The 121,079-nt window shown below is 39.1% G+C and overlaps 2 protein-coding genes across 5 annotated transcripts; one reads left to right on the top strand and one right to left on the bottom strand.

Annotated features, from left to right (window-relative positions):
* Positions 1-17,718: 17,718 nt before the first annotated feature.
* Positions 17,719-38,272, top strand: NSG1 (neuronal vesicle trafficking associated 1). 2 transcript variants are annotated; one of them, XM_009989596.2, is made up of 4 exons: positions 17,719-17,847; positions 21,350-21,466; positions 33,002-33,112; positions 38,072-38,272. In XM_009989596.2, exons 1-4 carry the CDS (start codon positions 17,719-17,721, stop codon positions 38,270-38,272), a joined length of 558 nt encoding a protein of 185 aa, XP_009987898.1. The 2 variants fall into 2 exon arrangements, with proteins under 2 accessions (XP_009987898.1, XP_086468191.1); XM_086612065.1 differs by lacking the exon at positions 21,350-21,466.
* A 1,333-nt stretch (positions 38,273-39,605) lies between these two features.
* On the bottom strand, positions 39,606-107,046 carry STX18 (syntaxin 18). 3 transcript variants are annotated; one of them, XM_086611651.1, is made up of 11 exons: positions 106,885-107,046; positions 75,689-75,756; positions 63,161-63,276; positions 61,913-61,990; positions 61,743-61,809; positions 57,685-57,800; positions 53,089-53,177; positions 44,485-44,543; positions 43,576-43,645; positions 42,917-42,997; positions 39,606-41,245 (listed from the first exon to the last, which is right to left on the bottom strand). In XM_086611651.1, the coding sequence occupies exons 1-11, from the start codon at positions 107,044-107,046 to the stop codon at positions 41,150-41,152; spliced, it is 1,002 nt and encodes a 333-aa protein (XP_086467777.1). In that variant the 3' UTR covers positions 39,606-41,149. The 3 variants fall into 3 exon arrangements, with proteins under 3 accessions (XP_086467777.1, XP_086467778.1, XP_086467779.1); XM_086611652.1 differs by lacking the exon at positions 106,885-107,046 and adding an exon at positions 73,965-74,035 and having other exon boundaries at positions 75,689-75,712; XM_086611653.1 differs by lacking the exon at positions 106,885-107,046 and adding an exon at positions 73,969-74,035 and having other exon boundaries at positions 75,689-75,712.
* Between the last annotated feature and the right edge of the window lie 14,033 nt (positions 107,047-121,079).

Raw genomic sequence — 121,079 nt, 5'->3', positions numbered from 1 at the left:
AAGAATGGAGAGGATCAAAGGAAGGCCAGCTGGTGCTCGGACATCTTTTCATAACCTTTATTACAATGCTAGAATACACTAACCTCAATGGGAAGTCCATTCAATTTGCGTATTTCAAATAGATAATCTGTATTCTGGTGAAACAATGAAAGCTGAAAAAAGCCCCTTCTAAAAAGGGGGTGGTCGACACAAATTTGCCTATGATTTAATCATATTGGTTTTCTAAAATCAGCTTAGCTTTTTACATGCAAACAGATGAACGTATGACATGCTTATTTTAGAAGTGGCTGAAAATTTGTAAATTTAGGTACAAAGAATCCTAGCTGATTTTACTGTGTTTCACTTCCATATCAGAATAAAGCCCCTCTGCGTTTTCACTCGCCATGCACAAGAAGGCACAGTATTTCAGGGAAAAACTATACGTAACAACCATAAGCATTAAATCATCCAGGAGACATGTATATGTGGAGTCATGGAAAGGCCAAGATTAAGGCTGGCTAGTTTTGACAAACACCGAAATTTAAGCTTGGGCTTTCAGGGAACATCGTACTATCGTAAGTATATATGAAATTAGCAATATCAAAGCAGAGAATCAATGAAGATTACTGCTTAGAGGTCAGCTGTTAGGGTAAAGTTTTGCGTCCACTGGCTGAGGGCTGTGCTACCAGATCCATCCTAAATGGACAGGGAAAAGCGGTGGGACTGCAGGTGTAGACCAGAGATGAGCAATTCTGCATCATATTTTTTAGATGGGGAACACCAGAGATCACTAGAACATCAAAGTTCAAACGTGAGTGTTAAGTGGTTTAGTCATTACTTTCAGATTTGGATTTCAATCAATCACTTTCTGAATTTGTTCCGGGGATACTTGTTGAGCAGGGACTTACTTCCAACCAACTTCATTAAACATTTTATTTTAAGGTTGTCACCTGTGTAAGAACTGCATTATTTATGAAGTTAGACCTTGATAGGAATTTCAGCCTCTTAATATTGCAAAATACCAAATGGACAAAACAATATTGCCTTTTGCTACCCAGAAAGCGATGGCAGACAGTGATCACATCAGCTCTTGAGTAATGACTGCAGCCTGTGAAGCAGGTCTGAGGGACGCTGAAGTTCTGACAGCTTCAGGAGATGCAACAACTTTGTTTCAATTCAGAAGTCATTAAAATAATTCCTAAATTCTAAAGCTCAGAAGAAAAGGTATTTCATTTATTTTTCTCCAAGTAATTTGCATGTCAAATCTCTCTCCCTCTCTCACACGCACTCTCTCCCTCTCTCTCCCGTTGGTGATGTCTCTCTCAGCAGCTGTCTAGTCATGAATCACTCCTGTCATCTGAAGCATATTTTTAACATTTCTGGACGTGCTCTAAAAGCAAATGATTTTCACTGTTCTTCCGTACAATCTCTTCACTTCCCAAAACCTTTCATGATTTTAAAAGCTGGATCACAGGGGAATCGGGTACTGGAAAATACAATCTTTTGTGTTTGCAAAAGCATCGTAATGTTACATCGAGTTCTCAGGTAATGCAGATCTGCTGTCTGACTTGCAGAAGACTTGAAGTTGCCCGAAGCTTGAGAATTTCACTTCATTAAGATTCATATGAATGTTTTCTTTGGTTTCACTCATTGTAGTCTGTACCCTCTCAAGCTTAAATTTCAGTTTGTGTTTAGGAATTGGGCATACAAAAAGGAAATCACTGTCAAAGCTTAGTTCAGCAGCTGTTATGGTCAAGTAGATTAGATTACGGCATGTTTGCTTTAGAGCAGTTATTTTACAGCCTGAAATGGAAAACATAATCATGGAGCCGATAAATTAGTTGTCTTGTAATCATGAGCTTCAGAGCTTCCAGAAAAAGGACATTGACCAAAAAGGTTTTGTTCTTAAAAGCTTTTCTGCTTTTATCATCTCTTCTTTGGCAGAAGGATGCCTGCTGGGGCCTTAGGGACCCAGGGATCTTTGCTAGGTGCCTGGAAGGCCTTTGGAATCATCCAGTAACAAATCAAATAGGAAGAAAAATGTATTTTGTTCTTTTCCTGCTGGCTAGTAAAGTGACTTTGCTGTTATTTGTCAGTATTTGTCAGGAATACAAGTTGTTGAGCTCTGGATCCGAATGATTACATTGCCACATGGGGAAAACAGGAATCTTGATTGTGCCCAGCTGGAAAGAACCTTCTCTCTCCAAATAAAATGTGGCTTTTAAATACCTAGGACCAAGTTAGCTTTGATTTTTCCAAAGCCTGGAAGCGATAGCTCTAAAGGATGTTTTTGACTGAAGTCCTAATGCAAGTGTTATACAAACAGTATTTATGAGCCGTGCACTTCCGCTTCATGTTTGCATCTGGAACTTCTGTTCTTCTTTCTTGTTGCTTTGATGTCACATCACTTTGTACTTTTTAAGTGCTTAGAAGAACCCTAGTGTGACAAAATACTAAATCATAATCAAAGTCTAGGACATGAAATGATACTATGTAATGTATTTCTGATAAGGAGTGCTCTCATTTGTGGACTGCGATATGGATGAGCATCTCAAGCACTCTGACTGTCCTGCATATATCATTTGTCTTTGTTAGTAACCTGGCTGTAGTGGAATCATCAGAGTTATCGCTTCTGAAAGTTGTGTTTTAAACAGGGAAGCTCTATCAATCGCTTTTGTATCACTACTATTCAGCAGCTTAATTATAAGGTTTGTGCTATTTGCTGTTCTCAAAAGTTCTTCCCTCTGAAGGTTTGATTAGGTAAAACCTACCGTTAAAAGAGGTTAGCCCTTGGTATTGCAACAAAAGCCTGACACATTGAAAGTGCCCAGAAATCACAAGACAAAAAGCATTTCAAAGTATTTGCAGCTGTTATTTCTAAGTCACATTCCTGATGCTTTGGATATATCCATGTGATTTTTGAACGTGCAGTTTGCATCAAATAATAGGTTCCTTTATGTCTCGCTTACTGCGCCATTAATTTAGGGTAATCAATTTGTTTTTTTCTATAAATCCACTGGGCCAAACGTCTCTGCTGCAGCACCGCTAGCAGGTCGGATCCAGAGTAACCCCGCGGTGTAAGCCCGTCTGTCCGCCGGGTGGCAGTGGCAGCCCGCGTTACACCGGGGAGAGGCCGGTGGCTGAGCTGCTCCGCGGCGGCCCCGCTGGACTCTGTTATTCAGGCTGGGGCACCTTCTCACGGCGCTTCCTACGAAAGCGGGCTGTGGCTGGACCAGTACCATCAATCTCATTCCTGTATGTTAAGAGGCGATAATGTCTTACCTGGTTTACTATCTATATCTTTAACAAACTGTAAGGAAATAATTTTTTACCCGCAGGCATAGTTTCCGAACAGAGCTGGGGATAGCATTGCCAACAGCAGCCAGAACATGTCTGTGATTCAGTCTTGTGGGTTAATTGCTTCTTTCACTTAACCTGAAAGGATGCTCAGCACACCAAGCAGTTTGAACACTACTCAGTTTTGAACTTACTGGTAACACCTTTTGCCATCCTTCAGTTGTAGGATGCCCACCTGCCAACTCACCCACTAACTTAGGAGGTTATTCCACACTAATTCTCCCTGCAGAACAAAGGTCTTCTACTTCTGGCAAGGACCTGAGAGTATTGCACAGCTGCAGGTATTCAAACTGAGGGAGCAGGGATCAGAGAAGCCAGTCAAAGCGTAAACAGTGAGAAGTTGTCTGTGTTCAGAATAATTAAAGTAATAGTATTTGGAAATTGCAAGATTGAAGTTGCTTAGCTGTACCCGCCTCAAAATTGGACGAAAATAGGTTAAAAATCAAGAAAAAAAAAAACCACCCTGAAAGTGGTTTCTTTAAGAGTAAGCAAGTATTCTCTTTAAAAATGTACAAAACCTAAAAACTAATATTAAAAAGAAAAGTATGGATTTTGGTCTTTATATGTAATTTCCAAGGATGCCTTGATATGGAGTTGCAATATTTGGCTTTGTGATTTTGGCTGTACAGGTTAGTAATAGATGCAGATCAAACACTATCATTGATTTTGAACCTACTTACGGGTTTGGCAGCAATAAAAGTATCTGTAAAGTGTTATGAGTCAAATAGTACGACTTTGTCAGTACTTTAGCTTTACAACCCAACTACATTTCATTGCTTTACCACTTCTGGTAAGGGCTGTTATCACTCTAACTGCTATTGCTGTGTTGTAACTACCTGTGCCAATGCCAGAAACCCAGGAGATTGCCTAAAATGAAACAGGATGTGCACCTCCCTCTCGCTTCAACAGGGTTTTTACTGCTATAGCATTTTCAGCTCTCTTCAGTAGTATTTTTCCAAATGAATCTTAACTAAATGTAAATGTTTTTATTTACATGCTAGTTACTCTTTGAAGGCATATTGCTTTCTGTGTTTCCTGAGTGCACAGCAGCTGATAACCACAAGTACTATGCTTATCATAAGCATTTTAAGTACTCAGCTCTACCAGAACTGTCAATTGCTTTACTAATAGGCAGTTTTGTAACAGAGATCTGTTAAAATACTGTTCCCCAAAAACATTCTAAACCAACTTCAATCAATTATTTTGTAGAAGACAAATACTTTCCAAATATTTCTAATATTTTGGTACTAGTAGTGTCTTGGTAACTGGGTTTTCTTTAGGTAATCTAAAGGAGTTATGTACATTAGACAAATATGTTAAGGGTATTCAGGCTGTTAAATTTGTAAAAGCACTTAGGAGTCTCAAATAGACATCCTCCTGTACCTACCTATACACAGGTACCCATAGATATATGTAAAAATGTCTGTAAAAGTTGGCTTTCAGTTTTCAGCAGAGCTGGACATTGGTGTTCTCCGGAACACAATGTACACAATCTATGTTGGGTTGATTAGACTATTGAAGGAACACATGAACCATATTTGCTATCCATTTGTAATCAATATTATTTATGCTTGAAATAAATGTTATTTTTCCCAAATGAGAGGAAGAGTAGTCTTGATCAGGATGAGTTGTCTTTATACCAATGGAACTGCCATTGAACTATGGTGTTGTGGGCATGATGATACTGTTTTTTAAAAAAATCATGTCCCAAACTGACATAGTTGCAGCCTGAGCAAAAATTGTGTTTTGAACAAGCTTAAACTTTCTCTGAAATTCCATGAGTTAATATGCTGATCTTCTAGAAAAATGTCTTGAATAAGAAAGAAATTAAAAGCCTCTACAAATTAAGATCACAACTTTTCCCAAACGCAAATGTTAGAGATGTAGACTTACTGAAGCTCGGCATGATCTAGTTTGAGAAAAAATGTCTACATGGATGAAAAGTTATATCCCTGCAGTAGGGAGAAGGCAACCAGTCCCTGCTGCTGCTGCTTCTGGAATGTTTTGTAATATCCATAGCTGCTCAGCAGGACTATATTGGCAGAACAGACAGGATAGTTCTTGAATGGCTGATGTCCTCCTTTAGTAGAAGTGATAGATACTTCCTTGTCTTTGCTGAGTGTTTCCTTACGCAGCACTCCTTTTTGACTTTTGAGTAGTTGACATCTATGTACAATAATTGGAGAAAGACGAAAACAAGGACTACTGAGAAATGACAAAAATATCCATCTGCTCCTCTCTGTCTGGTGAGCTGTTGTTTTATGATCTTATGACTATCTACAAATTCTTTTTTGGTTAAGAGCCAGTTGGATCAAGTTCAGCTGAGTAAAATGCAGTTAGGCAGCTGGGAAGGTATTACAATACACCGCTTTGGACTTCTTTGTAGGGATTATAACCTGGAGATTGTCACTGAACTACTACTGTGAATTAGCTTGGCCATCCCAGCACTCTTGAAAAATTGTCCTTTTCTGTCTTTCAAGCCTCAGGCCTGATTTGCTTTTCTTATGGAATTCAGCTTTGTCTATAATGGGAAATGGAGCAGGGAATTGTAAGTTCATCTTCATCCAGTGCTTTGAAGATGTAAAGTATTTTTGGAAGCTACTTGGTACTGTTACGCATCACCTCCTCAGGCAAAGGAATCTTAACATTTGCTCTCCACAGCCTGCCCTGTTCAACTTCAAGGAGCTCTCGCTCCCCTTCTGTTCCCACAAGGCAACTGGATGTCTTTACTGCCAGGTCTGATTGAAGACACTGATTCAAGAACCCGATTTATGGAGAATCCTGAATGTGTTTGGCAGATTTCCTCAGCTGCTGAACTTTAATGCTCAGTGGGGATCTGATCTTTCTGGAATTGTTCCTCGCTTTTCATTTTTATTTTCTATTTTTCGCTGCGATTTCATTTTGACTAATTCTTTTCAAATGTGAACTATGTTTAGAGATTTGATTGATTTAAAATTGTTAAGTATTTGGTTTCAATTTCTTAGCATCCAGGGTACTTAACGCTTTCAGCTGCAGTTTCCTAAAGTAATGTAAAATAAGTAATTCAAATATAGTGGTGACAAGGCTGTGTATCTTAACTGAATACAAGTAAGTTTTTTTTTAAGTTCTTAGATCTCTTGCTGTGAAGTACCAGTAATCCTGCTGTCTGGATGTAGCACGTCTTGGTTTTAATTTTTTCAGCTAGTAGAGCAGGAATTATTGCTGTGGCAACCAGGTCCTGCAGGGTTAATACTGTTTCTTTGAAGTTACTACCGATACTGCTTACTACATCTTTTTGTCATCATTTTTCAAAGTATCTTCTCTTGCGTGGATTGTCAGTTCAAAGCAATGCAAAATAGGTTACCAGGATAGTAAAAACTGCTGTTTTAAGGCCGTGATAAAGCTCTAATCTTACAAATGAGTGTGATATGCAGTACACATAAGCTGTGAATGAAGTTTGGCTTTTACAGTTTTCAATAACAGGCAAGATTTGTGCATGTAAAACTCTTTCCATCCAGGATATAAAACTAATAATATTATATGTTAGTAGCAATACATTTTTAAGTCTTAAGAGTACCCTTCTGATATCAGTTAATTAGTTACACATTTTTACTTCATTCATTGAGTTACTCTATTTCGCACAGAAATGGTCCAAAGCTGCGCCAGCGGAGGATTAGACTGGACATTAGGAAGTATTCCTTTACTGAGAGGATGGTCAAACACTGGCACAGGCTTCCCAGAGAGGTCATCGATGCCCCAAGCCTGTCAGTGTTCAAGAGGCATTTGGACAATGCCCTTAATAACACACTTTACCTTTTGCTCAGCTGTGAAGTGGTCAGGCAGTTGGACTAGATGATCGTTGTACAGCCCTTCCAATATTCTATTCCAGCCTAGTCTAGTCTATTCACTTCATTGCCTTGCTCCACCCACCCTGAAAAATATGAATATAATAGGAAGTACAGCACCTTGCTGTTTAGTAACATCTGTTTGCAGTTCTCTGTTTTTCAGTGTACCCTATTCAAAGCTTTATAACAGAAAAATTACTTGCAGTGGAAAGCTGCTGCAGTCTAGGCACCTAATTCTAATAATTCATTACTCCCTGAAATGAATAATTCATCCTTTCAGTAAAGGTGGCTGCCTCATTCATGACTTGCTTTGCAGGCTCCCTCTTATTTTTCACTTGTTAGTCATCCACTGTGAGCAGATGTTTTGTACATCCCCCTCTCTTTTGTCTTTCGAGCTTTAATAAGGCCAAGTGCAGACTCCTTCACTTGGGGTACAAAAACCCCAAGCATCGCTATAGGCTCGGGGAAGAGTGGCTGGAGAGCTGCCTGGCGGAGAAGGACCTGGGGGTGTTGGTTGACTACCGGCTTGATATGAGCCAGCAGTGTGCCCAGGTGGCCAAAAAGGCCAATGGGATACTGGCGTGTATTAAGAATAGTGTGACCAGCAGGAATAGGGAAGTGATCCTGCCCCTGTACTCGGCACTGGTGAGGCCGCACCTGGAATATTGTGTCCAGTTTTGGGCCCCTCGCTTTAAGAGAGATATTGAGCTCCTGGAGTGGGTCCAGAGAAGGGCGACTAAACTGGTCAAGGGGCTGGAAAATAAAACTTATGGGGAGCGGCTGAGGGAGTTGGGGCTGTTTAGCCTGAAGAAGAGGAGGCTGAGGGGAGACCTGATTACTGCCTACAAATACTTGAGAAGGGATGGTGGGGAGGTAGGGGAAGGGCTCTTTACATTAGTGATGGGTGATAGAACAAGAGGAAATGGGTATAAGCTTAGTCAGGGGAGGTTCAGGTTGGATGTTAGAAAGAATTTCTTCTCTGAAAGGGTTGTCAGCCACTGGAATAGGCTGCCCAGGGAGGTGGTTGAGTCCCCATCCCTGGATGTGTTTAAGAAAAGGGTGGATGAACTGCTTAGGGACATGGTTTAATGGGGGATTAGGGATGGTTGGACTGGATGATCTCTAAGGTCTTTTCCAACCTAGAAATTCTATGATTCTATGATTTAGATATCTTTGTAAATAAGAAGCATATTTAGGAGCCACAAAACAACATGTATGAAAATGGCCATAGTCAATAAATCAAATCTATACAGATTTAGGGTATTCTGTCATTTTGCATTATGCCGCATCCCTTTCCATTCATTTCGGCATTTCTCCTCATCATACATTTAAATATTGAATAACTTTTTAAAGTGCTACATAAATTATCAAAAGTAATAACTAATTTCCCATACCTCAGATTTTAAGTGCTCAAATTAAGAGTGGATCTTGACTAGCTGGCTCCCTTCCCTTTGCTTTCCTGAAGCCTTTCAGTTTCCCTGCTAAAGACTGAGATACCCCAAAATCACTTGCTGCTTTTGGCAAATTCACTCAGTGGATATGGAAGTTAAAGTGAAATCTTCTTAAGAGTTCTGTCACAAATACAAATTGAATGAGAAAGCATAGGCACAAAGATATAGAGCTTTGAATTTACACGTACATTACAAAATGCCTGATTGCTGTTTTTTTGTCCCCCCTCTGGACAAGTTCTATTTGCAAACTGAAATATAGCAAGATCAGTGCCATGTGCAAAAACTTAAATGGCAGCTTTTGAAAAATTGCCCCATTAACCTGATGAGTTTCTAATTACAGTAAGATGTAAAAGCTTTTTTTCCCCGTGCTATGTAGGATTTTGTCCTAACAGTTTTTTTAAAGCTACCCTGCTGTTAAAATAATTTAACTGCAGTGTTTGAGTATAATTTGTCCTATATTTCTTTTGCTTTCTCTGAGGAGTTACATAACTTTTTCGTTTCTAATGAGTTTTCCTAAATATAAATTGTGATGTTATATTATGCACCTCCTTTGGCTCCAAACCAATTAATTTGAAGTGGTTCAAGGCCAAAGAGAAGTCTAGGATCGCATCCTAGCATTCCTGGTGAAAGGTTTGTTTATGCACTTCTTGTTTTAAGTAAGTGGTTCAGTGGTTAAGTCAATCTTCTGTTGAAATTGATCTTATCCTTTAAATTCATGTAATACTCTAAATTAATAGGGGATCGTTTGGGTATCTACATGACCTTGTGTTACGTAGATGCTGTTTAAAATCCATTTGTATAACAGCCAAAACATTACTGTGCTTTCCTAAATCAGATAATTTTAGCCATTTAAATGACTGTTTAAATCATAAGCAGGATTAACCTGGGAAGAGATCAGTAAAAGATCAACCTCACTTTACCCCTAAAGCAGTGCTTCCTTGCCTTTAAGTATATCCCATCACTGCCATCTCCCCAAATCCCTCTGCCAGAGCTCTGCCTCCTCATCGTCAGAACTGTCACCTCTCTGCCTCAGCTGAGCAAAGTGGTGGGGCTGGTAGCTGGGAATAGCAAGAGGCCTGAACACAACTCGTCCGTCAGCACCGCTTCTTCCCTTCTGCCCCAGACCCGGAGCACTCATCTCCTCTGCTGTGTTCTGGCACCTTCTCTTCACCAAGAGATTGAATCCGCAGGTCTGGACGGTGCGAGGAGGTATGGTACATTGTCTGCCTCGCAGCGCAGTTCTTCCCTCCTGCTGCACCTGCCAGCTCAGAGTGCTGACCCCCAGAGCAATCCTCCTGGCTTTTACTGTGCTGCGTTTCACGTGGGTGTATCACGGGTGTTTGCGCTACCGTTTGGGAAATGCTGCTTTTGACAATCCCAGTACTTAGAACTTCCTCTGTCTCAGTGTTATTCCAATGCGTGGACTAACATTAGGAAGCCAGGCTTGAAGAATTATGTGATGTTTTAAAGAATTTTACAGCTTTCCAGTGACCATTTCTCAGTTTTCCCCAGTCAAAGAAGAATTTAGTCTCCTTTCCAGTGATTTTGGAAATAACAGATATGCGTTCTTCCATAATAATACCTTTATTTCCATTCGGCAGTTCTACAAATCTGACAGTAACTGGCAGTCATTGAAAATCACCATTTTTTCATATTGCTGTTTTCTGTCATCTAGGTGTCACTTTTGCTCCTGCACAGGTTCACTATCCATTTATCTGTTATTCATTTAATCATGAATGGAACAATTCTAGAGTTGTTCACACATGGACCTATCACATAGACAAATCAGAGAATAAAATCCTAAAGTGGAAGTTCAGTTTTGGCTTCATTGCTGTCCCAGTGTGGATGTACTGGGCAGAAAGAGGGACTAAACGGGCTGTGTAAACCTTAGCACTACCTGAGAAGCTGAACTCCTGGTTGGATCGTGTGCTAGTAGCCATGCAGCTGGCTCTACCTGCCTGACTTTGCCATGCACTTCTTGCATCTCTTTTGGTACATCACTTCATCCGTGTTTCTCCATTGCTAAGAGTTTAATATAATTTCTGAAGATTATTGGCTTGATAAAATGGCCTAGTAGTTCATAAGCACTTATATGAGAACGCTCTTCTTCCTTTGGTATTTGTAAGTAACCTCAGATACCGAAGGGATGGACCACTTGATGCTTTAGGGTAAATAAACTGCTGGAACACCTGACAAACAACAACAGGCACTGCTTCTTTACTTCAGCAGAGTTTGTCCCTCTTCATGAATGCTTATGTTGCACAAGCAATTGCTGCATTGCACTGCATCAGCACTGTTCCTAATCCTGATTTGGAAACATCAACTGTTAACTTGACAAAGCGTGACACATGGTACGCTGAAGTGTTTTCAGCTGCGCTAACACGACAAATTGTAATAGCTCCAGAAGAGCCATTCCAGTTGATTGTGTCAATAAACTATAACCGATGAAGAAAAAGACATGTGGCCAACCTGAATAAAGGATCATCAAATCACAAATAATAGGTTAATGGTCGAAATTTTTCTCCTCAATTTTACAAAAAGTATTTTGCAGGAAAAAAAACCCTGTAATTTCTAGGGCTTTTGCCTGTGATGAATCAGAAGTCCAGCCCTATGGCACTTAGCAGTTTACAGCATTTCCTTCATTTCCATATGTGGGGAGCGCATGACTTTATTCTTCATACTTCTGCTACAAAATAAGGACTTGGCATGTGTTCTCAGCTTAGGTCTAAACACAGCCTGTCCCATGCAATTGGTCCTTCTCTAGCTTTTGTGAGACATAGGCCTAGAGTTATGTAAGGAAGACTTCTGTATCGTTCCCTGGACCAAGTGCCAGCAGACACAAGCTTGGCATTGCTTCCTATTTTTTTTCTCCATTAGTTAGTTCATTAGGAAGAACTACATCTGCCTGATGGCAGTGCAAATTTTCTGCTTTCATAGTTAAGCTGATGGTACACACAGTGAATTCTAACCTCACTGAGACCATTAAGGTTTCAGAGTAAGTAAATCAAGGTACGATCTGACTTAATGAGACTAGCCGCTAAGTCATCAATTCTGCACGTTGGCCGCTTCTTCTGTTGCCTACGTACCAGTCAAAACCCAGGAGGAGCTATCGTGTTTCCTCAGAGATCACTAACATTAGACAAAGATTGCTGGCCGTGACACTTAAGTGCCTCAGCAAGGATGTGCGTTATTTGTCAAGCACCTGGAACTTGCTGAGTTACTCTGTAGAAGGTACAGAGGAGGACAGTCCTTTCTCAAAATTTACAACCCTTTGAATAACCATAGCAAAATGACCTACAGCAGGACCCCTGCGGGAAAGAGATGTGCTCGTTTTGAAGACGCATTTGTTTTCAAATATTCTTTATGATATATACCTTTTTGCATCCTTTAGGCAGCACCTTTGACTAGGAAGCATGCCAGTTTTCTTAGTAAGTTACTTCATTCTTTCTTCTAAAACCATCAGTAGCAAGCTATAGTTGGTTATTTGATAACAGAAATGAAATCCTCTTAGCTGCTTATTTCACATACCCGGCAAATAAAGACACTTATTAATCAAAGATATTTATGTGTGTATATGCACATGCAGACACAAACACGTCTTTTTTTCTGTTACATCATAGTATATGGGGTGAAATTCACTTAAAATGAAAAACGCTAAGCCAAGTAGTAGTAGTACCGAGTGGCAACAGCGCAGCATCTAGTTGCTTAATAAATGCTGTGTAAGGATTTTTCTGTAAAACTAGAGAACTGGATAAGACTATGCCTAGTTAAAGTTCATAAAAGGTAGATTACCATTAAAGAAATGCACAGTGCCAAAGAGGAGAATAACTTACACCATAGACAGGCTATCCAAAATTCACGTTTTCTCTACAAGGGACACTGAAACAGAGTACCCCATGTATATACTCAAATAACTGAAAAAGTGCCTCAGCAGTCAACTGGGGAATTCATCTTAATCTGATACTGATATTTCCTCAGGCACACCCTTAAAACACAATTGCCCATTGCTTTTGACCATCTTCAGCCAACAGAAGGGCTCAAATATAAAATCACAGAATCTGGAGATGAAAGGACCTAGTCAGTCAATTTCTTAAACCATTTGCCGTGTTGTTGTGGCTCCCTATAGTATACTGTCAAATATACTTCTGATCATCACTTGGACTTTTCATGTCATTTGGATTCTCAATGACTTTGGCTTCACACACAAATGAATGGATTACACTCATCCATCTGTGGGTTATTCATCTGTTCTCTTCAAGAACACTTACTTGTACGACAAGGGTATTGCCAAAATTAAATAATTAAAGAGCTGCTTCTTTTTTGAGAAACCCCTTCATTTCCACTTACAGGTGCAATTTTCTCTATAAAATGAATAACTTTTTTTTTTTCTACTTAACACATCCAAGTATGATTTATGAAATGTTACTCAAGTAAGACAAGCTTATTTTACACTTTATTTACTCAAAACAGAACACTGATAGGAGAAATAAATGAGACAGACAAGATGATCCACAGTCAGAGACATGACTTGCTTTATGCGACAGCCAGGAAGGGAATCTGGGCCTCTTGCATTGCACACCATTGACCTCAGAAACAGAAACATGGAATGCATTTCGAATTGAACAACTGGAACAAACCACATAAAAAATAGGTAGGTATCGAGAGCTAATGACTGAATGCCAAACACAGGGGTCAAGATGCTCTGAACATTTAAGGCTGCAAAAATAAGGCATCGAGAGGTATATAAATGCTGCTGCCCTTATAACGCTCAGAGATAAAGTCAGTATTTCAGAGTCCTCCTCTTCTCTATTTGGTATGATCTTCAACAACAATAAAAAAATCAAAACCGGTTGCTCGGTAATTGAGAGGCACAACAATAAATTTCTACCTTGAAAATGTTTTCCTGGTTTGGGAGTATTCTGTTCTACATTTGAAGTAAGCTATTATGTTGAGAATGTTTTAAAAATAAGTATGTCGTGGTTTTAGGCTGATCCAGCAACTAAAACTCACACAGTCTCTCCTTCTCCAGTAAAGTAGAGAGGAGAGAAAAAAAAACAAAGGGACTGAGGGTTGAGACAAGAACAGAGGGAGCACCCACCAACCATGGTCCTGGGCAAAACAGACAGGGCTTTCTCAAAGCAAAACAGTTTATTAATGATTACTTAGAAGGACAAAGGGAAACAAAAAACCGATTACTTGAGAGGACAGAAAGAAACAAAACCAGATCTTAAAACTGACACCTTCACCCCCCCCTTCCTTTTCCTCCCGGCTCTACCTCCTCCCCCCAGCAGCACAGGGGGCAGGGACTGGGGGAGTGCAGGTCAGTTCATTCCGTGCTGTTACTGCTGCTTCTTTCTTAAAGGAGAAGGAGTCCTTACACCCTTTTCCCCTGCTCCAATGGATCCCCTACCCACGAGGAAAAATCCACAAACTTCTTCAGCGTGAGTCCAGCCCACTGGAAACAATCCTTCCCCACAGATTGCTCCGGTGTGGGCTTTACCACAGTCTCGGGTACTTAGGGAGCTGTAGCCACTCGCTCCGGCGTGGGTCGTCACGCAGACTCCAGATGCCTCTCTGCCTTGTCGTGCACCCCAACACGACCATCCTCAGGCTCAGGCATCTTCTCCCCACGGGCTGCGAGTGGGTCTCTGCTCCACCGAGGCCGTCCTGGTTGCAGGGGGGCCGCCTGCTATCTCACCATCAGCCGCAGGGGAAACTCGGCTCCGGCACACCTCCTCCCGCTCCATCCTCACTGACCTGCTGTCGATGTGGCTGTTTCTCTCAGATCTCAGTCCTCTCGAGGTGAACTCAGCCCAGTGGGCACCCCGGGAGTGGGGTGCCCCCGAGTTCCCCAGCTGGCTCCGCCGCCGCCATTCTCCGTGGGCGGCGCCGGCCCGACGCAGGCAGCTGCCCGGCCGAGAGCCAGGGAGCGGGGGCAGTGCCCTCCTCCCTTCTCTGCTCGATCCTGGGCGAAGCACCTTTTCCGGTCCCTTTGTCCTGACTTAAATAGGGCAATTCGCAGAGGCGCCCTATTGGCTCAATCCCGAGGGGGATGGCAGTCTGATCTGGTGGCCAGAACTAAGCCTAACCCGGTTCCAAAACCGGGGAGGTCGCAGGGAGCAAAACCCCTCTCCTGCCACCAGAACCACCCCCCCCTCCACATCAAACCATGACAAAGTATTAGCCCAGTGATCATTCTCATCTTCCAGTATGTTTATTTGGCTGCTGCACACGTAGTTATCCAGCCAGCAGTTTAACTAATTTAGTCGTACTTCCCAGAACTGTGCTGACAACACTAGCATTATCGATGATCTTTATGACAAAAAAACAAAGCCAATGAAGGGAAATCCACTGTTCTCTGCCCTCAGAGAAAGGACCAAAAAAAAAAAAAAATAATTTGCCAAAGAGAAAAATGGAAAAGAGATGACAGGAACCAGACCACCAACAATAAATAATCATATTATAATTTTAAACGGTGAGATTGAGATTTATTTTTATAGTAATAGGATGTAAAACAGTCTTGAGTGCATTTTTTTCATTAACTGTGCACCAGATTCACTGAGATTCTCCTCTGTGGAGTGAGTGAAATCATGACTCCAGTGAGGTCAACAGGACTTTCTATAGTGATTGTAACTGAACTTGGGTTTCATCTGCACTCTCAACACCCACTGAGGAGCTTGCACAAGAGCCAGAAAAGGATGTAGATGGCTAACGAGATTTTCAGACAAAATAAAATTCTTAGATTAAAATCGATACTAAAAAAAAAAAGGGATTTTTTAAGATTTGGGGGAAAAGAAAAACCAAACCAAACCAAACCAAACCAAGCCCTTAGCTTTGCTATGCTATGCATAGAAAGCCTAAATTCCCAATAAAGTAATGAAATTCTGACTTGCAGGTGAAAGGGCTCACCGCTGAAATATCTCTGGTATTTTCTATCACACACATTACAACCTTGCCCATTTTAGAATTAGCCCAAATTCAGCCACTGACAACCACCGTCTGGTGTTTTTAAAGGCAAAGCAGGAAAGCCACGTCTGTAACGTGTCAGTTCCTTGGGTAACAGAAGCTGTGATCAGCAGGGCTTGACTTTCATCTGCAGTTCACGTTTGCATCACCACCGTTAATTATTTCTGTGCACTGACAGCTGAATCCCAAGCATGGGCAAACCCTTAGTCCCTGCCCCTTGTGGTACCAAGAAAAATCTTGTCCAAATGGCAGAATAAACTAACCCAGTGATGCTCCAAGAGCAAGAAGATTTGAAATAAGAACTGCAGCCACTTCCAAGCTCCTGACTACAGTCTAATTTTTAACACTTTGCAGTCTTTTGCCTATAATTTGCGCTTGCTCAAAGCACAGAAGGGAACAAGAGGGGCTGCTCACACTGCCGTCTGCGAGAAGAGCAGTTGGTTGATCTCGAAGCACAAAACTGGCTCTGGGCTGAGCACCCGTCTCTGCCTTTCCTCTCTCAAGAGCTGCCCATCATCCAGGTCACTTGTTGCATCGCCTACAGTGGTTTGCCCCACACGCTGGAAAGCAATGGGAGACTACAGAGTGAGCGCGCTGGTTGCCTTGGGTTATAGGAAACAGCAGGGCGAACAAGAATCATCTTTTTACTAATTTATTTATTTTTTTTCTCCCCCAAGACAGAGGAGATGGTAAGATGTCCTCTCACTCGGGCCGCAAATCTCTGCAATCCGCATTTACCTTGAAGTGACGCAAGCGCCGGTTCCAACATTGGCGTTTCCCCCCGCTTTACAGAGAGGGAAGTCGGTCTCACCGTCCTGACAAACACGCTCGTTCTTTCCCTGCAGGAACCACTGAGGGGGAAAAAGGAGAGGCGCTAAGGACGAAGCTCCCCGACGGCTGGTAAACCCCCCTGGCCCTCCCGGCCGGCGGGGAAGGTGAGGCCGCGACCCCCGCTCCGCCGCCTTGTTTAGCGCGTTTTCCGCGGCTGCGGAACCGACGCTGACCGCGCTGGGGGTCCCCTGGGGCGGCGGCAGCCCGGCCGTACGTGAGAGACACGGGGCTACCGTGAGGGGTAGGGCGTCGGCCCCCCTCGCCCTTAGCGCAGGGCACGGGCGATCGGCGGCCCCCGCGCCGTAGCTCGGCTCCGCCAGGGGAGGGGCGCGGGGGGCGGCGCGACTCATCCCGTTCCGTCCCCCCGCCGCCGCCGCCTCTTCCTTCTCCGCCTCCTCCTCCTGCACCTGCTGCTGCTGCGCCAGTAGCCGGCTGGGGGGAGCCGCCCGCCTCATCCCCGCGGGGCCCCTTTGTGCTGCCGCTCCAGCGCTGCCCTCAGCCCGCCGGCGGCTGCGTCACGGCCCGGGCGCTGCGGCCGCCCAGAGTCACCCCGCGCACGGAGAGCCGCCGCCTCGCCCCCGCTCCGCCATTGCTGCGCGGGCCGCGGCGGAACGACGCCTCGCCGCCCCCCGAGGAAGGGCCAGGAGCCACGGCGGTGAGTGGCGGGGCCGCCGCCTCGCACCTCGCCGTCCCTGCGGAAGGGCGGAGAGCCGCGGCGGCGCCGCCCGCCAGCCCGCCGGCTGCGGGGGGCCGCTGCCCCTGCCCCTGTGAGGGGAGGCTGGGGAGCGCCATGGTGGGGCGCGGCGCGGCGGGAGAAGGGCGCAGGATGCCCCCCGGGCACGGCACCGCTCCGGCGGGCGGGCAGCAAGGGCGGCCGGGGCTGGGCGGGCGGGGAGATGCGGCGGTGGGGCCGGGCGGGGGCCGGCATCGGAGCCCTCCCGATCCCGCGGGCTGAGGGGCGATGCCGCACTGAGGGATCGATTCCCGTGAGGGAAGTCATCGCTCGTGTCAGGGCTTTTGGGTTGTTTTTTTTTTGTGTTCTGTTTTTTTTTTTTTTTGGTGGATTTGTTTTGTTTTTTTTTTTTTAAAAAAAAAACTTTGACAATAAAAGCACTAGCCATCGTTCTTTCCCAAACGCCAAAACGTAACCGAGTCACAGAGACTTAATGCGTAATGTTTTTTTTGCAATAAGATATTTCGGGTTCCCCGTTTCATTCGGGGGCTGAGGAAAGGTCTGGTGCATCCCGAGTTTCTGACATTTTGCATTTTTGTGTGCGTGCGCCAGCAGAAAATCCTTCTATCCCGGAAGAATGGTGAAACTGGGGAATAATTTCAGCGAGAAGAGCACAAAGCAGCCTCTTTTGGAGGATGGATTTGACACCATCCCCCTGATCACACCCCTGGATGTCAATCAGCTCCAATTCCCACCTCCTGATAAGGTACAGTAGGCTTTAGTTTCCACCCTGGAGAATCACACCCAAATCTCAGGCAAACAACAAAAGAATAGCTTACGTGTAACGAGCATCTTATAAATGTCAAGAAATACACGGTGTTTTAAGGCATGCTAGTTCCCTCTGGGGAAAAAAACTAACAGTTCAGCTAATGAAAATCCGGTAGTAGTGATTTGCATTAAAAAGCAGTGGGAAATGTTAGCAAGAGGCGTATATAGATTTCAGTGCTGTTGTATGAAATATGCGTACAAATGCAAGCTTCTTTATGCCATATTGTCATAGCCGTTCCTATTCTGTGTCTTTGTTGTTTGTATCTGGAAGGTATTGCATATTGTCTGTGAAGACATGAATTTTCTCTGTCCAGAAAAAGCCCCCCTAACAGGGGGATAAAGCACTGCTTTACATCTCTGCAAGATGTACATGGTCAAACTGGCCACAGAGAGAAAGAACTTCAATGTTCCTTCTGTGCCTCAGTAGGAAATTCATGCTACCCCCACAAGCTGAAACAACAAGATGAGAATAGGCCATTGAGTTTTCTCCTTGGCAATTTAATTGGTTCAGAACCCTCCAAGTAGGGTGATTCAGATGCTCCGTAGCTGCAAGGGGACAATCCAGTGTGCTGCTCACAGGTTGGAGGGAAGTGCACATCCTGCATTCCTCATTACATGGCTTGCTTATGAAGGATTTAATCTTAAGGATTTAGGAAGGTAATGTGGTAACCTGTAAATGTGTTTATTCTCCTCACAATAAAAAATCTAGTGTTACTTACAGGTAAGGCATACCGTAGTCGGATTTCAGATACTTCCGTATCCTGTTTTTCAGTATCCTATTTTAGTAGGGTACTTACTTGCATGTTTCTCACATATGCATCTGGCAAAAATGCTCTGTGCTCTTTGAAAAGTAAAAAATTTAACTGGGTAACAGTCAGTAATATCTTCATTCTGATTTTTATTTTTGTCATTATGTTTGCCACAAGCTCAGTTCTGCTTCCAGACAAACTGATATCTGTATGTTCCTCATAGCTCAAAAAAAATCGCATAATCGTATCTTGGGGTAAAGAATTTCAGCTTGTGAGATTTACCTTGGTGGAGTGTTGCTTGTAGGCAATACAAACAAATTTGTGACCTCCATTTTAATTGCTGTCAACATCATTGTGTGTTGTGTGTGGTGACCAGTTGGCAGGCATAAATGCAATAAGCCATAACAGCTGTTAGAGAGCCTGAGAGTCCATTTTCTGCCCTTGGTTACATGGGTGTAAATCTTGTAACTGAGGAGAAAATTGCACCCCAAGGCTTTAAAACAAGTTAGGTCTTACTGTGTCTGATACGCCTGCCAGCTGGTGACTGGATATAACAGATTACCAAGGACCAACGTCCAAAGGAATTTCTTAAGTTACTGCACTGCTAAGCAGAAGTCTGAACTGGGGAGCTGTATGGTAATAGGTTTAACCTGAGCAGAGCCTCTGTAGTGAAGCTAGGAAGTTCTGTGCCAGCCTGACTGCTCCTGCTGGAATGGGGCAGAACTCCTCCTATCTTCACGACGTTTGCCTGGAATGAAAACAAATGGACAGCTAGGCTAGAAGCTTAACTAAAGGAGTATTTGATTGTTCCTTCTATTCTTTCCACTCTCTATTTGTATATTAGCTTTCCTTTCCTTTTGCAGACGTAGAGGGGAAAAAGAAAAACTTGTATTTATTGGGCCTACTGGTTTTCTTCTGTAACTGCCTGGTTAGTCACGTCAGTGTGTCTTTACTGGTTGCTACAGACTCAAAGGCAGTAGTCGAGCAACTGATGTGAAAAAAAGAAACAGTATTAAGTCAAGACTGACACACAGATCAAATTCTGAAGTATGAAGACACTCGTGTATAATGAATAGGAGTACATACTTCATATATCTGTGCTTATTATTCACTTACAAGGCTCCAGTATGGCAGTGAAGCATAACTCCTTGAACAGTAGTGACTACAGCACTAAGAATTTGATGATTTTGACAGCTTCTAAATTAAAGGGATGAAATTCATGTTTAGGTATGTTAAACAAAAGAAGACGTTACATAACCAAGTAGATAGAACTGTAAATTCAGTGTCAGCTGAATGTGATTTGAGTTGCCCGAGATTATGCAACATAAAGGGAGAGGGAGGGAAGTAAAATGTTAAAAACCATTCCAGAAATCTTCAGACGGTTAACTTCCATGATGCTGTTGAGGAATTGTAAAGTTGTATAGTTATAATTGTGATCTTCATTAATTATAGCTGAATTAGGTTTAGAAACTACCTATGCCCTGCACATATGTGTGTAATGCTGTAAAAGCATCTAATAAGATTTGTGGTACTGAGTCCAGGTACAGTTACATATTCTAGATACCATTTCAGGGAAGTGAGGAGAGGGGAACCCAAAGCTTTAGTTTCTGTACCTGGCTACTTGCAAGTGTCACTGCCTTAATTTCAGAATAATGTAGTTGCTTTTGATACCACGGGCTGGTCTAAAGATAGACTCTGGTTCTAAAACTCTAAAAGAGTCTATATATTTATGCTTTGGAACAACAGAGAAAAGTGAGCAAATCTTAATAGCACTGTCAATATGATAGAATGCACCCTGCCTTGAGAGTGATGCTTTGAAAAGGATCCTGGAAAATTGTAGAAGACAAAAATGAGGCAAATAGTTGAGTTTGTGAAAATTTTTTAGAATTAGAATGCCTAGGAGCGCGCTAGAGATACGACTGCTGTAATGAATATTTTAGGAATACAGGTAAGGTGCTAAATTGTGTAGCTTGGGGCAATAGCTCATGGTAAGGAATAAACTGAAGTTAAAGAGCTGTGGGTGTTTTGAGAAATCTCATTAACGAAAGAGTTTGTTTGCATCTTGCTGCTTGCAGCTGATAATTCAAAAGTTAGATGTTAAAAATAAGAGTCTCAAGAGCTATAGTCTAGCACATAGTGAATAGCAACTAGATGGGTCGTTTCATTCCTTTTCAACTCAGAAGTTCTGCCATCAGAGAACATGGCTACTGGCAGCATGATCATCTGCTAGATTTCTATGCACATCCTTCAATAATTATCTCATCCTGTTGGTCTCCATTTTGAAATCCCATTAATGGGATCTCCTGAAGCAAATGGAGGTGGCTATTTTCAAACTATACAAAGTGGGAAGCTTCATGGATTGGGTTTGAACTAAGTAGGTGCTTGCCTAGTATAGCAGCACTGTATCACCATAGCTGAAAAAACTGAACGCTTGTAAAACTGTTGCTAAACAAGTCTTCCTGTAGGTCCATCAGAACTACTTTGAGAGATAATTTTGTTGATGATTGCTATGACAGGAAAAATAACTAACAACTTACAGCTTTCAAAGAAGAATTACACAAAGTGAGGGGGGAAAAAAATACTGTGCTAGATGTGCTTGTAAGCAGGTAAAAGAAGAGTTAATGAATAAATAAGATTCCTATGGCTAGTTTCAGATGACAGCTTTTTGAGTTTTATAATTTCTTTTCAAAGGTTGTGGTCAAAACGAAAACAGAATATGAACCTGACCGCAAGAAGGGAAAATTCCGTACTCCTAAAATAGCTGAATTCACAATCAGCATCACCGAAGGGGTTTCGGAAAGATTTAAGGTAAGCAGTGCTATCTGAAGATGTTAATGACTCAATTGTGCTCACAAAAGTGTTTAAAATCAGTTGCTGATCGTAGTCAAAACTGGCCATAACTAACAGAGTGACTGTTGTGGGTATAGCCAGGCATGAGAAAAATAAATTCAATGTTATAGTAGTTCAGTATTTAGCAATTAGAAGCAAAAGCAAATCTTGCAGCGTTATTGCTTGTAATCTCTCACTGGCAGATGAATTCAGAAGGCACTTCTGTCAGCACGTGGGTTTCAAAACGTGGCTGGCCGAGATCTATGTGGGCTGCACACAGGTAGCGCTCATGGCTTGGATAAAGCTCCTCTTAGTGTTGAAGGACAAGAACCACAAGAATACTTGTTTGCTTTTTGTCTTACTATTTTTCACCGTGGCCAAACCGTTCTCTTAAAAGCACTGTCATAGTCCATTATGCATTCTTTTCTAGTTAAACGTATGACTTGGCAGCTCGGGAATGTATACCAGAGCTCTTTGCTATCAGTTTTCCTGGTCCAGTTGTATTTTACAGCTCGGTGGCGACTGTTACTGGCAGATGGCAGTTCAGCAAGATCTGACTTACATTTACTCTTTAGTGTCCATAGCCCTATTACTCCCTTTAGTGGTCCCAGAGGAAAGCTGAGAGCTTTGCTGGTGCAAGGATTGAACTACCTTTCGCCCTTCTCGCTGGAGGACAAGTTTTCTTGCTCTGTGTAACTAAAGCAAAGCAGGAAAGTTGACACTTAAGCTCGTGCTTTCCTACCTGTTCTCTTAACGGAGGAAGACTACAGCTTTTCAGTGCTGTTAATTTGGCATCTTACCCAAGGATGTCAAAGCATTTTTACACAGTAGGCAACCACACTGTTCAGTGCGTGAGTACAAATACGTTTGGAAAGCCTAAAGTTTAGTATGAGGGAAAATGACAGGGTTTCAGTAGAGATGTGGATTCCCTTTCTATTGCACGCTTCTGATCTCTGTTTGCATGATAGGAGTTTTAGGGCACACCCAGAGATTCTAGTTCTGTAATTCGAAGAATAGAATGCAGGAGCTGTGCCCCACCAGTGGCTCCAAAAGCTGCCCAGGCCCAGACGTACCTTCAGAAGTGTATATACAGCTCTCTGTAGAATCACAGCGGGCTGAACAAACAAAGGTGAAGGCTCAAGGAGGGGTTAGATACTTTAGGCTACATTGGCAAAGGAACTTTGCAGAGCGTTACCAGGACAATGTCTCAAGTGCAGGTCACTTGATGGAGTCTTCCATCTATACAGCCATATAGTGAAGCAGTGTGGGGAACCACCCCAGATAGCTATTAAGAGATGTTACGGGGTGTGGCAGGGATTTACTAAGGAGGTAAGAAACCTAGTTCAGTTTTTCTGTTTCTTGATTTGGAGCAAGGACATCCCATCCCTCAGGGAAAGTGCTACATTCTGACTAATGTTCTCTCTCTCTTCTCCTGGCACCATAGTACCAGTCCTTGAGAGTAATCCCCTTCCTTTCAGGTGACAATCGTTCACGCTATATTGTTGGATAAGATGCAGATGGACAGCTCAGGAGAAAGAGGACTTATGTCTGGCTGTCTTTTGTGCCTGTCCTGGTCACACTAAGGTGATCTGAAAGTGCTTGCTATGTTGTAGAAGGGAAAGGGGAGAAAGCGTTAGTTTGAGTACCCTGCAAGGACTTTGGTTCCAAGAAGCTGAGCAAAACCTCTACCTGAGGAATTCTGCACTTACCCGCGCTAGCTGTGGGGACTAAGGGATTTCATCACTTGAACATTAAATTGTAGATAAGGAAGGGTTTTGAATAGGTTGGTAACATCTAAATATTTTGCACATCTCTTTCTAGGTTTGGGTTCTTTGTTGGGAGACCTGAGCAAATGAGACCTCACTAAACAACAGATAAATAGCTTGTCCTGCTGTTGGGTACTCGTTTCTAATTTGTATAGCTGAACAGTTAGAAGCCTGAGCGTTTTTGTGTAGCGTTTTTATATACCTTTGGATGGCATACTTAAATAAAATGTCTTTTAGATGTTACTTTATGACGATCACTCTGGGATTAATCTCATACTACAGGGTTGCTAGGTTTTGCTGCTAGGTAACTACTGCATCAGAGAGAGGTTTCAGTAAGATTTGGTGTCTCTTGGGAATTGCGGGGTGATTCACACTGTGGCTGTGAGTCTAGGCTTCTGAAGAGCAGTGTGGGGGTTGATCAATTAGGAAAATTGTGGTTCAGTTAATTGAAAACAATAGTTTCATGCAGAACATTCCGGTCCTAAAAATGTCCCTTAATCTCTGTATAACAGTTTTAGAATTGAATTATGCTGCTTGCAACATTTTAAAGAGAACTGACTGGTTCTCCAGCAAGGATGATTGTCATATTCACCACTCCCAGTAGTAAATATTACATGAATAATTGATGAAATTCCATAAATAGGAAGATGAAAAATACCAATTGTGTGAGGTTTTCTCCTGGGTCCTTATTAATTGTGAACCATCATGTTAACTGCTGCTGTTGATTCTGAGAGAGCAAAAGGATATTTGTTTGAAAATTAAATATTTGCTATAATTATGAAATGCATTATTTAACTGGTGGAATATTGAGTTTGGCTTGTGTTCATGAAAAAAACTTCAGATGCTGTTTTAATGACTTCAATATTGCACATCACCGATGCATAAGCTTGCCACAAGACACAGCCCAAATGTGCTAAAAATAAAAAAAAAGTCAGTCATATTTACAAATAATTCACATGTGTATTCTACGATGTACTTCTTAAATAAGAACGAAGCAGATTGCATTTTTGGGATTCAGCAGTGCAGATCATCTAAAGCTGTTCCTCTTGAGAACTCATACTTTATAACAAATGAAGCAACTCCAACATGTGCATATGTCATGTAGATCATTTGGTGTTTTAGCAGTTGGGTGAATAAGAAATTATAAAATGTATTTTCTGCATTCAGTCCCCATTACCACAGTTATTACAATAGAGCTGAGAGTGTTTACAAAGAAAACTGCAAGTATAATTTTCCTGTGTGAAGCCACATTCTGTATTCAAATCAGGATCTGTCAGAAGAATGTGAAGCTTTCCTGATTCTGAGAACCCTGTTATCTTAATTTAGTTTTATGGCACTAACCACACCAAAGATGTGATTTTTTTCACCAAAGATTATTTTTCAATAAGAAATGGAAATCTAACATTTGTTTTTTGAACAATGTAGGCTAATGTGGGAAATTGGTCCTTTACATCTGGAAAGCAACTTTGAACAAGGCAGATTTTTCTCTCCTGTAAATTGTTGAGTGTACAGAATAACACAAGAAGGCTGGAAATGTAATTTCAAAGGAGTCTTACGAATCAGACATAGGAGTAAGCTATTGCAGGAGAAAATGGATGGTATCAGTTACCCAAGGCCAAACCTGTGCCTCCCTCGTTGACAGAGCAGTGTTTTTACAGTCTCCAGTTGGATTTTGTAGTGGCATATCTGTTCTGGCACCCATTGAACTGGGCTACAATTGACAGTTGTGCACAGACACACTAATTTAAAAAAATTTCTATTGTATCAAAGCATGAGATTTCTGTCTTTGGGGAAACTTGAATAAAGAACATTAAGAAGTATTACGAAAGCAAACACTTAACGTTTCCCAATAAACTTCAAGCCCTTAAATAAACCCAGGCTGTGGTGTGCCTTCAACCATTTGGTTCTGTTCAAAGGCAATTCAGTTCTTCAGACTTCATCTTTGACATTTCCACGTACATGTAACTGCAGAGCCAAAGCCTCAAGCTTATTTCTGTGGTGAGACCATATGGTGCAAGCCATGTACTATCAAGCACCAGGCAGTTGTTGAAATGTTTGCATGAGGTTATGGGAGAGGAATCAAGACTTCCTTTCAAAATCAGTTCTTGCAGTTTTACCTGGTCATTTTAAGACTGAAAAAATATATGCAACATGTATTTAAATTGTCCATTTTTGATCTGTCTTAAAGGGGCATCCCTTAAAACGCGTTTCTGCCTCAAGACTTTTTTATCTGTTGTAGTAATAACAATGATGATTATTGCTGCAAAAATAATCAGGGACAAGGAAAATAAACTTCTCTCTTGCTTTCTCTGTGATTACTCTGTGTCTTGAGTAGCTCTTTGCTCCCACTTAAAAAGTCTGTTAGGTGCATGAGATGTCAGCTGATTCCTGAACAGGAAATCGCTTCCTGTGTCTATCACTTAGTGCTGAAAGAGTGACAGGTACTTACTGCCATGAGTAGTTCTGTTTTCTTCAGTAGAACTACTCGCAGGATTAAAGTTGCTCACAAGTATAAGCATTTGGCAGGCTTTGAATTTTTCTTGCTTTGTTACTTCAAGCAAGAAAAATAAAGGAGATTCTTCTTTCAGTGTGACTGCTGTTTTAAAACAATGGATGTAAGTAAAGGCATTGCATGGCAATTGTCATTTTTCCTTTTTTTTTTTTTAATGTTTGATAGTTTCCTGATATGACACTGAAAATCCTTCTGCTAAATTTGTGGCTAAAAGGAATTTTTTTTTACAGTCCCAGCTGGAAGATGAAGTTGACGCCTAGTAACAGCTCCCTGGCTATAAGTCGAGTGTCCTCTGCCATTGTGCCCGTTAGAAATCCTTTTCTTGGAGCAGAACCAGAGACACTGATGACACACAGGATGTTTTGGATCTCTCCAGATGTAACTTATATAGCTTTTCCTCATCTGTAGTAATCTTTTCCAGCCTTTCTCCTGGCCTCAGTAATATCTTCTGGGTTTGTACGGGAACATAACAAGGTTCTCATCTCAGGGCCACAGGGTTTCTTGAACTGCTTCCCCAGATCTCTGTAGTTAAGAAACTAAAACGTGATGCCATGTGATGGAAGATGATGAGAACGCTGTCACGAACAGCTATGTTAACCCACAGAGCTAGACTATCAAGGTCGCTGCCTTGTTAACCTGTTTTTGTCTAACAGTATCTCCCTCAGGTTTCATTAATCGACTCCCTTGCAGGCTGGTTCTGTTGTCTTGCACTGTCGCTGCTAATAAGCGCTGGGTCTGTAGCTTCTTTTCAGTTACTGTCCTTCATGAATTTTATCTACCTTTCTTGCTGCTACTCCCAGTCATCTCCAGGTAAGCATCCAAGCCAGTTCTCTCTTCCTCTTTGCCATCTCTGTTTGAGAAGGACAGTCTTTTGATTTCTTCTGCTTTTTCTCTACAGTCTACCCCAAAACTTATGATCTTCTTTGAGCACAGAGGTTTGATGGGAATGTTCTGGTGAAGAAGTTGAGTTTAACGGTTAGATACCAGCCATATAGCTAAACATGGCATATGGTGTTAGAAATACTCTCCTGAAATGAGGCATCTGCTTGTCTTTCGAGTCAGCAGTCATCTGCTATATGTATATATTTTCATTTAGCAAGTATGGGAAATTGTACCAAGTTGTTCTGTGTAATTTGAATTGCTCTGTACATGAATACAAGTCAAATATTGCATGTATAGATGTGAATCTTCCTTTTTTTCTTTCATGTTGCCATTTACTTCAAATTGAACATTTCTTATTCCTTAAACACGTTGTTTCAGACGCATCTTTCATGTAAACTTTTAGGGATAGGCCCAGGTATTAGCAAACAAGAATATAATTTTTGAAAAGCAGGAATGTTAGCATAAGTGAAGAGTCAATTTCAGTGTTCTCTGTCATGCTGGTAGAGGGCATTGTGCAGCTGGAGATGCAGGATTTTATTAGAGAGAGGTGAAATGGAGGTCATGGCCATTTGCAGGGAAGTAAATGTGATGTTTTACGAATTTTAGTCTGTGGGATGTAGCCAGACGCAATCTATTGTAATTACAGTCTGCCTGCCTAAAACTCTCTGGTAGTTTAAATTGCATAGCAATAATCTTAATTTCCTGTCCTAAATGGTTGTTCAGAGTTGCTGTATTTCATCCCAGAGGGCTTTGCATTTCACTGGTGAGCAAAGCATAAATTGGTTGTAAATCACTTCAGATGAAAGGTGCTGTATGTCTTCACTCTTTTAGTTTGGTGCTAGCACCAAGTCTTTGCCTAGCACTTTACAGACAAATCAGAAATGAAACTGGTGTTCGCAAGAGGCTGGAATTGAAATAGATAATGCATAGATGTAGAGTAGAGATGAGATGTCACCAAGTGCCAGTGATGGAGCAGTAAAAATTACTGCATGTCTTGTTAGTTCCACTTTAGTTCCACTTCTTGTAATAACAGGAGTGCTCCTAGTTGCATTTGTGTGCTGAAAGGTGCATGACGGAAGGAAAAGCACAAAGGAAGGCAGTGCAAACCAGCACAGTAAGAGTGGATTAATGAAAGAATTTCAGGCAGGAGGAGGAGGCATGAAGAAAAAGGTGGAGGTGAGGGCAGAGAAAAGAACAGATGGCACCTAGGCTTTAGCTGGACAGTGAGATATAGGCAAAACGAAAGGAGATAATGCAGAGAGGGGCAAAGGGGCAGACTTGCGCCTGCCTTGAAACGTGGCTTGTAATTTGTTCAGAAAGGGACGGGGGCATGAAGAGAAGCAGGTACAGTTGGTGCAATTGGTGAATTTTGCTTTAATATTCTGGCTTGATTAAAAAGGGAGCACAATAAATGCTAGCAAAGTGAGGAAGGAGACGACTGCAATAGCCAGGCAGAGGAAATACAGCTTGCAGTGTTTTGCAGCTGTGGCAAAGTAGGATGGACTGATTGGGAAGATCAAGATGATCTTGATGGTAGGGCCTTGTCACAAGCTGTTTACATGTTAGCGTAGTTGTCAGATGTGGTGAGTTTCATTTGTTTGGCTAAATGCTTACAGAGTCTGAAGACAGGTGTTTTTGCTGTGGGTACACTTAGTACATTCATTAGTCATCTCTCATTTCGATTACTGTAATGGCTTCTGGCTAGACATTGTCCTTCTTCTGCTCTTCACTTGCAATCTATTCAGAAATCTGCCACATACATAATATCTTGTCATCTTTTCTGTTCACTTAGTTTTGCTGCCAGATTCCCTTAAAACTGACTTTAAAGGATGCTCTCAGGATGAAAACAAAACCACACTTTGAGTTCCTAGTTAAAAGAAATAGTTATTTGTGCTGTCTTGTAGTTATTTCATAAAAAAATTTTTTAAAAGCCCATCACTCCTGTGGTGTGTCAGTCACCTTGGAGTTCTGGAGGATGTACATGGCAGTGAATGATCACAGTAATTCACCAGGCGTCTTCTCCCACTGTGTGGGGTCCTGCACTCAGCCAGCTGGTTACCACAAGAAGAGATTTAAGATTTCCCTGTAGAAGAGAGGGAGTGGTGCTTGTGCGTGCATTGCATCCTCTCCTGCCTTGAAGAGAGGAATAGGGCAAGTTGCTGCTCATGCCCCAGTGGGAAGAAGAGAATAACTACGTTAGTTTATAGTGAGTGTGCAAAGTTGCTGTGGAAGAAAGCAATGAAATGACAGCTTTGGTAGTGCTTGTGATCTAAAGATCAGCTTGTTGCCTTCCCTCTTTCCGTGCTTTTTATTTCTGAAAGGCATCTGGGAGAGAGGGTTCAGAGGGTGAGGCAGGGAGGTAGGGTTGTGCTGTGTTACTGGCAGGAGAGAGAAGCTGGCTGCCTCAGGTTCAGAAGTGAACCTGGAGATCTGACAGTTATGGACCACCGATGGGTTATTATGAGCGTCAAGGGTAATGGCTGTTAGAAGGAAGAGGAGGATTTTCAGTTTAGGGAGAAGTGGATTGGATTACCAGGTGATTTGGCTCATTTTGGAATCCAGTGATGGATTCTCTCTGTGTCGTTCGCATGTGCAATTGTCCTTTACTTAAATAGAAGTTACTTGTATCCTGAAGGATGGTAAGAGAAGGTGCGTCTCTCCTAATAGGAAGGAGACAAGAGCTTACTTGATTTCAAGGATTGCAAATGGAGTGTGATTGCAAATTATTGGAGATAATGAGAGTAAAAAATTTACATGTTAATACCAAAATTAATAACATTAGGAAATACAGTAAGTACCAGAGAAAGACTCCGTGAGAATTATGAACCAGGAGCCCTGAGAGCTCTTCCCAGTGGCTTACTGTGTGGCAATGGAAGAGCCATGCTGGATGTGACTTGTACGAGCAGTGAGATCTCACAGCTCCATGTATGTGACTGAAATGGGTAAATGCTCCGGGTCTCAGGGAATCAGCCCTGAGGCTGTACCTCTGCACTTGCCAGGCTCCAGCAATCTGCGCAACACTGGGCTTTTGACCTGTTTCAAAAAACGTACTTACTTTCCAAAACAGTTTCAGAGCCTTGGAAAGAGTGATCCTGCAGTGATTGTGGAAATACAAATATTTTTCTATTGTCTAATATTTGGTCTCAACTGCAAAATAGCTTGTTAGCTTTACAGTATGTTCCTGAGGCCTCATCTGTATGTCAGAATGGTTATGAATGGGAAATAATGTTATAATTCTACTATTCTCTGTCAGTAGGATGGCCAGTGGATATGGTTAAAATGCTTTGAGATTTGAGAACATTTTTCAAGGCATTTTAAACTGTTTGCTCCTATCTGTGGAGGAGACAAATATGAGCTGGATTGATGTGTACTGTTCCAATTGTTCTGCTTGGTGTCTGTGTCCCATGTCACAGGCCTGTGCTCCTAGAAGGAGCAGCCTTTCTTGAAGGCTGTGTGGAATATATCTGGTAGGGCATGGGGAGCCTCAACAGTAATCCCATCTGGATTTTGTCTTTTCTATCCCCACTCTCTCTTTTCTGTTTCTTCTCTAAGGGAAAGAGCAGTGACTGTCAGAGCAAAAGGAACGATGTAACATACACTTTCAGACAGTGGGAAATGAATGACGCAAACCCTACAACTTGGACTGGGCTATGGCTGCTGGGCTGGGTGAGGAGTGCTCCCTCCTTTCTGGTTCCTCATCTTCCCATGCTGCCCAGCAGCAGCTAGAGCTCCAGGGGAGAAGGCGGCCTTGGGCCCACGGCCCCACAGGCAGACAGGGCTGTGGACCTGCTGTGGGACCCAGGCATAGTTCGGACCCCTTGGCCTGGTGGGGCAGGTGGACCCTGGGCATCCGCATACGGCTGCGGCGTGACACAGGCAGTGTGTGGCACTTGGAGATACCAGTCAGGTGGTAGGGAGGTAGGACAAGGAGCCCCAAGTGGGAACTGCAAACTTAGGAGGAGGAAGGTCAGTTTTTCTAGAGCCTGGAGTGCACGGAGAATTCTTGGGAAGAACAGAGAATAAGTAAGACTCTTTACAGTTGCAGGGAGGGGATAACACTGGAAGATGGGATGGAAGGTCTGGGGCAAACCAGAACGTGAAGGGCCTTCTACACTTCTACGTGTGTGTGGGTGGTATAGCTGAGGAAACACAGGAAGGGGCTCCAAACAACCGTAGAACAAAAAAGGGAGAGGCTTGACTAAAAACATATGAGAAGGGCTGAGTAAGGGCATGGCTTGGCCAGGAACAGGGGAGGTTTAATGGTGTTAGTTACTAAACTGGGTGACAGAGAATGACCAGAAAGGAAAATGTACCTTATCTCTTGAATTCATGCAGGTCATACTGAGACATGGGATATGTGAGCAGAAAATACGAGGTTGGCAAGACAGACTGATCTATCCATGTTAACCTTTGTGTATGCAAACAAGTAGTAAACTTGGGGAAAGACTAATTGGATTTGAAAATTGATGTCAGTGTGAGGTTTTCGGAGGGTGATTAAGAACATGGTATTTTTTTTTTTTTTTTTTTGGTAATCCAGTGACTGTTCTGAGAAACTGAAGATACTGCTATTAACCAGAAAGGTCCTTTGCTCCGTGTCTCATTTCGATGGGCATCGCTACATTAATATCTACATTTCCTCTGCTAAATTACTTTCTGATCTGAAGTTCTCCCTGCCTCTCCTTCGGCCCTCCTTTTTTCAGCTTATTTTCTGTCCTTAAAAAATGGAAAAATCCTTATAAAATCTGTGGCTTCAGCAGCACACGTACCTCCCCAGCCTTCTTTCAGCCAGGGAATTTAGCTCTCGCTGTTGTCTGCCCATGGTGAAGTTCATGTTCCCAGCATGAGAAGTCCCTAAAAGTTCATCTTAGTCCTTCAGTGTCCTAGTCCCACTGCCACATGCAGTTTGCAGTGTTGCAGATCCTGTTAGTTCTGGGGTTTATCATAGAGGGAGTGTGTGGTGGGTTTTTTTACCAAGAGGCAAAGCTACAATTTTTTTTGTTGCTTTCTCAAATACCAGGTTATTCTTGTTTGTATAATTGACCTTGATGTGCCTAAGTTCTCTTTTTAGGAGGTGTATGTAGCTGGCTTACTCGTTTTCCTTTAAAATTTAGATCATATTATGCTTTGTTTTAATTAATTAATCACATAATCTTGTTTGTTTCTGTTTATTAGTGTTTCTTACGCTGTAGCACATGCTGGCTTTTGTCTGACTTGCTGAAAAAACAGCTCAACCACTCTTACTCTGTAATCTCGTTGAGCTACTCGCTTGTCTGTCAGTAGAAGCTTTAGAATAATAAAAACACACATCTGGGACACTCTCCCAGGTAATGAATGCTCTTTGCTCAGCGCACACCTTCCAGAAAAATGAGTCTAAATTACGGAGCTTTGCAGTGTAACTGCTAGGCCAAAATCTTGCGCTTTCTCTTGTCAATGGATGAGATCATTCTAGAGGTAGTTCTGTCTCCCATCTCCCCTTAAAGGCTGCCTGTCTCCAGCTGCTTAGAGTTTATTCCTGGAGAAGGTTAGCTTGATACTGACGCTAATTTCAGATTCACTTTAAGGTGTGTCTTGGTTTTTCCTCCAGCCCAAATCCACGACCAGCGAGGTGCTTAAGGACATTGTGAAAAGTCAGTGCCATGTAATGCAGTCTGTAAAGGCTTCTCTGTGAGCACTGTGGAAAGAGTTGCAACAGAACTTCCTCGAGGCTAGCCCTACGCTGAACACGGTGTATTCCCCTATGGATCTGGCAGTGAGCTACTCCTATACAGTCTCTGTGTGATGAAGTACTGTTTCAACCTATACATTGAGGAGTATTGAGCAACCAAGCATGCAGACTACTGGTGGACCTATCCATGCGTTTGTAGCAGGTGTAACAAGCTCTTGTCCTATCAAGAGAGGGCAGACATTACTTTCTCCTTGCCTTGCTAGAGTCACCTTTGTATGATCTGATGACACCTGTGCTAACTTACTGTCACCTGACTCCGTTCTTGAGCAGGCACAGGGCAAAGAAACATGCTTATCAGCTGACATAAACTAGACTTACATCATCCAACTACTGAAAAAGCAGCAGACCGAAGCCTTTGTGTGCACTGAAAGGAAACGCAAGCAGAAGAGTCTTGCAGTGGCAATGGGCCACTGACCACATCATCCGCTTTCTTCTCTGAGAAGGGGGAGGTACAAGTGCTTAGGTGCTGCTTCCCTGTTCTTCCTCAATAATTAAGAAGCTGGTTTTATCCTTCGCTTGATTTGACTGTAAAGTGCAGTCATAGCTGGCGTCTGCCGCCTGCAGTAACAAACAGCAGTACGATAAGCAGTGCCTTACTAACATAAGCATGTTTTACTTTTTCTTTACAGGTAACTGTGCTGGTCCTTTTTGCCCTTGCATTCCTAACGTGTGTTGTATTTCTGGTAGTCTACAAGGTTTACAAGTATGATCATACCTGTCCGGAAGGATTTGTTTTCAAGGTAAATTGCATACACGTTCTAGAAAAATAGGAGAGTATGTAATATTCTCAGTGTTGTTTTCTGCTTAACCTTGTTAAGACATGCTGTATTGCTTAGAAATTTGTGTTTGTTTTCATCGGTTCGTGTGCTTCCTGCTATGTTTCTTTCTGCTTAATTGAGGTTGTACTATTGCACAATTTTCATAATGTTGTTATTTTGATAATACTTTAAACATTGAAAATATAGCAAAAGTCCCAACACCAGTGTCCTTCAAACCTACTTCATCTGCAATTGTCTGGACAAAGCCCTGATTTATTAGATCATACGGTTTAATGTTGTATATTTCTCCAAATTCTTACGTTTTAGGAAAGAGGAGTGATAAAACCTGGAGGAAAAAAATTACTCTGGAATATGTGTCAAAGAAACAGTAGAGTGATGTTCTCATTAAGAGTAGGAGAGTTACCTTAGGGTTATTTTTGTAGAAAGAACTTGCTGTTCTAGAACAGTGACCTCGGAGCCCTACTGCCACAGGCCAAAAGTGATGCCAAAAAAGGGAAAAAACACTTATTGGAAAAAAAACTGGTGCTAACCGAAAGGGAGGCTGGGACTTACTTCATTTGTGCGAGATGGTAGTGCTGGCTCCTCCTCTGTGACCTGAGCTGAAAGTCTGACAGGTACCATTGATTTCTCATTTGTAAATTTAGCAGTGTTGAACTTGGCCGTAATCAGATAAGAAAAGTAGCAGTGATGATGGCATTCTTCCCTCTGATTTTTTTTTTAGAATATTTAGTCACATAATGAATCAAATGGGCACCTAGTATGATCTTCTAAAGGATTTAAGAAAGAATGGCTGCCTCAGCACTCCTTGACAAATCCTGTTCAGGACTTTTGATTCTGTCACTTCGGGCACATAAATATCCTACAAGAATCTAGTCCAAAGTTACAGTCAGTGATGCCCTGCTGGGTTAACTTGGCTCCAAGCATTCAGTTTTAGGTTACTGCTTTCCCTTGGTTCAAGCAAGGGCAAGAGATACTGTGGTTAGAATATTTGGCTGTAACTCAGGAGACACAGCTTTTGGTTCTGCTGTTGGTTTTTTGTTTTATCTCAGACAAGCGCTGAAACCGCACTGTGCTCATGTCTTATGGGACAATAGCCTTTTCTTTTCTAAGTTTTCTCTTGGTGTTGAGCAATTTGGAATACGGACTGTATGTTCCCACTGAGCCTACCTTGATGTGATGCTGACTTGACAGGAATGGCCAGTTACGTGCTCCAGTCATCAGGTCTAGTAACAGTCTTCTGCTGCTGCTTCCTTTCATACCATGTTGTCCCTTCCTTTGAGTTGCAGTCTTCTGGCTTGTGTTTTCTTCCTAGCATCACAAACATTGAAGGGGAGAACATTACATCTTTGCTGTGTTTCAGTTGCACTGTGAACAGAATCCAGTTGAGTTTCTTTCCTTAAGGCCTTGCTTGTGTTTGAAGCAGAGGTTGGGCAGAACATCCCAGAGCTCATGCTTTGTTGTTACGGTGCTGCATATACACAGGGTTGCGTTACCGTTATTCTCCCAGTGTTGGGTTTTGCGGAGGCTGTTTCCTAACTGCTTCATGGCATAATGCCAGGAGACACAGCATCTTTAGTCATGTAACTCTTTCGAGTTTTACAGGATGAACATATTAGCAAATGCCACAAGGCCTGAAACTAGCAGTGTTGATGTGAATTTGTATTTGTTGCCTTTGCATCTTTTTTTTGGGAGAGTCCGTAATACGTCATGGCGTAGCTGACACAGGTGTCCTAAGATAGATGAAGTGTCTGTGGACTGGCTTCGTGCTTCAGGTGGATTCGACAACGTTCTCTGGCCTTTGGATGCTGATGTGATTTCCTGGTGGAGGGCAAAGGTGTTCCCTGCCTCAGGAAGCCTGGTACCATGGGAATCTCTGCATAAGGGCTGAGCTACTGCAGCTCTGATTCAGACCCACTCTTAGCTCATACATGGAGCATTTCCAAAGGTTTCAGTGTTTTCAGCCTTTCTGCTGTCCTGTGTATCCAGGGCTTGAAGGTGTGCTTAAAAAGGTGCTTATTTTCCTTTGTATAGCAATCTTAAACTGCTCCAGCCTCAATTTAGTGCTTGCTCACTTGTTCTGACACAGCCCTAATGCTGCTGTTGTGTAGATCACTCCTCTGAAGCACTCCTTACTAGCTGCTGGTCAGACTCACTGGAGTTTTTCTCAAAAGACCTGAGTGGACTTACATCCTGGAGAATTTCTCCAGAGGTTCAGTATGCTCCATACTGCATCTGTTAGCCTTTAGCTTTTGTTGCCAAGGCACCTGCATTGTGTCAGACTCATGGCGAGTACAACAACGTAATTTCAGTGCATTAAAGACACCACCATCATCCATTGAGTTTGGAATGTCAGACCTAGTAAAGTAAATGTGACAGGAGATACTATTTACAAGTGAGTACCACTGGGGTCTTTGACCTGTCAAAGGAACAAAAGGAGTCATGTTCAGCCACATACAGACTAGCAACCAGGAGTTTCTCTGGCATCAAAGGCCTCAACCCAGAACTAATTTCTGAAATAGAGGGGTTGTGAAAGAAACAAGAGACTGGCAACTCACTCTGAAGCATCCCAGTTATCATGGCCTTCCTTATTACTTCTCTTACCTGTGAAGCAAGGAAACAAATAAAAAGGATGGAGAGGAATGTTTTGCGTAAGCTGAAGATCTCAGGCAAGCAGCAGGATGAGAATTGGCACCGTTTTCCATTGCTCGGTCGCTGCCGAGTGCTGAAGGGCTCGCCTTGATAAGAAGCTATGGCAAGGGGGCTGTCTGTGGGTGGTACACAGGGAGTAATGAGTAAAAAGGGAGTTTTTTCCTGTCTCTTCTAGAAGCATGAAACCCCGTGAGCAAAAATGCAGTCAAGATGGAAGCTTCTCTGTGTTTCTTCAGGCCCTTCTGTCAGATGTTGCACATGTTTGTGACTACGAAAAATAAGATTACTGAGTCATTTTGGCTGTTACAAAGCAAATTGCTTCTAAAAGCAACAAAAGATTCTGTAGCAGTTTTTTAGACTGGCAGTAATCTTGGCTTGTTTTCAGCACTAGTAATTATATTTGCTTGAGTTTCCTTGGCAGATTTCATTAGATCAATGGATTGTGTTCCTTCCCCCATTTTAAATATTTGGAATTGTGACTACATCCCATGACTGGGTGAAATAATCACTACAAAGATAGTCTACGTACTCCTTAATCATTTTATCACATCAGAAGTAGTGTCACTTATCCCAGATAAAGCATGGATAATACTTCCAGAAGATGCCATGGTTGATGTAGGACAACATGCATATCAAATAGCTCTATTCCAGAGTTGTTCTAGATTATTTTTTTAAATCTAGGTCCCTGCCTTACAGCTGGCATATACGATGATTATGTTTGTGGGGAAACCTCTGTTGACTGACTATTCAGCACTGTTTGTCTGCTTAGCTGGGGTTAAATCCCATCTGCTTTGCCGTGCTACTTCCAACAAAACTGTGAGGGACCATTTGCCCTGGCTGCTAGCTTAACAAAAGACAACAAATAAACTGAGCCCGGCTGGATGTGGTAACTCTGAGCGCTGTTGCAAGCCTGACACGCGTTGAGGCTTCTGTCACATGAGCAGGTCAGAAGAGCCGAGGTGTTAACGCCGTGGGAGGCTGTTGGTCTTGGGACAGCGAGTCTTTCTTCAGCAGTCCAGTCTGCCACGAGATGAGCCCAGAGTAAATGTGGACACATTTGAGGTAGCATCTGGTCCTAAAAACCATGACATTTTTGTCTGTTTGTGCTCAGAAATTTCCAATATGAAGTTTTGTTTGCCAAGTTCTGTGAGAACAGCAGCAGTTCAGAGTTGCTGTGCTGTAGTATTACAGATTTTAGTCATCTGGTGCTGGAAGGCCGAACAGCCTATTTCTTTTCAAAACAGTCAGAGCAGAAATGATTAAACTTACTTTTCCTCAAGCTGCAGCTACTCATAGGTTATATTTTAGAGGGTCACCCTCTGCCCCAACACTCTGCGGTATCAGGTAAGACTGCCTGGACTGGCAGATATGGCAAAGGACCTGTGGGGAGACCTGTGACCTTCTGGAGCAAAACCTGGTGGGTCACAGGATATGTCTAAGTCATTTTTTCCTTCAGTACAACTAGCTGCTTCGTGGGCTTTTACTGCATCATCCCTGGAAGGGTTGCTAGATGTTACCTACTGACTAATGCGCTACCTCCGCAACATTCACTGTGGTTTTTAAGGTGGCAGCGAAGTTTGGATCCTACTTAGTATTTAACTCTCTAAATCAGGTATTTCACTTTCAAAAGCTCTGAGCATCTAGCAGTTTCTAGGTAGTGCTCTTACACTTGTGAGAAATGAAATAATGTTGTCCCACGGTACAGACAGCTTTTCAAAAGCCTGCTGTTGGCTCTCTCTTTCTGACAATCAAGTGAAGTATTTTGTATGTGTGCGCACACTTGCACATAAGCTTGGCCACCCACAGTGTTTTCTCTGTACGTCCTACTGGGCTGCAAAACTGTTTGTACCTTGGCACCAACATATCTGTGTTGACTTCTGTCCCTCAGACTGCAGGCACTGTATTAGCAAGTGCCTGAAGCTCATCTGAGGATGGAATGGAGGCATCAGTAACTGTAGACCAAACAGGTGGAATTAGGTGGGGAGGAAAAAGCAGCAGAATAATTTCAGGCAAGAGTGTTTCTTTTATGTTAATTGTTCTGGCATATAAACCCAGATTGGTTTTACTGGCAAATACATGAGTAGTTCAAGGATTGCAGGGAAGAGCGTTTAGAACACAGTAGGACAACACTGTAGTTAATTGCTGTATGTTGCATCTTGACTCACAGAAAGTGAACGTTGGCTTAGACTAAAATTTTCAAAAAAACCCCTAACCTATTTTTGGTGTGTATGGGACCGTATCTGTAATCTAAGTGATGGCTTTTCTTTCCAGAATAATCAATGCATTCCAGCTGGGTTGGAAAACTACTACTCTGAACAAGACTCCAGTGCTCGAGGGAAGTTTTACACAGTCATAAACCACTACAATCTGGCCAAACAAACCATCACGCGCTCAGTGTCCCCGTGGATGACAGTACTGTCAGAAGAGAAACTCTCTGAACAGGAGACTGAAGCTGCTGAGAAATCAGCTTAGTATGATAAGCTAATTATTAACACTATGTCATTTGAAGGTAACTAAGGGACTTTAAGGAACTTTTCATTAATATAATAATGGATAATTTAGAGGTTACTCATGTTTATGGTGCAATTGCTTCTGTTTGCTGATACTGCTTTGCAAAAAAAAAAACTAACAAAAAACAAAAACTTGCTGCAGAACATTCATGAGCATAAAATAAGGTGCATATCAGCATTGCTTTGGGAGCTTTGACACCATTTTCAATGTTAAAAAAAAATCCAATGTTAGGTATGTTTTTGCAGTTTATTGAATACTGACAGATTTCTTGGCCGGATTTTCAGGGCTTGGACCTTAGATAAATCATCTGTTCTGTTGTCTGAACTGATTCTTTATTTATTTTTTGTATTCTATGTCATTTTGCAAACTGAAACACCTCAGCCATAACTAGAGTGATCTCTTGTTTAGCTGAAAGCTGTATTTAATTTTGAGTTTTGGCTCAAACAAGAATGATAGTCAGCACTGATGTCAAGGGCGTGATGTAATGACTTGTGTGGAGAAAGAAACTGTCAGGTAGTGTTTTTCTTACACTTTCTTTACTGTTGTTTATTTGTAAGTGATAATGAAGTTCTCTGCAACAAGGCATGCTCAATGTTTTATTATTGCTGTCAACAGGATTTAACTGCATTTCCACCATGGCTTTAGCATCTTGGTAAAGATGTGCACTGAAACACAAACTAGATAGACATTGTGGAAAAACACAGACAGTTTTAGTGATGGATGTTGAGGATAGTGTAAAAAATACACAGTTCGGGATGTCCTAATGAGAAACGACATCTTTTGATCATACTTCAGAGGCAGAAAGCCTGTTCACAGTAGATGTAGTCCACTATGTCATTTGTTGGATACGACAGAGGGAGTAATACGTCTAAATTTTCCTCTTCTATTACCCTAACATTTTCTCTTTTTATTAATGAGAAAGAGCTTTCAGTTTATGTATGGTTTGAAGTTTAATACTTTTTGAAACAGAGCGCATCACAAGTGAATCAGTAGCGCGTTAGATAACACAACTGGCTGTTTTAAAGCTACACGTGAAACCGACTGAAGAGTAGAACTGTTGATGTATGGCATGGGAGGGCAAAAGATGTAGAAGAACATAGTATTGTGGATGCACGTTAAAGTTCCATTGTAATTACAAACATCTGTTCTTTGTGTGAAACTGTTTTCATTTTTATTATAAATCTTAAATATATATTACAAAAAAGACATCTTGTTAATTTACAGTTAGACAAAATAAGCGTGTGAAGCATCTAGGCAAGCAAGTCACCTTTTTTGTTTGTGTAACCTGAATGGGACAAGTTGCAGTGGACATGTCAAAAGTTCCTTTTTTTATTTTTTGGTAGAGACTTACACAAAAATGAAGGGAAAACATCTGTATAGGCTGTTTCTCAAGATCTGTAGTAGAACAAACATGGTCAGCTCTACTTTTATTTTTTTCTCCAGTAGAACTGCTTTATCAACAAAACAGTAAAAATAACCATTATTTTTAACTTAAGTCTCTAGGTTTGATACAGAGTGTGTATTACACAGTAATATCTGTAAAAGGCTTAAGTCATAGTATGTGGAATGCATAAAAAGCAATAAATTATGTGCCAAATTTTTTATTTGCATTTAAAAATTTCAAGCTTATGTTAAGATACTCAAAACATGCCATAGTTGCATTTTTTAATAGGCATATGCTTTATTGGATGTAATTAATTCACATGTAACTTTTGACATTTTCACTCTGTGCAGAGTAAAGAATAAGGATGCTGCTGCTTGTTGCTTATAATGTATAGAAATATACATTCCAGAAGAGAGACAGCAAACCACACATTTCATATTAACATATTTACAGAGGCCAGTCAGATTTTACAAGATGAAAAGATCCATTCCCCAAGACTGTCCTGCATAGAAATGATTCATGATATATCTCCTCCCCTTAAATTTAGGACAATAAAAACTTACATGCACAAGTAAATACTGATGAGAAACAACTTCTTTCCTTCTCTCATAACAAAAAACATTAAAAGAAACCCTAAGCTTTACGATCTAGGAGAAACAGATCACTTATGCTTCTTGAAGTCAAACCCATTTTTTCCTCTATTTAACAGGAGGGAGTTTATTGATTCTTATTTACAGTTAGTTTTGAGACTTTTTTTTTAGTTTAATTGCTCCTACTTTTAGTATTTTGAAGAGTTTGGCTTTAATATTGTCTATCCTTTGGCTTTGTTCTGACATCCCAGAACGTCTGTTTCACTGCGCAATCTGTTTGTGTTGTATTCCCTCTTTTCACCCAGGAGTAAAGCTCTTTAGTTGACTTTATCGTTATTATGGCTGTTAAATCAACCTGATCTCTGGGTGGAGTGCTTCCGAAGGATTAGGAGTAGAGGTCATACATGTGCAAAGTGTCACTGTGTACTGAAGTGGTATGATTAAATAAAGCCTGAGACAGTGTAGATGCTGCTTTTGCACAGTAACAGTTTTCTCTTGATCTGGTGCGCACTGGGAGCGGGATCTCAGACGTCACAGATGTGTGGGTGACTGATAAAACCATTACTGATGTTTCTCTCCTGTTAGCTTTGCTCCAGCTCGTAGCTTTCCTACCAGCTCTTTCAACAGTTTCTATGTTCTCGGCAGGATTAAGCGTGGGTTTATGTTCAGTAAAGGGATTTTAAATGAATGCTGTCAGCTCCCTTGGCACTAATGGATATATACATGTGCTTATTTATTAGAAAATATTTCCATCGTAGTATGAAAAAATGAACAAAATACACAGATATGCCATATACCCCACTCCATTGGAAAAAAAGTCAAAGGTTTTACAAAGAAAGCATGTAGACAGTATTATATTTTTAATTAATTATCATACCAGTCCAGGAAAAGCAAGGAAAATGAACACATCACAAGGAAGAACAGGATCCATACTCTAAATCCAGCATTGTTTTTGATGGCCTGTAAGGAAAAGGTTATCTCCATTACCATCACCAGTAAATGCGCAGTAGAATTCCAACAACGGCAACCCACGGTGACTGTTAGTAGCTTCGCTCTTCCCTCACGCACGAGAAAGAACAAAACTTGCCATTAATTTCAGGTGAATAACAGTCAGGTTGGATGTACCTCTTCAGATTTATCACACTGAAGTTTCTCTCAAAATCTTAAAGTTGGTCATTTAAAAAAAAAAAATAATCCCAAGACCCCACACAGTGGAAATATACCAAAAACATTAAGAACTACATCAAGAAGTACATGCTTAAAGGTTAGTTTTAGGTTCCAAAAGTGAATTTCTGTGATCAGAAATAATCAGGCCTTCATCATTCTAATAAAATCTGACTAAAAAAAACAAACCACAAAAAAGCCAAAACCTGAAAACTATTTCTGGATGTTGATGTCAATCATGTATTTCAGTCTCAGAACAAGTAGAGCAAGGAGCAAGTAGAGCAAGAATTCTTCTTGGGGTCTCCTTCCCAAAACTGAGACTGGCATATAGCAGGGGACCTGTTTTTCTCTCTCATTTTTCAGATTGACACACAGAATAGATTTTTTCATGTAATAGAAACATGAATGCGAGTGAGTGACAAACTTTTGTATTTATTACTTTTTTCTACTGTTTCTCAGTGTGGTTTAGGAAACTTAGTTCTACCTACAAACGTGAAAAATGAAGCAAAAATAACTTCATTTCATGCCATGTTGCTGAATACTGATCTCTCACCGCGAGCACTGGGACAATCGGCTGACATCTCCATACTCTCCTGGTGTCCTGTCTGAAGTGCCTAAGAATCATGATTTAAAGGCACAGTAACTGTATGCTAAATATTAGTAAATCCATTGATTTAAGTCTTTAAAAAACCCAAACATCTTCCCACCATGTGCCATACCACCAGCTACTGAAGAGAAAACTCCAGATATTCCAACTCTACTTGAAGAGATGTGGAAGTAAGTTCCAAATCAGTCTAAGTCCCTGAGTTACACTTGCTGATGTACGTTTGATGCACGTTTCAGGAGAGCCAAGCAGTAGGTAACTCATCCTTGAGTTACATATTCTGTGTGCTTTCAGGAGGGCGGAAAAAACCCTGAGCTATTTACTGAGTAGCCTAATTTAGGAACTCTGTTTTTATTGACATCTCAGTTCCTGAGAGAAAACATCATTTCATTCTAACCAGTAAGACAATGGGATAGATTTGTTTACTAGGAGCATGTGAGACGCATTCAGCATGGTTAAGAGGCTCTTCTGCCAACACTCAGCTCTCAACTCGATTTTGAACAATTTCAGCAGTCTTTTATTCTTAGTCTGCAATTTCTTCCCCCCCTCCATGTTTGTTTTTTTCAAAACAAACCGCACAGGTTCTTAAATGCATCCCAGGTGACCTTCACATTTAAGAAACAGGTGAGGCCAAGTCGATTTTTGCAGACCTGTCCAGCTATTCACATCTCAGTTAGCGAGACAAGCAACACTTGTACAGCTCAGCTAACTTGTACAGTTTTTCCAAAACCATGTCCTGACACCCCAGCACACGTGGCACCTGTACCATGAGGGAGCCTGCACGTGCTCCTTAGAGCAACACTTGGGCAAAACTGAAAGTTAAGAGAAACGAGTGAGTTTAAAACACAGCTTCGAGACATTACCTCTCTTATGTCTTCGTTGCCTTCTTTGATATTCTCTGTTGCACCCACAACTAACTGATGGATATTGTCAATATCAGTTTCCTGTTAAAAACATAAAATTGAGAAACAATGATGAATTTTAGGAAAAACAAACACTTCTAAGGATTTGGGGAACAAGCAGAACTCAATAATACCAGATTTGATTTTACAGTTAACATCTTTGTTTCAGTGATGCAAAGGTTGAGAGGCTAATAAATAATTAAGTTGTAATTTCTTTACCTGTGATTTTCTGAGCCTGAACGGAAAGACCACTGAGATCAACAGGAAGTCTCCCATTTATCTAGAATCAAATCCAACCTGTCTAATTTTTGCTGGCTCTTTTGGAAGAGGTGCCACCAGTTACAGAAAAGATGCAATTAAATAACACATTTAACAGGATGCTAATTCAGAGGCAGAGGGATCATTCTAACCTCTGTTGTATTTTCCAGTCCTAGTACATACTAGTAAGTAACAACAGTAAATATTTTGGTTTTGCATTTGAAAAACAAAAACCTTTTCCTTCACATTTGCACCAAAGATTCATGAATCTTACGTTTACATCTTGCATGCAACAGAGGCCAAAATACCCCCAGGAAAGTCTTCAAGCTGTACTTGCTGCTGTAGCACTAAATTATACTAACCTGTTGCAAGACTTTTTCAGTGAATATCTCTTGTAATCTGGAGATTTCCACGACTTTTCCTTCAATTTGTCTTGGCAAAGAACAGAAATACTCTGTTAGAAACAAGCGCAAACATTTCTTGCTCCTGCAGGTTCAGATGCTCCCACCCGGTAGGCGGGCTGTTCAGAAGGGACAACTACTCCGTAGCCGTCTCTTAGGCAGCAGTAGGCTGCCATCAGTGCTCTGACAACTCATGGCTGGAAGATGACCAGCCGCAGTGATGCTCTGGGAAAGGCACCACCTGGAAGTTGGCAGATCGCAGCCTTCACTGCCAGAGCTCCACATATCTTCCTTCTTTCCTCTGATACAATAAAATTCATGGTGGGCCCTAAGTAGTTAATTTTGACATATCCTTCTGATATGCTACTACAAAGTGTGGAATTCGTCTTGCCTAGCACTAATGATCCAAGAGTAAAGTTCTAGCTTGAGTTTGCCACTCGGGTTTTCTGCACAGCAAGCGGAGGGTAAACGGCACGGCCGCGCTGCCGTAAAGACAGGTCTCCGCAGAGGGTCAAGGACTGCACCTTCCCAGCTGCTCTCTGCAGCAGACAACGTGGTATGAATGGAAAACAATCTTTTAAAACTTAAGCTTTAAAACTTAATTATTATCTCTCTCATCTAAGTGAGATGGTTTTGGTTATATTTGGAGGGTTCACGTTCATGTTTTGGATAGTTCGTGTGTCACTCGGAACCATTCTTTACACAACAGTACAATGTGTAAACTCATGCAGTTTGGTTCCCGGGTGCTCCTGTTTTGTCCCTCCTTCTACCACACCACTAAATTCCTGCAGCACGTTCACCGTGTGGGCGTGTTGTCTGGGTTGTGGGCCTGGCGTGCACAGCAGTCTGTCGAGTAACAGAAGATTGTACCTGACTTCATCAAAGAGATTATTCATTTCACCAACAAGTCTCTGGTTCTCCTGTTCAAACTGGAAGAAGGGAAGAAGGAAATCACACACGAGTTCAGATGCTTGGACTCAGGGAACTTGCTTTGGCCCCCACCCCGATCAACCAACTTCCACCCTTCCTTACAATCTGTTTACAGTATGTCTCAACTAAAAAGATACTCTATCTTATATTAATTACTATTAATTACTATTATATTAAATACTCTATCTTATATTAATTACTAAGACTGGCCTAAACGAACAATATGAATCTGCTTTTTTGTGGCCAGTCACTTTAACACTTGTCATTCTCCTCCCATCGCAGAAACAAACCCCCAGATAACTTGGAGATTTCGCTCAAGTTACTTTGCAGTAAGGAAAAAATACAGTGGATGAAATAATAAATTATTCTAGAAATTTGAGTGGGGAAAGCTTTCTTGCTTGTGAAAGCATACGATTCTCTTCATGACATCTTTGCCCTGTTACTCATATGACTCATGTACTGCCCATGGCATGAAGTTAAGAGCTTTTAGATTTTGCTACAGGATGGAATATTTTGACATTGAGTATGTCGTACTTTACAAATGCATTGGCTTTAGTTATTCCAGCAGACCTCTTCCATTTAAAACTCAGGAGTAATCAGGACACATTTAAATACACTTCCAGCACTACATTTTTCAAATACAAGCATAAATAGAAGACTTTGTACAGGAAAATAAGCTTTGACTTTTCAGATGTACTTGACTGCCAGATGATTTGGGATTCATTACAGAACAAGCAATCATGCCGTGAGTACGATGACACAATTTGCTGAAATAAAATCTGCACAGCCAAACCACAGCCGAGACAGGTACCCCATGCTGTAGTGGAGCTTGGTGGAAACTGCATCATAAGGAGGGAGATCAACAGAACCCACTAGGGCAGACCGAGCAGGGATTCTCTGGGTGCCCGCATGAGTTCGATCTGGCAGCCCAGCAGCCCACTAGGGCTGGTTAAAAGCCGGAGGGGGCCCGCAGCGCGCCACTCCCCACCCCACAGGCACCCGGACCTGGGCAAAGGCTCTCGGGGAGCGCTGTGGCCTGCCCCAGCCGAAAGGCTCCTGCCGTCGGGGACAGCAGAGCACCTCCTGTTGGAAGGGTCACGGGTCCCATTTTGGCGGAGGGAGGGGAAGCTCATTCCGAGTATTGTGCCAGTTCATCCTACATGGCCAAAGCCTCAATAACAGCTGGAGCTTTGTGGCACGGACACAAGAGACTAGATCTCTGCACTTTCCTCACAAAGCTGGGAAAGACCTGGTCTATAAAGAAACAGCACACGAGATACAAATTTCTACTCCAAACATTGCCTGCTACACGCTGCTGACAAACCCGAGTGATACACGCAGCAGTGCAAATGCCAGAAAACAGGATTCAGAATGCAAAAAATTCTACATTGGAGCTGTGCAAGAGAGCAAGCCCTGTTCTAGTCCAGTTAATCCCCTTATTTTGAACAAGCCTACGTAACACACTGGGATTCTGGCATAATTCAATCACGTTACGATTTCATTAGCAGCAAAAGCACAGCTGATAGGGGGATAGGTATAGGAGTAGGCATAGGACCATATAAAACTATATTAGCTATTATTTCTATGGATAGGTATAAGAATAGGCATAAGACTACATAAGACTGTATTAGCTCTGTGGAATGTTCAAAGTTATCAAATACTGTTCCCTGCTTTGAAATACTAACTACCCAAAAAGAAGGCTGATAAGAGAGACAAAATAAATGCTAGCAAGGTTGTAACTTGTGACCCATAGGGAGAAAGAAAAGACAAAGAGGAGAGATAAGGACTAACAAGAACTAACATTTGTCTTCAAACAATATCAAGTAGGAGACAACCAGGTGTCCACTCAAGGACAGGCCAGGCTGGGAACAGGGTTGGCTGTGCAAGCTCAGCCAAAACAGGAATTTTAGGGACGAAGTGAAAATACACAGCAAGGAAGACCTACGGCCTTCGTCCTGAAGACCCCTACCCATGACCACCAGGAGGCGTGTCGAGGAGGAGCCTGAAGCAGGGACTATGGAAGTGATCTCCTGGAAGAGACTGCCCTTTTGGGGAGGGGGTTATGAGCATGTCTGTATAAATACAAGAAAACTGCTACAGCGGGTGTGCACGTTTGTGGTGGAGCGATCCCCGTGCACCCAGTGCTGCAATAAACATACCTACTGTACAGCCTTCCGAGTTGTGGAGTCTATATCCGCACGTCACAGCGTTCCTCTCAGCCACCTTGCCAGCTCTTGTTATCCTTTTTAAGACAGAGCAGCGTGTTGTCAAAAATGAGAATGCCAACAGAGCAGCTCTGCTTACAGGTCAGACTTGATTTTCAGTTGGTGCAACAGGACTTGCTTACTATCTGAGCAAATGTCCAATGTTTAAGCTTGCAAGAAGAAGAGGTGTCGCCCAGAGAAGGCAGTAAGTATTTGAAAACAACCATCATCTTGTGCAAAAAGCAAAAGGAAAGAAGGAGGGAGAAAAGGTCGGAACCACCAGAGAATTATGGTAACGTGAGGGTCATGTTACATCAGTGAAAGGCAAACGGGTGTTTTGCTTTTAAAGCAGCGCTGCTGAAACAGCTGGAAATGACGCTCAGTATTTCAGTAGTCTTGAACGATGACACAGTTCGTCGTTAAGATGCAACATGAAAATCAGAGGCAGTAACAGGACACACCGTTCATCTGACCCCAGCGTCTTTCACAGAGCCGACTGTCCATAGGAGTACGGACATGTAACATTATCATACTGCTACATTCCACGATGATCTGGGCCTCACCGCTGTGGCCCCCACCCTGCCCCAATCATGCCACCAGTGTCTCTCTCCCAGGTCTTTTAAGATCTTCCTTACAGAGCTTGTGCAGTTCCTTGTACATGTTCCTTCAGATGCTGATGTGTGCATCCCTCAAAATGATCCAGAATGCTCCAGCTGAAACTTCTGCCATACCAAGCACTTTCATAATACTAACACAGAGAAGAAATAAAGCGTGCACACTGCTTAGGGTGCAGTGAAAGAGATCTCGTGCAGCCACTGAGGAATTTGTTGTGCTCCTCTCTCTCCCTGCATAGACAGTCCTAATCAAGTGCTGCTGCTCGTCCCATTTCACACTATGACACTTCAGCTCACGAACCACTTTTTCCTCCTGAATTTTCTGGCAGATTAGTAAACTGAATCCCACCACAGGCCCAGGTGATAGGGCTGCTTTAAGGGAGAGTGGATAGCAGGGGCTGCGCAAGACTTCTGCACAGCCACAGACCAACACAGGAGAGCAAGGAAGCAAGAAAAGGCAAGCCACCTGTCATACCCTTCACTTTCGCTCCGTCCTCACACTCCACACCATCACCATTGTCCCCTACACTTTGTGTAATGTTTTTCATCTTGCTTCAGGCCCATCATGACGCCAGAGAAACAACAGAAACATGACTGCCAACAGCAAATTAACCATCAACCTGCATGACTTAGGGAGAAATGGTTACTGTGTTACAAATCAGAAATTTGTAGGTTTCATTTGGCAGAAGCAAGTTACAGGTAGGTTTAAAGAAGGGTAATAGTGAATCTCACAGAAAAATAGTCCAGGCTTCAGACTTAGGCAGTTTATGTCATGAAGAATAAGGAAACATTTCTTTTAAAACACAGATTTCTTTTTGTACTAGAGGTTCCCAGTCTACCTGATTGGCGAGAACAGCTTTCTCTCCTTGGTTAAAGGACTCCGGAGTCCAAGATCACATATGGGGAGGAGGGCTGTCAGGCACTGTCACCTTCACTGTGGGGCAGAGGCCTCGGGGAAGAAGCCCAGCTCCATGGGTCAAGGCAGAACAAAGAGGAACATACTGCACGACTCCCTGAAGTCCCACTGATTTCCACCCTGAAGATCCAGTGGTTTCCTAAATAAAGTATCAGTGCTGCAATACATTCCAAGGTCATTGTCACTGCTGTCTGTAGTGTCTCCTCCTACAGAGCAGAGCATTTGTTAAAATATAATTGACTAATACAGTGATATTTACTTCACAGCAGCAGATGGTTGAAGGTGTTTCCTCACTGCGCTCCTTTATGTTCACACCACTGTATGTCTCTAGTTCTAGTGGAGTCACCTCAGAACAAAGCCAAGGAACAGAGCAATGAAATAGAGCCACGAAGTTTAGCACCAAAGTCGACTGGATAGTCCTGAAGTGACTAAACAGGGCCACCAAGCTGTAATTGTTTTTCTGACTTCTGTAAGGATAAGTACTTCTGCAGAAATATTCAACATCAAAAATTCCCTATTTTGCTGCCTTAGTAGAACTGAGACGATAACTAATTTAGAAGGCAATTTTTCAATAAAGAAACAGTGAATGATTTTAATCCCTTACAAATAGCACAAATCCACTTGAGAATGTATTCTTTAAAAAGCTCCTTTGATATTTAAAACCCTCCACTGGCATGGATCGCCTTTTAAAGTGCTAAATTATCTTTGCAGTTTGCAATCCTGGCTGACGGACCGCTTGGCCCAGAGAGCAGTACGAGACGCTGAAATAGACAATCAAACAAAAGGGTGGAGTGCAGAACACATCCTATACCAGTATGTCACAAAGGGATTTACATGATGGGAACATAAACCAAACTCCAGCCATCAGTATGGCTCAAAGAGTTATGGCTTATTAAAGTAGCCTCTTTAAGTGATACGTTCTGTGACCAAAGTATGGCACAAAGTGACAAACTGCTTTAAGATACGTCTAAAAATCTAAGGTGTAGAAGAAATAATGGCAGTTCTTTTATGTTATCCCATGAGATAAGTCATTATATGTGCTGTACCTGAATTTAAGACAAAAATAAACAACAACAAAAAAAGAGATAGCATCAGGGAAAGTTAGATATTTTCACAAGTCCAACAGTGGAGTCAGATTTTTTCCCACTCAATGCAACTACAAGACATCTGCGCACAATAACTATAAAATCATTAATATACCTGTACTCAGGGTGATAAACTGAAATTTATTGTGCAACTCATACAGTAGCCTGCAACCATTCTGAACAATGTAAAGCTCTCTCCTGTGGGTAAAATGATAGAAATTGCTGCTGTAGCAATATGATGGGGCTTTAATTCATTATTTTACCCACAGGAAGGATCATGGAGCCACAACTGAGAATTGTCAAGTAAGATTTGACACAACATGTTCCAACTTAAAACCAACACAGCAGTTTCTACACTGTAACCTACCCTCTTCTGAGAACTGCTGGATTTTCTGAGTGACTTAAATGCAGTTGGTCCACGTTTCACAAGTCAAATGTTCAAAAAGTAGAAATTAACTTCTCTGTAATAGCAAGCATAACTCAGAGGAGAAATAATTAATTGTCCTTTGAGTGAATAAGTTAACTGAAGCTGTGAGGGTCTGTTACGTGTTTATAAAGACCTTTTGATTCTTAAAAGCACAATGAAGTCATTAAATATTGCCAAGTTAGTATGAAGGACTTATGTGAGCAATGAAAAAAAGCTATACACATTCAAATACTCAAATTATCTCCTAGTTACACCTAGATTTACACCTTGGACCCAAATTTACCTGAAAATTAGAATACTGGATCCAGTGACTTTAAAGGCTGTTAGGAGTGAAATTACAGTGTCCAACTTTTACTAATAAAGGCCAACTCTTAGCTATAAATTTCCTCAAAAATGCACTGAAAGAGCAGTTTTGCTGTGGAACAGTCACCACATACGTCCTTAGCCTTTGTAAATTATCTAATTATAGTGTTCATAAAATGAAAAAACCCCAAACCCTAATTAAAAAAAAAAAAAAGAAATTGCATTAGTTCCACAGAACAGAGCAATGGCTTGGAAACGTGCCGTGCACACACACCTACTGCACAAACATTCAACTCTCTGGTTACAGTTTGACAACTCCAATAATACGCAATCCAATCTAACGACAAAAAAATTACCTTACAAGAAGCCAACCTCATCAGGGGGCATTAACTATAACTAGAAACAATCAGCTTGCTTTCTACTTTACGAGAAAGAAAAAAAATGTGTATTAACACTGCCACGAATGCTGACATGCTTTTCTTTTAAATCATAATAAATGTAGACTCCTTCCAAGACATAACATGGAAGTAACTGATGCTCGTTAATTTTTAGGAGAGGTAGAAAGCAAGCCCATATTTCTTCACAACAGTGCCAGAAGCAGAGACTCCAAGTCAGTGTGAGAAGAAGTGGAGATACAGACAGCCCTGACCACCAGTGGTCATATTGTCAGCCCACAGCAAGGTACAACAGGAGAGAAGAGCTCTGGGTGAGATCAGACCACAGCAAGATTCAGACATCCAGCTCAGACCCAGCTTTCTGCAAAACCTGAAATAAATTCTAAGCAGAGAGGGGGCTGTTCTACGCGTAACTTCCCTTCATAAGCTTTTTCCAATTCTTGTTTTCAAGAATCAGTACTACAACACAAGTACAGAGAGTACATAACAAAAATAAATTGTAAATGTAAATTCACACATGGAAATTTAAGAACAAACTATGGCACAAGAGCAGTAATAATATTTCAGTGTACCAATATATATAGGACTTCAAAGTATGTTATTTTTAGTTTGGTAGCATTTTGATCTTCTGCTTCTCTGAACAGACTAGTAAATCTGTCTCCCTTTTCCCACTGAGCGGACTGATAAAGCTGAAATCTAAAGTTTCCAGCACAAGTAATTTTTCTAGGTTTACTCATGGCACTGACATCAAGGCACTGTTATATACTATAAATTTTCTTGCAAACTAGAGGCAGAACTGTGTAAGCTAATAAGGACATACTATAGTCTGTCTGAGCTAAAAGTTTATTTAATTTGGAGCATCAGTGTTATTTTTATACCCCTTTTCACAGAAAGTGCAACTCCTGAAAGCACAACAGAAGTAAATCAGTGTAAAATAACCAGTAAGAGTTTAAATAATATATTATAATAAAAAAAAAGCATAGCACAGGAGAGCTCTGAATGGGTAAAGAATAATAACAGACTTTTAAAAAATGTCCGTTGGTTCTCCCCTAGGAAAAGCTGTCCGAACGCCTAATAAGAAGCAGGTAAGGATTGGAGATTTAGGAGTCTAGAAATCTTTCAAAAGCACTAAACAATGAATATAGATTTTTCCTCTTACTTAGGCCTGGAATTACTCTCCCTCACAAGTCAATAAAGAGAACTTATTCCAGGGAAAAATTCAAATCCTCAGTGGGCAAAAGTCATCATTTTACAATATTTATCCTTCTTCACTCTTTATAACAGAAACAGAACAAAACTCACAGGCTTCAGCAGCTCATCTAAGTCATGAGGTATCTGGGGCCTTACTCTAAAAAGTATGAAAGGATTTCATTTATTCCCAAAGTACCATGGCAAGAGATGTAAACCTGTTTAAAACATAATTACAGTGCAAGGCCCACAAAAAGCAATCCAACATTTAATAGTCAGAGCCATCACCTCTGATGCTCGATTCCTCCTGATCCTCTGGAAGCTTATAGCAAGGGGGCTAACAATATTGTGCCTAAACACAGGCGAAGGACAATATGTAAAGAATTCTCTTGAAAAAGAAAACAGACAGCAGGAGTAAACCTTTAGATTTCAGAGTGGCACTCAAGAACAATATGAGAGCATCAAGAGCAGGCTCTGAAGAATCTTTTCTCTCTGACAAACCATACCATAATTACGTGCAACTTACTCGCCTCTGACGGGGAGGGTGATGCATATTGTGTTTGGTAACATCTCTAATCACTGCCAAGGAAGCTTCACATATTTGTACTGCAGCAGCCCGTTGTGCCAGTAAAGCTCACCGTTTTGAAAACTGCACATCTACTGGCTAGTTGTAAATCAGTTTTCCTTTCTTTATATAAAACAAGGCAGTGCGTGCTGATGCAGAGAGGTTCTCTAAGAATTTTGAGCCATGTTCAAAATGATAAATTTTAGGAATATCAAAAAGTCTAACAGATAGGTTGTCAGCAACCATGCCTATGCCAGAAATTTTGTAGTATATGAGTTCAAGCAGAATTGGGCCAAACGATACATAAATGTGCTGATAATGGAGAAATGCAGAAAAGGTAAAATTCACGAGATTCTTTTGTGACAGAAAGCTTGTAGTTATTCCTTCTAGTAGACCAATATGATTTTGATAAACAAAAAAAAAAAAAAGGAATAAAATGAAGTATAACTTCATTTAAAGTGTGCTGTAGAAATAGTCCAAGTAAAAAAATGGCCAACACCTTATTCCTTCAGGAGTTTCATAAGGCTTTTTCTGATGTTGCCTTGACTTCTATTGCTTCCTGACTAAAAAAAAGCAATTCATAATTGTAATTTTAAAAACAAATTTCAATTGTTGAAAAACAGTTGTTACTAATTTCATGACTGCATGTAAGTATTTTGTAGCAGTTTTAGCAATTAGCTGCTACCAGAAGAACCAGGAAGCCATGTGCAAAAAGGTACATCTTGTTATGGCATTCTTCTGCATAAAATGAAAGTTGAAAATCAATTTGGGTGAATCTGTACTTTAACACATATGAATACAGCAGAAAATATAATAAAATGAACAATAAAACACAAGATATACCTACCATTTGTATTTCTTCAGGTGACAGCTCATCTTCACCTTTGCTGTCCCCCCATAATCCAAGGTTACTTTGGGCATCAGGCAGATCCTTGTCTGTAAAAGAACCACCAAATACTCGAGACAATGCAAGACACTCAGTAGTAAAGTGAAAATCACTTTTTGTCCATTTCAGAACCCTGATGAAATTGTTGTATCTCATTTGTCATTACCTGAGATTCACCCTGTATTTACAGCACAAAATTACACCAATAACATTTACCTTCTGAACTAGGACAAAAGTCTACTCACATGTTTAATTTTTGTGAGCTACGAGGAGTTGCACGAATATACTGACAGTGAAGGGTGTAAAACTACTCACAACGCATTAAGACTTGTTAGGGCACAAAATACTGTAGCATGTGTCTTTTAACAGCAGAAAACCACACGTTTTCCAGAATGACAGTCTATATGCAAAGCTATTCTCTTCCAATGGGACTTGACAGAACTACCAGCTCCTCATTCCAAACAGTAAAAACAGAATCTCAAAGACATTTTGAGTAAAGTTCACAGGATAAACTCAATTTCCTCATGCTGTTCAAATGCACATTACAGTGCAAGTCCTACAGCACACTGTGCGAGGGGTCTTCCTGCATGTAACAGGAATCAGATCCCATGGGACAAACTAACTTACACATCATACCTGCTTCATTGATTTCAATAGTATTTTCCCCTTTTGATTAAAGCTAATCACTTGCATAACTCTTAGCAGGAGTTGAGCATAAAAGATCTTGAACAGCTATTTCTGGAATATTCCCTTCTGGAAGATTTATTTTTAGGCTTAATTATATACTTCTGATTATAGACAAAGAAGTTAGAACGGGAGAGAAAAGAAACTAAGCTACAGGAACCTGCTGTTTCTGAAACTGTTCTAGCATCAGCATTTACAGTCCTAACAATAAGGCAGCACTCCTGAGAAGGCCTCTCTTTTCCCCACTGGCTTTGGCATTTTTACAAAACCCAAGAGATTTGCATCACCCCACAACGGATCAAAACTGAACCTGCTTTGACTTATCAGATGCAGGTTACAAATTAAAATAGAGAAAGATTTAGTTTTCACTTTTTCATAGATTTCAGACTTCCTATTTATCTAAGTCAATTTTTTCAGGCATTTATAAGTATTTTAATTTGTTTTGTTATGACCTTCTAAACCTGATTTTTTTCAATTGCACAAGCAGCACCGATGCATCATCATTCAGATACTGACTTGTCTTGGGAAGACTCCTATTTATAAACAAATACATGAAAAGGATTATAAGGAAAAATTTTCCCTTCATCCTTCACTATATCTGGGAAAACTCTTGAAAAATAAGTATTATAAAAAGAGTTTTGTTGTATATGTCTCCCTTGTAAATGTATATTTTGCTTCCCAACAACCAAACCAAGATGTATAAACAAAGTCAATGTTACAAATGAGGGATGTGGATAAGCAATAGAGTAAATTAAAAAAAAAAAAAACACAACAACAACAAAAACGAAACACAAACCCAAAACCAGATCTGTTCTTTCTTACAAGTAATAAAAAATAAAGACATGAATATCATTAGAGATTGTTTAGAAAGGATTCAACTCTCTTTTCCATGGGGTATCATCTGTATTTCAAGTCTGTTTCACAGAAAGACAAAACTTACTTGTTTAGGTAACCAATGTATTTACATTATATCAAAGTAATAATTAATTATTTATCGGATTCAAAGAAAAGAAGATAATTAGTTTATGGAGCCAAGAAAAAAAAGATATATTCCTATTTTATCCCAGAGGAACCAATTACTTTCAGGCACTGTCAGCACTGTTAAAAAAACAGCACCTGTAAGCAACATGATTGCTAATAAGCAAATATACTTATGGTAAGAGGTAAGCAAGAAACATGTATCTCCCCAGGGTTCCTCCTGCCACTGCAGTACCTTTCTGACTACTGGGAAAGTTGTTCTGCAGCTTTCATGGAGCTGACATGAATGCTTTGCTACAATCCATCCAGCAAAAGCCAAACTACATTACTTTTGCAGAAAGAGAAGTAGTTAACACATGATGGAGATACAAAGTAATAATCAAATCCTCTGAATCCTTTTCCATGCTGAAAGGAGACAGCTGCTAAGCTTGTGGATCAGTTGAAAAGCTACTCATTATTTACATTTATTTCCATAAACCAAATGTCAAATTTGTAATATGCAAATAAATAATGTCAGCGTATAAAAGCAATCTCCAGAGATACTATTGTCCTACCATGAGGCATGTTCAGTATAATTCTAATGTAAACAGGTGTTTTGCCTCAAAACAAAAGTAATCACATTTTGCTTTGGTTTCTGCCAAAAAAAATAGACAAAACCCAAGTTTTGCTTCAGCAGACCAAGCAGGATATTCAGCTGTTCATCATAACATTCAAATTAAGGACAGGACCACAAGCTGCTCTCAGAAGAACTATCTTCACAGCTGAGATACTTAACACAAGGGACCCAGGCACACTGATGATGGCTAATACATAAATACAAATGATCACCAGTCTCTAACCCACCAGCATCCTGAGGATGAAACAGTTTATTTCTAAACATAATAATTTCTCCAGTTTCTTGAAAATTTGCAAAGTTACTTGGGGGGAAAAAAAAAAAAAAATCAAAGGCCACAATATTTAAACTGAGCTCCTTGTTTCCTAGTCATGTCGTTCACGCTATTTCCATGCTCCAACAACCACCTACGAGCGAAGTCACACGGCTGATTTCTATAAGCAGCACCAACCAACACTTACCCTTCTGCGAGGAATCACACACTATGTGCATTTACAAACTGTTTCAGACAGATTTATTTTGATACACAAGTTTCATAGTTTTCTCAAAGACTAGTCAGCAGTAAGTACTGCATCAGCACCACTTGTGTGACAGGACCCCTACTCTTTAACAAAAAATTAAAACTAATAAAAGTAAAAACTGGAGTAATCAGAATTAACGTGCAATAAACAAAGCTTCAATTCTGTTTATTGCGGTGGTTTGCTGTGTCCAAGGCAACCAAAGAACAGATTTTTTGAGCTAAAAATTGCGATGTGACACTACGTGGTGGGAGCGCACGCTTTCAGAGATTGTGGAGACACTCGGTAACAAGGAAAGCGCACAGGGCAATGAAGATGCTACTGCACTGCTGCTTCTCTGCCCGCACTAGCTCACAGCTGCAAAACACTGATAACGTGCAGAGGTGAAACTCATCTATGTGCCTGTGCGCTGCATCACTTCAGACATACTACAAAAATGCAGTAGCACTAGAAATGACACATAATCAAAACCTTCACTTCTTACAATAAATTCAGTGTGAAGGAGCGGGGGAAGCGTACTGAGAGGGCTGCTTAAGTACAAACTGTTTAGGAAGATAAGCAGTGCCATATCAGAAAATGAAACTGCTTGCACACTGTGAGGTAATTCAGGATTAGAGTCTTCACACAGAAATGGAGTACCCACTTCACAGGAACCCACCCTTTGTACAGCCCTAAAAACTCCAACCAGAGGAACTTTACTCTTTTAATAAAAAATCAATAAAGAAACAATAACTGATTATGAGAATAATATTGGCCATCTAGTGCATTTCTTCTGTCTTGATAAATTATTATCCCAATGTAATGTCACATTTCATACAGTGTCAGTTTCTCTCTCAAAAAAAAATTCATGCTGTAAATCACAGGGTACTTTGGACTCCTCTAGACAGCACAAGCAGGAGAACTCAAGCCAGGGAAAGCAACTCCAGAGTCACTGAAACAAGATGATTTCCCTTCAGTTATGAAACCTGAAGTTATCCGCATAGTGGTGGTACTCCAAAAGGCACTCTGCAACAAAGTTCTGCCAACGCACACATCCCAGCACAGACCAAAAGAGCTAAGAGAAGGGACTTGCATCTCCCCAGCCTCAGAAGCAGGTCACCAAGGCTATGGTAGCAACATTCACAAGTCCAGTCAAGAACAGCACCAGCTGAAATGACTCTGGAGTCAGCCAGAAGTCCAAAGCAGTCTCTCTATCTCCTGCCCACTGAGAGATGAGATGCAATCCTTCCAGAAACTCGATGCTGTGGATAACATCATCCTCAAAACTACTGGATCTGACCAGCCAGTGACCTCCTCTCTATGAGCATATTCTACCTTTGACTTCCTAATGTAGAAGTGTCCAAATCGCGATCTCTGTGCTTAAAAACAAACAAACAAAATATTCCCAGAAAGTCATTGAGCTACTGTCCAATTCCTTGCCATCAGTGAATGTGGAAAAATCAGATGGATCTCAGAAAATATGTAAGTAGATCGGTATTGATAAAAAAAAAATAAAAAGGAGAGTTCACACACAGTTTATTAAAAGGATGAAGAATCCAACAAGGCATAAGACTTTTTTAGCTGGTTGGAAAAAGCACATCAAAAAGTTCAAGATTTTGCTTCCTCAGTCTCACAATGTGCTTCACAAAAGCCTAATCAAGTCAGGGAAGATCAAAATAGAAAAGGTGCAAGTCACAGGAACAAGCCCTTGTAACGTGAAGAAAGTACTATTGAACAGACAGGCCTTGCTACAAAAAGTGAAATATAACCAGGTTTTATTCTTACCTTCGCTTTCCTCAGCAGAAAGTTTTTCTTCAGAATCATCTGAAGCATTCTGTGAAGATTTTTCAGGGGGAAGAGGTGATTTGGATACATTGTTCTGCTCAGGTTCAAGTTTGGACCTAGAAACACAAGAGTCTGTAATTTAACTGATATTACACACCTGAATTTCTCTAAAATGAGAACAATCACAGATTATTAAATTCAACACTAACTCCTGCAAACTTCACATTAAAGATTTCCCAGTCAAGATGCAAAACATCATTAGCAACTTTCCCTGAAATATTATAACAAAAGCAAAGAAAGCATGGACAGTATTCCTGAAAAATGTTCAGAGTCAAGGAGAATTTTGAAGAACATAGCATAAAATCACAGACATTTTATTAAATTTCCTTTCAAAAATCCAGTGTATTAGAATATATATATTTAAACAAACCAACCAAACAACATTTTGGTCATATTGAAAATTCTTTTTAGTAACAATAGCCAACACCACTACTTCATTTATTATTTTTTTTTCAAGTAATAATTACAATTTTACTTTATATTGTCAATTATTATGAAGGAAAAGTAAGAAAATGCAACAGAATTAGCTTTTTCCTGAAACAAGCTTTAAAGAATAGTTTAACCAGGATGAAAGCAATCCTTACCTTGTTTGCCAAAAGACACAATAGACCATTTAGAAGCAAGGAAAAGAAAAATCATATGTAGTGGACAGATATATAGTACATCTAAGTCCCTGCTATGTAATTTCAACACAAAGGCAATGAAAAAAAAAAGAGAGAAGCGTATTCAGTGATGATACATTACGTACTTGTCAAATACGTTTCACTGTGGCACCAAAAAAGCGTAAAATTAGTGACAGTATATTTTCTCCAGTAAACCTCTGTGATTTATTGTTGTCTACAATGAATTCTGTAACTGCTCTGTAGTAGACAGTTAAATGCTTAGCAATTATGCTGTTAGAGAAGCTAAAGAACAAAAAAACAAAAAGCAATGGGCTGAATCATCTGCTGTGCCACCTTTATCACTTCCTCTCCTCTCAAATATAATCAACAGTTAATTTCATTATGATCTGCAGTCTTCCCTTGCTGCTTAACAGAAGGTGCTGGATTTTATGTTCCTTTCCTTCTTTGTATTGTGTCTGAATTCTAACCCATAATTAGAAAATTCTGAGAAAAACAGAATATAATACATTAGTCATCACTGAGTGACTACGTTATTTAAACAAGAAAACCCAGTAATGGGGAACTTCTCTTAGTTCTAAAAACTCTGCAAGTACTGGGCTTTTGGTACTTTTACAAAACCTCTTCTTCTCTCATCTCCTCTCTCTCAAGTTCCAAATTTGCCTTACAATGAGGAAAAAAGACCTATCTGGATGTCCATGCAGTTCAAGTAATACTTCTGATATTAATAAAATACCAGTTTCTCAGATAATAAAAATATCAGCTTGATTTGAGTAACTGCACACATAATTCACAAGATCTTCTAATGGAAAAAGAAGTAAACAATTGAAATTGAATACAATTTTGAATACCAATAAATATAAACACTGAAAATCACAACCAAGTACCTTTACAGAAAAAGCTGCTTCTCTTTCTCAGCTTTTCATTTTGGGGAACTAGTCCTATGTAATTGGCAGAACTTTTTAATCAAAAAATACGAGTTAATCCATAAAGGCAGCTTATGTAGGAAAATTGTAACATTAAGGCAATTTCTTGAAGAGCTCAGGGTGTTTATCAACATAAAAGGAAAAATGAAGAAGTCCATTTCTACTGCAAGTCTTTCAGTATTGTCTGATACATACATATTTTAAGTTACTAAATTGCAGGAAATAAGATCTGCTCTAGGATTAATTTAAATAAATGTATTCCTTTATTGCTTGTTGTCCTCACTTTTCACTGTATGCTAATGTACGAAGTTTTCAATTAAAAACGAACAAAATGCCTGGGATATACTATTTAAAGAACGCCTCGTTCTTTTAAGTGATGGAACATGTTCTTATTATCACACAAAGCGTCTGCAGAAATCCTTGGGGAAATTATGAATCAACTAGTTGAAGGCATATGAAAAAGACAATTTTTCTTCAAGTCATCATAAAGATTGGTTTATGATTTATTTAATTTGAATTTTAATTTAAGTGACAGTTTAGCCATTACATCACATCTGCAATGCATACAGACTCCACTTGATCAACATCTGTTTCCTAGTTCTTACGTCTATAAAAAAAGTAAAGAGGTGTCCTCCAATACTACACAAAAGGACTACATAGAATGGTTTGGGTTGGAAGGGACCTCAAAGATCATCTAGTTCCAACCCCCCTGCCACGGGCAAGGACACCCTCCACTACACCAGGTTGCCCAAAGCCTCATCCAACCTGGCCTTGAATGCTTCCAGGGATGGGGCATCTACAACTTCTCTGGGCAACCTGTTCCAATGCCTCACCACCCTTTGAGTGAAAAATTTCTTCCTTATTTCTAATCTAAATCTGCCCTCTTTCAGTTTAAAGCCATTTCCCCTTGTCCTATCACTACATGCACTTGTAAAAAAGCATTTTTTGGATTATTTTTTAATGTTTTTTAAACATCTTCTGGGTTATTTTTTAATGCCTTATTGTGGTATTCTAACTTCTGAAATAAGTTTCATTGCTCCATGCTTGGCAAACATCAAATCAAGTTGTTTCCTCTGTTTAGTCATCTGAGAAATCTTGAACCTGGGATTTCACATGGTAAAAAATAATATAGGAGAGAAGAGATGGTACGTGCTAGCCAATTCTATCACTGCAGGAACAATGCTATCTTTCTCTGAAGTTCTTTAGTGTGAAGAATACTGATATGGTTATGTATTTTTACATGAAAAACATCAGAGTTTGTTTCTGTATGTTTTTTCTGAAAAGTTATGGGAGTTATAAAAATACCAGTGCCTTCCTTTTCTCTCATTACTTCTTACCAAATTTCCAAACTGGTTTGGGGTATTCTTTTACTTGGTTTTGGCTTGTACTACTATTCGGGTCTCAGGAGGGTATATTTGAGTGAATCTAATTGTGCTCAATCATGCTGCATCACTATAAGTAAAACGTACTTACGGACTTTGGAAAACATCTCTCTAATGTCAATGTAAATAGCTGATCGAGCCAAATACTAAACACGAGCAGCATCAAGCCTGGGAAAAAACACTCTAGAATTTATTTATTATTCTGTATGTTCTAGAATTTGTTATTTTTAAATTAAAATGTATATAATGGAACTTCAGGTTAGAATTCAAATAACGCAGATTGAGAAGACATGGAAAAGCCTTTCAGGTGTTAAAAAAATTGCAAATCTGTTCCTTCTCCTTGTCATTCTTACACTTGGGAGCGTGCAGAAAAAGAAACTGAGAAAGTATGTTTTTTGACACTTGACCAAAAAAAACCAAACCAAAACAGAACACAAAGCCAGCAAGCACATCTTTAACTTCTAGACATTTTCACCTCTATGTTAGCAGCCTGAATGTATGACACAACAGGGAGCAGAAACTCTTTTATTTCAATCATGTTTCTACTTTCCATGAAGACCTGACATGTCAAGTAGCATTTATTCACAATATAATCACAAAAAAAAAAGATGGAAAACAAAGACAGAGAGAATGAGAGAGAGAAGTAAACACCTCTTGTACTTAAATAGACAGCATCCTAAATAGGATCTTTGAGACACATTACTGATGTGCATGATTTCTTTCTAAATTATTTTATGCAGAATATTACTTAATGGGGGACACAAAAATATTTTGTTGCATTTGTAGAAGTCCAATAGGTTTGTTAACCCACGTTTTACTGATTTGGTGCTTTAATCATTTACACAAATGAAGAGTACAACACTTGTTGGCACTCTACCACTTAGAGACTTAAACTCACGTGTCAGAAGTGTAAGAGAGCCCTGGAATGCACCTGCTGACAGCAGAAGTTGCTCATCCAACTACAGATTTCCATTAAAACAATCTCCTTAGAATCTGAACATGAATAATGGTTTTGTTGAATGTCCTAAAAATGAAAGGCACAGCTAAAGTATTCTTTTGACACTACTCACAGTCTCTTCTTATCTATCACTCGCTTAACTCGGATGGCTCTTTGTTCAGAATACAGCTTACACACTCCTGTTCAAGACAGCAGAAAACAAAATTTCAGGTTAGAAAAGCATGATTTCTTTCTTGGAAAATACAATCAGTCATTTTTAACCATTCAATAAATACTAAGTACTTTTTAAATAATCTTCAATGAAGTCCAAGACAGCTGTTCTGTGCTCCTTTACCTGAGCAGACTGGATACCCTTGTGTGCTGAAATACAAAAGAAAGATATAAACACAACCTTTTAACTTTTTACTGAATTACACAGAAGTTTGCATTTTTAGTTGATAACACAAGTTATATCCAAGAGTCTATTAACATTTTATACATATTACGTATTAGTATTTATTTGCAACATAGCCATATTTAAATATAGGTTCTGTAAAACAGCAAATTATTACAATAAAGCAAAAGCTGAAAACAACAACCATATTTACGTTATTGACTCGTTACATATGCCACTGAGTCATATTAAGTCAATTACATTTCTAAACAAGAATAGATGTCACCAAGCTACAAATATCAAAACAGATCTAGAGACTGAACTTGCTTAAGATATTGAACATCTAACATTTAAAATTCTCCAGTGTATAGACTACGTGGAAATCTTTGGGATTTATTGTGACAAGCATCCTTTTAATTCACATATATTAATATTTCTTATTTTAATACTATGAAGTTCCCAGGCATGACTGACTTTGAATGACTGTGAATAACATAGCTACAACTATGTTTAAAAGGCATTTCAAAGCTGATGAAAATATTTGGTATATTGATAAAACACACACATACAGCAAGTCAACTTGAAAATGGCAAAACAGAAGTTCTCTCTACAACTTCCATACGATAGTATTGTAAAGGCATGATCCCATACTCGAGTTGTCAAAACCAGTTACTTTACCAGGACTCTGTCAAAGCTATTTATTTAATTATCTCAAACTTGGAAAGATTACACTTGTAATACCTTATAGGTGCACAAGCTAGAACGACACAACCATTGAATTTAGTGAGCTTTGTTTCAGGCCTCTGTGCCACAGTGCTAAATTACTACTCAGGTAGTAAACAGACTTAAATAGACTTTTTTAAAATAGATTTTTTTAAATGGACTTTTTAAAAATAGATCTTTTTTACACTTGCTAATTAAGAGTATTTGAACAAATAAACAAAATTCTACGCTCTGGCATCTCCTTCCACTGACTTTAAAGTAGATTACGTACAGTACTAATCAGTCAATGGGATTACACAGATGCAAACAAAAAGACAATCAGACTTCATGAATCTTTCCAAAAGCATTTCAGATTCACCATCCAATATTCAGCATTGTATTAGCTTTTATCAATAACTAAGGAAAAAACCACATTTAAGAGTTGCTCAGTTTACCTTCTGCTCTCAGCTGATGAATAGCATCGGCACACGTCCTCATAAATATCTGAGCATCTTGATCAATCTGATCCCGCTCTGTATCTGTCATCCTCACATACTCAGACATAATATGGCTGCGAAAGACAACAAATTCACTTAGGAGATCCCAAACATAAAACCTACAAGTACACATCTTAGACCCTCTTCCCACTCACCATCTTCACAGAAGCTTTTCTGCAATACTGATTTTCACAGAAAAAGAAGTAAAAAGTACAATAATCATCACTGAAAAAAAACAGCACTCCTGTAAAGCTAGGAGTTTTTTTTTAAACATTTTTGACTCATAAAAGATGTAGAAAAAACAATGTATCTTATCATCTTGTATATAATCAAACACTGAGCAGATCAGAAAAAAATACAGCTGGAAAAATGTATCATTACCCTCAGCACTTATTCCAACAAAGCATATTTCAATTCTAAAAACACGGGAACAAGTAGGATAAAGGAATAGCTCAAATGTTAAAATAAGTACAAAAAATTGCAACTTATTTTACTTCAATGTATGTTTTCATTATCCTAAATACTGAGCTTCATTTTTAAAGTAGCTGTACTATGAAATCTATGAATTCAAACCAGAGTGAAGAAGAATACTGGAAAACAATGCACATTTTTAATAACAGGTTGATTATAAGATTTATTAAAACCTGTCCCATTTGTTTGTTTTTATTTTAGATTATACATTATGTATTTAGTATTTTCTAACTGGATTAATATATTTTTTGTTACTAAATTAATAAAAATGGAGACCTGTCAGTAAAATATTAACACACTGTAAATAATCACCAGAAAAGCATACTGTATAAATGTATTTAACAGTGTTTCCACACCCATAGATTGCAGGGTGCTTATCCTACGTTCATCTTGAGTTTCCTGATGATACTTTCATCACAGCCTATTGTATTTGCTTTTTAAAAGAGAACAGAAAAGCTTAATTCATGTTATCATTTTAATTCAGATTTTTATTTATATGTGAAATTTTCCCATCTTCATAAAATCATAGAATGGTTAGGGTTGGAAGGGACCTTAAAGATCATCTAGTTCCAACCACCCTGCCATAAGCAGGGACACCCTCCACTATACTAGGTTGCCCAAAGCCTCATCCAACCTGGCCTTGAACACTTCCAGGGATGGGGCATCCACAACTTCTCTGGGCAACCTGTTCCAGTGCCTCACCACCCTCATAGTAAAGAATTTCATCCTTAGATGCAACCTAAATCTACCTGTGTTCAGCTTAAAGCCAAGCCCTTGCAAAAAGTCCCTCTCCAGCTTTCTTGTAATAATGCCAAATCTCGCCCGTGTCTGCTGCGATCCCTGCCACAGGGATGCCCACAACCAATTCACATCACCCCATCTCATCACATACAAAACCACCAGTTCCTTCCTGCATCTTCAATGCACTGTCAGCATGGGTCTCCCAGATCTCCTCCACAAAGCTTTATGCGTACTCTAATATCCCTGAATATTATATTAAAATCTTTTCATTCTCATCCCATGTGACTGGTTGCACATGGAAAAAGCAGCACATGGTTCATTTGGCTTGAAAAGTAGTTTCTGCTTACTGGCCAGCTAGTACACAAGCACAGATTAGCCAGCAAACAGTAAGGCAAACTAATTAGAAGTAATATTCTGTATTTTACTTGTTTGTTTACAACACTGCCAAGTATTTGACATCTAAATACCAGAGCTTTTTCCTCCCCCTCTGGTTAAAACTATTCTAAATGTCTATAAAAAATAAATTATTTTTTATAACTTACAGAGATCTTACAGAAAAGCAGCCACATACAGTCTTCCCATTTATATTTTACTAGCTGAATTGCTCTCCTTTGGTCAGGACAGACGGGTTTCATAAATTTGTGGCAAAAACCCTATTGTAATCAGTGGTCTTCTATGCTCTAACTCTAATATGCACTCTCTGAGAAAGCAGCTTCTGGATGCTCAAAGATTTGAAATTGTCTGATTTTAGAGACATCTGATGGAGAGGCTTTCCACAGCCTGTTTAAGATGACATATTAATAGTTACACATGCAATGTAAGATAACTCATATTGTTAAATATATTAGGACAGATCTCTCCCCTACTCTTTGCATAGCTTATACAGATCAGGCTTTTTGTTATTAGTCTGTGGCATAAGCAAGTTCTTAGCATGTGTAAAGCCAGAAAATTCATTCTTACATCCATCTCTGCAAAGGCCCAGACAGAAGGGGACCATTAAGACAATCTGGTATGGGATAACGCATAACACTGTTCAGCGAGCCCTGCCTAGAGAGTTACCTGAACATGTTAGGGTGCACAGATTCAGGGGGAAAACAAGGATGGAGTAACAGTTTCATGATGGCACCTTGGTGAAGCAAAAAAATCCTCCACTCTTCTATTTCAGATTACAATAGTAAGTTCTGGCTAGTCTACTACTGAATAAAGTCCTTGTCTTTATACATCTAGGTTCTTGCACCCTGCCCAGCTTTGTGGTATTTGCAAAGTTCTATGCTTTCCATGCGCTCTTTAACATTACAGGGTAAAATAAAGATTACAAAATGCAAACCAGAATTGTCTCTTAAATCAGACTTGGAAATACATATAAAAAAACCTGCCTCAGGCATGCTTTATTTTTTTACTAACAGTGTAACTAGTAGTAATATAGTGATACTCTGAGGATAATTGTAACAGCTTTAACATTGAGAAACAAGTTGTTCAGTTACTTTTCATCGTTGCTAATACAAAAATATGTTAGATCACATTCTTAAATAGGAGTTTCACAGCTTCAAAGGTAACAAAATGCAACTTAATCCAGTAAAAGAGAAATCAAATACTTTTCTTTTTATAACTACTTACAGCTTACATAGTGTCTGGGACCAGCGCTTTTGAACAAAAGCTTGTCAAGCCACTTAGAGGCAAGGATACCTGAAATCCAGCCTCTTTGAGAAGGCAAGAACAGAGTCATACAATCACATCTCACTATTTCAAAACACATATGGCATCCATTAGTACTAACAGGGTACCAAAGTTCCCACTGCACTCCCCAGTAAATCTGCACATGAAGATTATACTGAAAATCCATCTAATCACCACCCTTTAGCCTTACTGTAAAAAGAACCATTCGTTTAAAAAGAACATGCCAAAAAAATCCAAAACAAAACAAACAAACAAAAAATGCAGCTGTGTCCTGTACATCAGATACACAAATACTTGCTCAGAAGTGCAGTGGCAGCATCATAGCAATAGGTCGACACCCTTCTTGACTTAGTGATGTCAAACAAACCAGGTTTTTCCAGAAGCAATCAGAATAATTAGCCAAGAACACACACTGGCTAATGCATGCAGATGAAGAAGGACGAAGGGGGGAAAAGAAATTCTTCTAGAGTTTTATCCTAATCAGTAGGAGAAAGCTTCAAGAGAAACTCTGGCTGGAAGGCAACTTCGGTTTTTCGCAATTTTTAAGAAGAGAAGTAAAGAGTACGATAAAGATAGTGGCCACCAAGTAGGACTTCAATAGTCTAGAAAAATTAGTAGGTTAAATTGCATAGAAAAGAGAAACCTAAAAAGGAACAAAAAAGAATTAAGGTGAGCTAGTAGTTTTCATACAGAAATTACATTACGATAATTTGCAATTCTGCCCTTGATGAAAGGGAAGAATAGGCAATGCAGTGAGAGATCAACTTAGCTACTTCATGAGCTCTTCACTGAGCAAAACCACCAAAAGCAGAATGCAAAAAGTGCAAATTAGGTCTGATTGCTACTGAGAAGTCTAAAGGAACACATTTAGGGACACAATCAGAAAAGGGCCAACTGCAGGAGGAGAAACAACTGGCAAGGAATGCCAATGATAACAACAGATTATTTTGCAAATATTACTGTGAGAAACACCTAAGAACATGTTGTCACTGAGTAGATACACAAAATACACACTAAGTATGAATAAATTCTAGACGTTTGTTGCTTTTTTGCATTAATTTTCATCACTAAGGTCACTTGTAAGCTACAGTTACTATTCCCTTTAGCTTACTGCTTCTAAATCATCTGGGCCCAACTTAGTACTTCTGTCATTCAAAAAAGAAAATCATAATTATTTGTTGATATCTTCATCACTAATAACAAGTGTCAGACAGCATATTAATAATGGAACATTGACTGGATGAGTGTATGAGAAAGAGTGCTGTGCCAACCAAGTCATGGCACGAGTGTACCTGAAGGCACAATGCTTCCTGGGATAATGCTGAAGGAAAACTTGATATATATCCCTATCTGTGTGCCAAAGGTGTGCTCTTAAAGGGAACTAACTGGCTTCAAAAAAAGCCCAGGGTGTACGCACATCCATATAGTGTGCAGAAACAGGAGACTAGGCCCTGGAATAAAATAGGAAATGCATCAAACGAAAGGATGTATCCTCACTGCCAAGAACTAGAGGAGAATGAGCGTGTGCATGCTAGGTCTACGAAAAGATGAAGTGTAGCCACTATCTTTAAAAAACAGGCTTACGGAAAAAACAAACAAACATACATAGGACTTATAGACCACTCAGTCTAGGAAAATATAGGAACAAATAAGCAAACACTTTTTAGGTGCTCAGGAAAGAACAAAAAGATAACTAAGCAGCCAAGATGTATCAAGATTAAGCCACACGCAGTGTAACTCACTTCTGGAACACAGTAACAGGACTTGTGGATTGATGAAAAGAAATCATTGCTATATATCTTCTCTTTAGTGTGGCTTTTGTTACCATCTCACATGACATTGTCACATCTCACACGACCAGGAAATAAATGAGTTAGAAGAAAAAAGCACCATATGATGTGAAACTGTTGGAAAAGCTGAACTTGGAGTAGTTATATATCAAAACAGGACACACTGAGTTATGTTCCACAGGGGTTTGGCCTAAATCCAAGGCTATTTAATACTTTCATTAACAACTCAGACAACAGAATGGAGCATATATTTATTAAATTTGCACAGGCATAAAAGCTAAGTAAATTAAAACTGTATCAAGAGAACAAGACTTCAATTCAAAACAATGCTACCAACTTGGAGAAATGACATGAAGAATTTGAATAAGGAACGGTCAGAGGCTCCTTGTTGCAGCAGAGACAATTATCTGAACCCACAGAGAATGGGGAAAAAACGATTAGGGAACAGTTCTTCAGAAAGTCATCTGGGATCACATTAGATCATAAACTGAACATAACAACAACATGCTGTTGCATAAAAAGTCATCATTACAATGGGATGCATAAAAGCAGGATAACCCATTACAAAGGAAAGGTAATCTTTCTGCTACCCTTAGCTTCGGGCAAGGCCTCAGCTGGAGTTGTGCTTCATTTCAGCACTGCATTGCAACACCGACTGCGACAGTGTCCAAGATACTGTAATCATTGATTCTAGAAGTGACTGAGGACAAACCAAAATAAATTAGTGCCAAAAAAAATATTTCTAGTAGCATGGGTAAGGAAACAGGAAAAAGCAGAGGGAGAATATGGAATATCCACTGAAAGAAATATATAAAAGTAAGTCAAACACGGTGGTAGAATGACCTAGTCATTCTCTTTTTGAATGTGTCGGTCATGCTCCTTCCAGCCTATTATTTCTATGATCCTATTTTGCTGGCAAACCATGAGGAATGCAAGCTGATGGAGGCATTACACTGGCTTTTGGAATTAGTAACTCTTTCTGCTGGTTTATAAAATATTTTCTGCTTACTGATTCAATAAAGACGCCGAATCAAGCAGAAACTTGATTTTCCTCCAACAACATATTACAAAAGGGACAGAAGCAAGAAGCTGAAATAAACCAGTTCTAAAGTACTGATATGTACTGTTCAAGCAGAAATATGCCCAATTTACCACCTACAGATATTGTCCTATAAATATATACATATATGCTCACATAAACACAAAAGTGTGTAGGTATATGCTAATTTGTACATGTACATACAACCTTAGTTCTAAGTACAGCAGACATTTTTAACTTCTTCCATTTGGACACCTAGTATGTTTTAAATTATTTTATTTCTTATTTAACTACTAAATTTAAACATTATTTATCATGTTTTGTGCATTTAAATTTACTGCCTTTTTCCATCCAAATGGATGTACAACATAAACCCAAGGTAAAAACTTGCCTACTCAAATGACAGAACATTCCACAACAACATAATTAAAACTTTTTTTTTTTTAAAGTCAGTAGGAAAGCTTCAGCTACTGGAACAGGCAATACAGACGTATCTGAATTAGTATTTTCAGTTTTGTAAAATATTGCTGAGGAATTCCAGAATGCTGCTACAAAGGATTACTATTTCTAAAATGTGATATATGGACTTAGTACAATGAAAAAAAAGAAGAGAAATTTGAAAATAATTTCTTGGAGAACAGGAAAATACTTTATACTCCGCCATGAAGAAAGTTCTTACAGATCATCTGTTATGTTTTACTATCTTAGTACAGCAAAACCTTGCTCCTTGTAAAAATGTGATTAAGTCAAGACAGGAAAGCAGTCTGGCATTGTACGGGAGCCAGTAAGACACTATTTTTAGAGTCCTTTAATGGCTACATCTTTTCTTTTATTGATTAAGCCAAGGGAACACTCTCCACAAAACACAGTGTAAGCATTCAATGATTTCCTATTAGGTGGCTAACATGGAACTGATTTATTGCTGCTCTCCTCCCCCCGCCTAGCTTTACTAGAGACATAAATGCTAGGGCAAGAAGCATACTTACTGGGTACCAACATTATTTTTTTAAGACAGAAAGATAACTTGCTAAGAATCTTTTTCTTCAGAAATAATTAATATTCTTCATAATATTATTTGCAATTAACAACATGTGAAATATTGAAACATTTAACTGTATAAAAGGACTGCACAAGCATGTAAGAAAGACATGTCAGAAGCCACCCATCCAGCTTTTCCCATGGAAGAATCATCACCTCTACCCAGAACCAACCTACGTCACACTGATGAACTATATAAGTATCTCTGCATTTGCAGAAGATAATAAATGAGATGTCTTTTCGCAAAGATTTTTCCTTTCAAGTACGAGGTGTTCTGTGGCCAAAATCTAGGATTCTCTCCATTCCTTTCCAATGTCTGACTAAAACACTAGGAATAACTACTGGTCTTTAAACTGTCTAAACCTTGAAAGACCCTTCAGAGAAACTGGAGGCTGTGGAGGAATCCCAAGACGACCATTTCGAATTCTGAAGTGTTAGAGCACTACAGCTGGTTCCTTGATCTATATTTAACACAAACGTACAAACTGTCTTGGTGGTTCAATGATCAAAAAAATGAATGAGCTGATGAGGAAAAGCAAAGGCACAAGTTGTTCACAGACGAAACATCAGATAATTTACCAATGACTGAAGATAGTATAGTATAGTATATAAAGCAATGTAGGAATGTATTGTAGCAAATGGACTGAGAGGAAGAATGTATAGAATGCACAGCAGCCATATACTAAAAATGGGAAGGTAAGTAGCAATCCTCATCTGAAAGGAAATATCACACAACTAGCCACCTACCCTTACAGCTAATTCTCTACAGAACTGAAAAAAGCAAAGGTACTATTCATTTTTCTGTTATGGCAACATATATGAGAAATTATTCCACTAAAGTTGATAAAGTCTCGTCAGCACACCACTTATGAGATAAGAATAAGAATCTGATATTCAGACTTCATAGAGTCAGGAAGCGGTCTCTTTTTTTCAAGGTACTGCTCGTCATTAACTCACTAAAGATACACATTAACCAAACACAACATTGTTGGGAAAGTCCTTGCAGATGACAATTTAGCAGGGATAATTTTCTAATATATTTACTCATCAATTGAGAATTACTTCTGTGATTATCAAGTAAACTTAAAAAAAAAAAAGAGTTAATCAGTTCTGTTTTAAGGAAAAGTCCTTGGCTATTTTTCTTATGCATTGCCTCAAGGACTACACCCCATACATGCTTTCTAAATGCCACTCCGAAGCTTAATAAGCTTACTTGAAAAAGCTAGTGAGGAAGTCCTTGAGATAAATCACAAACCAGATATGAACAAATATTCAAATACTGTTTACCACTGCTGGTTTTAAGTATTGTCAGAGCATTTTCCAATAGAAACAAATTAATTTTCAAATAATCTGAGATGTCCTAAAACAGTTCTTGATTGTTGAGTTTCACTTCTTTCCAAAGATTCTTGGAGAGAGACTGAAGTTAACAACATCGCAACTAACAGCTCAGAGACAGCTACTATTAGCAGGAACAGTGATGATGCAATGCCCCATGATTCAGCTACACGTTTCTTATAAAATACCCTGCCACTGAACACGTTCACTGATTATGAGTACAATATCCAAAGGGCTTTGTTAGGTTTGAAATGCATCTGTGAAGCCAGCAAGAAAATAATTAAAATTATTTAAGTTCTTTTTCCTTAGGACAAGGTTCTAATGTTAAACAAAAGTAATGGTACATATAAACTTATTGGTCCTTCCTTTAGTAGGTGCAATTAATAACAACAGGAGACACTCATAGTCTTTGCTACTCATGCAGTGTTTTCATTATTTATTATTTTTCCTTAAAACGTGTGTTGCAGAGAAAGCCCAAGTCTTCACTATTTTGGCCACAGATCTTAAGATGGATATAATCCCCCATTTTCAAGCCAAATGACAAGAAATAACCACACATTTAGAGAGAAGTTTGAAGAAAGAACTTCTATATGTGCCCCTCTGTAAATCAGAGTTTTCTAACAGGCCAGTTTCAAGTTTCTTTCCATTGTAACTGATGCTGTCAGTGGAAGACACCACATCACATTTCCGGTACCACTAAAGCTCTCAGAAGTTCTGTGCAGAGGAGAGAATCATGGTAGACGGGATAAAATAGGAAAGAAGACAGAACAGAAAAGTCTCTTATCACAGAGAGCTGAAAACCAAGGTGCAAAAGAAAGCAAATGACTCTTGATAAACAGTAGAGGATAAAGGTGCAACTGCTGGTAAGCTTAGATCACGGCATCACTAGTGCCACATGTTTTGCTATTCACGTATTTTATAGCTTACAGTTAAATCAAGAAGGCAGCGAATAAGCAATTACTAACTCTTGAGCTTTTTGGACTCAATTTAGGTATTTCAATTAAATATTTAATGGTTGATAAAATAGGTCAAGGCCTTAGTTTCAATTAACCCTTCTTCCAGTTGTCTTTCTCATTGCTAAAAAATCTTCCTTTAAAAATGAATTAGAGACACCCTCTCTGTAGCAGGATATTTTATATATGCCAAAAATAAAAACTCTATTACTAAAGAATTTATAGTCTGCAAAAGTAAGGTCAAAGCAGCAATCAAGAACCTGGATGCAACACGTTACCAGTAACTTTCACAAGGCATAATGCAACTTAGTAACTCAAAAGCCAAATTTCATCAACACATTCTGCTACAGTTGAAAAACAAATAGCAAGATTGACCAAATGTAGAGTAATTAAACTTCATTAATAAAATTAAAACTTCTACATAAATTCCAGCACAGCCTTTTAGGATTAAATTGTTTTAAAATTTTACCCATAGCTTAAGTATTGAAAAGTTATTAAAACTGCTGTCTTGAACTGGGGAGGCATTTGCTAAGGCTGTGAGACTGACAGCATGGATGCCATGATCCTCTCTGCATCCACAAAGTAGAACAGCATAAGCAATATAGTATGGAATTTGACAGTACTATCTATTTTAAGTTTGACCATCAAGGACAGGATCAACTGCAATCACAGATTAGATTTGAAGGGTTTTTTCAGGGTTTAATAGTTAATATCTGGAAGGGGAGTGTGCAAAAATCACTGAGAATTACCATGATAACTGGTTAAAACGGAGTTTACAAAAATAAAAAATTAAAATCAAAATAGCTTGGACAAATTTTTACTTCTCTTACCACTTCAATTTTATGCATACTACTGTTAATAAAATACAAATAGTACCCAAAATTTAACTGCTACTGACTGCTCTTACTACAGTTATTTGCAGTTTCTCAGCTTATGCATTGACATGAAGTTTTCAAACAGTAAACCCAGTTACTTCAGTATTACACTGGTAGCTCCACCTAGTGTTGCTCATGACCTATTCCAACAGGAATTAAAAAGCGGAGAGCTTTTCATAACATGTAGCTGTACACTACTTCTGCTTGCTGCTTGGAAAAGAAGTTCCTCATACACCTTGCACACAGAATTGACACCCACAGCCCCAAGCTCCATTTTCACTTGTGCTGACTACGAATAGCTCTCGTGGCCTTACACTTCATATTTTTGTTGCATTTTTGAAACAACAAAATACTGCTTTTAAAAACTCAGAGAGACAAAAAACGGTACCAGAAATCTTCCAGCAACTAACTTAGGGACACATTTTGATACCACTCATTGTATAGCATTGCTATTACCGTGACAGACTCTTTCAGGCCTACAAGTTGTTTCTTGGAAAGATTGTTCCTTCAGTATGGACAGAGCCTAAGGAATAGCAGACAGCTCATCTGTTCCTACTGTCTTCTCCTGGGGGATGGATAACGTTCCTATTTGGTATCTGAGAAGCCTTTTGGAGAAAGGTATTAAATTGACTTGGAACTCAGTATCTTCAACCCAAGATGACTTTAGACTATGTTTTCTCTACCTTGATTGCAGCAACAGCTCAGCTTTAGTCAGGGGTGTGGCAGAACCAGCGCAGACAGGGCTGACATCCCATGCAATAGTAGAGTTACAGTGAGGGACCAGAGAGATACAACACAGGGAATTGTGACATTTCAGAAGATACTTTAAAAGCAAAGGCTTACCTACATTGTTTCATTTGGATATACCTCCCCCCTAAAAAAACAACCAACTGGATTGCATGCATCTCAGATGACTGAAAAAGAGAAGACATTCAGTTGTTTTAAGTGGTATTTCCTTCACCCTCAAAAAGGGCATTGCCACAATGATCCACTTTTGTCACCTCAAGAACAGTGTGCTTACATTCTTTAAAGTGGTTGCACCCTACAATCTGCAAACTTCACCTGGTAGAAATTCATTGGCTTCTTTATAAAGGGTGCATCCTAGTTCTTCAATGCATGCCAACTGGGATGCATTAATTCTGTATCTCACACACACTGTACATTCTTCCGATTTTACATTTGGTTGGAATTTTAGAAGTTTGGTTTTGAACCATGAATCTCAAAATAAAGTGGAGTCTCAGAACCCTGGAGAACATCTCTTTATGCATAACCAGGGCAGCAGATCATCCCAATTTAAAAGACAGTGTGACGAAGGCATGGCAATTTTGGTGAGCATTCTTCCACAGACAAATATATTTTCCCCAAAGACAACATTCACTGTATGTTATATTGCACCGTTCATTTTTTATCTTAGACATAGCTATAGGCTGAGAAGGAAGGAAGGAAGAACCATTAGTTAGATGCTGTGGTGTCTGCACTATGAAGACACGCAGAGGATATCTACTTTTTTCAAACATATTTACAGCAGTCGTGTGTGTCACAAACTCGTTTCTACAATGTGAAACAGTATGAATAAACAGTATGATTAGTTCAGCTGGAACTGTTACACTTCTACTTACAACAGCGAAGTTAGGTAAGCGGAGATACTTACCAAGTATTGTATATTTCTGGAATGAAATATTGTGCAACCTATAATAGGGCTACTAAGTTTGCATGTAACAAGAGCTTCATTAAAAAAAATAAATCAAGTTTTCCATTTCTCAAATAATATGATTATTTGTACTCAGTTCACAAAAATACCAGTTGCAGTAACGTTTAAATCTTAGGATAACTTGATGTAGTAATTCACATGATTTTATTTTTTTTTCCTTAATAACACCAATGCGTAAACTTGTTTTTTAATCCTCTGAAAATCCTACTCCTAAAAGCCATCAGCAAGTAAGCGGACACAGAAGAGTTTGGTTCTCTTCAGCCATTAGGAAACACTCAAAACTTTCTACGCATAATAATAACCACCAGAACAGGAGCCTAAAGTTTTTGTCATAGAAAAGCAAATCCTATGCTGCTATTCCTTAACACTATGTTCTCAACGGTATCTTTCATCTGGAATTCACATTCAGGAGTCTGAGGAGTTCTCACCATTCTCCTCCAGGACGTGCTGATGCTACTGACTACTTAGTGATTACAGGTAGGTTTAGTCTCTCAGAGTGAAAGGAATAACCTGGATCACAGAATCTAGTCTCTCCTGCTGTCTCAGGAACCACTTCAGAAACCTACTCTGCAGGTTCTTAAAAGGTGTCGGACTTGGACTGTCAGATTGTTTTGTTTCAGAACTCACTCGTAAGAGCCAGAAATCTTCGAATTCTGAGTCTTGTTTTACTCAGGACCATTTTCTTCTTGTGACAGCACCATCCTACCTATGAAGTAGCTTACAGTAAGCCAATTAATAATAAACAATCTACATTTTGGTTTTAGTCATTACGCTTACAGATTTTTAAATGGTTAACTTTATAAAAATCGGAAAATAAACAAATAAATAAATCTATTTAAACACAGTGCACACTTACCTGTAAGCATTAATGTAATCCTTTCTGTGTTGCAGAAGAAAATCTTTCAGCTTTCCAATATGAGAAATCTAAATGAATAGAAATCATAATTAAACTTTAGTTAGATAACTGATTACTTTTATGTTTGAAGTTCAGTATTCCACACTTGAGACATGAACCAGTAAAATTGTTTATTCTGTAATTAAACAGAACCATAATATTTACTCTCTTTTATAGCAGAATTTTTGTATTTTGCAACTAGTCAATATCTAAAAACAATCTAAAAAAGATCTGTTGTATGAAAGCAGAACTCGGAGAGAAGTAGTAGAAATACGTTTTCTATCTAAAATCCATAAACTAAACACTACTAAACACTAAATATAACTACAATATTAAACATTCAAGATATTAAACATAAAAACAGTAACAAGAAATATTATCTAAACTGCCAATCAAGAACCTAATGTACATTTTAGAAAATAAATTCATTTTAGAAAATAATGCAAGAAAGTTTTAAACATTTTATTGATCAGGTATGATATAAATATTCGGGTTCAGTTATCAGAACTTGTAGAGCAAAGAGCAGTCTCTCCCCTTTCTATTTTTGCAGCAATACAGTGATCAGTTCGTGTCCCCACTGAAGAAGTACCTCTATCATCTGACAATTATTAGTAAGTTTTGCCAGAGGATACATCCCTATCAAATTTCTATTTCTGTATTTCCACTTCACTGTGGATACATTTTGCTATAAATCCACTTCATTTTCTTTACAAAGATCCTTTGGAAAAGATAAAAATATCCTAAAAGTCTGAAAGAACTTTTGCAAACTGTAGTCTGATTTAAAAGATTTGATGTAGCACAAGATGATACTTATTTTAGAGAATGGAGGAACTGCAGAAATCTTAATTTAACTGGCCACAGAAATGAGATGACTACCAACATGACATCCTTGGCAGATCTTGAAAGAGACATGATGGGGGAAGGGAGAGGAAGGAGAATTATATACATTAGTGGTATGTATTTTCAAGAGGGAGGCAGGGGGACCCTTTCTAAGGCATATTAGGAAATATTCATTCATAATTTAGCGTAAAACAGCAGGCAAGGAATTTTACAAAACATTAGTTGTTTCAGTTTACAAATGCAATAAATGCAGTTTACTCATGTATCTGGGAAAAAGCATCAGAAGCTGTTCAAGTCTTAAAATCCTATTTTCATGCAAATGTTCCATGTAATTAAACAAACAAAAAAAACACAGAGAAAGAACATAGAATAGTTTGGATAAATAGAAGATTAATTCCCCCAATTATTTTTTTCAAAAGATCAGCAGCTCTTTGAAAAGAGTAAGAAGAAAAAATGTACTTAGTAAGACCACAGTGATTTGTACAACTAAAAATAAGTGTTTCCTTGTGCAAATAAATCTGCATATATTTCCCTATTATTATTTGCTCTATTTTTACTATAACTCATGGTATTGGATAAGAATTTTCTCAGTTTTCATGTTTAAAGTTCTCCATGTGATTAATAGCATGGGAAATTTCTTCCCATTAATAGCAAACTGAGTTCTGTTAGAACCTCCAGTACATCCAGAGTTTCCTAAAGTGTGTCAGCATCCTCATAAGCAATAAGAAGGGAAATAATGAAAGCACTACAAGATCAACGAGGTACAAAGAAACTAAACCATTCTACTGATGTTCCTTCTTATCGTCACCGGAACTTTTTTTTTCTAATACTAATCTCTTTCTCAACTCAGACTCAGTATGTCATGAGATTTGCTGAATAGGTAAATTAAGCTTAACTATGAAAGCAAAACATTTAAAACAGTCATACAGTGTTTTTTTTAGTAGAACAATAATACTTAATAGGCATAAAGAAAGTACCACAGAGGACAAAGAGTAGAAACGTAAAATAAGAAACACATTTCAAAACATTTACATTAATATGGGAACAAACATTAAACTAGAAAAGAGACTAGCAAAATTTTGTAAGTAATAAATCTTAATATTATTGCAATAGCTACAATTTAGGAGTGATTAACAAGCAGAAAGAATCAGAATGACAAGCAAGAACACTGTCTTACAGTAATTAATTCATCTAGTCACAAAGAGCATTCTATTTAGGCTAAAATTGTCATCGTGTGTTTGAATTGCACTGACCCCACTTTGCCTCTCCTTCATTTGTAAAGCTATTTTCATGAATTTAGAATGACACCATTATGCCCATACTCGCATCAAGCTCTTAGTTCCCAAGATTTGCATCAGAAGTGAGACTTCTTGTTCTACTTTCCCTCAAATTCTAACAGCATCTTCTGTGATCCCTCACTGCGGTTATTTCTCTTTTGCCTTTTCTTACTGTGTAGTACTGGCATAGTTTTGAATTCAATTTGTCATTACCATATCAACAAATTTAAACAATTTTTACAAAAAAAGTCTCACAAGCATTAAAGGGAATGTGAATTTTATTCAAAAGAAAAAATGATATTTTTTTTGGTACAATGCTTAATCTTCTGCAGACAAAAAATATCCCTGATTATACTAACATAAATCTTGAAGATATCTCCAGGGTCATCAACCTATAATTATTCTGGGGTTATCAGAGACACACCATATACTCTTTACAAAGTTATCGAGCTTCAGCCTAATGGTAATAAAGCATCTCCCTATTCCAACTGAATGGCTTTATTAGAAATCCTACTGCTGTTATTATGAATAAGAACCATCAAATTTCTAGGTGTACTGATAACCAACTTCTATCCATTTGTTCTTTGTTCAAAACAGTCCTTTCCCTTAAAAGCTCTGCTTCCCTGTGCGTGTTTGAGTTTACCATCAATAATGCTCTCTCCCTCTAACTTCTGCAGCCCCAAACAAACAACCCCAAGCTCTTCTTTTCTTCTCACAAGATAGTTCTGAAGTTGTCTAACTCCTAACTTCCCTTTGCATTTGCTCCAGTTTGCATCCATCCTTTTCCAATGCAGATGACTAGAAGGACATTCACTGGTGTTAGTTACTCTTTAACTCAGCCGGAAATATCGTTTCTACCATCATTTTCATTGATTAGTTTTGAGCTTATTCTTTGTTTTGGTCTCTAAACGCATATTCTATTGTTGAATTTCCTCCTTCTCCCCACAACTCTACAGTCATTCAGCACTTACTGTAACGTATCGTGCTTCTCCCTCACATTCCTCTCAGCATTCCCCCATCAGTAAATTTCCAGGATTCATCTTACTTTCTGCATTCCAGAAAATAAGAACAGTACTAAACAAGATGAGTTTTAAAATCAATCCCAGAGTAATTCCACTATTAACCTCTCTTCAGTCCAATAATTCTTTCAACACAGAAGCATTGCTTCTGCTTATTCATCTTATTCAGTTAATATTTTCTCTGCTAATCTCCTCTAGACATCCTATTAGCACTTGATCAGACACTTTACCATCAGACACCAGGTCTTCTTAACGAAGGAAAGACAGATTTTCTTAAAGCATCAAGCTGGTTTGGCATATCCTTTTTTTATTGAGATAGCAAATTATACTGCATTGCAGCTTGCTTTCTATTTTTCTTCCCCCCCTTAAAATCTTTAATGAATCCTGAACCACTACTGTGTCAGGCCCTGTTGACGCCATTATCCGTTCCCCTCTGCCAACTTAATTATAGGCATTAAATTTGCTGCCCTCTGATCAAATGGTACCATCTTCGGTTCAATGAAAAATAGTCACCCTTCAGAACTTGGGATTTCTCAAATCCACTGTGCCTGAACTCAATGCAGAGATTAACTGATCATCATGATTTGACTACATTGAAGTTCTGAGATTTTGTACAAATTTCCAACTCCATGTTCTGATTTCCAGTACATATCTTGCTTTTAACCTGCTGGTCCATGTTTTTTTCCTTATTAATTTATTCTGGGGACCATGCCTAAACTATTCTTAATCTATACTCCAGCTGCATGAAAAATTCACTTTTTTGGTAATTCCCTTTTTATTTACATAGATAAAGAATATTTTAAATTTGGAGGGTTTTAATACCATCAGTTAACTCATTGTGAATTTTACCAAACTTGATTTCATACCTACAAATTCTACTACTTCTTGGCCAGTCAGTCCCTCTTTCTTCCCTTGCTTTTTTTTCACTTCTGGGTTAATTTTTTTGTATCTTCTCTAATTAATATTTCAAGTAGACCTAGAACAATTTTAAATCCCACGTGCATTTCAGCATATCCGTTTCTCCCACTCCATTTACCCATCCATCATAACTGCAGCTTCCCATTTGCTGTATATGTCTGTTTTCAAAACAACTACACCACCAGCCGACACAGCCTTCAAAACGAGAGATGAAAGTAATTTGAAGATGAAGCACAAACATATCTGAGTATTGGCCTCCCATCATCGTTCCCGTTCTCTGCCTCTGGAAATTAGCTTTCTTCTTCTCAAAGTCTAGAACAGAGAAATAAGCCTCCCTTCAACCTAGAAATAATGAAATTATTTCTTTTTTCCCCTGAAGGGATAGGAGGGCTTAGAGAAATGCCCTTCACAGCTGCAGTGCTCTAGCACTATTTATTAAGACTAAACTTACCTTATGGGAAGGAACACTACTGAATTTCAAGATATAACTGACATTTTTATTAGAATCATGGGAAGAAAAAAATACATTTCCTCCCAATATTGCCAACACCAGTTATATCGCTATACTCCCTTGAGGGCCAATAACACACACTAAAACACCAAAATGATTTTTTTTTAAAAAAATTACTCTTCTGGAAATGGGGGTTAATAATGCTTAAGACCAAATACAAAGAACCTGTTTCTTTTACTTCAGCTTCACAAGTATCTGTATCAGCACAAGGGAGAGCAGAAGCTGGAGAGCATCAGCAGGGAACTTCCCAAAAGACGCACCTGCTATGAAAGGAGGTATATTTAGTTACAACTTAAGGAACTTTAGGTAACAACCTAAGCTCAGGTACTAAAACTGAAGACTCCAGGTGTTATTTAAAAATTCCCAAGTGTCGTTCTGATCATAAAAAAACAACTGATTCTCTACAATGAAGCAGCAGCAGTCATCCACTGGGTGGCAACAAAAGCGTCAGCATCACACATGTAAAAAACACCCTATAAATTCACATTAAATCCTCTAACGTAACTTTTTTTAAGTTACTTCAGGTTACAGTTTGCACTTGAAAAAGTTTATCTTCATTGTAAACTACCTCTTTAACGCACATAGCTGTGTTTTGTTGCTGCTGTAAATTATTTTAAACAACTCTTATTAAAAAATATTGCTTATAAGGCAGGTCTAACACAAAAGGAAGCTGTGAATGGCTGCCATCTGCTACCACAGGTGGCATGCACAGCTCCATTTATACTTGGGGCCTTCACTAGAAATGGTAGATGTTCTTCTATTTAGAGATTTTTCTTATTATTTTAGAGCAGGCTATATTTTTAAATAAGAGAAACAGGAAAGCATTCCCTCCAAAGCAGCATCTTCAAAAGATGCATATACTTTAGAACAAAGACGCTGACTCTCCTTCCTCTAGTATCTTAGCAATACACACAACATTTCTTTCCACTCCCAACAAAGAATTGATCACTCATGAAACAGTAGGTTCCAATTTGCATACGTTTAACCCTCTGCAAGAAGCAGCAGCATTGTTTACGATTAAGATGATTGGAGTAGGTTCCCGTGACATATTGTAGGGAGAATTCGACAGTGCTGAATAGTCATTTTCATTAAACAAACAGTGTTTTATCAAGTTTACTTTTCCATCAGAACAATAAGCAACTATTTACTACCATATAAAATTGACTGTTAACACTTCATCGTGTACTGCCACTCTGAATTTTTAAAAGATATACTTTGTTAAAGGAAACTTCAAAATGACTTAAACCCAAAACATAACAGAAAGGCTCTTGCAAAAGTCGTAAGAGACAGAGCATTTACCGTTGATTCAGCAGCACTGACAAGCACTGCTGATGGAAGTGCCTTGTTAACCATAAAAATAAAGATTAAAAAAATTGAAAATAAAAAAGCTTTACAGTTAATTTTTCAATATGTCCAAAAAGCCTGATTTTCAAATGTCTTACCTAAATAGCTTCCATCTACAGATTCATGAAAAGGTGACTACATTCTACAATACCCTCTGCAAAGAGCAGAAAATTTAAGGTTGTTACAATATTAATATTAGACACTTCTCATGTTTTTGATTCTAAACATACAGTCAACCCATACACACTGCCTATTTCAGAAGAAATTAAGAATTTCAATGAGATGTTAGGTGATGTACAGAGACTGCATGTTTCTGACCAAAAAAAGCACAGTCTCAGTACCAGGAGGAGATACAGTAATTGATGTAAGAATATAAACTTGGTTTTATTACCAAAAAAAAAGTTTCCAATGTCTAAACCATATTTTTAAAAAGAGGAAATTTTCCATGGTTAATGCATGTAATGAAGGCAAGCATTTTCAGAAATCTGGAATAAAACCCAGAGTAGATACTATAAAAAGAAACCCAATTTATATTGAATAAATTTTAAAATTAAGAGCTTGGGCACTTACCTAAACTACTACAGTTGGGAACGACTAATTAGACTAGTTTTGATGCAGAAGTGACTCCTATGGAGAAGTTTTCCACTACAAACTACCTTTGATGAGATAGAGTTACCAACTTTTTAAAAATGCAACACATGAAAGGCCAAGTCCCACATAGCCTCCTTCTAAGTATTTTAAGCACTGTCGGCCCATTGAGTTCACACAGGCTGCTGCAGGACGTTGCCTAAGAACAGACAAGATTTTGTTTTTAATTACATAGATCCTACATTTCAGAAACTGGAACCTTGAAAAGATGAAATTATGTAATTCCCTAATACAGAGACATGCAACAAAGATTAAACCAATTAAATTAAACGAAAGATTAAATTCACAGCCGAAGCTTCAGCAGTGAAACAGTGAAAACTTATTTCAAGGGGTTCGGATGGTGACTTATGAGTAGGCCATGAGGTGGTGCTGTCCTACCAGAATTCATGGCAGAGGAGCACTGGCTGCCTCCCAACTGCCCAGTTTTCAGCTGATTTGTCTCTTGAGGGGATACATTTGGTTTAGGTTTCCCCAGCAAACGTGGAAGTTTCTCAAACAGGTCACGCAGATCAATTGCTCTCGTAATCTGAAACGCAAAAGAGCAAATAATATCTAAGCTGTGGCGTGGGGGTGGCCCGATGCTGGATGTAGGCAGCAGGAGGCGAGGAGACAGCCAGCCTGGCTACCGCCGATCTCGGAAAACTGGGACTCTGTTCAGTTTCTGCTTTACATCATCCTATATGTTACATAGCAGCAACGGGCTGGGCAACATTTTAATCGCATTTGATTAGTAGTCTTGCATTCAGAGCAAAGGAATGAACATAACCAAGAACGGGGATGTGTTGTATTAATGAAACGTATGCTACATGGGATAAGAACATTCAAAATGGAATTAATTGAATGAGAAGCCATGAAGACTGAGGCATTTTGACTCTTCAAAAGTAAACATAGTGCAAAACTTTTATTTTAAAGTAAAATGTGTAATATTATCAGTATTTCTCTAACAAAAAAATAACACAATACTGGGGGAGGAGAAGATAAAACCAAAGTAGAATTTTAAGGAAACACTACAAAATGTGCATTAGCCATTGTGGGACGTTGGAAGAGAAAACCTGATTGCAGAATACCACAGGCAGCATTCTGTGATCATTAACAAATTGATTCAGAAACCTCTAAAGTGGAGTAAGAAGCAAAGACAATTTCCTAACACCTAGTTTGGTGCAGAAAATACTTCCTTTTGCTTCATATCAAACTGGCAAAAAGGAAAGAGTAAAAAAAGCACCATCTTGCACAGTAAAGAAAAAACAGCTTGTTTTAAAAGAAATATTTTTTGTTTAATTCCTGCTTTAGTTAGCATATATTTATAAACACTGCCTATGGTTCAAAAAATTGGCTATCAGTTCACATTTTAAACATTTAGCCTCTAAAGTGCACTTTAGATCTGCACTTGACTCTTGATTTTTTTTATTCACTGTTCAGTAGACAAAACAGAAAATTTGGTAGTATATAACTCTACCGGCCTAAAAGCCTCAAATTTAATTTTACTGTGCTTTGCTTAAAAATAATCCAGATTCGGAATAAGATTTGGTCAAATGTGTGATGAAGAGACTATTTTTGGAGTTTTCTGGCACAACTGCAAATCATTCTTTGTTAAAGACTTTCCTAATAAGAGTAAAGCAAAACCAAGACTTAAGAGCTCAAAAGCTCCAGTTCCCCACTGACCATGATAAAGACTGAAAATATCCAGTATTATCACTGGATTTAGGGTTTATTGAGGTGTTATTTGGGGATGGGGTTGCTACATTTTTAAAAATGTGTATGGTACCTACAGCAAACTCAAACTGTATAGAAAAATTATTTTGAAGCTATTGAATTTTTTAGACTGAAATTTTCCTAATGTATATTGTGCATTCTTAAAATCATTTTAATACTTTTCATTTCACATATTTATAAATACAGAAAAAAAATCTTATTTTATAGAATAACTACTTATAAATACTAAATTTATAGTATTCAGAACTTTAGTTCTGAATCGGAAACCTGCAATACATGTAGGATTTAAGATAAACGTTTTAATTTTGTCACTGTTTTCTTAAGTTTTGTGAGAAGACACTGGTTTAATACCTGCATGTACAGAAGCACATCCAAATATTCTGAAAATCATCTGTAGAGAGTCAACAGGAACATGACATGATCTCCAGAAAAAAATTAACAGTAGGCTTTCTAAAATGTAACATCACACTAAATGTTTTTATTAAACAGTCTTCATTTATTCTCTGTGGCAACAAATACTTTCAAGTAAAAAAAAAAGCAGCATCTGATTTTAATAAAGCCTACTATTTCCGTTTTCTTGTTAAAGAAAGTTACGATTAGAGATGGATAATAATTTTTTTTTTTTTTTCCAAACACAGTCATCTAAAACCTCATTGACTACAATATAAACCCCTGCAACAATTGTGGGGAATGTTTCAGTTAAGATAAATCAGCCAAAATACATATTTGCAATGATTGGCCTTTCCCATGTTCAAAACGCTCCATTTACAACCTTTCAGTAAACCCATTCAACTTTGCTTGTGTCCTTCTGTAAGAGAGGAGATATTTTTCTTGTCTCTTGTTCTCACGGTTTCTATTTCTTCAGTGCTATGTTTTCGTGACTCAAAGACGCTTTACAATATAAAAAGATTTCCAGTTTCATTTAACAGACATACAGCAATAAAAGGGTACGCTGTCCGATCATCGTTACGAAATTCCGAACCCCAGTTTCTGCAGCGCAATTCAGAGAGCGTTACATGTGCGCGTGCTGCACGTGGGGACTAAACCGAATCCGCTCCAGCGGAAGCCATCACAGGGCACCAGAGAGCCCAGCCTGTGGCACCAGCTGTGCCTACGGGCTCTCTGCTGAAGCCGCGGCCAGACCACAGTCCCAGCTCCTCTGCCAGGCCCTTCTCATTCAGAGTTCTGCATTTCCGGTGTATTTACACTAATACACCTACACGTTGCTGCAGCATGAACTGACACAGCACTTACTCTGTCTCAAAGTCCTACCACTCTGTTAAATATGATTCAGGGGGACAAGCACCATTCTGTTTCAGCGTACAAGTATTTTTCTAGATTTTCATTATCAGTACAATAGCGTTCTTAGTGCGAAAAATCCTTTCATTACATTTCAACACCTTCATTTGTATTACACAGATGAAACATTATTTCAGTGGTTGCTCTAGCATTTATGCCAAATAAGTTTCTCCATTAAAACAATGAACTGGACCAAGAAAACACCCAGTTGGAAATCTGATAAGGAACCATAAACTTCAAGAACATGTATAGATCAGGCATAAAAGCAAATAAACTGGAAAGACGCTAATTCTGTACACATTAAGATTTTCATCCAAGAGCTTTATGGTATTGGCAGAAAAATTAAGACGGAGGGTTCTTCTCCCCCTCTCCATGCAACAGAAAACCCCAAGACCTGGATCATCTGCACTAAATCCTAGGAACTCACTGGGCCACCTGGTCGCTGTAAGTCCTTATGTGGCTGACGCGGAGTGACGCACTGATAGAGGCTATTCACATCTTCAGTAAATCATAGAATTATAGAATGATTTGGGTTGGAAGGGACCTCAAAGATCATCTAGTTCCAACCCCCCTGCCATAGGCAGGGAAACCCTTCACTACACCAGGTTGCCCAAAGCCTCATCCAACCTGGCCTTGAACACTTCCAGGGACGGGGCATCTACAAGATGTTTCTACAGACAAAGTTTCTCAATGAGGCGCACAGATCTCTCCCCTGCTGCCCCATTTCACATGGACTCTTTGCTGCATTTTCTGAACAAGCTAGTATTCTTGTTACAGCACCTAGGAAGCAGAACCAAATAAAAAAAAAATCCCTCCTCCATCCATGGGGAAATAAAAATTTTGCCTAAACTGAGGTGAGGAAAACAACAGTAGCAAAAAAAAAAAAAAAGAAAAAAAAGGATAATCCTCTTCACAAATCTTGGACTAGACAGGGATACTAACTGAGTCAGTCTGAAATCTAGTCTGCTGATAGCATGTTCCCTCCATCCAATCTTTTTCTAAGAAACAAAAGTCTCTTATAAAATGGTAATTAAGGCAAACCAGGACAGATTCTCAACTCTACAAAAAGGGCTAGAAATTCATCAGAGCACAAGCTGGCCTAAAAGCATCACTGACAACGAAGACATCTTAATTTGTCCCCACTCAAGAATCTTCTGACGTGACCGAAGTCCAGCCGTAACGCCTAAGAAAAATCTCTTCCTTTAGACTACTTCTCTCTGCCATACTTCTGTTAACTACCAAACGATCAGTAGCTTCCCAAGCTAACATATGACGCAGCATGAAAAAGTGTCTCTGGACTCCTGCACTTGTTCACCACAAAACGCTATTCATGTTGGGTTTGATCTATCCAGCGGTATTTGCCAACCGGTTTGGCCTATGAAAAAAAAAAAAAAAAACAGTCCCTCTCCAACCATGGGGGAAAATAACTTCTACTTGAAAAAATTCCATTAGACAGCCACATAGAAATTTCTCCCGAGAAATCGCTTGCAGAATTTGTGCGCAGTAAGCTTTAGCTGTAATTAAAAGGGAAATCAATGGTATTCTTTTGCATCTGAGTGATGCTGACAATTCAAAAGTATATTTTTAATCACTGAAAGCAGAAACTCCTAACAAGAATTTAAGTTGTGAAGGCACTTTTTCTTTCTCAGTTTTTCTCAGCAATGAAACTCAGTAAGATTTTTTTTAAATGTCCCATTTCCTGTAATTTTGGTAATTTTAGAGTATAATTATTTTTACATTTTTATGATGCCTTTGGGGTAACATTACAAATATTTTTAAGCATTTAAACTTAGAAAAATAAAATTAACTAATAGCTTGTCTTAAGGAGAGACTGTCAGTCCTGTTCTGAATAAACAATCCCTTTTAAAAGCAATCTAGAGATTTATATCCCCTGTAACCACAGAAATTAATCTCGAGTTTAAACAAAAGAGTAAAACATAATTTATTTAATGAAAATCAGAACATTGCTATTGCAAATTAAAATTGGGTTACTCTTTTTAATTCAATAGACAGCTTTGTATGCAGTCATAAGATTTTTACCTGGTGGACTACTACTTAATCATACTCACTGAACCAATTTGAACAAAGCATTCATATTTCTGAGTTTTTTAATTGTAGTCGAAATAGATGTCAATCAATAAGAAAAAAGTTAAAGATTTTTCAGATTAAAGAAGCTGAAGTTAAATGTAAGAAACATATTTAGTGATAAGAGCAATCTTGAGAAACTTACGACATTGTGAGGTCAACAAGAAGATAGCACAAAAATTTTTATGAGTTTTTAATGTAAAAAGTTTGGGAATAGCAGACAAGAAAGAAAGCACAGACTGGGAAACATTTTTATATGCTAGCAGCTAAAAAAAAATGACATTATGTTCAGAAAAAAAAAACAGTATTTCCTGTAGACTAAGAGTATTTACAAGGTTGCACGAAACATTCCAGCACGCAGACCCTCAAAAACAATTATAATGCATAAAGAACCTCAAAGTTAAAATTATTAAATATTTATAACTCAGTTAAGTAAGAGCTAAAAGAGCATCATCATTTGCTGTGCTTTCAAAAAGCAAGGAGAAGAACTTCAAGTTCACATGAGGAAACACTGATATGCTTCACAATATAACATCAAAACAAGAAATCATAACCCAAAACCTAGAAAATTTTTCAAATCATAATAGATTGAAATAGTTTCCTGTGAGAACTCATGTAATAGTCATATAAATCTAACAGAAGCTGTGAAAAATATACAAGTATACAGTAGGAGGAATCTTTATCAAAAGAAATACAACCTACCAGATCATTTCTCTAATTCCCCTATGTATTATGACGAGTTATTATGTGGCATTTCTAGCTGTTACGTTACCTGTATATAAGGCCTTCTTCCAAGACTCCCTCAATCATATCAATATGAAATTATCAGACCATGTCAGGAAAAAAAAAAAAAAGAAATATTCAGTCTTATTTACAACTAGAAAGTTAAACTCTATACTCCAAAACAAATTATTCTATTATACAATGATAGATAAATAATTGAAGAAAAGAAAGAAAATTAAGCTGCTTAAATCCATAAGTTTCTAAAAAGACAGTAACTGTCCATAAGTCACAGCAACAACTCTCAAGTCCTCAGGAAGCCCCTCTACATGGGGTGACTCACTGTCTAGCTTTGCTATTTGAAAACCAGCAAGCTGCTATGATACTTGCAGCAGAAAAGCATAGCGTTTTCCATAATTTAAAACATTATTCCAATTTTTTTTTTTCCCCTCACTGCTTGTGATAAAGAGGTGAGTTTCCAGAATGGCATTGCCCTTGCCTCCTTGGCTGAGGGTCTTTTAAAGCAGGAAGCAAACAGCTGAATGTCAAAAGGCAACCCTTACAAAAGCACTGATTTTTAAAGAGTAGGGTTTTGTTGTCAAAACACAAAATAATTATGTTCTCTACTCCAATGTATGAACATCAATACAACCAGACTATAATCTGCAGTGTTAGTGGTCTACTTCAAATATTTTTGTCCATAGATCCCCCAATAAAACCTCATTGGAGCAAAACCTGAACCTGGCTCTTTATTCACAGCCAGAAAACAAGGTGTTACTCACAATAGCTTTAATTTTTACCATCAAGAAAACAAAGGTAACGCAATGGCACACTGACAACATTTTACATGAGTTCCCTTCGAAGTCATCTCTCTCAGAGAATGAAGGTGACTTTTCCCAGCAAAGTAACCTCCTCCTGTCTCGCAGAAAAGGTAAATCGTGTGCTCCCGTTATCCTCCCCTCAATCCCTCCTTCACACCCATGTACCCTTGCAAGAAAAATTTCTATTTCTTCCAGCTGCATCCAAAGCCCGATGACATTGAACATGCTATATGCTCCTCCTACCAGCACCTCAAAGACAGACTTATGAAAACCTCCCTATCTAGCAATGCTCCTCAGCAGCAATGGCAAAAACATGTAAAAATTGCACACATTTAGGGCCTGGAGCATACCAGCCCAAACTGATGCTTGCTCTTGCAATATCACTATTCCTAGTCAGCAGAGAAGAAATATGGATGTGATTGGGGTGAGCTAAGCAACTGTGTAATAAGGCACATGAATATGCATCATCCTAAGCAATGCTAACACAGGAGATACAAGCTTCTGGTCTCCTTCTCTTACCCCAGTCCATAATAGAGAGTGATCTAGGAGACTTAGCCAAGATCAAGGCTCACATGGACACACAAATGCTTGTAATGTAGTACAAAGAAGTACAAAGTAGTCTCTAAGAACTTTGCAAGGCCATACAAGACACCTGAAAATACAACAGTCCTTTCCTGTCTCCCAGCTAACTCACCTGCTTACTTTCAACAGAGCTACGACAAAACACGACTCACAGAGTTGGAATAGGGGCAAAAGAAAGCTGCTCTTTTTAAATGAGTGAAACACAAGAAAATAGGGTGACTACTGAAGACTCACCATTTTTTGCTAAAGTCTGAGGATTATAATATAGTTATTAATACTTCTAGATTTAAAAATGATTCTACAAGGAAAATTAAATGCATTAACTTTAAGAAGCAGTCAGAAGATGCATGCTCTCCACCTGGTTCAGAGCATGCACTCCAATGCAGAGGACACACATGCAATCATAAGAGTTGACCTAAGAAATCTGGTTTGAAAATAGTCAACGTAAAAACATCCACTGAAGCACAAAGGACAAGTACTTTCACTTTTAAAACTTTCCTTTCCATTAAACTCAAAAACCAGTTGTTTTTAAAAAAAAATAATAGCACTGACTCTTTTTCTCTTACATTAAAAATATGAAGCATATGCAATGCACATGGCAGAAAATCTAGTAGGCAGTGTTAGCTGGATGCGACTTCCTAACTGAAATTCCATAGTTTCTTGCAACAGTCACAAAACAAACTCCTTTTGCTAATGAGCAACAAGGTGGAACTGTACCAGCCAACCCCCACTCGGGACAAAGAGAGTTGATAAGGTCATGAAAAGCCTTGAGAGAGATATGAAACAGTCATTTTTCCATTTTCAGTGTAACACAATTTTTGTCTACTGTAGCAGGCGTTACTCTGAACAATTACTATTAGTAGTCTTAGCGTTTGGGGTGAGAGGAGGAGCATCACTACTCCTTAGAACTAAAGTTTCCTAGATCAGACTACACATAGTGCACAATCTAGACTTCTCATTTCAGGTATCCTACAGACTAAAGGCGTTGCCTGTTTACTCTTGGAACATACTCATTTTAGCTGTTGTTCTAAAATGCTTTTGTTTTTGAAGTGCTGTGTGACACTGAAGCCCTACAAAACGAAACAGAGTACAAGTAACAGATTCAGCATCTTGGACGTAGTCGTTTTTTCCTTACTCCTATGAAGCTATAGCACAACTTCATTACATAAATTAAAAATTCAGAAACTTACATCAACCATCCTTACTTTCAATTACAAAGCCTGGTGCTATGTTGAATGGCAACAAACTTTACCAGAATTTCCAGATGAATTGTTTATTTCTTATGGCCATTATGGTAAAAAGGAGGAAAAAAAAAAAGTGCTAGGGGGCTTACTGGAGGAGCTCACTGTTTTTAGACAGCGTATGGTCTTATCTTTTATGATAAACCTACTAATACAAACACGATTGTACAACAGATTACGACATTCACCATTATCAGCAGTTAAAAGGTCGTTTTAGCTCCTGGTGTGGAGTTAAGGCTGGGAGGAAACAAGTTCTCAGTGCTTTTGTAAACAGAATTTTGATGAGGGACTGAAATTGAAGACTGGATTTCCTGACTTCTGAGTGAATGACAGTCCTTTTTTGAAAGAAAGAAAACCTCATCAGACTGATGCTATATACCAAAACCTACTATATTCCCTCATCATATTCTATTACAAGATTTGTTTTAAAATCACAATTGTGCAAATAATTTGTTATATTTCCATATTACCTTTTCAGGACACTATCATTCATCCAGAAAACTACTATATGTTACAAAAAAAACCCAAAAAACAAACAAACAAAAAAAAAACAGAAGACAAGTATTGAAGAACTTTTCCCATGCTTATAAAATCTATAGACATTTAGAATAATCAATGCAATCTCTTGGGCCTCTCAGCTTTACAGTTACGCAAGTTTTCGTTAGATCATTTTTTTTCTCAAGTGTTACAAGGTAAACCAATTAAACATCAAAAGATTCCCGCTTGTCACATCAAATTTAGTACTCGTTGGAACAGTATGCCTTATTTGCTAAATATTTGTTGACTTGGAAATCATCATGAACCACATTCTTAACTAATCACAGCAACTGCTACAAAATACTGATTACAATTAAGGATCAGTAAGTTAAACTAAACTCACCAATTATCATAGCCTTCACTTGCCAAGAGATGCCATTCCATCAAAAGCACAACACACAATCCAAAGTCAAAAACATAGCGTTTATTCTGTCCTTAACCATGCTCCACCATGTTACCCAAGAGATAGGAAACGTACGATAGTAACGACGAAAGTCCTGCACCCTGCAATTGGTATCTGCAAACTACGCGCGTCTTTACCGCGAAGAACTTTTTCGCTTTTCAAGCGAAAGTCGCACATGAACCCGTTGTGTGAGGAATAATCAGAGCATCGTGCTGGCAGCGTTGTCGTGTCAGACAGCGAAGGCAGCGCAGGATACTTCTCCACGAGATGTGTATTATCCGGTTTGTTTCCTTAGTGAGAGAATACAAAAAGATGCCTGGGCTTCAACTTGGCGGCCAAAGGCACAACCTACACTAGCTGAAACAACCTGGGGCTAAGTATTCTTTAACACTGTCTCTATGGCTGAATGGATAGTCTGGTTGCTCTAACCGAAATAAATTCATAAATAGTCAAAAAACTGTTTTCAGCATGATTTCTAATCTCTGTCAACTACCGGCAATATTGCAGTCAGGTAGGTTTGGGGTTCATTTTTCTAAAAGAGCAAAAAACAATTTTTTTTTTTTTTACTCTGAACATTAAGTATACGGATAAGACCACAGATAATAATTCACATTCTTTTGTTCAGATTCTTTCATAATTTCATTGTAGCCATATTAAAGACTCAAAAAAGCTGGTTAACCCACTTTTGTTACATTTGAAATGATTTATCCAGTAAACTTTCAGGACTTGGTGTCGTTTTAATAACTTCACAGGGATAAAAAAAACCGTAGCTGTAAACACTAGGCCAAGAAGTAAAAACTTTCACGATCTAGCAACTAGGTAGCAAAATAAATCCTTTTAAAATTATCAAACAAAGCTAAAAATAAAATTAGATATAAATTCAAGTTTTAGACTGTGGTCAATTGAGGTCTAGACAAAACCCTATGTTTGTTCACTGCCTAGTCTCCAGTCTGCTCCAAGTTTGAAAAGGTAATTGAACTCAGTCTATAATTACTGGATTAGATACAGATGGGCTCTGTACATTTCAGGGAGGAAAGAACTGTTTTGATTCATTTTATGATTGCCTGTAAGGTCAAACTTTTCAAAATGTACTTTCATCTGTTAAATGGTTTCTCAAAGTCCCAGGGGGACATCTTCAATAACTGATGTTTTAAGCAATTTAGGTCTATCAGATCCAGTCTTTGAATGTAATATACTGTCCATTTTCTAGAATTATAAATGTGCATGTAGGTTAATTGCTACAACTCTTACATATTTTCAAAACTACACTTTCTTGAAAAACTGTAAGTTTTACCCAACAACTGTTATGCATAAATATTCATAGAATTATTTTGGTTTAAGGTACAGAGTATCTTTGGAAATATGAATAAATAATACAAATTAGAAGTGTCCTTACTCGTAGTTCCTTCCCATTTGTCTGAATTTTCTGAGAATGCTCTTAGTGTATGAATAGTCCCAATGAATTCAGTTCAATTCTTACAAACCAAAAAAAGTGAGGAACATACCTTAATAAAAAAAATCCTAAAAAGCACTTAAGACTTATCTTTTAGCAATCTCTTATTGGAGCCTTCATCCTCACTCTCACTCACAAGACATAACATGGAACAAAATGAGCACTAAACTTTTGCCCTGCTAAGAATTTTTTGCAAAAAATCTTTTCTCCAATTAAATCAACCATAATTCTGCAGCCTGTTTCAGTACAACCAGGATTTCATTTTGCATCTTTAAACGTCTTGCTTAGTTACAAGTTCAAATGCTCCACAAAATATATCTAGCTCTGCTCTCAAGTTCAGGACTCAGAACTACCACAATAGCAATTTAAAACAGAAAATACATCATGCAATCAGAAGACAATATAATAGCTTGGTTCACAGTCTTAAAAGAGGTAGGAAACTTAATTCCAAACAACTTTCTATTTAAGAGTTTCAGTTTATTTGCATTACAACAGTCATCTTGCTTATAAAATTCCAATAAGAAAGTATTTTTGTTACAAGATACATTTGTGTTTAATCATCAACAATATCTCACTGGCAACAGCTGTAGTCAAAGTTACCTTTGTAGGATCAGACACTTAGAGAGTTTTTCTGCCAGCAAATTAGTATTTAAACACCAATAATAAGGATAAATATGTTAATATCATCTCCCTCTGTCTCCAAGTTTGCTAACGAAAGAGGTTTAAGAACATAGCAAGTTATCTCATGTAGTTCCCATGATTAACATTTCACTCATAGTATTTCAAAGTTCTCTACATAAGGGACAAAACCTGAAGTCAGAAGCAACCGCCGTGAAGCCCCAGCAAAAAGATGGGTGAGAGTAACAGAGTTATTCGTTATTCGCCTGCTGCGAGAGAAGCCGTGCTGATCATCACCAGGCTGTGTGGAATCGCCACTACAACTTACAAGCCTCACTGAAAGAAGAAACTTCTTCCACTGTGTTTTAAGAACTGATTGATACAAATCAGTTTGTTCAAAACAGTTCAATCCATAAAAAGCCTGCCAAAAAATGACACGTTTTTGTATTAGTAGCTCTTTTTTAAAGGTAAAAGCATCAGTAACAACCACGTACAAACAAACAAAAACAGTCTTTGAAGTAAACGTCTGATTCTTGTCAGTGTCAAAAACAAGCGCGCAAATTTACTCAAAAGACAAAAATCCATGTAATATATGCATTATCTTCCTTCTCATATCTCTCATGGATGCTTTTAAATGTATTTCTTTAAAATTGGAATAATATTCAGATTAGAATTTACATAGAGCACATATGCTGAATTCACTAAAATAAGAATCTATATGTAAGAGCTATACAGAAAAGTCTTCTTTTCATTCATTCTAAGCAAAAAAAAAACAAACCACAAAACCTTCTTTCAAAAAAATGCACATGCCTTATTTTCCCTACAAAATAAAACTAGAATAAGTATTTCACATGTATTGTGTGGACTCACAAACCACTTCTGAAACTACTGTAATTTTTCAGACAATAAATTATGAAGCAATGGTAAATTAACAACTATACCACAGCACCATGTATTCTCCATGCCATAACACAGAAGAAAATAAATATAAGGAGTTATACTAGGTTACATTTTAGACCAACTAATTAACTTTTTGATATTTTTTCCTTTTTTCTTCTCCTTCACATTTCAATTACTAAGATGTATTTTCCTGTATTTACTATACGGTCCTTTATATCCCATGCAAAAACATAAGAAACAGTATCTGAGCTATCATAAGTATTTCTATACTTTAATGGGTCCCACCGTGAGCTGAAAATCTTAAGAACTGGAAACAAAATCATTAGGAGAAATAAAGTGTATTCTTACAATAAGCTAGTCTTGCTCAGATTATGGTGCATCATCGTATCAAAAATCTTTAAAATAAACAAAGAAAGGTGATATCCAATTTGTATACATGAAACTGATTTGGTATGAAGATCACAGAAATGCAGTATTATGTAACCAATGAATACCTTACACTTGTTAATGCGTCCTTTTTTCTTAAAAAAAAATTAAATCATTTAACTGTCTTTGTACATGCAAAAAAAAAAAATGTTACTTAGCAGCAACTTCTGTAGTAGATAACTAGATTAAGCACCCTGTTAAGTCTAATGTGGCTATTTTATTTTAGAAATACTTTAACACGTTGTTTCCTTTTAAGTTCATTTATTATTCAAAATGAAGACAGAACATTCATACATTTGCACAGTCTAAGGTCAAACTGATCAGAGTCATAGGTCACTGGAGCAGTGGTCTGGGATTTGGGAAACCGGTATCCAATTCTTTGCTTTGGTACAAAGCAGTGTCCCATACGTAAAAAGGAATTCCTGAGCCATCCCTATGCATTAACTCCTACATTACTTGTTGAGTACCATACGTATTTTGCAATATATGCACTTGACCTTAGAGATTTCCAGTGACGCAGAATCTATCAAATCAAGGGTCAGCTGAATCACACCACAAATAATGTATACTTTTTACAGCATTGTATCTTATTTTTGTTTTTTTTCACAAGATCCATGACCAATTGGAGACTCTTTTTCTTGTGATCATATGCCCTAACAAAATAGGATGAGAAAATTTCTCACCATAAAGTAGATTTTTCAGACTTTAAATCATTTTTTTTTACATTTCTTCTGTAAAAAGCAAAACAAAACAACCTCCCACCAACACCAGATCTCTGAAAAAGGTAGACATAAAACTGGACACAGTATTTTGTCATTTATGTTATGACATGTGTTATACTCTTTTCCTTTAATTTATAATTCCCTTTGTTTCACTAAACTTACATCTTTAAAAAACTTAAGTTTCTTTATTTTGGTATTGACTCCTATGTGGAGTCAAAGAGACCAAATTATGCCCTACCATATCCACAATCAGAACTGATAAATGCCCTACTTACCCATGCAAAGGTAGCATCACACCCGAGAATCTTTGCATACCTGTAATAATTTTTGTATGCAGTTGAATGACCCATGCCCCAATTTAAGCCTACATAAAGGAACCTTTTCCCTTGCATATCACAGCAGGAACTACAGTGTGCATCACATTGTCCAGCCGAGTCCGCCCGAAGAAAGTAATATATAACAAAGACAACTGAAGAAAGGAGAATTTTAAATTAATCAAAAATTTGTAGTTGTCATTTGAAAATGGGTATGCAACAAGGTTCTGAAAGAATATCCCGAGAACATGCACATCTGTTTAATATTACAAGCCAACATACTTAGTGAAGTTTTAATTTAATATTTTTTCTTTCTTGATGTTTTACCTTTAGTCAATGCCTTGTGAGAGTATCAGCTTTCTATAAGAAACTGTTAAATATAAAGAAATGTTATTGCAGCATGTTTATAAAATCATAGTTCGAGAACTTTTTATTTTTCTAAAGCCTGACCACAACTTAATTATCTGCAGGACATTCCAAGCTCACAATTGCAAGCTCCAGTTCCCAAGCAATTTTAAGCAGTATCTACTGTACAGGACATATGGTATTGCAAATACCACAACATGGTAATGTTTCCAAAAGTCAGCAATAGAGCCTTTAGACATGGTTTTTATTTTCAATAAATATTTGTTTCCCTACTAATCATTAAATCATCACCATTACCTGTTTGTCTTTCACATGTCAATACGCTATCACCATTTATTTTTAATAAAAGTGAATTAGTTCTAAGAGAGACAGATATAATGTATAACATGCCTGATGTTATACATAAAGGGTCATAAGACTAAGCAGTATGTTCCTCTACAGCTCACATAATGTTTTGCTTCTTTTCCAGGAAAGAATAAGAATAAGGCAAGCAAAAAAAAAACATCTACTCTTCTAAACTGGAGATAAGGTAAAAGGAAAATGAGCTCAGCCAAAAACTCTAAAAGGAAACCTGGAATTTCTTTAAGAAAGAGAAATCTCAAGAAGCCTGGGAATGAAAAAATCTTTCCACTTTGTAAGAACATTCATACCACCTGAAAGTAGGCAAGAAAAAAAAAAATAATCCCATAATGCAATTACATATGTATTTTGCAGATGTCAGTTTGAAAACCAGCAGACAACGTGACACTTCTAGAACAATTCAGAACTCCAAAAGTATGCTTTTCCTCCTCAAAATACCAATGCTCTGTAGAACACCTTGGTTTCAACACACTGCTCACAAACCCTTCTGTCTTCCTGTCTCTTTAATCATCTTGTCCCTTCTCTGGAGACTGTTTGAGGATTCCGTGCATTCCACAGAGCCAGAGCAGAGTCCCCCCGCACCCACGGTGGGTTGCCGTATAACTGGGTGCTCAGTTCCCAGCTTCTCTTTAACCTGCCAGGCTTCAGGTGTGTATTTTTTTTTGTTCCAGAAATCCCCAGAAGTCCTGCAGCAAGATTATTTCTGGTCTTCTAAAGTAAAATATCACTACATTTCACCTGTAGCAAACACGTGAGACTTAATTTTCTCTCCATATAGAAAAAAAAGTAGTGAACAACCATAGTAGAACTCCAATTAGAATCTCAGAATATCACCCCATACTCTTAATACACTTACTGGGATTTCATTTTTTAACAAGTCAGAAACCAAGACCCCTTCTATTATTTTCAATCACAGACCAACATAACAGTTAAGAGCTTCTGGATGTCCTCACAGAACTCTTGCTGACACTCACTTGAAATTCATTTCACACTTGCTATCCAACTGAGATGTAGAGAGGTGGGAAACATCAGTCAATTGCATCTTGTACTACTGAAATAAAAATACTCAATTTGGAATCAGTGATACTACATCCACATTCAAAACCATTTAAAAATCAACCAAAAAACAAAACATCCAGTGGGAAATGTCAAGCAATCTGTTAATAGTGGAAAAGCATGATTGAAAGGAAGCTGGGTTAAGTTTAACTGTATCTGGCTTTTGTTTTGTTTGTCTATTTTACAAATACTGGACAATACCTACAGAAATAGAAGAGATTTAGATTTGAGCAGATGCAGTACATCCACTTTTCTACTGCTCTTTCTACCCTCCATCAAAAGAGAAGACAGAGTCAGAATGAAAGGGTAAAAAGAGACAACAAACACCTTGAGGCTGGTGCCTGACCACTATAAAATGTCATTTTTTGGCAGACAGAAAGCTTTGACACACCACCCTGAAGTCAGGAAACTGACGTTTTTAATAAAGTATCCATCATTTAAAATTCTATGCAATTATATCACACTGTAATATTTTCAACATTAAAGAACATTTTCCCAAAATTGCTGGAAACAATTCATACCTCAGATTTTCCCCCTTTAATTGCTTTCACTGTTGAAGCTATCATATCAGATTTTAATATTTGTCAGTCTGAAAAATATTTTCAAGCATAGTGGTCTGAAGTTTCAAAGAGAGCATATAATTACATAATTTTTCACTGAAAAATTGTATCTTTTTGTCTATGGTAAAACACACAAAAACTGAATCCACTCGTTATCAAAACCCACAAAGAATCAGCTCAGCGTTACAGCTATAACTAATCCTAATGACCAAAACCAGCCCCAATTAGCAAAACACCAGTGTCACTATTACTTGTTGAGCAACAATTTGTTACCCGTTTTTGTGAGAAGTTGCAAAATCTTTATGCTTTGAAATAGCTGTTCCCCAAGATTACGAGGGATTAAACTTTTTTTTTGCCGATCACATGTATGAAGCATAGCTAGCACCCTAAATTACAATATCTCCCCATTTTATTAATACTTCAATACACTTCAGAGTTCAAAGCAATTAACGTGTGATGACTCAGATAGTCTTTTTGCTAATTGCCACAGAAAAAAACACAGAAAAAACACTCCTTAGTTCAAGCCTAGACTTAGCAGAAGCTAACAGAAGCAGTACTTCTCAAATGTCCAAGATACAAGGAACATGCCTCCCTACCTAACTTAACAAGCTTTTCTGCACTCAGAAAATTAGAACTGCAGGATGCTGGGAAGAGTCACGGCTAAGTTATTCTCTGGGCTCCTATCCACAAAATTTGTCCCATTTTTGAAAAAGAGAAGGAGGAGGAAGGGAATCAGAACCTTAAAGTTACCAACTTCCAGATAAATTAGCTTTATTATGGCCTCACTGCCAATACCTAGAAAAATAAATCCCAACAGTTAAATCTTTAACAAAGCACACTGATATTCTTTCAGGTCTGCTTATTTTTAAGTTCACTTCTGTCCCAAACAAGAAATTATAGTTTAAAAATATAAATCCAGAGCCCAAACCTTCTAGTGATAACAGTGTAGCGAAGTACGCAAAATAACGAGCTGTTCTTGCTCCAAGATCTGTGATAAAAAACATAACCGTATCAATTAAATTCACTAACCTGTAAGTATTAAGCCTTTTTCCATTAAGCCTTTTTCCATTTCCCTTCTTTTCTTTCTAATGTAGATGTATTCTATCATAACCACCATATATTTCCCGGTATTCATTCTTTTTCTTTTTTTTTTAACCCATATTTCCACCTGTCATGTTAGATTGTCTCTTCTCCAGTCTACATCATTCTATTTTCTTCCAGCTAAGCCTACATGCTTTCTGTTGTCTTTCCCTTCCATTGTATCTCTCCAGTCTTTCAGATGCCACAGGACCCACCACCCTACCCCTAGCCTGCCCTTCTCCTTCAGGTGTCACGCTAATGTAACCTATGTTTGAGAAAAGAAGGAGGCTACATATGATAAACCTCAGCTTTCTTCCACTTCCATATGCACTACGAACTTCCATAACCTTTATTTGTGACAAGATGACAAATCAAGAACTCACAGGAGGTGTCAGTTTAATGGACAACCATAGTCAGGAAAGAGTTCATAGTGACAAGCTACACGATACAACAATTTCTCCAACAACTGTCAGGCAGGAAAGAACATCCCACAACCTACCTGGAAGGAGGTGAGGTAAGGACGAAGACAACATCCTCAAGATGGGAACAGCAGCCCTAGATACTTTTGAACTCAGCACCACATGAGGTTCAGTTAGTCAAAACAAAACTAAAAGGCAACTAAGGAAAGCCGTCTCCCAAGCCAACTTTCAATCCTGCTGTTCAGTTATATTCAGAAAATAATTCCCATGAAGTTAAGAATGTACTTAAAAACAAACAAACAAAGCAGAGAGGAACAACAGCAGACATTTGCACAGACATTTCCCAAAATAGAAGAGTTCATAACTCTTACCCCAAGGCCAGTCTATACCCTCACCACTGTTACTGATGTGAGTTTTGCTAAAACCAGAAACATCACACGAGGAACATTAGTGATTTGGCATTTAATCCTACTGCATTAAACAAGGTCAGCATTTCATTCCTCTCCAAAAATCTTAAAAAAAAAAAATAAAAAAATCTTTCCTCTGCTGTTTCCTTAACCAGCTTTTTATGTGTTTCTCCTTTACTAATTAAAATTACCAACCTCTTCCCCTTCCATCTTTCAGGCTAAATTTCTTCTCTAACAAGAATGAAGGAAATCAGAGGTAAAAACAATAAATGGTCATAATAAAAAACTAACATTAACCATAATTTGCAGAGGGGAAGAGATAAATCTGAAATATCAAGAAGCAGTACACTGTAACTCTGCATTTGAAAAAGTATAATTCAGAATCATAATTTCTGCCTAGAAAATGGGAGAGGGAAACTCATGTGCATGTATGTAAACAAGTAAAAAACGCAGCACCACCAGTGAACTCTGAGGAAAACAGTGACTGTTCATAACTGTACAAGGGAGAAGTCAGAATTAATTCTAATGACCTCAGCTATGGGCCCAATTTATTAGAACTTACCTCTCATTAAAAGTTAAGAAGTGAACTGAAATATCACTTGCTGTCCAAAATTTGGCACAGTCATTAATTTCTAATAAAGACTATAATTGGCTATACCATAAGCAGTATATATTTCCTTTGCATCCAGATATTCTCTCATGGGAGTTATTCTTACATAGTCCTTAGAGTTAAAACGATCATATAAACTAACCTTAGTAAATCAGGTTAGAATTTTTTCTTTGAGTATAAAACCAAAAAAATTCAAGCACACCACTTTAAGCATTTTTCCCTCACAGCACTGGTTAGTATCAGCCATTCAGCTACTACAGAAGTAGGTCACTACATGACCATGCAGTCTTTGCTGCATTGCCTGTCTTCCATCATGGACTTTAATGGTACCACCCTTGGATACGGAAGTTTTCAGGATTAAGCCCCATTCAGGTCTATTCTAGATCTGGCAAATACACATCCCATTCTATAAAAAGTTAAATATACCAAGCTGGTTATTTCATTATTTTGCATATTTCTCAGTCTTTTAAAAAGCTTAGATGTAATTTGATACACTCTGCAGACACCAACCTGAACTTGACTCAGAACCAGCTGCATAATAATTATTGTTATACTCCAATGAAATGTTTAATGTTTTATTTTCATATACCTTTCGCTTCTAGAACAGGGATGGCGTTACTCCCTGCATCAGCAGATTGGTACCTGTCTACCACTGAAGCTGCTGCATATATCTGAAAGTAGGCAGTGGAAAAGCCTGTGGACCTCCCACCTGCAAACCAACTCTTTTGTCTTATGATACTAGAATGGTATTAAGCACAAAGAATACTTTGTTTGAAATCTAGATCTAATCACCTCCTAATGTTTTTCAAACTCTCTTTGATTTGTAAATCCCTAGAAGTTTTCCAGTGAGGGTGCAGACTTACCTTTCTCTATTAGCACAGCGTACTGGCTACTGATTCCATACTGTAACCAGACCCATTACATAATTTCGGTGGCCGAATTTTATTCTTGGTACCTCTTCAAACAAGCCTGAATAGTCTGAAAAGGACCAGAAAGTATGTATGTTTAAAAACACTCACTTTTATTTGTGCTATGTCAATAATTATGTCATGCTATTCAAGGCGGTCCTGTATGATCAGTTTAGGGGACCAGCTACTGGTTTCAGCATTCCTCATGCTTTTTTAGGCTTTATTAATGTAATGACAGTGGCAAAGATTAAGCCATTGTAAACCCCATATACAAACATCCCTATCCCTTTTTTCTCCTGTGAGAATGCTCTGAATGCCAACGTGTGCAAAGATGCACAGGAAGATCCTGTGTTTGGGACCAAGGATAAAACATCGGCTTTCCATCACTCCTAGTAGCCCTGCTATTTTGAATTATCCCATGGGCTGCATCCAAACAACAAGACACGTTGGACTTACACAGGTATGCATGAAAAGGCTATTTTTCCCAGAATATGTAAAATAAATAAAGAAAATAAAACAAAACAAAAAAAAGCCAGCACTAACCTATGAGCAGCATACTACTATACCAGAGCAGCATACTACAAGAGTCAGGTGGCCTTGTAATTAAAAGGTTTGTTCAAAATTTATATTCAATGTCATTTCCTCTGACTTTCATAAGAACTAGTTTTGGAGGCAAGTTTTATGTGGGCATTTTTCCTCCTCATTACATATTTGTACAGAGCAGCCAAACATATTCTTGATGTGAATATTGGCCTATCATACCAATTTTTTTGAAGAATCAGTTAATCATCCTACAGAATCCATACACAGGAGTTATATGAATAACAGATGTTGCAGCCTCATGAATCTGGCATCCTTATGCCTTTAACAGCTTCAAACACAGACATTTGATCATTCTGAAATTTTACATTTAAAGACCTAGAAACATTTAACCTTTCAAATTTTCCATACTCAAGGATATGTTTCCAGATATGTCTGGTATTGCTTTTGAAAAATTCATGCTCCAGCACTTCATTTTTTAGCTTTTTGCAAAACTTTGAAGAAGAGAATCCCCCTAGCAAAACAAAATTTCATTCACAGCTGCAATTAAGCCCACCATGAAATTCTGCTTGACCATTAATTTATCTTTATTTCTGTTAATAACGTGTATCAGCCCTGATTCCATTTCTCCAACACATATTGAACAGTCAGCAATGATAAAAAGTTCTCATTCCTTCATATTTTCAACAAAGAAAAAAACAATACTTGACAGATTCTATTCCCAATAGCTTACACTTGCCATAAACAAAAGTAACAGGAAAGGCTTAAATAGTGAGATTTCCTAAGACTGTGCTGAAACAGAAGTTCAAGTGCCAAACACCTTCTAAAACCAACAAGCTTTTAAAATATCCAAACTGAGCGTACACTATATTTGAACTGCTTATGTTCGTCCCTGAGCACTTACTTCAAGTTGAGGTTTTTTTTAATCTAAATACTTTTGCTCTAATCCTTAAAATTCTTCAATCACTTAGCACATTAACTCAGCTTAATCTCAAGTCTGATACCATACCAAGAAACTACATAAGCCTGTAAAAGTATGATGAAATGCAAACTTTAATATCCCTGCGTGCTACGTTTTAAATACCATGTCACCGATAAAGTCTAAGGAGGAAAAAAAAATAAAATTAAAAATTGATGCTTTTGTTTTACTTAACTAAAAAGCACTAAGATACACATAATGAATTCTATGTCTCTCATAAATTGCAAGCAATGGAAAGTCCATCACTGTTACTGTAGCTTTCTTGTAGGGAATCCCTCAACAATCATTTCTTACCTGGTCCTAGTCAATATCTATCTGGTGAACAGGTGGAGAGATGCCAGAAACATTCACCATACATACAGCATCAGCCATCTTTCATTACAAATCAGACAATCCAATGGTTGTACAATGCAGCTGACAGACCAAAAAAAACCCCAAATCAAGTAAACACTGATGGGTCAAGGCTAGGGCAACGAAAATCCTTGCAAAAGTTCATGGCCATAACAGTCGTCTTTGATTTAGAGGAGCGTCCATAGGCAAAGGGATCAGTTCTGCCAGTTTAATAACACCACCACCAACAGCAGGCTCTGCAACTACCATTACATCAGCTTTAGATAACCTTGCAACACCCTTGTGTCACCAACTTAGTCTCAAACACAAAAACGTTCATCAGCTCCCCACAGACCGCAGCAACACACCCTACCTGAGCATAAACCAGGCAGCTTTCAAAAAATCCAAATGAATACAGAACGTTGAAGTATTTTTTGTGACTAACGTTAAAATACCAAGAGCACACAAAACATGTCCTCCCATCTCTGAACTGGTTTCCACACACAATATTGAATCAAGTCAAAGCTCTTACAGTGCATGTGCTCCGTGCGTACTTCAATCCACTCAAATCACGTTAAGTTTGAGCACGTAAAACAGGACTTTAACTGTATCTCCCAGGTGCACTTTACCATAAACACAGAAGCCCACTGTGCAGACACAGCGCTTTCTTAGGAAAGAAAAACTTAATTTAACTAGGAACTATTACAACTTCACCAGCTTCTTCTCCAAATGCTAAACACCTTCAATCTTCCTTCTTAAACACCACTTAAGAGTCTGTCTATAAAGAAGACCCCCAAAAAAAGTAAACATTTCCACAGTCCTCAGATCCTACAGCAAAACTCATAGATCTTTAGGGGAGAAAGGAGAAAGAAAATATACTACGTTTGACAGAGACAGTTACATCACTTAATACAGTTCAGCCAAGTGCTCAAACACATCAATAATGCGATACAAAATCTCCACAGGATGAGCTAGAAAGGAGAACACTGATCCCACAGCTGTGTGGCTGCCCCAGGCAGGGCTGAGCACCCTCCCAGCCCCACACGGCAGCAGTGCTGCCACATGTTTGGAGCGGGGCTGGCTGCTGCTCCCACAGCTTGGAACGCAAGTGGAGACAGCACAGCTCTACCTGCAAGAAGCGAGGTAAACCCACCCAGAATACAACATTGAAAGGAGAAGGTCTGTGCGTAGAGTCCACATAAATATTTCAACATTTCCATATCTGCATGTCAAATGGAGATCTTCAACTCAGGACTCTGGGTTTGTTGAGCTTGGTGACAAGGAGGCTGAGAGGTGACCTCATTGCTCTCTGCAGCTTCTGAGGAGGGCAAGTGGAGAGAGGTGCTGATCTCTCCTCCCTGGGATGCAGTGATAGGACACATGGGAATGGTTCAAAGCTGTGCCAGGGGACGTTTAGACCGGACATTAAGAGGCATTTCTTTTCCAAGAGGGTGGCCAAACACTGGAAAGGGTGGCCAAACACTGGAACAGGCTTCTCAGAGAGGTGGCTGATGGCCCAAGCCTGTCAGCGTTTAAGGACAATGCTCCTAATAACATGCTTCGACTTTTGCTCAGCCCTGAATTGGTCAGGCAGTTGGACTAAACATCAGATGTCCCTTCCAACTGAAACTATTCTATTCTGCAACCAAATAAGGCATAATGAAAATGATGACCAGGTTGAGGTTATTAAGGGTCTCCTTTGTTATTCTACATGGATTCTGACCAGAATCTTTCATGACAATTTTTAAAGATGACAGTAGTTAACTATTTGATATATATATACACTCCGATTAAACAATAAGCAAAATACCTGCACGTAGACATGAAAAATCACTAGCTTTGGGGGAGTTTTTTTAAAAAAGAAATACATTAAAGAATTAATGCATCTATTAAAGATTACATTTGCAAGCTAAGTTGAATAAGGGTCACTTAAATGAACGTTTTGTAACAGTTAATGATTATATGTTCACTTAACAGGTACCTAACTTGACGCCCTCTGCTTAGGCCTCAAAGCAATCACTGAGCTACTGAACATCAAACATTGAGTGTTATGAAACACACTAGTTTTTAAGTACTCTCTCTCAGAATTAGGAAAAGCACAATTAGCACAGCAACGTGACATTAATATCTGTGCTTGAAAACTAAACTACTCAGAAACTGACAGAACAAGGCTACTTGTGCTTTCCTTGTTTAGTCCTAAAGTCGCATATGCGTACTGTAGGGCTGCCTCCTCAGAGAGCATACTGTGAAGCCTTAGTTTTTCAAAAGACGGTCTAGTGCCTTATTAGACATGTGTTATTTAAACCCTGCTTTGGTATCAGACTTTTTTTCCCCTGCTTTTTACTCAGTATGCAGGAAAAAGATCTGCAACAAATTTGTTTTTACAGCGTGACTTTGGACTAAAGACTATTATTAATGCTGGTCAGCCTTCAGCTCTGTAATGCCTTAACTTCTCTGTGCTTGCCTTTTCAAGTTTCGAATTGTTCTGACTACCTTTTCACATATAATTTGTATAGAACTGGCACTTTACAGCCACACTGTACAACACGGGGGAAAAAAAAAATACAAGAACCTAAAAGACAGCACATACGGTGCAACACTACAAACGCTTATGCTCGTATTTCTTACGGAAGCAGCCTCTGACGTGGCAACTGGCATGAGGGAACACCCGTGCGAACGCAAGTACGGCCGCAGCACCGGCCGAAGGACAGTCCGTTCCGCACCAGGAGCCGAGCCAGCCCTCGCAGGAAGGGGACGCGGCCAGCGCAGCCCCCCGGGACGGCCCTGCGTGCCGCCGCGGAGCGGGCCCCCGCCCGGGAGGAGCCGCGCCGGGGGGACCGCGGGCGGCCGGCGGGCTCGGAGCCTGCCCCAGCCGCCACACCAGCCGCCGGGCCCCGCTCTCACGCTGCGCTGCCGCCCTCCCAGCCCACATCCGTGTGGGAAAGAGCTGCCCCGGGGTTGCTTGCGGGCGACTCCGGGGCCTGCTCGCTCGCCCCGCGCCCCCGGGGACAGCTGGACGCGGCGGCCCGCTCCGAGGCGGGGGTGAGGGGGGCGGGATGCCCGCGGCGGCGCCCAGGCGGAGCCGCCGGCCGGCCCGGCCGCCGCTCGTCCTCCCCCCGCCCGGGGCCCGGGTGCCCGCCGCCGGACTCACCACCTCCCGGGCCCGGCTGGTGAAGTCGCTTTTGGAGCGGGCGGCGCTCCGCTTGAGCAGCTCATCCCTGGCGGTGTCCCCCGCCGCCACCCCCAGCGCCTTGTTGCGAGTCTTCACGGTCTTCACGCTGGCCTTGAAGAGCAGGGTGATGTCCACCGCCATGGCGGCCCGCCCCTCCGCCGCCGGCCGGTGCCGCCGCGCACTCTTCCCCGCGCAACGCAGCTCCGCGCCGCGCGTTCCGCCCCGCGCGGGGGTGCGGAAGCGGTGCCGAGGGAACCGCGTCCCCCCGCGGCCTTCCCCGCGCTCCCGGTCGGACTCGTTGCCGCGGCCCGGCGGCGGGGCCGAACTCCTCGTCGGCCTCCGCCCAGCCCGCCTGAGCTGCGGCGGGCAGCGCAGCCCGAGCCCGCTCGGCCGCGGGCGGCCGGTGCTCGCGTTCGGGAGAGGCTTCGCCTCCTGCCCGCACAGCTCCCCGCGCCCCTGGCAGCAGCGCCCGCCGGCGCTCCCCGAGGCGGGAGTGCCGGGGCAGGGCTGTACGCGGCTCCCCTGCACCCGGCTACGGCCTGCTCCTGCCAGACATTTGCGTTATTCGTTTGCCGAATAAAAGTTACATTTCAATAACCCTCTGACATCTAAACTACCCCGCTGTGGCGGCGGGGCAGGTGTAGTCAGCTGGTGCTGTTAACCGCAGTCTCCCAAGACTACGTCTCCCAACTTAGTCATGGAAATATAGGATAATTAGAGTGCATTAATACACGTTAGCAGATGTGCACCGGGATCTGGGATTAGGGTTGGTGTGAGATTCTCCCAGGAAACGGTCACGTGTATGTCCCCTGATTACTTACCCCTGAGCTGTACAGGTGGAGCAACCTTGTTACACCTGGAATGTGCAGCGACGATTTCTTCACCAGGAGGCTGACCTCAGAGGTCCTCCTGCTGCCATCCGACACTGGGACACTATCACAGCAATCCCTGGAAGGCGTATCGCAGTCAGTTATGACACAGCACTCTCCGTAACCTAATGGACTCTGAAGGAACCTTTGTTATTGGGGCAACTTTATTACGGTGCTCTGTGCAGTAGCCTGGCTACGTGAAATTGCTTGGCGTAGAGGCGAAAACTTTTTAAAAAATAAACACGTGTTATGTATAGAGAGAGAGAGAGAGAAAATATGCCATATAGTGCTCTGGGATCCAGCAGACACCATGTAGTTTTCGACTGTGCTCTCACTGACCAGAAGCACGTTCCCTGGGACAGTCTCCAAAGAACACAATTTCAAAATTCTGCCTGTCCTCAGCTGACTGGAACTTAATCAACCACAACTATTTTTCCTATCTGCTCCAGAGTATCGGGCTTTCTTCCATTGTTGATTACTGCCCTGCTTTCAGTTCAATTCTCATCAACTCAGCCTTAGCTACAGATTAGTGGTTCCCACACAGTTATATTACGATTAGTATTTGTTCATACTTTTTAATTATCGTTCTGTTTCAAATGGTGTTTTCATTGTGGCATGGCTATGAATTTCTGATGAAAGGAACAGACCGCTTTAAGTCCCTGTCCTCGGTGCTGGATTTACCACGGAAGAGAATCTGAGGTATTAAAAAAGTGGACCACAAAGGACATTAAAGTTTTCATTCCAGCAATGCCAGCAGTATTTGACCGAACTCCAAGCCATACGCCTTTGCTCTTTCAAGATTAAGAAATTCAATATAAAAATACTTTAGCAAAGGACGTGTGTAATAAAGCTGTGTGGCATTGACATGTAGTAAATCTGGTACTTTCAGGTATGTTTCCTAAAATTGGTTGTTTTCCATTTCTTTGCATTATCAATACCAGAGCAAGTACACTTAATAAAATTCCAGGAATGCCTTGATCACACTGACACCCTCATTCTGAAACTCCCTAAGACACTTCTGAGCCACGTTCACCAGTGCTACGTGTTAGGGTAGTTTTCATGTGCTGTGGTTCTTCCATCCTTACAGTAACTAATGCCTCACTCCACAAACATGTTACTTCACAGGCACTTGCGCAGGTAACTTCTTGCCAACAGAAATAAGAAACTCACAGCTTGTCCCGCAGTAGAATGCTCCTGAAAACGTAGGTGATAAAATTAACCTCTGGTTTTCTGCATGTTCAGCTATATAGCTTGTTCCAACATTTAATGAAGCTAATATTTATGCTGCCTTGAAGTATTCCCATTTAAGTGGGCACTGGATAAGAATCTATAGATTTTTGCTACCAGAGTGCTGCTTTTTTTACATTTAAATTGTAGGAATATGAAAGTTATTTTGGAATTTTGAACTTCACCTTCCCTTCCTGCTTTTAGAAAAAAATACTTGTTGGTGCCTATGTCATGTTATATTTTCTAATGAAATTCAGGTACTTTAAAATAACTGGAATACTCTATACATTTTTGGATGAAAAAAGAAGCTACAGTTCATTAAAGCAAAGTAAATTTTAAGACATACTATAGTTTACCTCCTAACTTTGCAAAGGTTTATACACATACTAAACCTTTGAATAAATAATAAATTGTGAATACTCCCATTGAGGTCAATGGAACCACAAATGGCACATACATTTTAGCAAATAACCATTTCACTGGATCAGGACTTTAGATAGAAATTCTTTGGGAACAAGATTGTGTCTTTATTCCTACTTTTACTTTTTTATTTGTGCTTTATGTATGTGACCAGTAGTTACTGTAAAACACTCTAAAACAGTAATAGTAATATTAGACAACAAATTTTGAACCTCAACAGTCTTAAAACTTCCATCCAGGCATAAGGAAATAGAGAGCCATTTTAAAAGAAACACAGTGTTAAAATTCCATATAGCTGATCTCATGTGTCAGAAATGGACTGAACAGTTAATCTGGCAAAGGAAAACGTTAAAGTACCCTTTTAATGTGAAAGAAGGTTGCTCAAATGGTCTAACTCATTAGGTATATAATACCCAGGGCCTCTGCTGTAGAGATAAATAGATAGCTTTGAAGACTACAACTGCTTTAAAATCAGTTGCTAAGAACTGGTGCCCAGAGCTTTTATTTGAACTTGATCCTAGCTTCCTGTATACAGTAACTGCATCTACTCAGTAGTTATTTGCACTTCCACAACCACCTTGTTTTGAAAGTTTAAAGCTTACTTTGGAGCAGATAGGTTTCCATATTCCATGCTGGAACTTCCTGTAATTGCTAAAAAGACTAACCTTGAAATTTAAGATTTTAAGGTTGGAGTAAAATTCCAAAACACAGACAAAGGACTACAGTCCCACGACTAGCAACGCAGGTAAATCTGTAAGAACCCATGCACTGTGCACTCAGTCGTGCGTCAGCAGAAGTATGTCCGGAGGAGGTGAAATTAGGAGTTTGCAAACCAGAACAGTTTGGTGTGCAGTGTGAGGACAGCGTGCTGATCATCAGGTCTTGGCGTACCTGCTTAACAGGCGTGTCCAGTAAAATTTCCCAGGCAAACCTGCTAGTGTAAAGGAGTCAGTGTTTCCCTGTGGTTATCAATCAATGTGCCCATTAAAGAAGGACTGGCGAGCTTCATCTTTATTCACAGACAGGTAACTCCTCACATTTGAAGTTCCTTCTGTGTGAGAGGTAAACAAAAGAGATAAAGCTCCTGAACATCTTCCCTTCTAATGCACTCCAGCTATAAAGGTCCTAATTTGGCATGGACTATAGAAAACTATCTGCGGTCCATTTTATACATTTTGTGGGGTTTTTTCTGGCATACAACCAGTAACTTTATTTATGTGATGGCAGTGTTGCAAACTGAACAAAATATCAAAAGGAAGGCAGTTTGCTTACAGGGCACATTTGTAATCAAGGCAAGTCAAAAGGGGAGAAGCTGTATTTGGTGACTGTTTAAACTTTTCAGCCAATAGCTTGCACGCTTATTCGCTTAAACTCAAAGTAAATACAACAACTTTGTGGATGTGTAAAGAAATCGTCTTTGGTGTTTAAAAGCAGGATTGTAAGATAGTACAACCTGTACAAAGGAAGTATGGTCACTGTGTAAAATGAAACAAAGTTTTGCAGAAAGAATGGATATGAACTGCATAGCTATAAGCAACTTGTGTTGTCTGTGGCAACAAATATTGACTGCTAGAAACCAGTAACATCAAGGTTCTGTTATTCCTCTTGAAACTAGATCATCACATCAGAATTTACACTAAGAATAATTTAAAAAAATAGATATTCCTCGTGTAAAATATATTGTTGCCGTAAAATATATCTGTACATATGATGTCTAACAGTAGAAATTCAGGGGAAAAATGGTAACTCGATTTTCCAATTGTGCAGAGACATTTAATTCTTAGAGACCTTATGTATAAAACCATTCTTAGTTGTAATGTAATTCCTAACATAATATATGTTATCCAGACTACATCATCAAAGAAGTGTGTGTGTGTTCAATGCAATTAAGCTTGAACCATGGAAATGTTAAAGAGCTGGCTTCTGCATGCAAGAATAATTCTCAGGAGTGCTGATTCTTCCTGATGTAAATGGAAATACTGCCCCTGACTTTGGACATTGTATGTAAAAAGCAGGTGAAATTCTAAGCGAGGAAGAAAATTAGAGGTCTTCTTTAGAAAAAAAAAATACTTTATAGACAAGATTTTATAAAAAAGAATGACTTGGGTTATATACTTAACCTGTGCACCGAAATAAATGTTATTTTCCAAAGCAGCAGAATTCAGGGGCTAAAATCTTCAGTGCTTTGCTCACTACTCAGACTGTAAACCTGCATATCTGTGCTTATCCTACAAAGCTTTGAATCTTATAGTACCATGTCTATTAGGGTTTCTTTGGTCTTATTACTTATCACTACTGCTTCTTGACCGATCCAACAGCAGCAGTAGTTACAACAAAAGTATTTGTGCAACTGATAACTCTGTTTGCTGCTAGTGTTTTAAGCAGATTATCATCTAACTTGCATAGCACCTGACTAGTGGATCCAAAGCAATGGCAGCTAAGAGGAAGCCTAAAATCAAAGCCTTAGGTCAGATTTCCCAAAAGTAGTTAGGAGCCTAGCTCTTAAGGAGATCCGAATCCTGTTCAAAGTATTTATATATCACTTGATTTCAGTGAGTTTTGGGTGTCACGGCTCACCAAAAGCCTCGGCTGTCCCTGACCAGCCTCCTCTGGTCCCTCCCTCATGACCTCCCTGTGGGCTGATGTCAGGTAGGTGCCCGATGCCCTGGCATAAGGGTGCCCCTGGCTGCCCCACTCCCCTTGCTCTGGGGCAGCAGGACAGGCTCCAGCTTCCAAGGTCCTGCTCTGCTGGCTGTGGTGCTGCAACCAGCCCCCCATCCCTGAGTATGCAGCTGGTCCTCACTCTACCCTAACATTGGGCACCTAAATATCATCCTTATGACTGTCATAATTAGAACAAATAAGGCCAGTAATACCTATGATTCTATGATTCTATGATCTGTTTGCCATTCTATGATTCTATGGCAGTCGTTTCCCACAACCAGCATATACACCTGGAAAACATCAATAGAGACAGTGTTCTTTGTCTTAAATTTTACTGCAGACATTTTAGCTCGTTCAAAGTCTCTCTTCTTTGAGAACTTCCTATACTCTCCTAGACTTTTGCAAACTGGATGGTTTCTTCTATGAAGCTCTGCAGGAAAAGAATACAGCTGGCATTTACACAAAGTTCAGTCTACTGAATTCTGTAGTGACACTACCGCAGAGACACACAAAGTCAAACTCTAGTTTTTTACAGTTCTTCCACAACATTGGTCAACATTTGTTTAAGAAATTGAAAAAGAAGCTTGGCCTCTACATATATGAACACGGCCATGCATTGTCTACCAGGCAAATGCAAGAGCAATAAAACCAAATATTTTTTCAACAATGACAAATGTACACACGATAACAACAGACATTGTTTCCCATGTGCTTGGATAATCTTAGTAGATAGTTGATGAAACAGCTGGATTACCTTCTAATTTTCATCAGTGAAGTCACTTTTAAGAGCAACCACTACAATATTAGCAAGATAGTACAGGAAAGCTTGCACTGTCACTACTTCAAGCTGTTATTTTTTATGTGCCTTGAAAACATGGTATTTTGGTCTCCAAGAGTAGCGTGCACATTACTCGTACTGTTAAGAAAAACATTTAATGAATTAAAAATGTATTCAGACTTTCCAAAATCACTGATTTTGGAATCACTATTTACTGAAATACTGAAAAAAATAGTTGAGCATATACTCAGACCAATTCTATGTTGCATATACAAGAATCCCGTACGTCTCTGCTGCTAGACCTGCAACATTTGCAGACTTGCATATTCTATAGTTTAACATACTGCTATCTGAAGAGCTTTTTCATTGAAACTAATGGTGACAGTTAGAAGAGTGGGAATTTATGAATGGGAAAATAAATATGGTAAGCTCAGAGGAAAGATGAAAAGCGGAAGAAAAGATGCAGAAAAGATTTACACCAATTCAAGTCTTACAATAAATTCAAGCTGGGAGCAAAACGTAATACAAAAACAATTAAGAGCTTGTAAAACAAATACAGGACTGGAAGGTCTTGCAGGGCACAGACAACTCCATGTAGCTGAATTTTAAGAATTGTGAAAACATACGTGGCAATAACCCACCCAAGACAAAGTGAGCCATTTTAACACCCTCTAAATGGCACTGATGAATGTAAAGAGGCAGCTTTGGTTAAGCAGAGGAGTGTCCAGGTGTTTTAGGTAGAGCTTGCTTTAGTGCCTAGTAAGTACACTCACAACCGAGTTTGCTACTCACAAGCTTCCCTGAGTAGATGAACCCTTATAAATTGAGCAGCGGCCAACAAAAATTAAACTCAATGCAGAGTTCTTACAGGTATAATTTAATGTAGATAGAGAAGAGAATGAATATCCCTAACAACTACATATGTGGCTGTCAGCCTATGGGGCCTTAGAAATGAGATACAATCAGCATGGACCAGACAGGCTTGGATTTTGTACATTGCTGCCCACCATACTGGACACAGAGGATTTGGCTTGAAAATATATATGCAATAAATATTGTGTATGCAGAATGCTCACATTGTCCCACAGGCTCTGAGTTACTGGTAGTGAGCAGAGCTAAAACTATATATGCAAGAGATCCTTTAGAAATTCCCCAAGAAAAATAATGTTGAGATGCCCGCTGTGGGACGAGTAGGAGAGAGGTTGAGAAGAGACACTTTTCAGAAGCCATCCTACTATGAAGACTGACAAGCAGCGCAGACACAGCAGTTCCCCATAACATAGTCCAGATTCAATTTATTTCTCAGGATTCATGGGTTTGTGGGTGAAACCATCCTAGCTACTCTCTAAAATTCCAACTTCTTAATAAAAATGGAGAAGAAAAATATCTGTTCAAAAATATTAAGATGAACTTCAGCCATGGAACACAGTACAGAGCATACTAATGTCTTGCATTAAAGAGGAACTATATTTAAATGTGATCTTCCATTGATTCCATGTTAACAACACATAGAAGTGATGGTGGGGTGGCCCTTACAAGAGGATGGGTAAAATAAAAATATAAAAAGAGTAGAAAAATTAAAATGTAAAAAGAACCTATTTAAATAATTATTTTAAAGAAGAAGAGGAGAGGAAAAGGAAAGAGCTTCTCCGAAGTTATTTACAGACAATGGTATAAGAAAGAGAATTGTGAAATATGGACCATTTTTGTTCAATTTTCCCATAAGAAACTCAGATGCTGGTGTGTACATAACAAACCATGATGGTTGGATGGGCATTGAATTTGTGTTATTATGAGTGCTTTAAAAGTAAAAGAGGAAAAATCAAACTGGGATTTTCATTCTGTTTCATTTGATGTTAACTGTAATGACCAACTGATATGTCAGAGAAACAATATCTTTCTTAATGCCTGAGTGCTCCCCACATTTATAGGGTCAGAAATAACAATAAACCAAATCAAAGACATTTCCACTGTTGGGATTTGAATCAGGCCCAGCATACGTCACTAGAGATCCTACAAAGTCTTTGCCAAACCCACAAAGGACTGGAGTAATTCCATAGCTCCATTCTGACATCTCTGAGGTTAGGCAATGGCTCACTGGCTGCTGAATATCATTCAGATTAGCAGTACAGTGGCTTGTCATAGTGGCTTTCATAATACATAAAGCACCAGCAAAGACAACAAATTAATTGACATTGCAGTACTCAAAATTAAGTTCTCTTTAGTTCTATTGCTTCTGACTTTAAGCTTGTGTATGTTCTCACAATATTCGCCTGGTTTTATTACAACTAAACTCCCTGAACTTCTTCATGGCCCAGTCACACAAAGTGCTAGTGTGGGTACAAGGGAAGGGATGGGAACAAACTGCTTGGGGAAGAAAGGGACTTCAACAGCCCAGCTTATATTGGTTTATTCTGTCAGTAAACAGACCTCCCCCCAAAAAAACCATAAGTAAACCAGGTAGATTAGCCTGAAAAAAACATAATTTTATTCTCATTCGTATCAGTTCGATTTAGCAACTCCACAAAGCCAGTGGAAGAGGCATAGAAAATACAACTTCTGACTCTGTTCGTGCTTGTCTTGGTAGAAGCAGGAGTTAAACGTGTTGTCAATAGGTGTCAGAGCACTTCTAGCAAGTTTACAGCCTGCATAGCAGCACTGTATAGAGATCCCTGAGCTGGCTCCAAGCAGACTAGCGTGTCCACAGCGTATGGGATTCAGGGCCCTGAATGTTTTCTGCCAGGGTGTAATCATATCCCCTTTAGCCTTTTAGCTTAGACTTGTACAAAGGCATTATTATTGCCATACAGAATGTACCTTACCTGATAGGGTCTTAGAGCCAACTTGTTCTTTTCATGTTGATGACTGAGAGTCAGTGTCCGGGCTTTCCCGGTTGTCTCTTTTCCAACTGATGAACCTCAATTTAGTGCAGAAATTTTTCTTGTTAGCCCCTAAGGGGAAAAGAAGGAAAGAATTGATATGCCCTAACTCTAAATAATCTCAAAGTTGGTACACAGTCTCATCTCATTCTCTGGCCACTTCTACAGCCAGTAGTCCTTTTGGCACAGTGTGCCATTGATTCTAAGGGACAACTCTGCTGGGTGAGATGCATCTCCTTGCAGTGCCTGTCTTCAGAGTCTAGTTTAGACAAGACTTTCAGCTTAGACTAGACCTATAGTTCTGAGGCAGACAATTTTACGTTAGATGAATGAAGTCTTTCTTATCATGGTACTTCATGTGATAAAAACGGAATATGCCAAAACGAAATGATTCAATACTTCCTTGAGAACACTGGAGGGAGCTCACAGAAAGAGACAGGAAAAGAGAAAAGGTGGCAAGAAAAAGAAGTTTGTTCCAGTTATGTGAAAAGTTATGTGAATATTTACACCTAGAGATTGCATTTCATTTCAATCCATGTACAAATGTAGGAAAGAGATATTTTTGTTTATATTAAATGCTAGTAATTCTTTGTATTTGTATCCTGGCATCACTGTAACTTTCTATTTTGAACATGTATATTTCGAAAACACACATAACAGGCCGTTTCTTTTTCATTTAAATTGATGTTTATTTGAGTTCTCTTGTTTCTGTTCACTTGGCTTCATGCTCTGCAGTCTGATATTTAATCTAAAATGAGGGAGAGGGACTTTGGCAAACTGTAGTTATACATCCCCTAGGAAAATACCATCATCTTCGGTGAACACAATATAATGAGGAGGTGTCCTATTACATAATTGAGGAGGCATTGTCTTTTATATGCATTCTGGTTCACTTTTCACACTAAATTAATCTTAATAAGCATCTGCTTTGAGTAAAGAGAGTTTTGTGATATTTCAACCGTGACCTCTCTGGAAGTCCAAATGATTTCACTTTACGTTTTAGACTGGAGTATTCTTTTGAAACATTTCCCTTTACTATATGATAATCAGTACTTTAACATGAGCTGATTAATCCCATCAGTCTAACACTGATACCATGGCTCTTGTGCCCTTTCCCTGCTGCAAAATCACTGGCTTCTTAAATGAAGTCAGAGCAATACTACAGATTATGTTATACAGGAGGTCAAACTTGATGATCACAGTGGTCTCCTCTGGAGTATAATCTGTGAATCTGTAACTCAAACTGGAAGAAATACAAATATGTGCACAATAGCAGTAACTGAAGAAATAAAACTTGCTGCTTTTAAGATAGAGCTTGATGTATTTATGAAAGCGATTATATGAGCTGGTTGCCTGCAATAGCTGGAGCACAGACTTGGTGGCCCTGCAGTCATTTCCAGACCTATTTTACTGTGTTTCAATTGCTCATCAGCTTGCTCTCATTTTTAATATTTATTTTAAAACAGTTTTTGATACAGTTACTAGGATAACAAATTAAAGATGGATTTTAGCTTTTTAAAGAAAGGCTCTCTTTCATTTCAGATGACAGACTGAATTGGAGCCTATGAATAATGCTTGTGTTGACCTGCCAGAATGCGTCTTAGCAGCGATGAATTCTCAAATACCCAGGCTGACCTTATTCATTTCGAAGTCAATGGGAGGGAAGGCAATACAGCCCAGTGCTGAATCAGGCTGCATTTTAACATATCAGCAATCATGCACTGTGTTTTCTTTAAAAAATAAGAAAAGACTTTAAAAAAAACACATTTGATTTTCTGAGTGTGACTTTTGCTATATACTTTATCTGCTTAAAATTATACTACCATGCGGCATGTGTTAAAGAAAATGTGCAAAATGTGCTGCTGAGTTCCACAGTTACAGTTCTTTTCTGCCCTAAGTAGCTTGTAAGACTCAACAGAGTTGCAGCTCAGAGAAGAGCTGGACTGGATGAATATGGGAAATTGAGACATTTCCAAGAAAAGCCTAGGAAATGGATTTGGTAATTTATTCAGTAACACGAGGATCTGGTCTAATTAAAACCATTGGTAAAATTTACACTGACTCAGTGGGAATAAATACAGGGCTGTTTTAAGAGCAAGCTACTTGCTTACTCTGGAAATACATCTCAGATAAGACAAAAGGAGATTCCAGTTCCTGTTTGTCATTAGCAGTTTCATGGCAAGTTTTAATAGGATAGAGATTGGGAAAAGGATTGTACACCATCATTATCTTGGCCAAATTTCATCTCCAGTAACTATTTTTAACCACCTGTATTTCTTCCTACAGTTTCCATTATTTCTAGTGTTGCTAGGTTTTACCACCCCTGCCGTCTTTTCCTCAAGACGTACTTGCCTTCTACTGGCAGGTGACTAGCTCCCGGTATACTTTTGCAGCCTCATGGAAAGTTTTATGGAATTCTATAGGTAATTGTGAAACATTTGGAGCTGCTTATTTGTAAAAGAGCTTGGAGATGCGAGTTTAAACTCATTATCACTGTACTAATCAACACGTAAATCAAAAGCTTAAAGCAAGATCATACTTAGTTTGCATTCTTTTGTAAGCTTTCCATTTTTTTTCCCCTCCTGCTCTTCTCTCACTCTAACATGAAGATAAAGTATTTCTTTTACTGAAGCTTGGTATTTATTGTATTGTTTGCATTTCTTTGTCTGCTTTTTGGCAAAGCACCAGCAGATTGCTTACATGGTGCAAGAAGCAAATGCACACAGACTCAGGGTGCAGTTACATGTCTCTTAAGGTAATGTGAGTTCAGGCTGGTGCTGAAAGACCCGTCCTGCCTGTTGCCGGCCCTGGCAGCCTATGCCCATGTGCTGTCATTACCACTTGTGTGGCTGCCCAGTCAACCAGATCACCTTGTGTTTTCTGTAGGCTTATGTTTCCATCAGATTGGCTTGCTCATGACCGCAAGTGCCAGCACATTTAATGCAGTGAGAGTGCATAACCAGAGGCAACTGGGAGGTTAGGATTCCCTTTTTCAGCAATGACCCCGTGTAAGAGTGACATAAACTGATGGAGAAAACACATCTATGATTTTTAAAGATCACTGGTGATTATGGCTGCCTCTATTTCTGGGTATTTAATTTACAATATTTTATAACGTTTAAATTCAAAATCCTTTGATAATCAGATCCTTTTAAGGTGCTCAAGTTGAGCTCGTCAAAAAAAAAAAATATCTGAAAATCAGAACTATAATTCACTTTCTTAGGCCTTTATATGTAAGGAAATCTTTCAGACATGGATTATTTGTTCGTTACCTGTACAGGGCTGAGCATCAGAAACCCGTTCTTTATGACTATGAAATGAAATAATACAAATAGGAGATATCAAAACAATATTAAACTCGTATCCTAAGATTAGTACCGAGTGGATTTAAAAGATATATTAAAAGTCCTCTGTTTTGTTTTTTTTAAAAAAAGTTAGTAAATTCCTTGCAATGTATCATGTCACATGGATTTTAACATCTCTACCTACAATCCAAATTTTGAATCAACATTACTTGAGTGGATATCAGCTATCATGCATCACCAAGCACATTTATTCAATTCATTGTCCCCTTTCATTTCCAACCCATAGTTGCCTGCAACATACATGCTTAAACTTGCTATCGTAATTCATATGTCAACATGTTTCCATTAACTAATCACAAATTATCAGTTTCAGGTCTGTTGGTCTGACCACAGGTAAGCTTTCCCTTTGTCCAACACACTTTAGAGCTCAAATGGAGATTTTTAATGTGATAAGTTATAAGATATGGAATTATAGTAATATTTTGTGCTTGAAAGGGCATTTTTAGACTTGTGTGCTCGTGAATATATTTGTGTTTAACTAAATTAACATCAACCTGTGGTGTGCATATAGTGCAATGAATATGAATATGGTTATTCAGTGATTTAAAAAAATATTTAGTAGCTTTATTACTTAACATTAACTTGAATCATATGAACTATAAATGTATAAGTTAAGAGGATTTTAAAGGAATATTATCTGTAGGAGAAATATAACTGTGCTTTAGAATTTGCCTTAGAGGAGAGTATTACTTTAGTATGTCTGGGGTGGTCTTTCCCAGTTGATTCCCCAGGTAAGAAGGAGGGTCAAGTGCCTCCACAGCTTGAAATCACTTCCCAAATGTTCTGTGGCAGCATTGTTAGAGAAGTCCATTCCCTGCATGGCTTTGTGGGCAGAGACGAAGGGGCAGTTGGTCTGTGGGGAACAAGCCCACAGCCTCAACATGTGGAAAACTCTTGTGCCATTCACAGCTGCTGCTGAGGGAACTCAGAAGACCTGAGTTAGCTTGGCCAGTGCAAGACTTGGGAGCACAGCACTGGCAGACAGTAGTATTATGTGTTTTCAGCTTTGCAAGTTCAGGGACTTTAGGTATCCTGTGTGATCTCTGCCAGCCTATGACCACTGGTGAACACGTGTCCCTGAGGCCCACTTATGAATTCAGTAAAGTATCTTCTTTCTCATGTTCTTTACCAAAAGAACTAAACTAACTCCTTACTGTGAACTCAGTTCAGATAGCGTTAGGTTGGGCTAATTTTGGGTATTAATTACAGCAGAAAGCTTGAAGACATAAGTTTCCATATAAACATACAGAAAATATTACCAGACATCAATTAGAGAATGCTGCCTCAAAAGGAAAACTCCAGTACAACCAGACAGCTCTAAAACCTTTCCACTGGCACTTCTGTTCAAACAAAAGGCTATCTTTTCTGTCCATCCATGCCCTAAAGATTGCACTTTTCTCACTGACTTGAAGATAGGAAGCAAGGCAGATGTAAAACTGGTAAAAATATGTAAACGTGATTGGTTTTATCTGAAAGAGGCCTCATTCTGTAGTTTTTTAAAAGCAGCAATAATCTTGCTTTTTATTTCAAAGGGTTAGTTTGCTATTATGAAAATGTCTGTTTCTCATTTGGTTTATCGTAATAATTCCTTATTTTCATGACAGGTTTTACAAGCAAAATAGTTGACTACAAAATATTAAAACCTCTGACAGCTTCTTATTAAAACAGTGTCAAATCGTGAACACACTTGTTCAGATTTTTCACTTTTCTCTCCCTGACTCACAGTGAATCACTGAAAACTAGTGCTAAGAAAGCGAATTTGTCCCAAAAATAGTTTTAAATTGTTATGTCCAATTTGCTAAACATGTTAACCAGTCCATTTATGCACATTCATGTATTTAATTTCTACTTTGAAGTCGAATTGGCGTAATCCTACAGATTCTCAGTCTTAGTGTGAGATGATTTTGAAGTCATGTCCACAGTCAGCTCTTGTCAAAATTTAGCTAAGTTGATAAAGGTTGGTAAATTAAAA

Source organism: Tauraco erythrolophus, chromosome 5 (genome assembly GCF_009769465.1).
Source record: "Tauraco erythrolophus isolate bTauEry1 chromosome 5, bTauEry1.pri, whole genome shotgun sequence".
Taxonomy (NCBI): Eukaryota; Metazoa; Chordata; class Aves; order Musophagiformes; family Musophagidae; genus Tauraco; species Tauraco erythrolophus.
This window is presented reverse-complemented; position numbering and strand designations above follow the sequence as displayed.

Coding starts and splice junctions, on each gene's coding strand:
- NSG1 (XM_009989596.2), top strand. CDS start 17,719: ATGGTGAAACTGGGGAATAATTTCAGCGAGAAGAGCACAAAGCAGCCT. Junction 21,467..33,001: donor GGGTTTCGGAAAGATTTAAG/GTAAGCAGTGCT, acceptor TTTTCTTTACAG/GTAACTGTGCTGGTCCTTTT. Junction 33,113..38,071: donor CGGAAGGATTTGTTTTCAAG/GTAAATTGCATA, acceptor TTTTCTTTCCAG/AATAATCAATGCATTCCAGC.
- STX18 (XM_086611651.1), bottom strand. CDS start 107,046: ATGGCGGTGGACATCACCCTGCTCTTCAAGGCCAGCGTGAAGACCGTG. Junction 53,178..57,684: donor TTCTGCTGAGGAAAGCGAAG/GTAAGAATAAAA, acceptor GTTCTTTTACAG/ACAAGGATCTGCCTGATGCC. Junction 43,646..44,484: donor AATCTCTTTGATGAAGTCAG/GTACAATCTTCT, acceptor TTCTTTGCCAAG/ACAAATTGAAGGAAAAGTCG.